General features: G+C 37.9%; 1 protein-coding gene across 3 annotated transcripts; it reads right to left on the bottom strand.

Annotated features, from left to right (window-relative positions):
* Nucleotides 1-27,362: 27,362 nt before the first annotated feature.
* Nucleotides 27,363-89,378, bottom strand: CNOT6L (CCR4-NOT transcription complex subunit 6 like). 3 transcript variants are annotated; one of them, XM_068975054.1, is made up of 12 exons: nucleotides 89,257-89,368; nucleotides 85,750-85,936; nucleotides 83,256-83,341; nucleotides 69,387-69,476; nucleotides 58,878-58,946; nucleotides 56,468-56,625; nucleotides 54,036-54,190; nucleotides 41,660-41,807; nucleotides 40,927-40,933; nucleotides 38,239-38,466; nucleotides 35,299-35,501; nucleotides 27,363-30,215 (listed from the first exon to the last, which is right to left on the bottom strand). In XM_068975054.1, exons 1-12 carry the CDS (start codon nucleotides 89,366-89,368, stop codon nucleotides 30,003-30,005), a joined length of 1,656 nt encoding a protein of 551 aa, XP_068831155.1. In that variant the 3' UTR covers nucleotides 27,363-30,002. The 3 variants fall into 3 exon arrangements, with proteins under 3 accessions (XP_068831155.1, XP_068831156.1, XP_068831154.1); XM_068975055.1 differs by lacking the exon at nucleotides 40,927-40,933 and having other exon boundaries at nucleotides 41,656-41,807; nucleotides 89,257-89,378; XM_068975053.1 differs by lacking the exon at nucleotides 40,927-40,933 and having other exon boundaries at nucleotides 41,656-41,807; nucleotides 54,036-54,232.
* Nucleotides 89,379-144,179: the final 54,801 nt, after the last annotated feature.

A 144,179-nucleotide genomic window follows, 5' to 3' on the forward strand; every position in this document is an offset into this window, starting at 1 on the left:
CCTGACATTACCACACAGTGTGTCCTTTCAGCTCTCTTTCCTGATCTTTACCCTTCTCTGTTGCAGGAGAGTCCACTCTGATGTAAATCATAACAATATTTTTTGAGGCTGTTTCCTAAGCCAAAGGAAACAAAAGCAAAAATAAACAAATGAGACCTAACTAAACTTAAATGCTTTTGCATAGCAAAGAAACCTTCAGCAAAACAAGAAGACAGCCTATTGAATGGGAGAAAACATTTGCAAATGATATGACTGATAATGGTTTAATATCTAAAATATATAAACAGCTTGTATAACCCAACACACCCTCCAAAAAAACCCGACTTTTAAAACAGGCAAAAGACCTGAATAGACATTTTCTTCCAAAGAAGACACCAACTGGGCAACAGGCATGTGAAAACATGCTCAGTATCATTAATCATCAGAGAAATGCAAATCAAGACCACAATGAAGTATCACCTCACACCTGTTAGAATCAAAAAGTCTACAAAAAACAAATGTTGCTAAGGATGTGGAGAAAAGGAAGCCCTCATACAGTGCTGGTGGAAATGTGAATTTGTACAGCCACTATTGAAAACAATATGGGGAATTCATCAAAATACTAAAAATAGAACTACCATATCACCCAGCAATTCTACCCCTGGGTATATATTCAAAGAAAACAAAAACATGAATTCAAAAAGATACATGCACCCCGGTGTTCATGGCTGCATTATTTACAGTAGCCAAGGTATGGCAGCAACATAAGCGCCCTCAACAGATGAATGAATAAAGATGTGGTTTATACGTATAATGAAATGAAGTGCTGCCGCTTGCAACAACATGGATGGACCTAGAGGGTATCATGCTTAGCAAAATAAGTCAGATGTACAAAGACAAATACTGTATGTTATCACTTCAATATGTAGAAGCTAAAAAATAAAATGAATGAATATAACAAAACAGAAACAGACTCACAGCTATGGAGAACAAACTTGTGCTTGCCAGTGGGGTGAGGAAAGGGGCAAAAGGCATGACAGGGGTAAGGGATTTAGAGGTTAAAAACTATTATGCATAAAACAAGTAAATTACAAGAATAAATTATATAGTACAGGGAACCTAGCCATTATTTTATAACTTTAAATGTAATATAACCTAAAAAATTTTAAATCACTATATTGCATACCTGAATCTAATATAATATTGTAAATCAACTATACTTCAGTTTAAAAAACAGATTGTTATACTATAAAATGTTTTAGATAATCCCCATGGTAAGAAAATACCTAGAGAACTAGAACAGAATCACCGCCTACACTGTAAAAAGCCAATGAAACACAAAGGAAGACAGGAAGACCAAGACATAAAGGAAAAATGAACAAAATGGCAATAGAAGTCCTTCCCTATGATTAATTACTTTAAATATAAATGAATTAAACTTCCCAAATCAAAAGACATAAAATGACTGCATGAATTATGACAAAACAGAATCCAACTATATGCTGCCTATAAGAGACTCACCTTTTTATACGTTTTTTAAACATTAAAGCCAGATAGCTCAGTTCAAATTTTTCTTCTCTTCTTTTTTCTTTTATCTCCACACCACAAAACATACAGGATCTTAGTTCCCTGCTTGGGATCAAATCCACATCCCCTGCAGTAGAAGCATGGAGTCTTAACCATTGGACTGCTTGGGAAGTCCCAAGAGATTCACTTTAGATGTAAGGCCACACATAGACTGCAAGTGAAAGAACAGAAAAAGATAGTCCTTGCAAATTGTAATTAAAAGAGAGTGGGGATGATCATATTTATGTCAGCAGAGACTTTAAGTCAAAAACTGCCACACAAGATAAAGAAGGACATTATGTAACTATGAAAGGTCAATATAATAATTATAAATATATATGCTCTAACATCAGAGCACTCAAACATTTGAAGCAAACAATGACAGAAAGGAAGACACAGTTACACAGCAATAATAATAGATTCCATATCCCACTTTCAATAATGGATAGATCAACCATATGGAAGATCAGTAAGAGGAAACAGAGGACTTACACAATACTATAGACCAACCGAACATAACACACACACACACAGTCTGCCCAACAACAGCAGAACACAAGTTCTTCTCAAGTATATATGGACTATTCTATAGGTACATTCTATAGCATATGTTAGGCCACAAAGCAAGACTTCACAAACTTAAGATTTTGAAATGATACTATCTTTTCCTTTCACAATGGAATACAATCAGAATTGTATGCAACTAGAACTCAACAGAAGTTATTAAGAAGAGGTGGCAAGAATACACAGAAGAACTGTACAAAAAAGATCTTCACGACCCAGATAATCACGATGGTGTGATCACTCATCTACAGCCAGACATCCTGGAATGTGAAGTCAAGTGGGCCTTAGAAAGCATCACTATGAACAAAGCTAGTGGAGGTGATGGAATTCCAGTTGAGCTGTTTCAAATCCTGAAAGATGATGCTGTGAAAGTGCTGCACTCAATATGCCAGCAAATTTGGAAAACTCAGCAGTGGCCACAGGACTGGAAAAGGTCCGTTTTCATTCTAATTCCAAAGAAAGGCAATGCCAAAGAATGCTCAAACTACCACACAATTGCACTCATCTCACATGCTAGTAAAGTAACGCTCAAAATTCTCCAAGCCAGGCTTCAGCAGTTCATGAACCGTGAACTTCCTAATGTTCAAGCTGGTTTTAGAAAAGGCAGAGGAACCAGAGATCAAATTGCCAACATCTGCTGGATCATCAAAAAAGCAAGAGAGTTCCAGAAAAACATTTATTTCTGCTTTATTAACTATGCCAAAGCCTTTGACTGTGTGGATCACAATAAACTATGGAAAATTCTGAAAGAGATGGGAATACCAGACCACCTAACCTGCTTCTTGAGAAATCTGTATGCAGGTCAGGAAGCAACAGTTAGAACCGGACATGGAACAACAGACTGGTTTCAAATAGGAAAAGGAGTCCGTCAAGGCTGTATATTGTCACCCTGCTTATTTAACTTCTATGCAGAGTACATCATGAGAAACGCTGGGCTAGAAGAAGCACAAGCTGTAATCAAGATTGCTGGGAGAATATCAATCACCTCAGATATGCAGATGACACCACCCTTATGGCAGAAAGTGAAGAGGAACTAAAAAGCCTCTTGATGAAAGTGAAAGTGGAGAGTGAAAAAGTTGGCTTAAAGCTCAACATTCAGAAAACGAAGATCATGGCATACGGTCCCATTACTTCATAGGAAATAGATGGGGAAACAGTGGAAACAGTGTCAGACTTTGGCTCAGAGGTTAAAGCGTCTGCCTCCAATGCGGGAGACCTGGGTTCGACTCCTGGGTCGGGAAGATCCCCTGGAGAAGGAAATTGTAAACCACTCCAGTATTCTTGCCTGGAGAATCCCATGGACAGAGAAGCCTCATAGGCTACAGTCCATGGGGTCGCAGAGAGTTGGACACGACTGAGCGACTTCACCTTCACCTTCACCTTCAAAATCACTGCAGATGGTGACTGCAGCCATGAAATTAAAAGACCTTACTACTTGGAAGAAAAGTTATGACTAACCTAGATAGCATATTCAAAAGCAGAGACATTACTTTGCTGACTAAGGTCCATCTAGTCAAGGCTATGGTTTTTCCTGTGGTCATGTATGGATGTGAGAGTTGGACTGTGAAGAAAGCTGAGCACCGAAGAATTGATGCTTTTGAACTGTGGTGTTGGAGAAGACTCTTGAGAGTCCCTTGGACTGCAAGGAGATCCAACCAGTCCATTCTGAAGGAGATCAGCCCTGGGATTTCTTTGGGAGGAATGATGCTAAAGCTGAAACTCCAGTACTTTGGCCACCTCATGCAAGGAGTTGACTCATTGGAAAAGACTCTGATGCTGAGAAGGATTGGGGGCAGGAGGAGAAGGGGACGACCGAGGATGAGATGGCTGGATGGCATCACTTACTTGATGGACGTGAGTCTGAGTGAACTCCAGGAGTTGGTGATGGACAGGGAGGCCTGGCGTGCTGCAATTCATGGGGTCACAAAAAGTCGGACACGACTGAGTGACTGAACTGAACTGAGAACTCCACAGCAAAATAAAAACTGAAACATTCACAAATATTTGGTACATAAAAAAGCACACTCTTGCACAACAAATGGGTTAAAGAAGAAATCACCTGGGAAAATTTAAAGTTATCGTGAGATACATGGAAATGATAGGGACCTCCCTGGTGTTCTCCTGGCTAAGACTGTGTGCTTCCAATACTGGAGGCCTGGGTTTGATCCCTGGTCAGAGAACTGGACCCCATGTGCTGCAACTAAGAGTTCACAGGCCACAACTAAAGATCCTGCATGCTGTGATGAAGATCAAAGATCCCGTGTGAAGCAGCTAAGGCCCGGTGCAGCCAAATAAATAAATAAATAAGAATATTTAAAAAAGAAATGGTAATAAAAGCAAAACGAAACAACGAAATGGTAATAAAAGCAAAAGCAACATGAAAAGAAGTTTATAGTAGTATGCCTTGGTCTTTGGTAGTATGTCTCCTTTATGCCTACATTAAAGAAGAGATCTCAACTCAATAACCTTACTTTTCACCTCAAAAATGAAAAAATAGAACAAACCAAGTCCCAAGTTAGCAAAAGGAAGGATATAATAAAGGTCAGAGCTGAAATAAATGAAGCAGAGAATGGGAAAAATTCAATAAAATTAAGAGTTGGTTTTTGAAAAGATCAACAAAATTGACAAACTCTTAGCTGGACTAAGATAAAAGAGAGAAGACAATAAAAATCAGAAATGAGAGAGGAGATACTCTAACTGATGCCAAAAAATAAAGAATTATGAAAGATTACTATGAACACTTATATGTCAGTGAATTGAATAAGCTAGAAAAATTAATAAATTCTTAGAAACATACAACATATTGAGGCTGAATCATGAAGAAATTTAAAAATATGAACAGACTTCTAACTAGCAAGGGGATTAAATCATTAATCCAAAACCTCCCAACAAAGAAAAGCACTGGACCTGATAGCTTTATGGAATTCTACTAAACATTTTTAAAAAGAATTAAATTAATCCTCAAAGCTTCCAAAAATTGAAAAGATGGGAGCACTTCTGAACACATTTTATAAGGCCAGCTTATCAAGTTTAGAGAAAGGTACTATAAGAAAAATTTAAACCAATACCTCTGATGAATATTGACATGAAAATCTTTAACAAAGTACTAGCAAACTGAACTCAATAGCACATTAAAAGACTCATACACCACAACCAAATGAGATTTATTTCTGGAATGCAAGGATGCTTCAATAAAGATCAATCAATGTAGGCCACTGCATTAACAGAATGAAGAGTGAAAGTCCACATGATCATCTCAATTGATGCGGGAAAGGTGTTTACAAAATGCAACACCCCTTCATGATTAAAAACACTCAACAAACTAGAAAGAAACTACCTCTATAGAATAAAAGTCATATGGTGTAGTGGTAAAGAACCTGCCTGCCAATGCAGGAAACATACGGGACGTGAGTTTGATCCCTGGGTCAGGAAGATCCCCTGGAGGAGGAAATGGCAACTCACTCCAGTATTCTTGCCTGGAAAATTCCATGGACAGAGGAGCCTAGTGGGCTAATAGTCCAAGGGGTCACAAAGAGTTGGACATGACTGTGCATACCCAGACATGCGCACATACATGAATAATCCACAGCAAACATCTTATTTTGCTTATTTTGTGATATAAGCCAGTCATATAAAGACCAATATTATGTAATTCCCTATATAATAAAACAGTTGAAATTTTAGAAACAGAAAATAGATTGGTGGTTGCCAGGGACTACAGGGAGAAAAAAAGGGGAGTTTCTGTTCAGTGGGTACAGAGTTTCAGTTTTATACAATGTACTGTACACTTAAAACTGGTTAAGAGATAAAACAACCTTGCAAATCACCTGTGCTCCAATAAAATTTTTTAAAATGTCTCAGAGAGTACATTATATGTTTTTACGACAATTTTTTTAGTGTCCCAGTTAAGTTATATGTTATACATAGGTTGTTATGTTATATGGTTTTGCTACATAACCGAGTCATTCAAGTAATCCTTTCTTCCTGAAGCAATCCATCTCCAATACTCCTCCCCACCTGCACCAGAGAATGAATCACTCAAAGCTGTGTTTTATGATAAATCTGCCTGGAGGTGGGGGTGGTACAACATTCAGATTTCCATTACTTTGCATGTGCTCTTCCCCAGTTTGAAAACTTCAGGGTAGGAATAAAGATGCAGGCTTAGAGAATGGATTTGCGGACACAGGGTGGGAAGCAGAAGGTGGGATGAATTGAGAGGGTAGCACTGACATACATACACTGCCATCTGTGAAACAGACAGCTAGCAGGAAGCTGCTGCACAGCACAAGGAGCTCAGCTCCATGCTCCGTGATGACCTAGATGGGTGGGATCGGGCCTGGAGGGGTTGGAGGGAGGCTCTAGAGGGAGGGAGTGTTTGCATACATACAGCTGTATATATATATATATAAAAACATCACTTTGTGATGCAAACATCATTTCTTATATGCTCTGCAAAACCAAAAAAGTGTGTGCCTTGCCTTATTGTGATGTTTGCGGTATGGAACTGAACCTGAATTACCTCTGAGGCATGCCTGTAATATATTTTCATCTGGGGAAAATATTTTAATACAATGGACATGGAAACAACCACTTTGGAAAATTTTTGGTAATTTTTGGCAAAATTTGGTAGCATTGAGTCAAGTTGAACATACTTATATCCTAAGACCTTGCAAGTCCACTTCTGTCTACAAACCTTACGGAAAGTCTCATGTATGTGAAAACTGGGGACCAACCAAAGTGTTCATAAACTGGAAAATGGATAATGAATGGTAGACTATTTACATAATGGCATGCTGTATAGTACTTATGAAGATGGATAAATCCTAAAAACCTATTAAGCAAAACAAAAAAGTTGCAATGAGATACATATGATACCATATAAGTTTTCAGTTCAGTTCAGTTCAGTCGCTCAGTCATGTCCAACTCTTTGCGACCCCATGAATTGCAGCATGCCAGGCCTCCCTGTCCATCACCAACTCCCGGAGTTCACTCAGACTCACGTCCATCGAGTCAGTGATGCCATCCAGCCATCTCATCCTCGGTCGTCCCCTTCTCCTCCTGCCCCCAATCCCTCTCAGCATCAGAGTCTTTTCCAATGAGTCAACTCTTCACATGAGATGGCCAAAGTACTGGAGCTTCAGCTTTAGCATCAAAACCTGTTATATAACACTAGAAAATAAAGGAAGAGGCTTATAGAAAGGAACAGTGCATCAGAGGTCTTAATTATATTTATGACCTTTAATGTCATTGAAAAAAGGACCTGCATAGGTAGCCTATAATGTTAAGATTTGATGGAGGTGCCTACACTGGCGTTCATTACCAGATTCTCTATTCTTATTCATATGCTTGAACATTTGCAATAAAAATTGCAAACTGAAGTAGTCAAATGTCTACTGTCCTCTAAACTCACAAGAGTAGTACTGTGTCCAGTATCTGCTAAAGCTGCAAAACAGAAACTAGGCCACGTCTTTACCCTTGAACAGTCTCTGTAGAAACAGTGACACCCCTGGTGCACCAGCCAGGGAATTCTGAGACACTCATGCTCACTGGCTCTGATTTTGGGTGACTCAACAATTCTCTTGTGACCTTGAGCTATTCATTTTACTTGCTGCTGCTAAGTCGCTTCAGTTGTGTCCAACTCTGCGATTCCATAGATGGCAGCCCACCAGGCTCCTCCGTCCATGGGATTTTCCAGGCAAGAGTACTGGAGTGGGGTGCCATTGCCTTCTCATTTTACTTTGGTCCTCAATTATTTCTTCAGCTCTTCTTCAACTAATATAGCCTAAATTACCTTGAATTTAGAGGAGAACCTGAATATTACAGTGACTCTTAAAAACTGTAACAAGGATAGCTACCATGTATTGCTACATGTCAGAGATTCTGGGAAGAACTTTAATTAGAATTAGAAGGTACAATGCATCCGTGTCCTGTTATTATTAATATCTCTAATCCATACATCAGGAAACTGAGACTTAAGTTAAATAACTTGTCAATGACACAGACAAAGCCAGGATTTTAACCCAGATACGTCTGTCACTTTCTGACTCCAATGCCCATGCATGGTCTTATCCAGACCCAAGGACCCTTGCTAGGTCAGATCCTCGCTATTAGTAAGTACTCATCCTAATATTCTGAGTAGGGAGCCCATATAACTTAGTCTCCAGACCGGGACATGGAGAGTAAAAGGGGTACTACCAGTAATTCTGTTGGGGCTCAGCTGGTAAAGAATCTGCCTGCAATGTGGGAGACCTGGGTTTGATCCCCGGGTTGGGAAGATCCCCTGAAGAAGGGAAAGGCTACCCACTCCAGTATTCTGGCCTGGAGAATTCCATGGATGTGTATAGCTCATGGAGTCACAAAGAGTCGGACATGACTGAGCGACTTTCACTTCACTTCACTTCACGAGTAATTACTCCAGCACAAACCAGGACTGTCTCAGGAAAACTGGAACACATGGCTGTCACAGTCCTGACTCTCTAGCAAATGAGGTCCAGTGGACTTTTTAGAGATTCTGTCCAAGCATGGTGAATTTCTAGCAGCAATCGAGCAGCTTTAGATGCCCAGTCCACAGGCCTGCTGCTCTGGTAGCATCAGAAGTCTTCCCAACTCAGCTGGCAAAAATAGACGCTGGAACCCTGCCTTCTGAGGACAGCTATTGCTCACAGAGGACACAGCAGCTGCTCCAAAGTCCTTCCACAGTTTATCTCTTACTGTTGTTGTTTGCTGTTGTTCAGTTGCTAAGTCATGTTCGACTCTTTGCAACCCCATGGACTGCAGCAGGCCAGGCTAACCTGTCCTCCACTATCTCCTGGAGTTTGCCCAAATTCATGTTCACTGAGTCGGTGATGCCATCCAACCATCTCATCCTCTGTGCCCTTCTCCTTTGGCCTCCATTCGTTCTCAGCATCAGGGTGTTTTCCAATGAGTCGGCTCTTCACCTTATTCATGTTCTGGAGCACAGTTTCTGATTCCTCCCTTGCTGAGGCATTTAGAAAACTCCTGTCTGCTGAGAAGACTCTCACTTCTGGAAGCCTTAGATGTAAGAATGGGATGATGTCGCCCTCTAGTGTGACCAAGGAGGCTGGGAGTGCAGACCTGGTCAGGACAGAATTGAAGGCAGGGAAAGCAGTTCTTACCAAGAAAATGTGTTAACATGTTTTTCTACTTAATTCTTACAACTATGTAATGTTCATTCTTACGATATCCATTTTTATAGATATTAGCTCATAGAGATTGAGTAACTTATTCAAGGTCATTCAGCTAGAAAATGGATTGAAATTTAAACCCCAATCTGTCTAGTATTAAAGCCCATTGTCTTTCCTTGTGTCATTCTGTAGGCTAGTATTCAAATATTCAAAACATATTTATGAACACAGTATTTAATGTCAGAAATTGAAGTTGAGGATAGATTTATCTATTCCATAAGGCAACATCAGAGTAGTTGAAGATGATGTATATGTGTGCCTGGCCGTGTGTGTGTGTGTGTGTGTGTGTGTGTGTGTGTGTGTGTGTTCTGTGTTAGGCTGGTGTGGAGCAGGGGGAGATGAGGGTAGAAGTTCCTTGGTGCCTTTTTTTATGTGATTCTTTCACTTATACATCTTTGTTAATATTTTTCTATATCCTTCATAAAAATTCAGCCTTCCTCACTAATCCTTGTCTCTCACTTCTGAACCACTTACCACTTTCTCTGTAATAGTTTTCTTAGTGAACTTAGTATTGGGTTGGCCAAAAAGATCGTTCGGGTTTTTCCCAAAAACAGTTTACAGAAAAATACAAATGAACTTTTTGGCCAATCCAATATTATAGCAATCATCAGCACATCCATCTAACTCCTCTGTTCCCTGCCCATGTATTACTTAGTAAACTGTCTTAGAGCCAAAACTGTCCTAACTTTATTTTCCATTTCAAATCCCTAAACATCTATCACAGTGCTTCACAAAGAATAGACCCTCAAGGCATTTGCAGAAATTGGGCTGCAGTAGATGTTAATCACTGTCCTTGATGAGATATTAATTCCAAGACATTAATAGCTTCTTCCAACTTGACAACATCCCACTGTGTCCTCTTACAGAGTGAATTAGCCACATTAAACGTCTAACTGGCTGGCAAGATCAAAGCCCTCCTAACTCACATCCGCATACTGGTGAAAATATAGGACGATGATCCCTGGAGTTGGAAAATGGACTAGAGGTATGACAGGCTACAGTCCATGGGGTCGCAAAGAGTCGGACACGACTGAGTGACTAAGCACAGCACAGCGTGGTCTCTCTCCTCATCTGAAACCTGGAGGCTGAGGGGCAGTTCTCCCCCAGGTTTATCGGTCTTCCTTCACCTCCCCCTTCTCCCCCCTCTGTATCTGGTGCACTCGGTTCTATCGTAACACCATCTACCCTCTCATTCAATTGCTCCCTCCAATAGAACTCTGTTTTTTCCTTTCCCTAAATGGCTTTCACTGATCCTGACTGGTGTGTCCTCTGTGTTCAGGGAAATGTGACTAACCTCCTGACCTCTAATTCTGCTGCAGACCAGCTGTCCTCCATGTATTAACCCTGTTTAAGCAAGTCTTTAAATTCCTGGGCTGCTCAGTCAGCAGCATCAAGAGCAGCAGCACCATCTGCTGGGAGTTTAACCCCTGGCTTCCTGGTTGTAACGGAGGAGGTGGATTAGAAACCCAAGTCTCAAGGGGCCCAGGTCTGAGGCACATAATATCTTAATGCTCCTCTGCAATTCCAGTCATTCTAAATGTTGGCAAAGTAAGTTTTGATATTGAAAATGTAAAATTTTAGTACATTTATGTTAGTTTCAGCAAAATATAATAGCAAAAGATTATAGCTATTTAATCGATTTAATAATGAATATTATATTCATTAAATAAAAAATTCAGCCCCATGAAAGCACAACCAAAACATTTTAAATGGCTCTATCATATTCTGTGGTTTCAAAATTATATTTATTAACCTGGAGAAATGCTCAAGTTATAATGGTAAGTGGAAAAGAAGTAGGATATAAAAATGAATTAAAACCTAGTAACCATTTTGATGTTTTCATCCAATTTTTTTTTCTGCACAAATATTCTTTAAAATATAAACAGGGAACTGCTGTTAGTTTAAGAAGCACTTTTGCATGTTCATAGTAATAACAAATCAATGCAAATACATTAGCTCTGCTGTAGGTACTGCATATTAACCAGCATAAACCTACAGGTGAGCTAAACCATGTTTATTGCTTCCTCCAGGTCCTAGAATTCCTTCTTTTCTACTACCAATTCTTCAACACTATCAACATTAAAAAAAAAAAATCAAGCCTTTCATTTCTCTTCTTTCTTCTCTCTCTCTCTTCCCAGAGTCATCCCAGATCCTCTTCTTTGCACCTGAGTCTCAAATAAGGGGAACAAAACAGCAAATCAAAGCAAACATTCCTCCCCATTTCATCTTTTCTCCAAGAACCTCCTCCTTGCATTCCTGAAAATACACAGGGCACTGTCACTAGAGAAAAACTGGTGGCCCATGAGTCCACAATTCCATTAGAAATGAGAGTCCCACTGCAGTTTCAGACAAGATCAGAATTTTGAATGGTAATTGTATAATTCTGGCAAATACACAAATAAATATTATATGTGCTTTTAACAACTGTACTGTAAAGCACTCTCAGACCCTTGGCATGAATGCTGAAAGGATTTCTTATTCCTCTCTCCCACATTCATTTTCAGGACAGGGCAAAAGACTCTGAGAGCTCGTATGACATAACATTTGTCCCTCCAGACAGCTGAGTATTTTCCACGGATAGATAATGGCATTTACTTGGAGGAACTTCTTTAATATGTATTTAGACAGCAGATTTTTATTAATAAAACAGTTCAGCCATGTCAAACCAAGAACCATTTCTAATCGTTCCATTTGTATTCAGAAAATAATCAGGTCAGAGGAATACACCTAGATAACATTAGAGCAAAAGAGACATTCTGTATTGGCCAGAAACAAAATCCACCTGATGTGGCTTGCATTGGGGAGGAGGTTTGCAGAGGAGAGGGACAAAGCAATATGGATTCAATCAATTCCTTGATAAGCTTTCCATTTTTATGAATCCCCACACTTGGATTATTTTTTCATTGCTCATAATCTATTATAGCAAGTGTGTGTATATATATATATAGGAGCAGTTAAATTTGAGAAACTTAAGAGGCTAAAGTGTGAGCAGAGTTGGCAGACCAAGATCAGTATTAAACTTTTAAGATAAAAGTTTTAGAATGAAAACTTTTAGGATAAAACATAAAATAAAACTGAAACAGCACAGCAGATTATTAAAGATTTTTGGTATGACTTAATAATAAGTATTCTTGGGCTTCCCTGGTGGCTCAGATGATTAAGAATCTGTCTGCAATTCAGGAGACCTGGTTCGATCTCTGGGTTGGGAAGATCCCTTGGAGAAGGGAAAGGCTACACACTCCAGTACTCTGGCCTGGAGAATTCCATGGACTGTACAGTACATGAAGTCGCAAAGAGTCGGACATGACTGAGTGACTTTCACTTCACAATAATAATGGACTTGTCCTTAATCAAATGGAGAAGAGAAAGATACTGGTTATTAAGTCCTACCAGTCATACATCTGTTATACATCTGACTGACCTCTTTCTTTCCATGGTTCCCTAAACCTTAGACCTAGTTCCTCCTGACAGGAATCTTTCACTTACTCTACCTAAGAAACTAAGAGGAGGAATGGGGTGAGTGATGGAAAGATTCATTTAATTTGGAATACAGTGAAATTAGGTGCGTCCAAGAATTTCCAAAGAGGCAGTCAGAAATAGAGGACTAACGATAAAGAAAGACATGAGAGGTGGAGACAGACACGGGAGTCATCTAAGTAGAAATGATGGCTGGAATAATGAAAAGGAAAGGCAGCAAAGAGGGCTGATGCTTGGAATAATTCGAGGCGAGTGAGGAGAAAAACAGGAACAAACAGAGAAGAAATAATTTTTCTTGAGTCTTTTTCAATGCTTCTGAAGGTTCACAATGGCTGAGAGAATGGAAATTTTTAGAAGCAATGGATGTTTATCATGAGTGAATGTGACAGAAAGGCTGTCAAGGTCAAGGTCCTTGATCGGATGTTTGGCAGTTGCCAAACCATCTCCAAGCCAGGCTTCAACAATACGTGAACCGTGAACTTCCAGATAGTCAAGCTGGTTTTAGAAAAGGCAGAGGAACCAGAGATCAAATTGCCAACATCTGCTGGATCATGGAAAAAGCAAGAGAGTTCCAGAAAAACATCTATTTCTGCTTTATTGACTATGCCAAAGCCTTTGGCTGTGTGGATCACAACAAACTGTGGAAAATTCTTCAAGAGATGGGAATACCAGACCACCTGATCTGCCTTAAGAAACCTATATGCAAGTCAGGAAGCAACAGTTAGAACTGGACATGGAACAACAGACTGGTTCCAAATAGGAAATGGAGTCTGTCAAGGCTTTATATTGTCACCCTGCTTATTTAACTTATACGCAGAGTATATCATGAGAAACTCTGGGCTGGATGAAGCACAAGGTGGAATCAAGATTGCCGGGAGAAATATCAATAATCTCATATATGCAGGTGACACCACTCTTAAGGCAGAAAGTGAAGAACTAAAGAGCCTCTTGGTGAAAGTGAAAGAGGAGAGTGAAAATGTTGGCTTAAAGCTCAACATTCAGAAAACGAAGATCATGGCATCTAGTCCCATCACTTCATGGGAAATAGATGGGGAAACAGTGGAAACAGTGTCAGACTATTTTTGGGGGCTCCAAAATCACTGCAGATGGTGACTGCAGCCATGAAATTAAAAGACGTTTACTCCTTGGAAGGAAAGTTATGACTAACCTAGACAGCATATTAAAAGCAGAGACATTACTTTGCCAACAAAGGTCCATCTAGTCAAGGGTATGGTTTTTCCAGTAGTCATGTATGAATGTGAGAGTTGGACTATAAAGAAAGCTGAGTGCTGAAGAATTGATGCTTTCGAACCATGGAGTTGGAGAAGACTCTTGAGAGTCCCTTGGACTGCAAGGAGATCCAATCAGTCCATCCTAAAGGAAATCAGTCCTGAATATTCATTGGAAGGACTGATGCTGAAGCTGAAACTCCAATACTTTGGCCACCTGATGCGAAGAACTGACTCATCTGAAAAGACCTTGATGCTGGGAAAGACTGAAGGTAGGAGTAGGAGGGGATGACAGAGAATGAGATGGTTGGATGGCATCACTGACTCAATAGACATAAGTCTGAGTAGACTCCAGGAGTTGGTGATGGACAGGGAGGCCTGGCGTGCTGCAGGGGTTGCAAAGAATTGGACACGACTGAGCTACTGAACTGAACTGAAACCATCTCTGAGCTTTGTGACCCACTACTCCACTAACCTGATTTTTCTATGGGTCCAGAGGGTCTAAAGAGAGAGTGAGCAAGGAAAGAAACAAAGAATAAGAATTCTCCTTTCCTTCACTGTCAAATGTCTTAATATCCCTTTCTTTTGTCGTCCTTTCAAGATAAGAGGAATCAAGTGAACATTCTACAGAACAAAAGAGGCTATGTCCAGTTGGGAGTTGAACTACTTATTCAATTACTCATATATATAAATAAATTGGCCATTACATTCCCTTTAGTTCCACTTATATTTTAATTATTTGCATACTTTGAAGACATTTTTATTAATGACTATGAACATAACTCTCTGAATGATGATGAATATTGAAGATTCTATGATTCTAAATGCTGGGAGGCCAAATAGTTAGTGGTCATTTAGACTGTCTACAGAAACCATATTTTCTTCTATGATGCTTCAAGAAGTGGTAGTAAGAAAATCTCCATGTGGTCAGTTTTTACATATTTTTAATAATTTTAAATTTTAAAGATTTCCTCAGTGGCTCAGTGAGTAAAGAATCTGCCTGAAATGCAGGAGACATAGGCGATGAGGGTTCAATCCCTGGGTCGGGAAGATCCTTTGGAGGAGGAAATGGCAACCAATTCCAGTATTCTTGCCTGAAAAATCCCATGGACAGAGTAGCCTGGTGGGCTACCATCCCAAGGGTCACAAAGAGTTGGACATGACTGAGCGCCTAAGCAATATTTTTAAAACTCCTCTATTTATTTTCTCTGGGTCTTTAAAAGGAGGAAAACTCAGAACAGAGGGTGGCTATTAAAGAGAGGCTCAATCATTCCTGGCCCATATAACAATTTTCAAATTTTCAAGGGCTGTCATATTTCTAGGTCTTCTTTAATGAATTCATTTAATAAAAATGTTCTTGAGGGCACTGAGAAAAGATGATAAAAGCTGCTGCACTGTCTAAAAATGGAAAGTTGCAAAAGAAACCCAATTTTTGGTATCTTCTCACATCCCTCACTTAAGTCTACACATTTCCTAATGGCTCTATGCCGTTTTCCCCCTCAAAAGTATGGCTGCAAGCTGGCCTGCATCAGGACAGTAGAAGCAGCGATCACCTTTTGCCATCTTCACGCTGAAGCCAGGATTCAGTGTCACATAGCGTGTACATGGTGAGTTTGTCAGGTCAGATGTCTGTGGTGACGGCCAAATATATCTTCTTGGTTCTAATGGAAGGCATTACTATATAAAACTGAAAACCTGGTCATGTGGAGGGCATCCAAGACTCCAGAAACAACTGCTTGGCCAGTTGTGTTGAGGAGAAACCCAATCTGGAGGCTTAAAAGAAGTAGCACATTCTCATGCTGTAAGCCTCTCTAACAAATCTTCCCTCTATCCTCTTGGTGGGGTGGGGGAAGAACAAAATGGAAGCTGCTACCTGCATCATAGGGTCAATGCCTGAATCTAATTTCCCGATCACAGGGAAGAGAATTCACATAGTCAAAACATAATCTTTCTATTTTAAACTTGATACAGAATGAAAACTTTCTAAACTTATCTGACTTTTTGCTAGATACCGTTCACAAACAGTCAAGGGCATAAGCAAAAAGTTTGGCATGAGTATCTTCACTTAGAATAAGACTCTTACAAAAGAAAAGAGTTCCCCATTTCCCCGCTCAATCGTGTCTGACTCTTTGCTCTCCCGTGGACTGTAGCCCATCAGACTCCTCTGTTCATGGAATTCTCCAGGTAAGAATACTGGAGAGGGTTGCCATTTCCTTTTCCAGGGGATCTTTCCGACCCAGGGGTCAAACCCAGGTCTCCTGCACTGCAGGCAGATTCTTTACCAACTGAGCCACAAGGGAAGCCTGTCCCCCCATAGAATATTCTATAGATGTGGAAATACTAAAGTTTCCACAGAAATAAATATCTCAGAGCAGGTTTCTTCATACTATTTCTTCTCCATATGTTTACTACCTCATTTTGACATGTCATCTGTAGTCTACTAAATTTAGACAAATCATCTTGGCTATGTAGTTGTAAATTACTGAAGAAAGCCAAGCTTATAGAAGGGAAGGTGCGTTGTTCTTTGGGTTTTCTTATTTTCTCTATTTACAGGTGAAATATTGAATAAAGTAGTCAAAATAAGAAAAGTATTACACTTAGAACCTCATTTAAAAGCTTGCTATTTTAATTCCATGCCTCTTACAAGATGATATATATGGTAATATCTTCTATATATAAAAAATACGGAGGTATCCTTACCAGGAAATCATGTTAAGATTACATAAGATTCATCTAGCATTCATGCTGTTACTATAATGACACAAACATAGCCATGTATTAGCAAGTTTTTCTGAAACAAGGTCTGTACTGCATCGTCTCTGTGAATCCACGGATAGCATCAAGCGTACACATAATTACAAAAAAGGGATATACTTCTTGTGCTGGTCATTTCCCTCCTTGCTCTCAGATTCATTCCTGTCCTTTCCTGGTTCTGCCTGTATTTCAGGATCTGCATTTCCCAGGGTCTCTTAACAAGTGGTTTCCGAGAAGGGTTGGCAAAAGGGAAGCCCTGCTGGATTATGTGTGAGCGGGAAAGAGAAGTGGTCGGGTATTTTGTGCTCTCCTCCTCTGCTTTTGGTGGCATCTCTGGCATTGGCTGTGTTCCCTCCATAACACCAGTTCCCATGGGATAATCATTCCTTTATATTTCAGATCTCACAAGACAGCCACTGAGAGGCTCCAGCTCCCGGGAGATGGTTCATCTTGAGCCCTGGTAGCACTCTGCCTTGCTTACACTCCATTCATCCAAGTGGTGATAACAGCTTCCTGCTAAAATTGAGGCAATTTTAGAATTGCATCAATACTTTATTTGGCTTCCTAGTTCTTCCATTGCTGCTGCTGCTGCTAAGTCACTTCAGTTGTGTCCGACCCTGTGCGACCCCATAGACAGCAGCCCACCAGGTTCCCCCATCCCTGGGATTCTCAAGGCAAGAATACAGGAGTGGGTTGCCATTTCCTTCTCCAATGCATGAAAGTTCTTCCATTAACTGTAGCCAGTCCCCTGCACTAAATTTCTTGTTTGCAGTGGCCAAAGTGGTTTCTATTTTTCTGAATGGCTCCTTACTGATAAAGCTCTTGGGACCAGGAATGGTGGCATAAAACTGATAGCCAACATGCAGCTCTGAGATTGGGTTATCTGTTTAAGCAGGAATACAGTGAAGACCTCCTTATAGGTGATAAATGAACACTAGTAAGCAGTGGCATCATAATTACTTACTAAGCTGTGGTTTCTTGAGACATAGTATAGGCTTAAGACAAAGCTTTGGTCAAGTAACTGATGCACTTTACTGCTATGATAATAATTATAATCAGTAAGAATTGTTAGATGGTATAGATGCTTCTGATTGCCCTGAAGAGTATACACAAAGAAAAAGATCAGCCTAATGCCTAAAACTTTTAACATAAAACCTGAGGCTTCCTAGCCACATTCCATTGTCCTGTAGCCCTAGGGCAGACATGGCTGATAATATGGCTGATAATATAGATTGAAAAGTTGCAACACTGCCTAAATGTATAGGACTATCAGGTATTTTATGCTAAGATAAGGGCTCTGGATGCAAAGGAGCATTTCACTGAGACTTTGGATGGTAACATCTGAGCGGAGATGAATCTGCAAACTCTGAACTCTCCAACTCCCTGGATCCTCCCAGCTAGCAGTAGTAGTAGTAATCAATTTCTCAATTTAACATCCCACTCAAGGCAACCAGCCTTCACTTGCATAAAACCTTTACATGACGTCACTTGTGGCAGTTGCCTGAGAAGAGGCTTACTCCTCACGGAACATGTTCTGGCCGCCCATCCTTGTCTTCAGTCTCATAACAAAAGTTCTTTCCCAACCAAGCCCAGAGGGAAAAGTGCAGGACCTGCTCCAGAAGACAGCAAATACACCAAAAGGGATGCAGAATTTTGTCAGTGTGCATTGAAAGAAATCTGGAAGATATGTTTAGGAACATGTCTTAATCCATTCAGGCTGCTATAACAAAATACCACAGACTGGTAGCTTATAAATGATAAAAATTTCTCACAGTTCTGGAAACTGGAAACACTAGATCGAAGTACCAGTATGATCACCTTATGGTGAGGCCCCTCTTCCTAGTCCATGCGCTCAGATGCTCAGTCATGTTTGATTCTTTGCTACTGCATGGACTATAGCCCACTAGGCTCCTCTGTCCATGGGATTTTCCAGACAAGAATACTGGAGTGGGTTGCTGCTTCCTCCTCCAGGGATCTTCCCGACAGAGAGATCTAACCCTCATCTCTCCTGCATTGGCAGGTGGATCCTTTCCTAGTGCCACCTGAGAAGCTTCTTTCCTAGTATGTAGCTGGTGCCTTCTTGGTGTGTCATCACATGGTGAAGGAGACAAGGGATCTCTCTGGAGTCTTTTATATAATGACACATTAATCCCACTCATGAGACATCTAACCTCAAGGTTTAAGCCCCTTCCAAAGGCACTACCTCCTAATCACGAACCTTGAGGGTTAGGACTGAAACATGAATTCTAGGGTGATACAATCATTCAGATCATAGCAGAATATATTCTAAGGCTATCTCGAAGAATGACATTCAGAAGATTTAATCACGGTGAATGTATTGACATGGGTACACCTGCCTGGGATTCAAGATTAAATGTGTTCATTGAAACACCAGAGGATGGAACTAACCACTCTGTTAGATTAGTAAAAATAATGCCAAAAACGTGTGAAGTAGAGATGGCAGACCTTACGTGGCATATTGAGGAACAACGCTCTCAGACAGAAATGTAATATGAGCCACGTCATTTCTAGCTTTCTAGTACCCGTATCTGAATCTGATATTTTTTTAAACTATCAAGTACTCAATAACCACATGAGGACAGCTACCACACGAGGAAGCACGGGCATAAGCAAAGGCAGCTGGAGAATCCTAGGGATGAGAATTTGGAATGGGTTCATAATGTGCGAACTGCTTAGCCACTGCCAAACATTCCCTCACCTCGAAAGGCTCAGGAGACAGTCTTTTGCCACAACATTAAGAAATAATCCGTGACGGGAACACGGCTGTGTAATGGACTTGCCAGCCGTTACGAAGCAGCATCAGGTTGTGGTTGTTATTCGAAGTTAAGCTGAGATGTGGAGAAGGACCTCTAGGAAGACGGCAGAGTAGGAAGCACCAGGAATCTGTCTCCCCACCTAGAGAACCATTACACTGGCATAATCGGTCTGATGGAACTCTTTGAGAACTCTGGAGTCTACTGAAGACGTGAAACTTCCAGGGGAAGGCTTGGAAGGTAAAACTGTGATTCATTTTGGTCCATGTCAGCTCTTAGCTAGTAGCAACTCCCCACCAACCCCCCCAATCCCCGCCTCAGCCACATGGCACGCAGCAGCTGTGCACTGTCCCTGGAGCAGCCAGCACACAGCTTGCAAGAGGCAGGGTGAGCAAAAAGAACCCAGTTCTCCAAATACTGGGCACTTGTGCAGCACCCAATTGCTGCTTCTGATCACAAAAGGTCCAGAGAAACAGGCAGCCAGTGCCCTTCCCCTCATTGTTGCAAGCCCCTCCTCTTCTGGCTCAAAAGACTTCCAGAAAACTTAAAGGGCTAGTGCCCTTTCCCCCTGCTGACATCCCAGCACAGACTGTGCAGAGGAACACACCACAAGAAAACAACTTTCCCAAAGAATTCTAAGACCTGGGCCAACATTATGACCAGGAACTGGAGATACACATGGACTTTGGAAGTGGGGGCCTGAGAGACCTGAATAAGAGCATGTAAGGAACGATTCCTTGACACAGTGGCATTCTCCAGTGACTCAAGAGTTAATCTTCATAGAGATCTGGAGGCAGTCCTAATATGCTTCTGGCATGACTCCGTAAAACCTGGTGTGGCAGGTTCTGTTCCTTGGGAAGCATAGGACCAAGGGCGTAGCTGGGTTACAGTCTACACCAAGCACCACGGGGAACTCTGAAGAGTCGCTGGGGTGTGGACTAAGATAGGCTTCTATGCCCACACGTTGCCCAGGTGTTGGAATGTAGGCTGCCCCCAAGAAGGGGTCACGTAGGGAGCAGGGGTGTACTACGCAACAGGAGGAAGCCTATCTGGACCCCAAGGGATTCACTGGGGAGCTCTTGGTTCTCTCATGCCAGGGATGAGCTAGCAAATTCAGTCACCAATGCCCCAATAAGCACAAAATACCTCACTGGGATGAAGGTCTGGGTCACCCCCAAGTTAGGGGAGCAACCTAGACCCCCTGATGCAGTGGTGCAAAGCTAGGATGCGGAATGCATGGTGGAGGATGACGACATTATTTGTAGCCGCAGCCACATCAAATGTTTCTCACTTTCTGTACCACCACACCCCATTTCTCTATTATTGTATAGGACACCCGCAGGCAGGAACCTGCTTAGTGGATTTGATAGGTGAACAAACATGGACGCAAGAAGGAATGAACACCCAGGGAGTAACCTTTGCCTCATGGGAGATGGGAGTCCATAACCAAATCCTCTCCTTGCCCATCCCTCATGAAGACAATTTTGAGGTGCATTCCATTCAGGTTTTTAGAGGGTTCATGGCAGGTTTATCCCCAGATGCTCACAGAGGTGACAGGCTCAATAATGCACCCTTGACATGGCTTTCCTCATTTCCTATTTCATTCTTCCCAGTGCCCTACTCTGCTTTCCTAGGATCACTTCAATAAAATACCTGCATACAAGCCCCTGTTCTGGTGTCTGCTTTTTGAGAGAACCATTTCATGAGATTCACTTTCTTATATTCATTTTCCCAGTGATGATGATGTTTTGCCTGAGATCACATGGTGAAATATAGTAAGCTCACCTGCTGAACATCTTGATTGCATCTGCATGTCTTCTTAATAAGGCAGTGTCCTGATATCTGGTCCCTTCAAGATCCACTTCAGAGGTGAGTGACTACTTTTGCAAGACTTACAAAAGGCTGGCCAACATCACGGCCTCTGTAAAGAGAGGGTCCTCAGGGTCAGTAACAGGCTCACACTGGGTCCTTTGGTAGGAAAGACCAATCAGTAGGCAGTGAGCTTTCAGCCTAGGGATTTGTTCTTGGCAATCTGCCCCAAGTAATCTGTCAATATCTTTCAACACTTGTTAAACTGGACAGTTCAGTTTTTTTTTTTTTTTTCCACTCTCTTGAAGAATAATCTTGTCTCAGAGAAGAAAATGCCAATCCACTTCAGTATGCTGGCCTGGGAAATCCTTTGGACAGAAGAGCCTGGCAGGCTAGAGTTTATGAGGTAGCAAAGCCGGACACAACTACATGACTAAACAACAAATTCTCGTTCCTTTCCAATGCTGTCTCCTTGTTAATCTTTTTTACATTTTTTACTAGCTTCTGCAGTAGCTTTTGTTTTGAATTTTACTAATAAATGGGAAAAGAACTTGGCTTTATTATCCTTTTTAATATCCTAAAACTTTTGAGTACTCAAATTTGCATTTAAATACAAAAAGGAATAATCTTATCTCAATCATACCGTGCCTTAATAATATTTTTCTACTTAATATCTGTAATTTTCAGAATTCCTAATTATTTCACTGTGTGCCTTTCCCTCCCCTCCTCCAAGATTCTAAGGTTTAAGACACCTTTAATTACAACACTTCATTCTTAGTCATAAATAGAAAAGGATCTGGAATGTAAATTCTTGGAGGATGGGGAGCCTGTCCATCTTTATGCCGCACAAAGCATCTAGTTCATAGCAGAGACTTGTTTGTTGAATGAATTTACTGTACATCTTGGAAGGTCTGCCTGTTGAGATTGGTCCATACTGGTAACTCAGCATATCTGGCTGATAGCTGTCTTGTCAGTCAGAATGGGCTAGATTATGCTTTAATAACAAACATTTATTCAAGGACGACCCTGTGACTTGGCAGTTGTTTTCACTTACACTACATGTCCTATGCTGGTCAGCAGAGGAGCTCTGTTCATCAAAGCTACAAGGACCTAAGATGAAAGTCTGATCTCAACATATATTTCTATGATCATCAAGGCAAGAAAAGGGAATACCTATGACAAATTGTACACTGGCTATTAAAGCCCCATTCAGAGGTCACATGTCCCTCTGTTCAGATTTCTTCAGCCAAAGTAAGTCTCATAGCTACAATTATCTTACAAATCTTTTCTAAACAAAGTGTTGCTTAAGGAGTACTGTACTTTGCTCTAGGAAAAATATTACATAATATGAATTTGTAATTTGTGCCTAACCCTGGCTCCCAACTTCACTTTAGAAGAGACGTGCTGATCTTAGAGCAGACCCTTACACTACACACATCAACAGTAAAAAACCAAGACAAAGGTATGCAGTTGCAAAATGGCCATTTATTGCCTACAGGGGAAGGATGGGAGGGAGAGAAGGGGAAGTACACAGGTGCAAGGAAACAAGCATATATTTAGCCCTATACATCATGTGTGAGCAGTACCCAATCTCCAAAATGGAAAAAAGTATTTTGTCATCTGACATAGTAGTTAAGGTTCTTAAGCACCTCCCTCCTGAGCTGCCACAAGATTTAAAAGGCAGGACTGCTTTGTTTAGTCAATGTTCACATTAATGAAAAAATACTACCACCCAACTGTGTCCTTTTGCACACACATTTTGTACAGTGTCTATTGTGAAAAACATCTCAGCTGAGCAGTTTGGTCAAGATTCAGACCTCATCAACTGTTTAACTGTAATAAATAGAAAAATAAAGCAGCTGGTGATTTTGTTAGAGAGAATGGGTTCCCTAAGAGCAGAACCTCTTTCTCTGGGGATGACAGAGTGTTAAATGCTTAGAACACCACAGAGCCAGTCTATTAGACATTAAACACTAGTAAGCTACAATTCATGGCGCTTCATTAAACCTAATTTTTTAAAAAAAGAAAGGAAGGAAATCTCAGATTTTAAACTGATTATTAGAACACAGTAACAAACTGATTTAGTGCTTGGCTTTTTCTTAGGACAAAAGCAAAGTAAACACACAACTTAAAACAGAAGAATCCATTTTGGAATAGTATCAGTAGAAATTAACCAGTATTTAGGAAAAAAAAAAAAAATCACCAAAACTTCTTGCTCAGTTTTAAACTCATGTGCTTTGCTCTCCAACCATTAAAATTAGTTATAAAAACACTTTAGAGGCCACTGAATGACAAAAATGTATGCAAAACAATGAATTATTAATTTAATGCCAAGTAAGGAAAATAAATGAACCCTTCTCTATTCAAATAGTAAATTGAGTGGAAGAGTAAGTCATCTCATGGACAATTAGTTGGCACTTGTTTTATGGTTGAAAGAAATCACAATAGAAAATATATATATATATAAATTAACACGGTGAACTTGACCAACACTCTGGTCCTTTCAGAGAGAAAAGGTACATACACACTCTCAAAAAAAAAAAAAAAAAGAAAGAAAAAATCATCTCCCTCCTTACCACCCCATTCCACTCACAGACAACAAAACCCAAAGCTGAAACATTCATTCCCCCTCAAAATATACCAAGTACTCCAATGAACTCTATTCCTCCACTTCTCCTAGATGAAAGAATTGCTTGCATTTGGACAACTGTACGAATGCCCATAGTGCACTTCTCAGTGCTGCTGGTGTTTAAGAAATTTGCCACTCACAACACTGAACACTTCCAGATCCAGTGTGCAGTAACACAGCCATCCAAACCCCTACCCACCCCCCTCCCCACCCCCGCCCCAAACTTGGCAGAGCACCGCTCAGGAATTTCAAAGGTAAGGAAATATATTTTAAGCAAGTTAAGCACAGAGAAAAAGGACAGTACAGTTTCTGAATAAATACACACCCAGACCACTGCATCGCTTACTGCATCAAGATCTAAACAAGTAGCGAGAAACTAAGCCTGTTCAGTAAGAAGCAAAGCCATTGTTTGACACATCAATGCTGAGCCAATTGTGTGAGTTAACTAATTAAACAAATGTGATACATATAACCATTGATAAATTGAAAGGAAATACAGTCATATATCAGTAATTAGAAATTAATACAAAACTGAAGAGAGCAATAAAGGACCACTTTTGAGAGGGCTACCATGATTCTTATGCTTAAGGGTGGAAAGTGACAGACATACAAATAGGGACATTATCTCAACTTGGGGAGACTTTTAACAAAAACAACTACTAGGAGGCATCAAACTATGCCTTCCGAAAGCTGAATATATCCAATGCTACTGTGCCAAGAGAGTCATATCACTTGGTGTTTGCATATACTCTTCATAATGTGGTTTGTTTCTGATGACACAACTTCTCATTTCAGTACAATGCTACTAAATTTTTACCACTGCAAAGAAAATGCAGAAATGTCATTTCTTATGCTTTGAAAGTAAAAATTACTTTACCTAAAAACATTCCATTTCTTCGGTGTCATAATGTTTGTTGAACAAAACTTCAACATGCTTGTTTTCCTTTGGTTCCAAGAATAACCCAAGTCTAACCAAACAAACTTACGCCAAAAGAAGTGACTAACTAGGCTAATGAAGCTTGCTTTCCCTGGAATCTCCCTATTTCTTATAGAATTTGTGATTGTTTAACAGAGAAACTTCCACAAAGAAGGTATTTGGTTAAAAACAAGAAACAAGCATGTTTACTTACTACCTTCCTGAAAAGAACTGCCTTTTTTTTCTCCTTTATGTAGATCTTGCTCAAAACATCCTGTAGTACAAAGAACTTGTTTCTTTTAAGCTCAAAGGTAGACATACAATAAACATGTATCATGTTGTAAAATCCAAGATGCTTTTGGCACCATGTTCCTGAACAGATAACAATTTTGGTAAATAGGCCAGGGTAAGATGTACTAATTTACTTGTGTTGGAATTCAAATTTAGTGATCATGATGCCGTTAAAAAAAAATTACAATCACTCAAAGCAACCGTAAGTATAAAAGTTCTCCTCTGTCTACAAATTCAAAACTTTAACTGAAGTTCCTGGCTTAGAAAAATACTCTAATTTCCCTAGTTAATTTATGAACCTATAATTCACAGAGTTCTAGAAACAGGAAACAATTCAGAAGGAAAAAGTTAAATCTTCCACACATTAGAAAGGTGATTTTTTTTTTAAAGGGAGAGGACAGGTGGAAGAGAAAGACTACCTTACAATGTGAGAATTCACACTTCTGTCAAACTGTTAAGTATATATGAGTGCTATTTTGAAAATGTGCAATAAAGCCTTTGCCTGCTATGAAACTGTTATTCTTATGGTCTGCCAAATGTATCAGAAACTGATGATGCTGTTTGTGACTGAAGCTACTCTCAGTCAGTACATTTTATAAACTGATTAAAATCCCTCAGGAACTCAGAATACAAGGCCTTAGAAACAAAGTAAGTAAGTCCTGGGACACAGTTGACTTTTATTGCTAGAAAATCTAGCCTTGGATTAGGAATGCCAAACCATATGCCTCTGGTTCTCTCGAAGAACACATTTAACCTATTTTTTCCTTGTGCTTTCTCTATTCCTTGCTTTTTGATTTAAAACTATAGTTGGCACTAGTGATTTTTAGAAGCTCTTAGAAATGCAAATACAAACTTAATTTTTCACCCACTTAAAGTATATACTTAGGAGATACAATTTTAAAATGGAACACTGTATGTTTGCCCATGTTCCAGTTTTAATGCGTCACATCCTCAGTCCTAATACAACCCACCACAGAATCAAGTGATATGAGCCTTCAGTATCTTTCAGCTTTCTCCCTTGCTTCTCTTTAATATATAACTTTAACATGGCTGAATATATAACTTTTATCAAAGAATAGGGACAAATAAGAAATGAAGCTTTATATTTCTGCAAACTATAACACTGAAACACAGTGGCTTCTTTAATACATTCACACAGAATGCTTATTAGTAAAATTAAATATCTGCCTATGACCATCAGAAAAGTAATTTGAAAAGAAAGAGCTTGGAAAAAAGGCAAATGGGAGGGAGGAAAAGCTGGTCTCAGAACCCATTGTGCCATACCTGACTTTAACATGTGATATTCAAACGAACGGTCACATGCCTTACATCAAAGAAATGAAACAAAAATATTCAGCTACATTGTACAAAATTTTTTTTTACATAAAACATCATAAATCTTGAACAGATTTACTATATCTGAATTCTAAAAAGTTGCCTATAGAATGGTGCTGGGATTCTGTTCTCTGCTTGCTTTTAGGCAGTGCTGTTGCTTAAAAGTTGACACCAGGCACAATATTTTAAAACAAAGTCAACAAGCAAGGAGCAGTAAGTGGATCTGAGCCTTTCTCAGATGTCAGTCCTGAGGATGCTGCAAGATTTCCCCATCAAAATATGTAAAGCTATGAGGCGGATACTGATGCCTGAGAGAGTGGGTGACGTGACATGCACTTGTATGACTGTTGTAATGGCAAACAGTGCAGTTTTCCCTTCCTCAAACAACACTGTTTTGATAAATTTAAAGAACACTCCAGTTCTTAGACAGATATCAGAAATCATATTTAACAGTTTAAAAAAATAAAACATTTTCACAATCTAAAAATGCCCAAATTTTCTTTAACCTTCAGATAAAATATGCAGCAGTCCCATGGCATAAAGCTTATTAACTTATTCTGAGAACCAGAAAGTATATGAGCATAAATATTTTACTTTCATTGAATATACACCGTATGTCATTCACCTCTTCCTTTTGGCTTCTCATGCCAAGGTTCCAAATGGCATGCGTTTTCAACAAGACAATACTGAGGGGAGCAGCATTTCTGATCATCTGAATTGGCAGCTCAAAACAGATACCACTCCTTTTACAAAGGGAACAAAGGGTGAAGGGTGTGTGAAATTTGGGCAGTGGGCTCAAGGGAAACCGTGCACATGAGATTTGGGTTACCATGCCCCAAGTGTGTTTGCCACCCAAAACATAACACAATTACCTACTTCAACAGGGCTACTACCAACATTTACTAAAACCACATTAAAAATACACAGGATAATGAATGGTTTGAAAGAGTGCATTTGGAAGCAGAGAGAACCCAATTACACACCTTCCTGCAACAGAGTGCCTCGATCATACACAAAATAAACTTAAGCTGTTTACAATGTTTCCCAATTTTTTTTTTATTTTTCCCTCTACATTTAACTATTAAAAAAGTTTTTTTTATTAATAAATGGGCTCCTCTGTGGTTCATATACAATCATAAGTGAACTTTAAATTCCATTTTATACAAACATCTCAAAAAATATTGGGAGTGAAGTATGGTAAGAAATATTGCTCACATTGCTAATTAACATGCGTATATGAGAAGAGGAAAATGTATTAGTTAGTGCATATACCTCCAGAGCAGAAAACCCACCCAAAACAAGAGATAAAAATAAAACATACAGTAGCTGATTACAAAAAAAGGTAATGTCCACAAAATTAAGTTTTTCATGCTATTCTACTTTCCAGTACTATGCTTCAGGTAATCAATTTGCATGGCTAGATGTTGAATGCTTGAGGTATATAAGAAGGGATACCTGCACACTGAGGAAAATCTGTCATCTTAAGGGTTGTTTATTGTGTTTGTTTATTCTGGTATCTTGACATTTTTAAAAGAATATTTTATTTACATCAAACTTCACTCAACTACAATGACATTCCAATTATAATAGATGACAAACCACGCCTCTATCGCTAGGCACTTTTAAAAGGGAGTTTAGGCTTTACAGAACCCTTCTGATGCAATCCTATATCTGATATCACATTATCCCACCACCCTTGTCCCACTAAAATTACCCTTCAGGGGAAATATTATCTTATGTAGCCTGATTAATTTACTATGGAAGAAATTAGTATAAAATGACCAAAGGAAATGCATCATTTAAGACTAATAAAACAGCCTAAGATGTCAGCTTTCAAAGAGGAGACAAATTGTATATATTTAAAACTAATTAAATAATTTAAATTTGACCTGTACTTTATATATTAGTGAGACACAAATATAGGCTATTTTCTTTTAAAATTTCATTCACATAATGGAAAATTTCTTGTTTATTAAAAATATCACATTTTGAGACTAGAAACAGTAAAGTGCATGAAAAGTTTAAAATATAAATTTCAGAAAACTCTTATAGCAGCAAAAAAGCAGAATAAAGAAAAACTTAAAAACACAGACACAACCTTTTCCTGTTACTGTGCCATAATTAACATCAAGTAGCCAACCAATTTTTCCCCCAGAAAACGGTATTGTGTTCACTGTCTCTTGAGTCACAGATTTTCAACTGGCCCCTCCTGGGCGAAAAAAGGATTCCAACGTATCTAAAGAGCATATCAATAGTTGGGAATAAACCAGTAGCTTTTTAATTCAACCCTGACAGACAACAGAAACAAAGATTAAAAGCATATAATGGCCATTTGGCAACTAGAGTCAGGAAAAATGATTCAAGGTTTTCAACTACTTCCTGTTCTCTCTCTCCCCCAAATCCTTTCCATTGTCACCTCAAAAAGCCAAAACCAACAGCCACTTGACCTACTTTGGGAAACATGAGAAATATCTGTATAGCTTTCCACCTCTAAAACTTTGATCAGGGCCTTTTCATTCAGTAGTTATTTCTTTTAACATATGCCCATAACAGCAAAAATGAAACAGATCATATAGTATCTGTTTTTCCAGCACAACCAGACAGAAAAGGGTGGATGGAAATAATTAAAAAAAAAACTGGACAATAATTTTAGGGGCATCCTAGACAGGCCAAATTCTGTTTTCAAGGTGTGCGGCAGTAGAAATTACCCATTGTTTTCCTATAAATAAACTGGAGAGACAGGCTTAGAATTAATATTTCTAGTAAGGTTATAACTAATAGGGGAACAAAATACAGAATGATTCCTCAAAAATCAAAACAAAACAAAAAAATCAACCAGCGCTTGCCTAACAAATTGTGTGCTGTTAAATGCTTGATTTTTAAAGCATACTGTGCAATCATCTTTAATTCCTCAATTCTTCTCATTATGGCTAGTTTATGTACAGATCTAGCAAATATAAGTGCTTTGTTAATGTGCAAATGACTGGGGAGCCAAAAATCAGTTTGTTATGGAAAACGAATTCAAGAAAGTTTCCTGCAAGGCATACCATCATTCAGTTTAAAATCTCACATTTATAGTCTTTAAAAACTGCCTTTAACAAAGATGAAAAATGGTTGGCTCACTTGAAAACATTCAAAACAAAGTATTTGTTTTGGAAAAACAAATACATTTGTTGTTGGGCCTTGAATTGGTGATTTATCAATTATGAATGCTGACTCCTAATATAATATGAAGACAGTCCAACTTAAAAACATGTTAAATCAAAAATTTGGAAACAGTAATACTTTGGTTCCAGCCCTAGTGCCAAATGATACCAATATGCACAAAATTGTACAAAATCTTATAGCAAACACATAATGAAAGGAACCTGAAGAAGCAGCTTAAGGATGGCCATACTTCACTCCTACATACTTTGATTTACAACTGTACAGGTCCATAGCAACAGATCCCCGTCTTGGCGGGGTAGTACTCCACTACCTCCGGTTAGGCAAGTGAACACCATTGACAAGAGGCAGGAGTGGAGGGTGGAGTTCAAGTTGTGTTAACAGTGAGAAGTGGTCTGAAGGGATGTGAGGGTGTGGACACCCAGTGATGTTGTTCTCAACCAGCCATTGAGGATCTAAAGGCCCCAGGACACCAAGCACGTTCATATGAGTCTTGGAATAGAAAATGTAGTCAATCACGCCCTGAAAAGAGATTGGGGTTGGAAAAAGAGAGAAAAATATATGCTTAGATAAAAATAAAAACCCAAGATATATAAAAGAACAATTCATAATTTGCAAATGACAAATACCTGAGTAACCTGTATTTCTGGTACCTGCTGTCTTCACAATGGGTCAAATAAAGCTCAAATCTTGAATAAGAATTATGTGAAATAAAAGTGGCTAGAGGGAAACACAGTACCTAGCAGAACCACAACACCTTGCACATGTGCTCGTCTAAAGCAGATTAATGAAATAAGTCGTGTCTGACTCTTGTGATCTCATGGAGTGTAGCATGCTAGACTCCTCTGTCCATGGGATTTTCCAGGTAAGAATACTGGAGTGGTTTGCCATTTCTTTCTCCAGGAGATCTTCCCAACCCAGGGATCAAACCCGGGTCCTCTGCACTGCAGGCAGATTCTTTACCGACTGAGCTACAGGGAAGACCTCACATGTGCACAATGGTAAGCAAACTGAGAAGCTAAATAAGCCTACCAAATCATGTCTAAGCCTCTCCAGAATTGGCTTGCTTGGGCCAGTGAAATCTCATTTATCAGTATAAACATTATGGAAACTGCACTGACTCTTCTTGTTCCAATAAGCAGAAGATAAAGATATTTATACATATACAGTTAACTAAAAGCTATGACAAAAATAATTCTTTTAATGAAAACTAGCATTACTTTCAGTTATTTGTACATCAACCCAACACATCTGAATGAAGCCATTGTAAAGCATGTATCCAGACTGCTAATTCTAGCTCAGCTTTCCCAGATTTTATACATGTATACATTTAATCATTCTAATCTGTTCTTTAGTTTAGAATACTCATTTTCACAAATCCCAGTGTACTGTAAATTCTGGATTCCTTGCTGCATAAAAATACCTCAGCAAAAAACATTCAGCAGAGACCTATGTACGTATTCAGTTGTACATCTTAGAATTAGATGATTTGCTTTATCTGAACTGTAAGTTTCAAAACAAGTGTGTTTGGTTTTGCCCTGGGCTGTGCATATGCAAGAAGGTAAAGTCAACTTCCTTCCTTCCCACAGCAACGGAGCCTGAACCCAAGCATGGAGAGATTTTCACACTTGGAAGTACTTGTTTTATTTATAAATACTATATACAGTGAGTTCCAGCTAATATTTGAGAGTATCACAGTGAAATGGGCTACCAAAAAAAAAAAAAGAACTTAATGAAAACAAATTATACTGTGAAATTTTCTGAACAATTACCTCAGTTTGCTAATTTGGACACAACTAAGACCAAAACAACCAAATAGTTCTTTTGAGGGAGAGGGCTTTATTCAACAATAAGTATACTTTAACCCTACTTTACCACAAATTAAGGAACCTACTTGAATCCAGGGGAGTACGCTCTGCCATCAATGTTCCAAGTCCAAACAGTAAAGAAATGACATTAGTACAAAGTATTTTTATCCCTTCCTTTTGACTAATGCCTAGTTTTGCAGTGCCATTTTAGAAAAAGGTCAACAAGAGTCACAGTGGCTTTCCTTTCCTTTATGAGACCACCTTTTACTTCAGCAAACACATTTAAAACATTTATGTTTTACACAAATAAAACATTTTCAACTACTTCTGTTGAATAAAACCTCCTATATCTTATCATTTTATTGTAAAGTGTCATTATGCACATTAGTTACTAGGGCTAGAGAACCCTTTGTAAATACAGACCCCAATAAATATGTTAAGCATTCTAGAAAGTAGATGTATTTTAACTGGAGACATCACCTGTAACTATTTTCTTGGTTTGAAACATCCAGAGTAAAAGCTCTTATCACAAGCCTTAGAAAGATCAAGTCTGATAGCTCTAATATTTATACATATGTACGTAATTTGTACACTGTATCATATTCACAAATAAGGTTACAGACTAACAATTCTCAACCTTTTCTGATTCAAACTTTTTCTTTTTTAAAAGACACTAAGGCAGGAAAATAGTCTTTGTATTAGTAAAGACTGCAGGTAAATCTAGAATGGTGTATGAGAAAAAAGTAAAAAGCAAAAATAGTTTATGAGCTAGCAATGTGTTAAGCTTTGTTTTGTAAAGAATGTGAGAAAATTATACACTATAAATTTCATAATGTAACAAAGATTTACTATTTGACATAACAGGTAAAAAGTCTTCCCTCTTTTCATTAAACGGTTCAGACACACCCTTGGACTGATGCAAGGAGGGATGGGTGGTAAAAGCAGCAGCCAGTTTCAATCAGCAGTTGATTCAACTGATTGGGTGTCATGCACTGAACGTTTGTATTCCCCCCAAATTCATGTGAAAATTCTAATCCCAAAGCATAAGGAGGTGGAGCGTTTGGCAGATGACTAGGTCATAAAGATGAAATTCTCATGAATGGGATTGAAGTGAAGTGAAAGTCACTCAGTTGTGTCCGACTCTTTGCGACCCCATGGACTATGCAGTCCACGGACTTCTCCAGGCCAGAATACTGGAGCGGGTAGCCTTTCCCTTGTCCAGGGATCTTCCCAACCCAGGGATCAAACCCAGGTCTCCCGTATTGCAGGCGAATTCTTTGCCAGCTAAGCCACCAGGGAAGCCCATGAATGGGATTAGTGCTCTATAAAAAGGAGTCCCAGAGAGCTCTCTCTTCACCACGTGAGGATCCAATGAGAAAACAGCTGCCTGCAACCCAGAGAACAAGCCTCACTAGAACCTGATCATGTTGGCACCTGATCTTAAACTTCCAGCCTTCAGAAATGTAGAAGTAAAGTTTGTTGTTTTATAAGCCACACACTATATGGTATTCTGTCATGGCAACCTAAACTCACTCAGATACCTGGTCTACAAGTAATTCTCCTAACTGCTTCAAGTGACTCCAAATTACTTCCAGATTAAATGACTCAGTTCCAAGTACCACTTTTCTACATTCCTAATTTATTCAAGAACCAAGAAAGTAGACAAATGCTAGGTCAAAATGAACAAAATTTAACTGTTCTCCACTGATGCAATGGCAGGATACTAGACTTGGATCTGTATTTAACACTAAGCACATGACATTTTTATATTTGAGGTTACCTATCCTTTTCTACCAACTGCCTTCAAAAGTGGTACATCACCAGTTACATAAAATTCTTTGTATGAAACTGAAGTTTATTGTCTGCTACTTACTCCAAAATTAATTCTCTCTAGTCAGGTATGCCCTTAGTTTTTCTCTCTGATCATTCTTCTTTTCCACTCTATTCCACCCTCCCATCTATCTACTAGCCAGAGATCGTATTTATCTTCCCATTCATGCCTCTCTCACACATGCTTATAGTTCTGTCCTTTCTCATCCTATCATATATATGCAAACATCACTCTCTGAGCTATGCACTTTTGATTCTTTAGCTGTACTTCTGTAAACAGTATAAATGGTTCAACAAGATTTTTTAATTCAATACTAATACATTAGATCTTTTGAAGAAATATCAAGAAAAGATTTTAAAACTACTCAGATGATTGAGGAAGACGGCTTAAATTAACATTCTAGATTTTATTTCCCTAATTTTTACTTTATGGACAAGGAAAAAGTAACCTTTATAAAAGCCTAGTTAAGGGAGAAATGATTTAAGTCTTTTTAAGTACACACATACCAAAACAACACCAAGAGTTGTAGAACCACTGAATATTTACCGTACGGAGCCTTTTTGTAGGTATTCTGGGTTGTGCTGGCATAGATGTATTATATACCACTGTATAGGATTTAACCTATATATTTAACTGTGTATCATTAAGTCCAGAGGTTTTCCTTTAGGCTTACACAGGAGCAGGGGAGTGATAGAGTCAGCTGGACATTTCATCCCAACTCAAGTGTTCAATGGTATGATGTTGGGAGCTTGAAATGTACTACAATGAGAGTACCTGTACCACAGAAATCTGCAAACACTACAAATTTGGGTTTTTTTCTCAGAAAGCTGGTTGTTAAATATTCATCAGCACATTATTGCATATGAGTGATCTGAACAAAATCAATTATCTCTGCATAGTATTACCTACTCTAACAGTTAAAACACTAAAATTAGATTCAACCTATAAACAATTTGTTTCCATTTCTTGATTACAAAAACTGATGAATAACATCAGCACATAAATTTCCTGTTTTCTTCCTACCCTCTGTTTCTTGGAAACAGGCTAACAAGCACTGAAATGGAAAAAGGTTACTGGAGATGTGCCAGAGCCCAATTCATAAATTTCCTTTGGTGTTTTATTAAATTCCCTTTAGGCTTCTTACTCCTATTTTCCAACATCTGCATTTTTAGAATAGTATAAGACTTTAGGATAGATTCCTGAAATGACAAAAAGTCAAACAACGGTACAAGAGAAGAGCTACAAGCAGAGAGAATGATCAGAAAATTTGCAAATGCAAAGGGATTAACTACAGAAAACCCACTATCAATCAATGTATCAAAAGAACAACTGATCCTATAAAGCTGATCCTCTTAATTTTTTTTCTTATTTTGCAAAAAAATCTTTCTTGTTCTTTTACTATGCTAGAGTGGTGGTCCACTGCCTGGTAATCTGTTAGTATGACCACGTGGATATAAAATAAACCCTAAGTACAACCTTTCTAGCCACATCTCCCCAAAAAAACCTGGAAAATTTTAAGATAAGTATCAATGGAAAGGACTAAGAAAATTTTGAGGGAATACTCTACAATTCATTCAAGATGAGTTTAGCTTTATCAAGTTGCTTACTATTTGGATCCTTACTGAAAGTCAGGGATGGTATGGTTTATTATTATTATATTAATAAACACAAAGTGCTTTTGAACAGTACCTGGCACATACACAGTATTTTGGAAATTTCTGCTATTATCAGTTATTTGAAATTTGAAGAAATGAGTTTTCAAAGAGGATTCTCAGTTCCACAATAACAGCCACAAAACCTAACAAACCTCCTTACATATTTAGGTGTACACTTAGCCAAGACATTTAGAGAATGTAAAAACTCCTAAACATTATACAATTAAACGTAAGTAACATATCTCCAGCTCTTTCTTGTCACATGTTTGTATTTGACATAATTTCTATGCCAGCCCAGAGGCTTCACTCACTTTGAAATCAAAGGTGTAATTGGTGTAAGGCATCAAGTTATTTTCATAGGCGCTCTTCAGTTGGAAGCCATGTGTGATTCTCCCTTCTGAGCTTCCATTCTTCCCATTGCAGCTGAAGTTCATAAGACATTCATTGTACCTTAGTTCCTTGAAGTCTTTGTGGTTGTCAGCTACTCCTCCATTGCTTAAATATTCCACAACACCTGGCAGAATAAAGAAAGAAGAAACACTACCATTTAGCATTTAGACCTTACAGAAGACTTCACAGACAAAATCTTCACAATCTTCACAGTACATGTACCCAAGTTCAGAGTGGATTTATTACACTGAACATTTATTTTTACTTATGAAATTACCTTGTTTAGGTTAATGTTGCTACTGCTGCTAAGTCGCTTCAGTCGTGTCCGACTCTGTGCGACCCCACAGATGGCAGCCCACCACGCTCCCCCGTCCCTGGGATTCTTCAGGCAAGAACACTGGAGTGGGTTGCCATTTCCTTCTCCAATGCATGAAAGTGAAAAGTGAAAGTGAAGTCGCTCAGTCGTGTCCGACTCCCAGCAACCCCATGGACTGCAGCCTACCAGGCTCCTCCATCCATGGGATCTGCCAGGCAAGAGTACTGGAGTGGGGTGCCATTGCCTTCTCCAAGCAACCTCTCCCATTTCTCACTGTTGTTGGCTTCCTCTCCATTTCTGTCCTGACCAGTTTGGACCCCTCTCCCAGGCCACACCCTTCTATATCCTCTTAGACAATCCCCTTAGACACCTCCCTATGTACACCTTAAACAGTTTGCCCCGAACTCATTTTTTCTACTAAACCTGCTCTTCCCCTCCTTCCCTAACCCAGTAATGGGCCCATCATGTGCTCAGAGACCCAAGCCCCAAGCCTGGGAGTCATTTTGACTCCTCTTCCCTCACCCCCACCCCTCTTCTGTCAGTTATCTGACCCCGTTCATCATCTCACTTCCTAAATATCCCTGTTAATGTTAGGAAATCAAATATCATCAATTTCATATGGTTCAATCAAACTGAAGGGTATTTATTTGCCTATTTCAGAGCAAAATATCTGGATCACCCTGGAACAGAACAGCTTCAGTTTTCTTAATGGCTCTTCAAGATGAACATGATTCCCAGGGTCTAGGGCGGCATTCACTAGGAAAGTCTTGACCCTATATGTTTGTAGAATATCATTCCAAAGCAACCTCTCTTTAATATTTCACCATTCTATCCAGTCAGTTAACAATTTCTAGACTACATTATAAAAATTTTTAAATCATTCACAACAAAAATAGACTTTTGCATCTTCAACACTGCAATGTCTAGCTTCAGGAAGGCAACATCAATCTTTGTTTCAGGCTACAGTGAGACTTTTCAGTCACACTAAATAAGACATTATATGCTGGAGATAGATCACTTGGTCAAAAATATTGGACGTGTCTAAAAAGCTAAAGAGAGTAGAAGCATTCAAAAACAGAATACCACCTCCATTGGGTAAGTAAACATGGAAAAAAAATACCGCAACCTTTCTGATGATGATGATTAGTTAACGCTGTCACACATCTCTTTCTATTTGTGAGTCAGGAAAGGCAATAACATACATAAAGAAAAAATGATGAGCACAACATCAGTACTGTGAATAGCTGAAAAGGGGCTATTATTTATCTAGCAGTTATTACATGCTCTTACACTGCTGTAAGAGCCCTACACATTTAAACCTTACAAACAACTCCATGAAGTGGATAAAATGATTATCCCTTTATTTAAAAATGAGGAACTTAAGTCATACATTGCATATATCCTAAGAGGGAGAACCAGGATCCAGCCCTGAGAGTCTGGCTTGAGCCAACTCACTCTGCTGTGATGGCAAATGACAGTCAAATAAGATGGGAGAAACCTGTGCAGGAGGGCAAAAGAGGAGGACATGGGCAAGGTGTCAAAGGGGCCAGGAGCTGGAAACAAACTTTTGTCAATGGATGATTTCGGCATTTATTTGCTAAGGAGAGAAAGCAAAGGTATTTTCTACATGTGAGACTTTTATTTATATTACAGTTTTAAGTGTTTGGGTTATTTTACATTTATTATTGAGTGGTTGTTTTAAACAATTTAAAGTAGCTTACTGAATATATACAAAATTTAGAATATGTTTTGGTAACAGCAAAACAACAATAATGTTTTACATTTGAATTTTAATATCTAAGTGCAGAACTGATTTTTTTCTTATTAACAAAGATCTAAAATAATTTAAGTTAGGACATAAAGAGGTTAAAAGGAGCTCAAGATGTAATGTGAAATGCTAAGATAATTCTGATCATTCTTCTGTCACCTAATATCAGAATTAAAGGATTTTAATGAACTCACTCAAAGGTTACCAACGTTATTAAACTAGATAGCTATATGTGCTGAATATTTTCTAGTTGCTTCTCAGGTCACCCTTCTCCACTGCACTCTCTGACACAGGAGGCTGACCTTGACTTACATCAACTGCAAACCCCTCCCCACTCTTGGATTTGGTCGGTGGACAGCAGTGGTGAGAGATCAGAGGACAGAAGCAGAGAGAGGCTAAGATATATACTCCCCTGGCTCCCTTCTTGTTGGTTTGCCAGTGACTGATTGCATCCCAGTTCAAATCCGTGGCTCCTATTACATGGCCCTCTCCTCATAACTACTGTTTCCAAGTTCTGATAGCAGCTCCCACCCCTTTCCCTAATTCCCCCTGGAGCAGGGTACTGTGTCATTCATTGTTTTGTGTCCCTTAACCTTTGGAAATAGCTTAGCTGAATAAACTCTTCTCAATTACCCCATATCCTATTCCTGGGATTCTTACAGATACACTCTTGAATATAGAAGAGAAATTCTCTGCTCAAAAGTTAGGAGCCAGCTGACCTTTCAACTAGAAGTAAAAGCAAAGTTGAACGCAAAGAGTAAATCGTGTTATCAATACCTGAATCTGGCAATGAGTTAAGATCTGCACATAGCACCAGCGGGATGGAATTAGGATCTGCGGTTGGGCTGCCAGGCCTGCTTGAGGCTTTCTCCAGAATGTTTTTAACCTCTGAGACAAACATCATGGTCTGAATGAGTTTCACATCAGAATACTCTGGGTCCCAATGCATGTGGGCATTTGCCACTATAAGCAGCTGTTTGTCTGCAGCATGAATAGGCTTCATACCTAAATTTAAGCATTAGGGAAAACAAAGGTAAGATTATACTTTATTATAAAAAAGCAGTATCTTAAAAAGTTTTTCCCCCAAACCCATAATCACTTCTTTACTCTTTTCCATTAATTTCTATTTCCCCCCTTTAAAACATAAAACAGTTCTTAGAAGCTAAAGTGCTGAGATTCTGATAATCCCAATATGGGGGTAGACAATCTGTAGCCCATAGCTCATCACCTGTGTTTGTATAGCCTGTGTGAGCTGAAGCTGTTTTTACATTTTTTAAGGGTTCTACAAAAGGAGACTGTGAAAGAGACTGTATGTGTCCCACAGAACCTAAACTGTTAATTAACTACCTAGTCCTTTATAGAAAAAGTTTGCCAAATCCTGCTCTCTATCCAAGTTAGGATCTATCCCATCATATAACCAGTATTTGATTATACTAGTTTGATTTGCTTGATTTGCTGAGTTTAGTGTAAAAAAGTAGTTTAAATATCTGTCACGTAAATATCACAATAACCTAGTGAAGTAGGTTTTTAGTTATCTGAATCACCTAAGCCTTAATTTAAATCCTTCCCACTGCCCAGTACTCATTCACTTTGCATTTTCTGAGCACATCAGTGACAAAGTCAGTAGCTAAATGCAAGAACATGATATTAATCTACACAAAATAAAGGAAGGAAGTGAATTTGCTATGAATCTGCTCCCAAAATCTTCATACCATACACTCAGAAGAAGTAATTTTAAAAATGAGAATTAGGAAGTATGCTCTCAAAGTCTGGCATGGCTTTCAGATGTGGCTTTGTTACTTGATGCTGGGAGGGATTGAGGGCAGGAGGAGAAGGGGACAGAGGATGAGATGGCTGGATGGCATCACCGACTCGATGGACGTGAGTTTGAGTGAACTCCGGGAGTTGGTGATGGACAGGGAGGCCTGGCGTTGCTGCAGTTCGTGGGGTCGCAAAGAGTCGGACACGACTGAGCAACTGAACTGAACTGAACCTTTATTACTAATAACTTAACCATTCTGGTATTCAGGCTCATTTGGACTATGAGATATTCAACTACAAAATTTCTGAGGTTATTTTTTCCCCGAAAATACTGTTTTATAATTCTGCCAAAATAAATATTAACATGGTGGGCAAGGATAACACATTAAAAATTTGCCACTTGAAAGAGACGATAAGCATGTTTGGAGGGAAAAGCTGAAAATTCAACTCAGTTAAGATACACTGACAGAGAAAGATATCCATAAAATTTTTAAGGCATAAAACTCAATATGCATGGGGTGTATGTGTGTGTGCACACTCAGTTGTGTCTGACTCTTTGCAACCCCATGAACTGTCACCCACCAGGCTCCTCTGTCCATGGAATTTTCCATGCAAGAATAGTGGAGTTGCCATTTCCTTCTCCAGGGGATCTTTTCAACCCAGACACGGAACCCACATCTCTTATGTTTCCTGTATTGGCAGGTAGATTCATTACCAGCTGAGCCACCAGGGAAACCAATATACATGGTATGATGCCATTGGGCTTCCCTGGTGGCTCAGAGGTTAAAGCATCTGCCTGCAATGTGGGAGACCCGGGTTCAATCTCTGGGTCGGGCAGATCCCCTGGAGAAGGAATTGGCAACCCGCTCCAGTATTCTTGCCTGGGAAATCCCACGGATGCAGGAGCCTGGTGGCCTACAGTCCACGGAGTCGCAAAGAGTCGGACACGACTGAGCGACTTCACTTTCACTTTCATACACATATACACTAGTAATGTGTAAATAATGAGTAAGAGTTACTCCTAGAGTGTATGAATAAGATGGGACGCTCATGTTTTACTCTATATACTCTGGTACTGTTGGAATACTAGATACATACAAAATTAACTTTTCTATTGAAATTTCTGTAACAGATTTCTTAAAAATTTTTCTATTGAAAATATAAACTCTGCAGAAAGACTGGATTTTCTCAGTCTATTATTTTGGTAAAGTTAAGTTTCCATCTTACCAAGCTATAATTATCTTTAATGTTGAGTAAACAAGTAACTGAAGTATCTTTTATATGTGATAGAAACAGTCATTTTAAAGCAATTTTGTCATAAGACAAAAAACCTGCAGCCCAAATTCTCTAAGCTATCATCTTTTCCTAGAAGTTTTATAGTGTCATTTGTGGCTGTAGATTAAATATTCACTATATTAAATATTAAAAACTTGCCCCTTTAAAGAAGCCATAAGCACCTTCTATAATATTAAATTCCTCCTCTAGGAGTATGAGAGATATTTCAGAATATGAAAGTGTCAACTGTATAATTTACAATTACTCTTCTACAGATTAAAAGGGGAGTAAAACTCCAAAAGAAATTCAATGTTCGCATTACCAGAAAAAAGGTACCAAACTTTTGAGAAGAATGAGACTGGAAAGGATATAAAAGTAAGTACAAGAGGCTAAAAAAGAAGAAGGAATTTTAAATCATATATCAAAGACTGGTCATCTTTGATGACAGATAAACTGAAGAACAGTGAGAAAAGGAGATATGACAAATATACATGGTCTGAATAATTCAAATCAATACTTAAGGCAAAAATCTTTTCTTCTACAGATAGTAAGTAAAGAAACACATTTTAAATAAATGCCCTGATGGAGTCTTGACACGTTCTCCCTGGTTTTACCTGAAATATGGTAAGGTAAGCAATGAAATGCTTAAAGGCAGGCGGTAGGAAGGGGAGGAAAAAGGTCTGGATATGCAAAGTACATAATGAGTTTCTGACTTTGAAGGAAGCTATAAATATCTAAAATAGAAAAGAAAAGTACCAGGTAGAAAAAAGATCCTGCTCTTACCCTGACAATGACTGAGATATAACAAAGAAATTAAAAGAAAAGGTGCCAAGTACTTAACCTTAAAGACAAAAGATTTCACAGTCAAGAAGCTAAAAATACAGCTAAAAAGTCATCATAATTTTCAAATTCAGCTTAAAACAATTCTTATTTCAAATAACCTTTTGGAATTAATGGCATATTAAAGACTTTCCTTTTTACAGAGTACCTGGCAAGTAATATCCCAAGACATAAATGACAAATTAGGACTATTTTCCTCCCCATCTCCTTTAACTTTCCTCAAAAGATGAGAAAATAACTATGCAATAAATACCAGCGTGACAGGCTGCACTTGAGATGGTGTTTATTTTTAGTAGGAAGATTTTAAATCATACTCACCTGCTCCAAATAGTTCTTTGTGGACCTCTAATACCACAGCAACACCGATATTATCTTTTGTCATCACTCTGTTCAGCATAGCTTCGGATCCATCTGAATTAGCCATTGCCACTTGGTTAAATTCCACTGTATGCTTCTGCACCAATGTAAATCTAAAAGGTCACAATGCATTAGTATTATGGTATCAGGTATGAGAAGAGCACAAGATATAGACACTACTCAATGTCTTAGTCATTTTCTAGCTGCCAACAGGTCTTGTGATACGGTCAATGAGAGGAAAAAAGTCTGATTACTGTAGAAACCTTCTTGGAAGTGCCACCTAGCAAAGATGGTGTGTATGTGTGTACTCCTTTACCCTTTTCCATCTCTACCCATGTGGTAAGAGACAGGAAGGCAAAACACAGCCCATTACGAATGGAGAAGCAGCTTGGACTGCCCTGTGTGAGAAAATTACTCTTCTCCTATTTCTTTAAGTGGCAGTTGGGATTTTCTGGTATTCAAAGGTAAACACAACCTTAACTTAGCAAGTTAATAAGACAGAAGAGAAAAAAAATCTACCTACCCTGTTGGCAGTTTTATTCTCACCACATCAAGAAATCTGTCAAGAAAATGCAGGGACACACCCTTATTCCAGCTAAGGCGAAGCCAATTTTTCCATCTGGCTTCCACTAGAAAGTTGGCATTGGGTGAATATAAGTGAACAGAAGGAATGATTCTATAAGATGAGGGATGGCTTTCTCTGGGATTACAACTTGTGCATCTGTACTAACAGTATTTTCTTTCCTTAGTGCCAAAGCAGATATTGTAGGATTTAACAGAATTGAGTCCAGCACTGCCATTTAATAGCAGGATGACTTTAGTCAAGCCATTTAACCTCTGTTAGTCAAGTTTTACTAAGTTTGTAAAGCATTTATACACAGCCAAAACCTACCAAATATACTGTCTGCCTTTCCCTAGATTTTAAGAGGAGAAAAAGACATCTCTACTTCTATAAAAGGGCCCTACCCCATCATCCTCCTAGCTTTGAAAGTGAAGCCTGCACACATTCATTCAAAAATACTAACACTGTGCTGTGTTGCAGGACACTGTGCTGGATGAAATAATACTGCGCTCCCGACTCCAAGTATGAATGTCTCAGATGGGCTGAGAAGAATATAAGGTTGGGTCATGTGTCTACTCCCAAGCCAGAGTGATTAAAGGAGTGGAGTTTCCACCCTCTAAAGAGGTGATATTTAAACTGGAACATGAATGATGAGAAATTACCAAGGTGAAGAATGGAATTAAGTGCATTCCAGATAGAGGAAGAAGTGAGAGGTTCTGGGCTAGCAAAGAACTTTGTATGTTTATGGGTTAGAAAAGAATGGAAGGGTATGAAATGATGTTGGAGATTAAGAGGAAGAGAAGTGACTGAAGTAGATTCTAAGCAAGGATATGATAGTATTTGATTTATATTTTTTAAGATCACTGCAGCTCTACTGTAGACAGTGAATTGCAGGAGCCAAAGTTTGGGAACTGTGAGATGAATTAGAAAGTTTCTCAGGTTGTTTGGATGACTGATAATGATGGCTTAGGGTAAGGCAAGAGAAATAAAGAGAAGCAGGCAGATACAAAATAGGTTCTACAGATATAATGGATTATCCTCAACATCAGGACTTTTAAAAACGTCTTTAAGCAGTAGAATTTCTTTCTCAAACAATTCTTCATAAGATTATCATATATAAAATAGATAAAAGCAGTATTATATCTGAATAAATCAATCATTAAAAATGAATCTGTTTTGATGTTTATAAAAATTTGAAATCAAGAGGGTATAGATGATAATTATAGTCTTCTATCAGTCTCAGTATCCAGTTTATTTCTCTATTCTGTTTTGGTTACATAGTATTAATAAAAACCCTGATTCACACAAACACACAGATACAAGTGGTAAATAACTGGCTTTGAACTCAGAAAAAAAGCAAGCAAGTAGGCAAAAACTCAATTCAGAGGTCTGCAACAAGTCAACTAAGCAGTGTATCAGAACATGTTATTGATTTCCAAAGTGTTAAAATTTGGTATTTGGAAATTTGAGTGTTATTTTAAAATTACTTAATTTGGATTTAACTTTTGAAATATTTTGTAAATATTTACAGAGTTCTTAAGGCTTATTGATAGGAATCTAGGGTCCTGCAGGAAAGTCTGAAATTGCTGTTTAAAAGCTTAATATTGTAATATTTTTCTTCTACCAGAGTCAGGATATTATTTGGTAGGGGTGCTGGAGTGAGACTATCTAATTATAGAACTGTCTTTATTAAAATTTGTTTCCCTGTATCTTTCTTCAATCAAACTTAAATCTAGACCATTTCTTTAAAGGAACACAGAATTTCTTTTCCATTTGACACTACTTTAAATATAATTCCCAAGTCTTCTCCAGAAAATAAATCAATTCTTTGCATGATATATGGTGTAAAACAGTTGTTCATTTGAAAAACTCAAGTTTAAACTCAAGGGTGCAGTATCTAGAACTGGAGATAAATGAACTACTGTCTTCTTCATCTTGGACTGCTTCTGTTGCTGCTAAGTCGCTTCAGTCCTGTCCGACTCTGTGTGACCCCACAGACGGCAGCCCACCAGGCTCCCCCGTCCCTGGGATTCTCCAGGCAAGAACACTGGAGTGGGTTGCCATTTCCTTCTCCAATGCATGAAAGTGAAAAGTGAAAGTGAAGTCACTCAGTCGTGTCTGACTCTTAGCGACCCCATGGACTGCAGCCTACCAGGCTCCTCTGTCCATGGGATTTTCCAGGCAAGAGTACTGGAGTGGGGTGCCATTGCCTTCTCTCGGGAAGGCCATATTAATTGTAAGCCAAATAAGTAATAATATATCTCCACAACTTTTTGATATTTTAGTTCTTAAACCAGGTCTCTTCAGTTCCATATTTATAGTTGCTTAAAAACAAAAAAAGTGAAAAAAAAATTATTTTATTAAGTAACATACAGAGATTGGGAAAGGAGAAAAAAATAAAGAAAAAGTCAAGTCACTTGCAACCCAACACCCCCATCAAGATCTCAACATATTTCCCCAGACTTTTCTCTCAAGCATGTGTGTGCATTTTTTGTACAATTAGAATAATACTCGAAGTTTTACTCATTAATAATACTCTAAGTAATACTCTAATATAGACAGGAACATTTCCCTATAAAATACCATATGCTTCATTCCCTCTAAGATCAGGAACAAGAAAAGGGTGTCCACTCTCACCACTATTACTCAACACAGTTTTGAAAGTCCTAGCTATAGTAATTAGAAAATAAAAAGAAATAAAAGGAATACAGATCGGAAAAGAAGTAAAACTCTCACTGTTTGCAGATGACATGATACTATACATAGAAAACCCAAAAGAAACTATTAGAAAATTACTAGAGCTAATCAGTAAATTTAGCAAAGTCATAGGATATAAGGTCAATACACAGAAAGTGCTTGCATTTCTAAATACTAACAATTAAAAATCAGAAAGAGAAATTGGAATCAATCCCATATAACACTGCAACAAAAAGAATGAAATATCTAAGAATAAACCTACTTAAGGAGACAAAAGACCTATACATGGAAAATTGTAAGACACTCGTGAAAGAAATCAAAGACGACATAAACAGATGGAGAGATATTCCATGTTCCTGGGTAGGAAGAATCAATATTGTGAAAATGACTATACTACCAAAGGCAATCTACAGATTCAATGTAATCCCTATCAAATTACCAATGGCATTTTTCACAGAACTAGAACAAAAATTTCACAATTCATATGGAAAAACAAAAAGACCCTGAATAGCCAAAGCAGTCTTGAGAAAGAAGAATGGAGCTCGAGGAATCAAGCTTCTTGACTTCAGACCATACTATAAAGCTACAGTCATCAAGACAGTATGGTACGGGCACAAAAAAAGAAATACAGACCAATGGAACAAGACAGAGAACCAAAAGATAAACCCACACACTTATGGGTACCTTCTTTTTGACAAAGGAGGCAAGAATATACAATGGGGCAAAGACAGCCTCTTCAATAAGGAGTGCTGGGAAAACGACAAGCTACATGTAAAAAAATGAAATTAGAACAATTCCTAATACCACAGACAAAGATAAAGTGGATTAAGGACCTAAATGTAAGACCAAAAACTATACGCAGAACACTCGATGACATAAATCAAAGCAAGATCCTCTATGACCCACGTCCTAGAGTAAGGGAAAGAAAAACAAAAGTAAACAAGTGGGACCTGATTAAACTTAAAAACTTTTGCACCGCAAAGGACACTATAAGCAAGGTGAAAAGCCAGTCCTCAGAATGGGAGAAAGTAATATCAAATGAAACAACTGACAAAGGATTAATTTCCAAAATATATAAGCAGCTCATACAACTCATTGCCAGAAAAACAAACAACCCAATCACAAAATAGGGAAAAGACCTAAACAGACATTTCTCCAAAGAAGACATACAGATGGCTAACAAACACATGAAAAGATGCTCAACATCACTCATTTTTAGAGAAATGCAAATCAAAACTATAATGAGGTATCACCTCACACGGGTCAGAATGGCCATCATCAAAAAGTCTACGAACAATAAATGCTGGAGAGGGTGTGCTGAAAAGGGAACACAAACTGATACAGCCACTATGGTAAATGGTATGGAGAGTCCTTAAAAAGCTAGGAATAAAATCACCATATGACCCAGCAAACCCACTCCTAGGCATATACTCTGAGGAAACCAAAACTAAAAGAGACACATGTACCCCAAAGTTCACTGCAGCACTATTTACAATAGCTAGAACATGGAAGCAACCTAGATGTCCATCAACAGATGAATGGATAAAGAAGCTGTGGTCCATAAATACAACGGAATACTACTCAACCATAAAAAGGAACATATTTGAGTCAGTTCTAATGAGGTGGATGAACCCAGAGCCTATTATACTGAGTGAAGTAAGTTGGAAAGAGAAATATAAATACTGCATACTGACACATATATATGCAATCTAAAAAGGTGGCACTGATGAATTTATTTTAGGGCAGCAATGGAGAAACAGACATAGAAAACAGACCTATGGACATGGGGGCAGAGGAGGAGGGAGAAGATGAGATATATGGAGAGAATAACATGGAAATTTACAATACCATATATAAAACAGATAGCCAATGGGAATTTGCTGTGTGACTCAGGGAACTCAAACAGGGGCTCTGTGACAGGCTGAAGGGTGGGATGGGAGGGAGATGGAAGGGAGGTCCAGGAGGGAGGGGACCTGGGTATATCTATGGCTGACTCCTGTTGATGTATGACAGAAAAATCACAAAATTCTATAAAGCAATTAGCCTACAATTAAAAAAATATATATATATATATTTGCTTCAACAACCAATTTTTATGGTTGCATTATAGTCCACTAAATAAATTCACCATGATTGAACTATTCTGTTAGGCATTTAAGGTACTTCTGATATGAGCTATTATAATTAATGAGATTAGTTATAGTAACAGATTCATTAGTGAAGTAATAAGTTGTTTTACATATAAACATTTTTCTGTGATCTCAAATAATTTTCTCTCTTCCTCTTTCTTTTAATAATTGAAGAATTGCAGACTTTATTTCTGTTGAGTTCTGCTCATTAGTTCACCCTTTCAGATATTAAGGGCACTTTTAAACAACATTCTAGTTTTCCAAAGGATTAAAATATCCTTGCCAGCTTTTTGTGTTTTTATAAATCTTATATGTATGCATATGTCTTCATATAATGAATATGAATGCATATGTCTTATATAATCAAAATTCTGAACAGTGCAGAACAAATTTAAAACAATAAGCCATCTATTATTGAGGATCTACTCTGTATCAAGACCTGTGAAATTACTTCATAGTAGTCCTAAAACTTTGTTAAAACTTTGCAAAGTGTGGACACGAAGAGATGCTGCCTGGATGCCTCATCAGTCCTTCAGGAATTGCTCCAGTTGCGGAGGGCTGCCTCACCAAAGTCCAAGTACTTCTGGGAGTGGCACATTACAGATGAGAAACAAAAGATAAAGGTCTGGGGATTTTGGTTCCTCCTGGATTAACTCTCACAGACCATTTCAGCTCCAAAGCTACAGGTGGGGTCAACTGAGGCTGTCTAATGTGCAACACAGTTCTACTTTCTCTGTTCATTTCTTCTTTCCCCCATTCCTCGTCACAGCTTTTGATCCCTAATAAACTCCTGAACACCAAACTAACGTGGGAGTCTTGTTTCTGGAGAACTCAATTGTGACAGACAATACTACTGGGTTGGCCAAAAAGTTCATTTGAGTAATATCTTGTGGAAAAAGCCAAACTTTTTGGTCAAACCAATGTTCATTACCACTAAAAAGATGAGGAAAACTGAGGCTTGCAAATGAGGTGGTTTATTCGTCTCCAATATACTAGAACTGCTCCTATACTCCAATGCTCACTATAGATGACTCATGCCATCTACTTCTCTAATCACACTTTGGCAAGATATTTTAATACCACGGGATATAATTATATTGATTTGGAAACCTAACTAGTTAAGGCAGTTTAGTGATTTGCTTGGCTTCCCAAGCTCCTCTTCTTGGTTTCCCAATCTCCTCCTTACTTCGTCTTAGTCTTTTCAGTTTGAAAAGAATTCTCCTCAATAAAGACCATAAAAGCAAAACAGAACTTGCAAGACTCTAGTTTTTTTGCTTGATCATTAATTACCGATTGCACAATGCACATGGGTATAGTGCAGATGTTATTTAAAATATTCTCCTTGTTGCCTTAGCACGTTCATCCAATTTTCCCTTTTTTCTTAATTTTCATGGCAAAGAAAATAGGTTCATAAGCTCTTTTTTTTTTTCTTTAATACATGCTTGGTTATTGAGTTTTTTATTGGGAAAAAAAAAATACTTCTTTTAAAATGAATCCTGAACAATTACCTGGTTCATTAACTGCCTCAAATTACCCCTTCAGTTTTCTTCCTCATTGGTATGCTTTATTACTGTGTTGCCCTATTCCTGACATAAACATCCCAATCCTCTTGAGGTATCTACTTTCTAATGTCTTTGGTTTCAAAAAGTTCAGAAAAATAAAATCAGTTTTCCTAAATAGAGCACATGTCATTATAACCAAACACTCCCCTTTTTAGTGCTTAGAGATACAGAAACGGTCAGAATGATACTCTCAATCTTATTATTTCAGTTTCACCAACAGCTGAAGAATCAAAGAGATAGCTGAGAACTGAGGCAAAATTCCTTTTTTTCCAGTGAGAATTAAGTAAGGGCATAGATATGCTTCTTGGGCTATAAGAACTTTTCAGGGACTCTGCTTTTAGAAAATAAGATTTCCAGCACCAGTAGAGCTAGATAATCTCCTACAACTCATCTTGTTTCTGTGTTTATTTTATACTATATTTATAATACATCTATAATATAGTAAGAAACAGTTTACCTATATTCTATTCCATACTGCAAGAATAATACTTCTTACTTTCTCCCCTCTCACCTCAACCAAATAACCTCTACTCTGCTTCTCCTTTCTATGAACCATGACCCTTTCTAATCACATTAAACTCACTCTTAAACCTAAACCAAATAGAAATTTTTATTGTATTTTCAGTATAAGATGCTATAAAATGTGTTCTTGGGTCCCTTCAAAATAATCATGGGAGTTCCAAAAAACAATCTGCTAGAAAAGGTAAGCTTAGAGAGTGAGATAAATAGGGAAGAAAAGTGGATATTCACCATTCTAGATATATTTGTACAACTCTTTTAACCACTGAAAGTATTTTCACATTTTTGGTCATTTTAGCCCCATAAAAAACCTCTGAAGTCAGGCAGAACAGTTATTATTAACATCCATACTGGACAGGTAATGAAACTGGCATAAAGCAATGTTCCAGATTAAATAAATGGGAAAGCTAACACTGGAAACTAGAAATCACAACCTCCGATTTTAAAGTTCTAAATGCAACCACCACCTATGACAGACAAAATTAGTAACTGAGAAACTAGTAAGACAGGATTATCAGAATAGGTCATTTGGGGACGATACTATATAATCTATAAATGAATGCCCTTTTCTTAGCCACAGAACAACCTGTTATAAAATGCAAGGCAAAACAAGGACCTGGTCTTACCTGGTATCTCTGAGGCAGAGAGCAGAGGCAATGTAACAAGGACTAAGCACCACGACAACCTAGTCACCAACCCTACTGGAAGAGACTGCCTCGTCACAGTGCAATGGTCACGTTGTTCTAAAACTGCTGTTTTCATCTTTCCCTTTCTCACTGATTTGAAGCAAAGTATGATTATATCAGAACTGCTAAACTCAGGAACAGCAAGTATGTCTAGTATTTAGGCCTGCTTTCAGCTCCATTTTTTGACATTTTTGATTTCTTCAAGTCGTGCACTGGACTCCAAGACTCCATTTCTACTAACTGTTTAGTCTACAGGACAAAATATGGCAAAGAGAAACTTTTTGACTTAAAAAAATTTACCTATTATAAGTTTTCCCAACACAGAGAGACAAAATACATGCCTCTATGCATATGTGTGTTTTACAAAATATTTCAAAGTGAAAAGAATTCACAGCATTTTAAATAATTCAAGTCTGTTTTCAAATAGTTGTCTAAAGTTTCCTAAATAACAGTTATAACTGTTAGTTCAAATCTTATTTACCTCTAATAAACTACCAAGGCATTTTAGATTTCCCTCTCAAAACTGTGAAAGGAATGAAAAATGATAATATCATCCTTCAGAAAGAAACAATGGCAAATGGAAAAACGAGCTGATGTTACATCTCATTACATCTCATCAGTGTTATCAGTAATTTTTTTAAATTATGATGTTTCAAGGAAATTTGTGTGTGAATACAGGCAACAAATATGAAATTCAAGGTAATTTCTCCAAATGAGATAACCTTTTAAGAGGTACAAGTGATATCAGAAGCTGAAATAAGCCTAAACAACAAGGACCTAGTGTACAGCACAGGGAACTATACTCAGTATTTTCTAATAACCTATATGAGAAAAGAATTTGAAAAAGGATATATATATGTAAGACAGAATCACTCTGCTACATACCTAAAACTAACACAACACTGAAAATCAACTATATTTCATAAATATACAAATTGTATATATATAAAAGAAGTCTAAAGAGTCAGTTTAGTACAGTGGTTAAAAGCACTTGCTGTGAAGCCAGGTACTTTCCATGTCTTGGTTTCCTCATCTGTAAGAACGAGGAAACAGTTGTATTCCTAACTCTGAGGATTGCTTTAAAAATTAAGATAATCAGTGTGAATAAAAGAAAAAGGGTGACATGCAAATACTACAAAGTAATGGCTATTGTTAGGCTAAAATCTGTTTAAAAAAAAAAGATATCACATCAACCCACTAGAAGAGTATACAGCATATTCTGACCTCAAATACTACAGGGCTGTGTACTAATTATTAAACAAATGAAAAATCTCTATTAAAAATTCACAGAAAAGATATGAAAGTAGGGACAAATAAATGAGAAGTGACTCAAACAGCTTTCATATTCACTTATTACTCAAAACAAGAAGTCATGCTGGTAATAAATAGGCCTATATTAATAGAGACATTGAAATGCTTTGTTATAACAGTAAAACAGTCACAAGTGTTTATGTGCCTATTCTATTAGTAGATGATTTCTTATCTAATGTATCAAACCCAAGTTATTAACTATATAATACCACCTCTATCTCACTCCATACATTCCAGTCTTCTGAAGGCTGGAGGTGCTTTCAAATTGTCTACTGTAAAACTGGCAGCCTTTATGAGGCAAAAATATACTTCTCTCTTTTCCTCAAGAAGATAACCAAAAGAATCTGCCTCTAACCATCTAGTCACTCAGTCAGCTAGTCAAAAGATAGCATTCTATGAAATACGACCATGTGCAGCAACATCGATGGACTCAGACATCATCACACTAAGTCAAGTCAGTCAAAAAGAGAATGGAAAATACCATACGATATCACTTATATGTGGAATCTAAAATGTGACAAAAACAAACCTATCTATGAAACAGAAACAGACCTATAGACACAGGGAAGAGATCTGTGGTTGTCAAGTGGAAAAGGGAGGGGAGGTAGAGGGTGGATGGACTGGGAGTTTGGGGTTAGCAGATGCAAACTAATGGATAAACAACAAGGTCCTACTGTACAGTACAGGGAACTATATTCAGTATCTTGTGATAAACCACAATGAAAAAGAATATTAAAAAGGAATGTACATATGTATAATGGAATCACTTTACTGTATAGCAAAAATTAACACATTGTAAATCAACTATATTTCAATAAAATGATAAATAAAAGAATGAAACAGAGTAATATAATAACTCTTCATAATTCCAAACCAAAAAAAAAAAAAAGAAACAGAAACAGACATAGCCTTCTAAGCTTGTTACAGTTTTGAACCCTCAAGTCAGAAATGCAATTCCTAAATTCAATGCACAGAGCATCATAAACCTAGTAAGAGAGAAATACTAAAATTGCAAAGGATTACAGAAAGAGAAATATGACAATAATAAAAATATTTCTGGGACACTAAGTACCTCTCCATCCATTACCTCATCTAATTCTTGTAACTACCTCTGTATACTTTTTTCCATTTTAAACTCAAGAATATTAAAGCACAAAGGCCTCTACAAGATTGTCCACATATTTTAATAAGCAGTCATAATAGGTTTATCTTTGACCATACTTTCATCAACTATATTATAGCCCTGAAAAAACAAAAAGGTCATGTTTTCTGTTTTCCATTTCAGGTCATGACCACTTTCCATTGTTTTGTCTCAATCAATCCTTTAACTCCCTACCTCTGTAAGCTCTGTGCTTCTCTTCACCTTCCCTTATCTATCGAGGCATATCTCTAACACATATATACCATACTATACTGTGATATTTACTCCTTCCTTTTCCTACTGGAGCTCTGAGTGGGATCAGAAACCATGTATTATTGGGTCTATAGTGACTAGCACAGCACTCATCATAAAGCAAATGCTCAGTAAACATTTAGTGAATAAGAAAGTGACTAAGCTTTCCTGTTGACTCAGACAGTAAAGAATCCACCTGCAATGCAGGAGACCCAGGTTCAATTCCTGGGTTGGGAAGATCCCCTGGAGAAGGGAACAGCTACCCACTACAGTATTCTTGCCTGGAGAATTCCATGGACAGAGGAGCCTGGCAGGCTGCAATCCATGAGGTCCATAGAGTGGGACATAACTGAGCAACTTTTCATAAAACAGGAAATAAACATACACAATATTAACTGGAAAAGGTGAAAAGTTGATAAAAAAAAAAAAAAGAATGATTCTGAAAAGGGCCAACTAAAAGCTGGCTTAAAACTCAACATTCAAAAAACTAAGATCATGGCATCTGGTCCCATCACTTCATGGCAAAGAGAAGGGGAAAAAGTGGAAGAAGTGACAGATTTTATTTTACTGGGCTCCAAAATCACTGAGGATGGTGACTGCAGCCATGAAATTAAAACACGCTTGGCTCCTTGAAAAAAGCTATAATAAACCTAGACAGTGCATTAAAAAGCAGAGAGAGACATCACTTTTCTGACAAAGGTCTGTCTAATCAAAGCTATGGTTTTTCCAGTAGTCATGTATGGATGTGACAGCTGAACCATAAAGAAGGCTGAGTGCTACAGAATTGATGCTTTCGAATTGTGGTGCTGGAGAAGACTCTTTTGAGAGTCCCTTGGACTGCAAGGAGATCAAACCAGTCAATCCTAAAGGAAATCAACCCTGAATATTCATTGGAAGGACTGATGCTGAAGCTGAAGCTCCAATACTTGGCCACCTGATGCTAAGAGGTGACTCACTGGAAAAGACCCTGATGCTGGGAAAGACTGAGGGCAGGAGGAGAAGTGGGTGAGGTGACAGATGACATGGTTGGAAGGCATCTCTGACTCAATGGACATGAGTTTGAGCAAACTCCAGAAGATAGTGAAGGACAGGGAAGCCTGGCATGCTGTAGTCCATAGGCTCACAAAGAGTCAGACACGATAACAACAAAAGAAAAAAAATCACTAAAAGAAACTTCAGATCACTTAGTTCCAATCTTAAAGAGTACTACTTTCTTTTTTTACACCAAAACTAATATTTTACTTCATGGAAATATATATAAAATTATGATAATATCATATTTAAGTATATACTCCTTTTAATATTTTTAGTGCAAGTTGGTAAAAAAGCATAAAGAATATGATAAACATTCTAATTTCCAATACACACCCTAAGAAATAAAATCTTACCAATAGTTTTAACTGTTTTTTAGCTTTTTGTCTATTTTAGGGTCAAACCAAAGACAATTTCAAATGTGTGGTACGCTTTGTTTCCGTAACTCACTTTTCTGTTTTGAAGAATATTGCACAACCATCCACATGCTTTCTCTCCTGCTCAGACATGATTTTGGCACGTGACTTTGGAGAAAAAAATCCATCATATCCACGCTCCTTCAATGCTGGCAGAAAGAGAGTGAAGTATTGCTCTGTTTCCACTTCCTGAGATGGAAGATACATTATCACCGACATGATAGAGGAAAACTAAGATGTAAAACTGTGCAACACTGTGAGTGAAGTGCGACTAAGTTAAACACTTCACTTAACAAACATTATCTAACTACCTTGCCTTATTGATAGCAGCTACCATTTAACAATGGCAGCTTTGTAAAGCCTAAAAGAATAAAAAAATAATATGATTTTCTCAGGTTTACACAGGTAGTTAGTTGGTCCCAAATCTCTTGACTTCCAATTTCGAGTTCACCAGGGAAGCCTGACATGCTGCAGTCTGTGCAGTCACAAAGAGTGGGACACGACTTAGTGACTGAACAACAACTACTGTACTTCACTTCCTCAACTGGTAATTGAACAAAATTGAAATACAAAATATGAAAGTTGGTCATATTACAGATTAAGCAGTAGGGAATTGAAAATTTTACATTAGGAGGTAATTTTTTAAAAGTATTTTGTATTTCTCAACTGTGGTGGAAAGGAATGATAGTCAAAACTGAGAAGTTTAAGATCAACAAAAAATCCTACTTCAAGGAATTTTTAGTTACCTGAATACCAATAATCCAATGGTCTGTGTTAATTTGGCAGTTATTAAGTTTGACTAATTTATTACTTGACCCACAACATACTTTTAAGAAATCTTTCCAAATGAAATAATCAAGCATGAAGATAATGATTTATGTGTGCCAATGTTGATAAAAACGTGATACTGTAACAATGAAAACAGCCTTAATGTCCAACAGCAGGGAAAATGCTAAATCAATTAGTATATATTCATATAATTGGCTTTGAGAAATTTCAGTAATGCATAAAATGTATATTAAATGCAATAAGCAAGAAATAAAATACATTAATAGTGTGATCTCTATTTTGAAAACATACCTATAAATAAATAGGCAAGTGAATGTTTTAAAAAGAATATAAGAAATACTCCAAAAGTTTTAACCCTGGAGTTGAAGCAACCTTCTTTGGGGTACAGGATTAGATGTTTTACTCTATTATTATTTATATTCTTTTCATATTTCGAACTTCTCTCGAATGAACACCTTATAACATAGTATTACATTTATTACATTATTACATTTTTACATTTTAAAATTATGATGCTTCTATGCTTCATACTATACTTTACTAAGGAAGAGTGTGAGGCTGTTATTACTATAAATACTGAATCAAAAAGAAGGAAATTAAATAACATAAGCCTATGCTTATTTGTCTCCATGTGTGCTAAGCAGCTTCAGTTGTGTCAGATTCTTTGCAATCCTATGGACTGTAGCCCGCTAGGCTCCTCTGTCCATAGCATTCTCCAAGCAAGAATACTGGAGCAGGTTGCCATTCCCTCCTCCAGGGGACCTTCCTGACCCACAGATCGAACCCGTGTCTCCTGTCTCCTGCACTGGCATTTGGGTTGTTTACCACTAGCGCCACCTGGTAAGCCCATATTGGCCTCCTCCTCCCCTCATTTTGTGTCAGTTCTTAGTGTTTAAAAGAAAATTTAGCCTTTGAAGATTTCTACTACTTCCTTATTTTCCAGAGTCAAATGAATCATGGATAATAACACAAATATAATAATAAAGCTACTCTAACACAAAAAAACTTATTATAAAAGTAATGACTTTATTCTTAAGCTATGCAGAAAAGGAGGTGTGAAATTATAACACTTAAAATTTTAAAGTACCTTAAAGCATTTAATATGCCTTGAAAACTGCTAACAAAAAATGTACTAAAAACTATGTGTAAACCTTCTTGGCCATTCATTAGCTGAGCACTGAAAAGTAGTAAAACACTATTTCAATCAAAAGGTGCTTTGTCAGTTAAATTCAATAAAGTATCTAAATTTCTGAGGTTGCTTTTAAAAATAAGGCAAAAATGCATGATTTATAGTACAATATTTTTATATGTATATCACTGAGGAACAATGGTAGACAAGTAATTTTTTTTTACAGATCCCACTATAAATTAAATTTATATTTCTTAAAGATTCAATCTTCAGTAGTTTTCTTTCAGCAATACCAATGATTTGTTCGTAACACGAATTAACATGAATAACGTGGTGAAATTATTTTCACTTAAGCAATCAGTAAATGAGTATAAGTTTACGGCTTATACAAAACTGTTTCACTGTGGAAATATCCTTTTTTCTTAAGAAGAGAGAAAATAATTCCTTTGGATTTTTCTTCAAACACAAAATCTCTCCCAAAAGTAAGATCTTTTGTAATTTTTAGATTCACCTTTAAGTTACAGACAATTCAATCTCTATAGTGTTACCTGAAGACTAATGATATCTGCGTCACAGTTAACAATTTCTTCCATAATTCCCTTTTTCCTGTATTCCCAGTTTAATGCCCAGGATGGGCAATAGCCATATAGCTGCCGGGTGGCATATTTATCACATAACACATTGTAACACATAACCGTGAATGATGCTAAGAAGTGGGAGAAAAAAACAAGACAAAAGGGAGAAAATTAGGCAACCTTTTCTAAAGCAATATCACATGTACACCTATACAATCATACATGCCACACAAACATAACTCAAATATCACCACTGTGAAAAGCCTTGGGCAAGATTCTATTAAACTATATAAAAAACTTCACCAGAGTCCATCCACCATACCAAAGTTCTTTTACCAGAATCAGACTTATAGCTCATATTTGGGATTGTTTTTAAGGGTATTCCAACAAATAAAAATTCAAGTTTTAGGAAATTCACTGGTTGCTCAGTGGTTAGGACTCTGCACTTCCACTGCTGGGAGCACAGGCTCAATCCCTGGTCAGGTAACTAAGATCCTGCCAGTCATGCGGTGTGGCCAAAAATAATCTAATTTTAAATCAATACTAACTTTTTGACACATAATTTGCTGAGCAAAACTTTTCTCTATAAATGGAATAAAAGTAAATTACAAAAGTAAATTTTAATTTTTTTCTCTTTAAAAGGCTTTCATTACCTTTCATTAACAAAATTTTCATACTTAGTACTTTTTTGAGTCTCTTACTTCTCTCACTGCTCTGAGCCAGAAGAACACAGACTAACAAAGTTTAGTTATAAGAAAAACCTTTTTAACCAAATCAAATGCTCATTTTTAAATTTTTAATTCTCATTTTAAAATTCCCTTAAACCGTAAAGGGACTGTGTGCATGCTCAGTTGCTAAGTCATGTCTGACTCTCTGCGACCCCATGGACTGCAGCCCACCAGCCTCCTCTGTCCGTGGGATTTCCCAGGCAAGAATACTGCAGTGGGCTGCCATTTTCTACTCCAGAAGATTTTCCTGACCCACGGATCAAACCCGCATCTCCTGCATTGGCAGGTGGGTTCTTTACCACTGAGGCACCAAGGAAGCCAGTAAAAGGACTACAAGTAAACTAACAGGAAAACACAGCTTGTATCCACTGCTGCTCAAAAGTGTGCTCTAGGAAGCAGCAGCATCAGTTATCACCTTGGAACTCAGAAATGCAGAAATTTCTGGCTTCACAAAGACTTACTGAATTGGAATCTGCAATTTAACAAAATCCTAAGGTGATTCTATGCAGAAGCACACCAGTTTGAAAATCCCTGATTTTTATCACTAATTTTCTATCCTATCTATCCACTAGAATCATGATATAGAACTTAAAAAAAAAATGTTTATCACTCCAGACTAATTTAGTATGTTACGATCTGGGCATTAATATTTTAAAAAAGCGTCCCAGGTAATTACAATGGGCAGGTATGGGTGAGAATCAATGGTAAGGAATACAAGAAATGAAGTAACGCTCAACTGAAGTTGATTCAGCGTCAGATGATAGGAAGATATTATGAGAAACTTAGTTCAGAGGTCTCCTGGGGATCTGACTGGTGGTCATTATGTACACTGGTACCTCTTTCACCATCTAGGATTAATTCTTACATAGTTTAATTACCATTATAGTTTTGGGGCTATAAATCACCCTTTTAACAATTGAACGTCCCCAAAATTAAGTATCAGCATTTGGTTGCTTCATATTAAAACAGTAAAGTTTTCATCTTCAAAATAAAATTAGGTATCATAAAAACTATGACTTGTAAGAGGAATATTAATAATAACTTATTTTAAGCAGAATTCTGAACTATAAAATGTCTAATAAACAGTAAGAAGACTATAAATGTCAAATTATCATTGGTCTGCACAAAAAGATAAAGGTTTATATTTTCTACATTTACTGCAGTTCAAGAAATGCTGAATCCTGTAATTAAACTGCTCAAATCTTCACCCTATACCATTTCTATACCCCTGGCCTGGTATCATATTCTGTTTCCAATATAGTAAATTTGATTCAGTATAAATTATCCCTCTACAAGAGTTATCAGTCTACCCACTAAAGAAAGATAAATCTAAGTAGTTTGAAATTTTTCAGAAGAAAATTCATTACTCCTCATTTTTCTTAAATCACCAAACCTTATGTGAAGATGCCATTTGGAAAGCTCTATTATAAGAAGTTATTTTCAAACCAAGAGCCCATCATTGTGAAAGATATGAGATTCTTGTACATAAGCCTCAGGGTGGACTTTAACTCTACCCATCAGTATTTCTAAACTCATCTAAACTCAGGGGAGGTAAAACGAAGGCCTAATTTGAAGGTTAATTTCATCACAAAGCCCAAATGGCATTTCAAGTGTATCTGAAAAAAGTCAAGAAAGAATAAGAAAAACTATTTTACCTGATGGCAGAATTTGGTCTCGTTCTTTTAATGTAATCCATGGCCTCGGAGGAAGCTGCTCTGGATGAACTGGAAAAAAAAATATTTTTTTTAAATGTAATTTCCTGTATTTCTAAAATTAGTATTATTTACTAATTTAAAATGTCAAATCAGCTTCTGTTTTCTCTTCAGTTATAATAGCTCATGTGTGTACGTGCTAAGTCACTTCAGTCCTCCCAAATCTTTGTGACGCTATGTAGCCCACCAGACTTCTCTGTCCATGGGATTTTCCAGGCAAGAATACTGGAGTGGGTTGCCATGCCCTCCTCCAGGGGACCTTCCCGACCCAAGGACTGAACCGTTGTCTCTTATGTCTCCTGCACTGCAGGGGGTTCTTTACCACTAGCACCACCTGGGAAATCCACATGGTCTTAAAAATCTAGTACTGAAATATAGTGAAGATTTAAAAGCTGAAGGAAGTTGATGAAGAGTTATGCAGAAAACACAAAACTAACATCTGAAAAGAACACAAAGAAATTCATTAATGGCATTTATACTTACACAGTATTTATTTTAAAAAGTACCTATTTAAATCCTTAAGTAAGAGGCTTATGTCTTAATTATACATGTAAACTGTACTGACTCAGTCTTGTTCCCAGAGGGAAAATGAAAGCTACGTGAAGTTTCAACACACTGATGAACAAAATTACTCAAATATTTTTAAAACAGAAAAAAAAAATGCATGCATAATAAAAACTACTGAATTTTCTAATAGGGCTTTCATTTCCTAATTTTAATCTTTCTTTTATAATGTTGATACAAAGCCAGAGATTAGAATGACGCTATACATATAGAAAAAAGGAAGGCACTGGTTAAACATTAATTGCTCAGATATGACTGTCAATACTAATGGAACTAAATTCTACCAAACTATCAGGTGAAAGAAAATGCACTAAGTTAAGATTTAACTACCTCTTTTTTCTTCTCCCTTTTAAACACAATTGCAATTACAGGTCAGTTTGATTCAAGTTTGCAGATTTACCCAGCGAATTAGTGGCTAAGAAATGTATCCCATTTAAGCAGAAACACTCCATCATCACCCAGCCACAGAAATTTTCAACCAAGTATCCAAGATCTTTAAAAAAGTGTCATTTTACTAACCATTTTAGTGTTCCAAAAGTCTAGCTAAAGGATGCCTCTTTTAGCAGCCATATTGTTCACAAAGTTAAATGAATGTTATTTTGCACAGTCCGTATCTTGCCAAGAAAGTAATGAAGGTCATCATAAGATAACAAACCATCCAGCTGGTTCAACACACTGAATCCTGGAAAATAACCTTGCCTCCTAGGAGTGCCGTGCCAGAACTATGGCAACACTCTCTAAAACAGAAGTTCATTATAGAAATATAATGGAGAGTAAACAAAGAACTCCTCAGCTGCTGGGATCCTTATTAGCAAATAGTTAAAAACTCAGAAAGCATGAAAATTATCAAAATAAAAGTGATGTCAACATTCGACGCTTCCCATATCTTAATACAGCCAAATTTAACAGTGTAAGTAAAACATATACTATTCCCCCAAAATAACTGAAGAACAAAAGCATAGGAAAAGATACTGTATCTCACCAGTAACCAGGAAAAACTTAAAAATGAGATAGCATGTCTTTATCTAGGTTGACAAAAAATTTTAAGTTTAATAATATCCAGGGTTGGTGAAGGTGATAAGAAATAGATACTTGCACATACAACTGGTGGGAATACAAACTGGTACAGCTATCTGGATGGACAAATGGGCATCATCTTTTAAAATTTAAAACATTCATGTCCCTGTGACCTAGCAATTCTATTTCTTGGGATCAGCCCTATCTGCTTAAAGCAGCAAACATATTCATTATGTCAATGTTTAAAAGAAAAAAGATACATGCATGCTAAAGTGGAAAGGCATGTAAGACATTCTGCTGGGTGAGGGAAAAGTAGAAAATATATAATGATAAAATATATTTTATTAATAATTAGATAATATAGTAGGATATATTTTATTAGGAAAAATTTAAAACACATATGCAAAGTAATACAATGCAAGAAAATTTCTACTGGTTTAATTTTTATATATAAATGTCTAGAAATGTCTATAAGGATACACACCCAACTTCTAAGTGTGCTTACTTACACAGAAGGGACTGGAATTAAAGGTAGTGGTCAAAGGAAATTCTGGTCTTAACCAGAATTTTAGTATTTCTCTCAAAGAGAATAATATATTCATATGTAACATATATTTACTTAACATTGACTTTTTTCAAAGATAAAATTGCATGGCCAATGATTTGACAAAGGATCAGTCAGTTTAGTCGCTGTTGTATCTGACTCTTTGCAACCCCATGGACTGCATCATGCCAGGCTTCCCTGGCCATCACCAAGTCCCAGAGCTTACTCAAACTCCAAACGATAGGACTATATTTATATAAGCCAACAATCAAATAAAGACTGTTTAATAGCTAAATCTGTAAGGTCCTAGCACAGTACCAGAATGTGGATCAAAACTGAAGACTACTCTCATCATGAACAGAAGAGACAGCAGTTAACATCTTTCAACATCATACCTAAATATGTGATCTGAAACAATTCTCCCATTTTTATCTTCCATACATGCCACACTAAGTGCTAGACAGCCCTGAAGCCATGAGGAATAGACCTGGAGGGAGACGGGGAGAGGGGGTGAGAAAAGTGTGATTTTCCACACCTCACAGTGATCAACAGCACTGGGCCTGGATTCCCACAGTGAGGGTGCCAGCTGAGCCTGAAGAGCCAACAAAACGCACATGCTAAACCTAAACTGGGCAGTTGCCTGCTACTGAGGTTTTTAAAAGGTCATGAGTTTCCTAACATAGTATTAAAAAATATCCAGGGCACAGGTGAAAACCACTGGTCATACCAAAGACCAGGAAAATCACAATTTATTTGAGAAAAGACTACCAACAGACAATAACACAGAGGTGATTCAGCTGTTGAAATTATCTGACAGAACATTTTAAAGTAGTCAACATAAAACTGCTTCATAAAGTAATTACCAATTCTCTTAAAACAGATGAAAAAATAGAAAACCCCAGCAAAAAAGTGGAAAGTGAAAGTAGCTCAGTTGTGTCAATTCTTTGCGACTCCATGGACAATTCTCCAGGCCAGAATACTATAGTGGGTAGCCTTTCCCTCCTTCAGGGGATCTTCCCAACACAGGGATCGAACCCCGGTCTCTCGCATTGCAGGCAGATTCTTTATCAGCTGAGCCACAAGGGAAGCCCACAATAGAAGTGGACGGGCACAATAATATAGACAACCAAACATAACATTATTGAATTTGAGAACAAATCAAGAGCATTTACTCAACAAGAAGAAGAAAACAGAAAAAACAAATGAAGAAAGCTTTAAGAACCTGTGGGTTCCTCAAAAGATCTGAGATTCATAAAATCAAAGTTCAGAAAGAGAAGAGACAGAATGTAGACTTAAAAAATATTCAAAGAGATAATGACCCAAAATTCCCAAATTTAACAAACAACATAAATCTAAACATTCAAGAAGATGTACAAACTTCAAAAAAAATAAACCCAAAGAATCAGACACCAACACCATCATAACAAAACTGGTAAAAACTAAAGACAAAGAATCTCAAAAACACCAGAAAAATGACACATCACCTAAAAGGAAACAACAGGTTTCTTTCTAAAAACCATGGTGCCAGAGGAAGTGATACAATATTTTTTCAAGAGCTAAAAGAAAACAACTGTCAACCTCAAATTCTGTGGCCAACAGAACTTGCCTTCATAAATCAAGGAAAAATAAAGATGTTATCAAAGGAAAACTAAAAGACTTCATTGCCAGCAGACTGGCCCTTAAGGAACGGCTAAAGGAAGCTCCTTAAGATGGAAAGAAAATGTTAACAGCAGAAGAAATGGAACATCAAAACGGAAAGAACAAGGAAAGAGTGAAAGGATAAACATAACAGATTAACCTTCTCTGCATGAGCTTCTTATATTGCATCTAATGGCTGAAGCAAAAATTGTAACATCTATGTGGTACTCAGTGTAAGTAGAGGACATACTGGAGACAGTTATATTTGGCTGCAGTCCATGGGGTCGCTAAGAGTCAGACACGACTGAGCAACTTCACTTTGACTTTTCACTTTCATGCATTGGAGAAGGAAATGGCAACCCACTCCAGTGTTCTTGCCTGGAGAATCCCAGGGATGGTGGAGCCTGGTGGGCTGCCATCTATGGGGCTGCACAGAGTCGGACACGACTGAAGTGACTTAGCAGCAGCAGCAGCAAGGCAAAGGGACACAAATGGAAGTAGGGCATCAATAATTGGCTTAAAATGAGAAGACACTATTATCAATAGACTGTGTTAAGTATGTATATTGTGATATGTAAAAAGTCATCATTAAGAAAACTATACAAGACAGTATCCTCTAAAACAGTATAAATAAAACAAGATGGTATCCTAAAAATGTTCAAATAGCCCATAAGAAACCAAGAAACGACAAATAAAGGAGAAACAAAGGAAACAGACTACAAATAACAAAATGACTGATTTCAAGTTCTACATATCAATTCTTACTTTAAATGTAAACAGTCTAACAAATATACAAATTAAATGAGTGGAAATGTTCCCTTGGTATTTCTGATTTTCTTGAAGAGATCTCTAGTCTTTCCCATTCTGTTGTTTTCCTCTATTTCTTTGCATTGATCACTGAGGAAGGCTTTCTTATCTCTCCTTGCTATTCTTTGGAACTCTTTGCTAGACATGGAACAGACTGGTTCCAAATACGAAGAGGAGTACATCAAAGCTGTGTATTGTACTCTGCATATAAGTTAAATAAACAGAGTGACATCATGAGAAACACTGGGCTGGAAGAAGCACAAGCTGGAATCAAGATTCCTGGAGGAAATATCAATAACCTCAGATATGCAGATGACACCACCCTTATGACAGAAAGTGAAGAGGAACTAAAATGCCTCTTGAAAGTGAAAGAGGAGAGTGAAAAAGTTGGCTTAAAGCTCAACATTCAGAAAACGAAAATCATGGTATCTGGTCCCATCACTTCATGGGAAATAGATGGGGAAACAGTGGAAACAGTGTCAGACTTTATTTTGGGGGGCTCCAAAATCACTGCAGATGGTGACTGCAGCCATGAAATTAAAAGACGCTTACTCTTTGGGAGAAAAGTTATGACCAACCTAGACAGCATATTAAAAAGCAGAGATTGAAGGCAGGAGAAGAAGGGGACAACAGAGGATGAGATGGTTGGACAGCATCACTGACTCAATGGAGATGAGTCTGAGTAGACTCCAGGAGTTGGTGATGGACAGGGAGGCCTGGTGTGCTGTGGTCCATGGGGTCGCAAAGATTCAGACACGACTGAGTGACTGAACTGAACTGAAAATGAACATTGTTCCTAAACCAAAAGAGGAGGTTGCACACAAGAAAAAGATATCCTAAAAGAAACTGAAGAAACAAAAACTTACGGTCAGGGGTAGGGGAGGCTGCAAAAAATAAATGCAAATAAAAATAAAAATCAAGGAAAATTGGAAGTTGTCAAACAGGAGATGGCAAGAACGTTGACATTTTAGGACTCACCAAACTAAAATGGACTGGAATGGGTGAATTTAACTCAGATGACCATTATATCTACTACTGTGGGCAAGAATCCCTCAGAAGAAATGGAGTAGCCATCATGGTCAACAAGAGAGTCTGAAATGCAGTACTTGGATGCAATCTCAAAAACGACAGAATGATCTCTGTTCATTTCCAAGGCAAACCATTCAGTATCACAGTAATCCAAGTCTATGCCCCAACCAGTAATGCTGAAGAAGCTGAAGCTGAATGGTTCTATGAAAACCTACAAGCCCTTCGAGAACTAACACCCAAAAAAGATGTCCTTTTCATTATAAGGGACTGGAATACAAAAGTAGGAAGTCAAGAAAGACCTGGAGTAACAGGTAGATTTGTCTCTGGAGTACAGAATGAAGCAGGGCAAAGGCTAATAGATTTTTGCTAAAAGAACTCACTAGTCATAGCAAACACCCTCTTCCAACAATACAAGAGAAGACTCTACACATGGACATCACCAGATGGTCAATACCAAAATCAGACTGATCATATTCTATGCAGCCAAAGATGGAGAAGCTCTATATTAGGCAGCAAAAACAAGACCAGGAGCTGACTGTGGCTCACACCATGAACTCCTTATTGACAAATTCAGACTTAAATTGAAGAAAGTAGGGAAAACCACTAGACCATTCAGGTATGACCTAAATCAAATCCCCTACAGTTATAAAGCAAAAGTGAGAAACAGATTCAAGGGATTAGATCTGATAGACACAGTGCCTGATGAACTATGGACGGAGGTTCGTGACATTGTACAAGAGACAAGGATCAAGACCATTCCCAAGAAAGAGAAATGCAAAAAAGCAAAATGGTTGTCTGAGAAGGCCTAACAAATAGCTGTGAAAAGAAGAGAAGCTAAAAGCAAAGGAGAAAAGGAAAGATATACCCATTTGAATGCAGAGTTCCAAAGAATAGCAAGGAGAGATAAGAAAGCCTTCCTCAGTGATCAGTGCAAAGAAACAGAGGAAAACAACAGAATGGGAAAGACTAGAGATAGTGGCTCAGATGGTAAAGCATCTATCTGCAATGCAGGAGACCTGGGTTTGATCCCTGGGATGGGACGATCCCCTAGAGAAGGAAATAGTAGCCCACTCCAGTATTCTTGCCTGGAAAATCCCATGGACCGTGGAGCCTGGTAGGCTACCGTTGATGGGGTCACAAAGCATCGGACACGACTGAGCGACTTCACTTTCACTTTCAAGGGAATATTTCATGCAAAGATGGGCTCAATAAAGGACAGAAATGGTAGGGACCTAACAGAAGCAGAAGATATTAAGAAGAGGTGGCAAGAATATAAAGAAGTACTGTACAAAAAGGGTCTTCATGACCCAGATAACCACAAAAGTATGATCACTCACCTAGAGACAGATATCCAGGAATGCGAAGTCAAGTGGACCTTAGGAAGCATCACTACGAACAAAGCTAGTAGAAGTGATGGAATTCCAGTTGAGCTATTTCAAATCCTAAAAGATGATGCTGTGAAAGTGCTGCACTCAGTATGCCAGCAAATCTAGAAAACTCAACAGTGCCCAGAGGACTGGAAAAGGTCAGTTTTCATTCCAATCCCTAAGAAAGGCAATGCCAAAGAAGGCTCAAACTAATGCACAATTGCACTCATCTCACACACTAGTTAAGTAATCCACAAAATTCTCCAAGTCAGGCTTCAACAGTATGTGAACTGTGAACTTCCAGATGTTCAAGCTGGTTTTAGAAGAGGCAGAGGAACCAGAGATCAAATTGCCAACATCCGCTGGATTACTGAAAAAGCAAGAGAGTTCCAGAAAAATATCTATTTCTGCTTTATTGACTATGCCAAAGCCTTTGACTGTGTGGATGACAATAAACTGTGGAAAATTCTGAGAGATGGGAATACCAGACCACCTGACCTGCCTCTTAAGAAATCTGTATGCAGGTCAGAAAGCAGCAGTTAGAACTGGACATGGAACAACAGACTGGTTCCAAATCAGGAAAGGAGCGAGTCAAGGCTGTATATTGTCACCCTGCTTATTTAACTTATATGCAGAGTACATCATGAGAAACGCTGGGCTGGAAGAAACACAAGCTGGAATCAAGACTGCCGGGAGAAATATCAATAACCTCAGATATGCAGATGACACCACCCTTACGCAGAAAGCGAAGAAGAACTAAAGCGCCTCTTAATGAAAGTGAAAGAGGAGACTGATAAAGTTGGCTTAAAACTCAACATTCAGAAAACTAAGATCATGGCATCTGGTCCCATCACATTATTCCAAATAGATGAGGAAACAGTGACAGACTTTGTATTTGTGGGCTCCAAAATCACTGCAGATGGTGGACTGCGGCCATGAAATTAAAAGTTGCTTACTCATTGGAAGAAAAGTTATGACCAACCTAGACAGCATATTCAAAAGCAGAGACATTACTTTGCCAACAAAGGTCCATCTAGTCATGTATGGATGTGAGAGTTGGACTATAAAGAAAGCTGAGTGCCAAAGAATTGATGCTTTTAAACTGTGGTGTTGGAGAAGACTCTCGAGAGTCCCCTGGACAGCAAGGAGATCCAACCAGTCCATCCTAAAGGAAATCAGTCCTGGGTGTCACTGGAAGGACTGATGTTGAAGCCGAAACTCCAATACTTTTGCCAGCTGATGCAATTTGATGCAAAGAGCTGACTCATTTGAAAAGACCCTGATGCTTTGAGGGATTGAGGGCAGGAGGAGAAGGGGACGACAGAGGATGAGATGGTTGGATGGCATCACTGACTCAATGGACATGAGTTTGAGTAAACTCTGGGAGTTGTTGATGGACAGGGAGGCCTGGCTTGCTGCTGTCCCTGGGGTCGCAGAGTCAGACACAACTGAGTCACTGAACTGAAAAGTTTAAAAAAAAAAGGAAGAAGAAGAAAATGCACTATTGTAAATATACTGATTCTTTGCAAGACAAACTACAGTAGATTCTTGAACAAAAACAGGATAGTGACCCTGACCCCTGCACAGTCAACACCTTCACATATAACCTTACAGCCCTGTGTATCCTCGGTTCCGCAACACATATTCAACCAAATTTAGATCCTATAGTACTATTCATTGAAAAGAAATCTGCACCTAAGTGGACCTGTGCAGTTCAAACCTGTGTTGCTCAACAGTCTATTGCATCCCCCCCAAAATCCCTACACTTACAGTTGTGGGAGTGGAGAAATTTGAAAGGCTGTTTCTAGCAATTTTAATGACACTGTAAGGCAAAATAAGCATGGGGCCAAAATAAGCCAAGACTTTATAATCAAATCAAGAGGGAAGATTTACTCTACTGCATCTCAAAACATTTTACAAAGCTACCATAAATAACAACCTTATATTGCAATAAAGACTAACAAAAGGTAACAAAAACCAGAGGTTCTAGAAATAGATCCATACACATGTTGATGGTTCATGACAAAAGGGCACAAAAAATAGTAATCAAAGGACAGCCTTTTCAATAAATGGCTATGGGTTAATTTAATATACAAATTTGGAAAAGTTACAAAAATTGAATCCTGTGTTACACAAACATCAATTCCGGGAAGCTTATAGCTCTAAATGTTGCTAGTAAAAAACAGAGCTTCTAGATAATAACACAGAATACATCCATAAGCATGAGGTAGGGAAAAATTGGACACAAAAGCAGTATCATACTAAAAAGATCAATAAAGCAAAGTATGTTAAACTTCTGCTGTTCATCAACAGACAAATTAAGAGAGTAAAAACCAATAACAGCATGGGAAAAGATATTTGCAACATATGTAGCAACAAACAGCTTATATATAAAACACAAGAAAAACTCTTTAAAAATCACGTACACACACACCACATATGCCATATGGCTGGGTCAACAGGCTATATTCATACAGATAAAACACATACTATTTCAAAAAAAGAAGAAAATAACAAACACATGCTTTGTATACAACCTAAAAACCACATATTCTTCATACTAAAAGGACTTCTTTAATAAATCTGATGTCTCTCTCCATCAATCTTGTCTTTTTAGCCAAAAAAATTTTAAATAACATTAATTTGATTTCCCCTTATTGTAAATCTTAGTATTTTTTTAAAATTTTCATATGTAGATGGGTGTCTTCTATGACAGAATTTAAAAGAGTACTGCAAAAATATTGTGATGATGGCCTCTATGCTTGAATCTAGATTTCTCTAGCACTGTTTCAGGATTCTGTATTTTAGAAAGGCATTATTCCAAGAAAAATATTTGGATTTAGCAGCATCTCCATTATTTTACCTGTATTTTGAGTGTTTAAGCAAAAAAAAAAAAAAAATTCAGTCAAAATACTTAAAAGCTTTCTTATATTAAAGATTTTTCATTTGGAATACAACTATATTAATCAGATAAATGTTATGTACTTAATTAAAATCTTGCTGGCATAATTTCCACAAAGGTGAGTGAATCAAACAAATCATTTCATTCATGAAAAATGTGTACCACGTGTGGGTTCCAAGTAATCTCCATCCAATTCAAACAACTGATAACTAGGTATCTTTGTGGTTAAGAGCAAGACCATCTTGGGTTCACAGCTTTTGACATTAGTCAGCCACATATTTAAGTTAATTACTTTATTCTCTCAATTTCAGAATGCCAGTAAAAATTCCTATCTCCTAGATTCCTTAAAAGATTTGACAAGATAATGTTAACTAATGCTCCTAATATATTGCTTGGTAAATATAAAGCACTGACTGTGTGCAAGAAAGATTGTCCCACTACAATACTAATGCTGGGATATACTAATGCCAGGAACTTCCATCATATAAGCAGTTTTAAAAACTGATCAGATGCTCTTAAGCAACATGGGATACTTAGCTAACAGTAATAGCTGTTGAGTTTACTGCTTTGTAATTAACATCTACCTGCAAGATTGTCAAGCATGAAGTTCAGTAGCTTTCGGGTTCCATCTGGGTCCTGGTATAAATTGAGAATATCCTGTGATAAAGGATTGCCTAAAGAACAGAAAAATAAAATCTGTTAAGAGTTACAATTGGAAGACAAAACAAACATACATGATAAAACAAAATTCTAATTTTCTAAAGTGAATTTTACTGTACTCAGTCTGTTACATAAATTGAAAGAAGTCATATGAATTAAATATTCTGGTGAGACAGTTATAAAGAAAAACTTCAAAAGATCTAGTTAGATTTCACTGTTTATACTGCATATCTATAATTTGGGTGTCTCAAAATCACATATATACATACATACACACACAAATATACATATTAATCTTGGTCAATTCTGAAGTAATATCACAAACTGGCACTTTGAAGTAACCCCATAGGTTCCACATGTATCTTTGAAGGCAATATTCTAAATGAAAGAAAAACAGCCTTGTGTGAGAAAGAATGAATGATATTATTAAAAAGGAGAGTCTTCCTAGTTAGAATATTATACATGGAGAAAAGGAAGATCCTTCAAGTGAAAAGAAAACTTATCATTACCAAGATGAGTTAGTGAAATATAGAAGGAAATAACAATTTTTTTAATGACAGTGATCAGGGATATCTGAATACTATAACAAAACAAGCTACTGTTAACAGCCTAAATGTTTACTTAGGAATAAAGACAGTATTTGTTAAGACAAGCATGCAAAAACAGTAAACAGATTTGAAAAAACAAAAAGTATAGAACTTCCAGAAATGAAGTTCCAACTATTAAACAAAATCTTCAATACAACATACACCAACACAAATATCTAAAATTAAATGACACTGACCAATTTAGTGGTTAGAAAGAACATGGAGAACCTGGAACTCTCAGAAGTTGCAGGACACTGGTGGAAGTGTAAAATAATGCAACCATGGTGAAAACCTGGTGAGCGGTTTCCAACTGACTTGAAAGTGGAAAAGGAAACTTTCTGGGTTGGTGGACATGTTCTACATCTTGAGCTAGGTAGTGGTTACACAGATGTAACCACTAATTTTTTGTCAAAACTAGCCAAGCAGCATCCTTAAGTATTTAGGTATTTTACTATATGCAATCAGGCTTCCCTGGTGGCTCAGTGCTAAAGAATTCACCTGCAGGAGACCAAGTTCAATCCCTAGGTTGGGAAGATCCCCTGGAGGAGGGTATAGCTACCCACTCCAGGATTCTTGCCTGGAGTATCCCATGGACTGGAGAGCCTAGCTAGCTATGGTCCACAGGGTCACAGAGTTGGATACAACTGAAGCAACTGAGTGTACATGCAAGCACGCACTGCATGTAATCATAACTAATAAAGTACTAGGGGTGGGGACCATGAATGAGGGACTTTCCTGGGAGTCCAGTAGTTAAGAATCCACACTTCCACTTCAGGGGTGTAGGTTAGATCCCACATGCTGTGTGGCGCTGCCCAAGTATGTTAGTTGCTCAGTCATGTCCAACTCTTTGTGACGCCAGGGACTGTGGCACACCAGGATACTCTCTGCCCATGAAATTCTCCAGGCAATAACACTGGAGTGGGTTGTCATTTCCTTCTCCAGGGGATCTTTCCAATCCAGGGATTGAACCCAGGTCTCCTGCACTGCAGGCTGGTTCTTTACCATCTGAGCCACCAGGGAAGCCCAAAAAACAACAAAAACAAAATGAAACAAAACAAGAAACCATGAATGAGTTAGGTAGTAGATTACACCAGCTGAAAATAAAACAAATGAACAGGAAAACTATACCCAAAGAAATTACCCAGAATGCACCACTGAGCATCAAAAAGATGTAAAGCACAAGACAATAAAAATATGGGACTTAGAGCAAGAAATCTTAATGCACAATAAATTGGAGCTCTGGGTAGATCAGTACTTTGTTTTCTGCTCCAATATGTAAAGAGATTAGAAGTTGATTCTTGCTGAGAGTTAAGAGACTTCTTCCTGGAGGAGAGGGAGGAAGTTATCATTGGCAAATGTCTTAAATTTGTAGGTGGCCAAGATAAGGAAACACCTGGAGCAAATAGCAGACTAACCAAAAGGTTTAAAAGAAAACGCTGGAAATGAGATGTAAATATGGGCTCTGAAAAGCCCAGACATATTCCTGGGACTCTAGAAGATAAAATGTATATGGAGACCTATGCTCATGTTTAGGAAAACACCTAAAAACAGCCTAAGCTCTCACCTCTGTCTGACCCTGAGGTTATGCAATGAAAGAAGTGAAGGACAAAGCCGAATTATAAACTTCCTGGCTGATTACTGATTGTACGCCCCCAAACACACACTGAGCCACTTGGCCAAGAGTGGGAGACTTACTAGTGACAGGCATTTATCAAAATCTCTGGCCAAGCACTAGCTGACCATAAACTGAATAAAGGCCTTAATGGCCACATATGATAAAGCACACAAAATTAGTTCTGAGAAATCACTAAAGCAACAAACAACATACACAACAAGCAGCAACAACAGACAACCCCGGGAAGGGGAAAGAGTCTAATTTTAAAGTTGCCACATTATTTTAAAAGTACAATTCTTAACCAAAAACCTATGAAACACACAGAGAAACAAGAGAGTATGTCCTAAACACAGGGAAGAGATCCATCAATAAAAACTGTCCCTAAGAACAATAAAAACTGTACCCAAGGATTTACTAGAAAAAACTTTGAAATCTACTATTTTAATATGCTTAAAGAGCTGAAGAAAACCATGCCTAAAGAATTAAAGTATGAGAATGACATCTCACCAAATAAAGAATACCCTAAAATAAACAGAAATTATAAAAGGAACAAAATAGAAATTATTAAATTTTTTTGAAAATCACTAGAAGGGCTCAAGAGCAGTACCGGATGGGTAGAAGAAAAGATCTGTGACCTTGAAGAGAAGTTATTTGAAATTACACAGTCTGAGGAAAAGGAAGAAAAAGGAATGAAGAAAAATTAACAGAGCTCAGAGATGTATCAGACAACAAGTATACCAACTTATATACAATGGAGTCCCAGAAGAGGAGGAGAGAAAAGAACAGGAAAAAAACTAAAAGAAATAATGGTCAAAAGCATCCCATATTTAATGAAAAACATTAATAGAAGAGGCCAAATAAATTCCAAGTAAAATAAAATGTAAGAGAGGCCCTGGACAAATTGTAATAAAACTGCAAAGTCAAAGAATCTGACAGTCGTGACACATGGTGTACCAAGCCTCAAAATAAGATTAACAGCTGATTTCTCATCAGAAACTATAGAAGCCAAAAGGCAGTAGAATAACACATTCCAAGTACTAAAGGAAAAATAAATGAACCATCAATCTAGGAATTCTATATCCAGCAAAAATATCCTTCAAAAATAAAGGGGACAGAAAGATATTCCCAAATAAACAAAACCTGAGTTTCTCACTAGCATACTAAGCCCTCAGCAAATACTAAACAGATTCTGTTAGCTGAACTGAAAGAAAACAGAACAGTAACTTGAATCCATATGAAAAATCAGAGTACCAGTAAAAGTATTCCACACAGTAACATATTAAAGACAGTGTAAATTTAATTTTCTAACTTTTTCCCTCCTATTTAATATAAGAGATAAATGCACATAGCAATAATTATAAATCTATGTTGACAGGCACACAACATAAAAAGATGGTATTTGTAATGATAGCAGCATAAAAGAGAAGTGAATGGAGATACAGATGCAAAGTTCTTTTATATTACTGAAATTAAACTGCTACTAATCCAAATTAAATTACTGTAAACTAAGATGTTAACTGTAATCCTTAAGGTAATCACTAAGAAAATAACTCAAAATAATACAGCAAAAGAAACAAAGGAATTAAATTGGTACATTGGGAAACATCCATCTAGAACAAAAGAAGGCATTAATTGAGGAAAAGTGGAACAAAAAGAACATAACACATACAGAAAACAAATGGCAAAATAACTGACATGAATCCCACTTTATCAGCAAACACGTTAGATGTAAGTGGATTAAACTCAGATTAAAAAGCAGAGAACTACAGAATGACTAATAAAACAAGACTTATATGCTGTCTAGAAAAGGCACACTATAAGGACAAAAATAGACTGAAAGTAATCTTTTACAGAAAGAGATACACCCTACAAACAGTAACCAAAAGAGCAGAAGTGGCTACACTGAGATAAGGATAACCTCAATGTCTTGTATTAATGAAAAACTGAATTAGTAGTTAAGAACTTTTCAACAAAAAAAATTTCAGGCCCATATATTTTTACTGGAAGAGTCATCCCATAAGGTAAGAAAGCAATAATACAAATGGAAACTATTCAAGATGTCTAAGTAACACTTTTCAGTTCAATTTACAAAGTCAGCAGTATCCTGGTATCAAGCCAGACAAAAGCACTGCCAAAGAATATACTACAGAATGTCTTATTATCATAAATGTATAAATCTTCAACAAAATACTAGCAATACAGTATTTCAACAATATATTAAAAACAGAACACATTATGGTCAAGTGGTATTTAAAATGGGACAAGAAGGTGAGTTCTATCTATTGACAGAAGGCTGATTATTACTGAAAACCACCAATGTAATTCAGCAAATAAAGAAGAAAAGTCATGCACATCTCAACAGCTGCAGAGAAAGAATTTGACTAAATTCAACCTGTACTAATGACAAAAATCCTCAGCAAAAGTGAAGTAATAGAAAAGTGAAAAGTGAAAGTCATGTCCGGCTCTTTGCCCCCCATGGACTCTACAGTCCGTGGAATTCTCCAGGCCAGAATACTGGAGTGAGTAGCCTATCCCCTTTCCAGAGGATCTTTCCAACCCAGGGATCAAACCCAGGCCTCTTGCATTGCAGAAGGATTCTTTACCAGTTGAGCCACAAGGAAAGCCCAAAGTAACAGAACGGAAATTTATTTAACCTGAAAAAGCATCTACCAGAAAGTTGCAGCTATTAATAATATAATTCACAATGAAAGACTGAACACTTTTTCTCCATAAAATTGAGAATGGAGCAACAATGTGCAGTGTCACCATTTCTATTTAATATTGTCCTTGGCAGTGTGATAAAGCAAAAAAAAAACACACACACACAGAGAAAGAAATGAAAAGATCTGTACTCAGAGATTAAAAGGTTGTAAAAGTTCCTAGAAGTAATAAGTTTACAAATGTTTCAAGGGACAAGGTCAATATACATTTAAATAAACTGATTTTAATTATATAAAACATCAGTGAATAATTGGACATTTAAAAGGCAATATCATTTACAATAACATCAAATAACCAGCAAATCCAGCAAAAATATATAAATCTAGCAAAATATTTCCAAGATCTACATACTGAAAACTACGAAACATTGAAGGAATAAAGAAAACTTGCATAAATGAAGAGGTACACAGTATTCATAGATTGGAAGACTCAATATTAAGGGTTAACATTAAGATATTTATTCTTCATCCAAACTGATCTACATATGCAATACAATTCCAATTAAAATTCCAGCAGGATATTTTGCAAAAATTATAAGCTGATTCTAAAATTTACATGGAAACGCAAAGCATTTATATGTGTCAATGCAATTTTGAAAAATAACTACAGAGTTGGAGAACTCATACTATATAATCTCAGAGCTTATCATAAACCTACAGTAATCAAACATTTTGGTATTGGCAAAGATCAGTGGACAGGATAATATATCTAACAGTAGACCCACATATCTTTGGGTCAAACAATATCTTTGTCAAAGTTGCAAGAAAACTCATGTAGAAAGTATAACCTTTTCAATAAACAGCTGGAATGACTGGGTGTGCATACATAAACGAACAAACTTTGCACCATATACACAAAAATTAATGCAAAACAGACCACAGACCTATACGTAAAACCTAACTATAAAATTTCTAAAAGAAAATCTTCATGTACTTGGATAAGGTAAATAATACATCTTAGGTATGACACCAAAGACAATCCATAGATGAAAACAAGTGATAAATAGGACTGCAACAAAATGGAAAATTGCTTTTTAAAAGTTTCTAATCGAGGAAATAAACATACAAGCCATAGACTGGAAAAAACATCTGTAAAACATACATTAAAAAGGACTTGAATCTAGAACATTTAATGAACTCTCAAAATCTCAGTAATTAGAAAATATCAATTAGGCAAAAGTTGCCATAATTACTCATCAGAGAAAAGACAAATTTAAACCACAATGAGATATTACTATACCTTACTAGGATGAAAAAAAAATAGAACATACTGATAATACCAAAAAGTGCTGACAAGAAGGTACGGCCAAATAAAACAGTCTCATATATTTGGCAGAAATACAAAATGAAACATCCACTATACTCCATTATCAGCCAGATAAACAGTCTGGCAGTTTCTTACGAGGTTTAACATACATTTACCATACCACCTGGCAGTTCCACTCCTATCTATTTACCCAACGAAAAGAGAAACTTACTTTACATAGAAATCTATACAAATGTTTACAGTGCTTTTATCCGTAATCAACCATAACTGGAAACAACCCAAATGTCCTTCAACTTGTGAACAGATAACATTTAGTAGTATATCCACACAGTCAGAAACTACTTAGCAACAGAAATGCACTATCAAAATAGACAACACTGATGAACCTCAAATACATTAAGCTACATGAGAGAATCCTGACTCAAATGTTTACATACTATGTTTTCATATATGACATTTCTGGAAAAGTACCTGCCGAGGGCTGATGATAGTAGGAGAAGGTGTTGACTTCAACTAACACAAATGAATTCTGGACGATACAAGAACAATCTTATCTCTCAACTGTACTGGTGGTTATGCAACTACATACATCTGTCAACATTTACCAAATGTGAATGTCTGGCAACAAAGAGGTCATTTTCACTCCAAATAGTTTAGTAAAAAGTTGATAAAAATTTAATTTTTTCAAAACTATATTCAAGATCCAATTTCAAGAGTGACCACTAAGAATTCAGAAATAAAATGTACAAATCCCAAACCAAAAGAAGTATACAGGTTAAGAAATGAACAAAGGGGGAAAAAAGTCTGTTTTAGAAAGGCAAAAAGAGAAAAATCACACAAAGAATGGAAGCAAATTGTAGGATGGCAACAACACAAGACTATCAACAACTGGAATAGAGTTAAGGTAACTGGTTTGAACCCACACATTAAAAACAAAAAAAGTCAGACTAGATTAAGAACAAAGACCAATTATATACTATTTGTAAGAGACATCTATCTAAGCATAAGTACATAGAAAAGTTGAAAGTAAACAACTGAAAAAAAGATACATTCAAACAATTTCCAAAAGAAAACTTGCATAGCTATTATATTAGATAACAAGACTATAAGATGAAAACACTAACAAAAGGCTCAGACATACTATCAGGTTCAATTTACCTGAAGGTAGAGCAATTCTTTGGCCACCAACTCACTGGAAAAGAACGACCAACTCACTGGAAAAGACCCTGATGCTGGGAAAGACTGAAGGCAAAAGGAGAAGACAGAGACAGAGGATGAGATGGCTGGATAGGATCACTGATTCAATGGATATAAATTTGAGCCAACTCCGGAAAATAGTGAAGAACAGGGAAAGCTGGCATGCTACAGTCCATGGGGTCGCAAAAAGTCAGACATGACCTAACAACTGAACAACAAGAGAAATATACAGGCATAGATGGTATACCTAATAAAATAATCTCAAAGGCTATAAAGCAAAAGCTGACAAAACTGCAAGGGGAAAATGAACAAATCCAGAATTTAAATGGAAATGTTAGCATATACAACTTAATTATTCAAAAAGCAAACAGCCTAAAATTTATAAAGATACAGAAAATCTGAGGAACACCAACAAATTTGATATAATAGAGAAATATTTATAGACATGAGTCTAACAATTAGAGAAACAATACTCTTTTCAGATGCAGTAAAACATTTATAAAAATTGATCACATACAAGGTCATAAAGCAAGAATCCAAAGATGTCAAAGAACTGATTCATACAGGCTACCTTAACTGCCTATAATGCAATTAAGTTTAAAGCTAACAAAAAAAGAAAGCTAATCTAAAGTCACACATGCATGGAAATTTTAAATAACTGATGAGTCAAAGAAGGTATAATAACCTATATTAATAATAAAGTTTCCCAGGAGGCATAAATGGTAAAGAACCTTCCTGCCAATGCAGGAGACATGAGAGACACAGGTTCAATCCCTGAGTTTGAAAGATCCCCTGGAGGAGGGCATTGCTACTTACTCCAGTATTCTTGCCTGGAGAATCCCATGGAAAGAGGAGCCTGGAAGGCTACAGTCCATAGGGTCACAAAGAGTTGGACACAACTGAAGAGAATTAGCAGGCACACATGCATAATAATACTTAGGCCAAAATAATGAGAATGTTTCATATTAAAGCATAGGATGCCAAAAAACTGCCAAGTAAATTTATAGTCTTGACAAAAAAAAGTATGATCTTAAATACTTTTATTTATTTTCAAATAAGGAACTCTAAGTATGAATAAGCCATATATCCAACTTAAAAAGGAAAAAAATTGTAATACTGATAAATGGAACAATAGAATAAAGAAAAACAAAAACAAACCAGTTTTTAAAAAATAAAAAGCAACACTGATTCACTGAAAAGAACATAACTGACAAACCCCTGGGGAAATAAATTAGAAAAAAGATAGAAGACACAAATAATCTTACTAATGAAGAAAGGGATAATATAAACAGAGCCTAAAAATATATCTAGAGAATATCATGAACACTTTTATGCAAACAAATCTGAAAACTTTAAAAAGCTAAAAAATTTCAATATTACAGATATGGTCCAGCAAAACTGACTCATGAACAATTAGAAGGACTTGACGGTTCTTATAACTACAAATACATTGAGATGACAGTTTCACCAGGCAATGATAGTTTATGGCCTTGTTCCACAAAAATTTCAAGAAATGGATTAATTACATACTATACAAACTCTTTGAGAAAATTAAATAAGAACAGTAAAATACAGGTCTATCTTATTCGTGAACAGATAAGAAAACTCTTTAAAAAGTTGTTGGGAAAGGCAACCCATCAGTGTCCCTGTGTTCCGTTCCTCAGTCTTCGAGAGTGTAACTGATTGTGAGGTTTATCTGTCTCATGATATGGAGCAGGTTCTGTAGCTAAATAGGCAACTATTAATAAATAGGTCAATGCAGCCAGAGCACTACTTCCATGTAACTCTTTGCACCTCTGGGGAAGCAGGACCAGTTTTTTGTAGTTAGCTATAATATTTGTGGCTTGCTTGCAAGGTGCTGGACCTTTGGACTTGGATTACTCAACTGCAATGCAAACTGTGTGTACACAACGTGTGTCTGGACCCATCTTGTAGCTTCAATGATAATGTTCTTTGTCTCTGACCCAAGAGTCTCATGTCTTCTACCACTATCCATGAAACAATAATTGGCTAACTTAATAGCTTGTTCAAACTACCATACAACTGAACTCATTTCACCTGCTAGCAAGGTCATGCTCAAATCCTTCAAGCTATGCTTCAACAGTACGTGAACCAAGATTTTCCAGATGTATAATCTTGATTTAGAAAAGGCAGAGGAACCAGAGTTCAAAGTGCCAACATTCCTAAAAAATGCAAGGGAATTCTAAAAAAAATCTGCTTCATTGACTACGCTAGAGTCTTTGTGTGGATCGCAAAAAACTGTGGAAAACTCGTAAAGACATGAGAATACCAGACCACCTTATCTGTCTCCTGAGAAACCTGTATACAGGACAAGAAGCAACAGTTAGTACCAGACATGGAACAACAGACTGGTTCAAGATTAGGGAAGGAGTGTGTCAAGGTTGTATATTGTCATCCTGCTTATTTAACTTATATGCAGAGTACTTCATGGGAAATGTTGGGCTAGGAGATTCACAAGCTGGAAGCAAGATTGCCAGGAGAAATATCAACAATCTCAGATATGCAGACAATACCATTCCAATGTCACAAAGTGAAGAGGAGCTAAAGAGCCTATTGATGAAAGTCAAAGAGGAGAGCGACAAAGCTGGCTTAAAACTCAACATTCAGAAAACTAAGATCATGGCACCTGGTCTCATCACTTCCTGGCAAATAGATGGGGAAAAAGTAAGAACAGTGACAAATTTTATTTTCTTGGGCTCCAAAATCACAGCAGACAGTGACTGCAGCCATGAAATTAAAAGATGCTCCCTGGAAGAAAAGTTATGACAAACAGCGTATTAAAAAGCCAGAGACATCATTCTGCCAACAAAGGTCCATATAGTCAAAGACAGTATTTTCCCAACAGTCATGCATGTTTGTGAGAGCCTGACCATAAAGAAGGCTGAGCACCAAAGAATTGATGCTTTTGAACTGTGGTGCTAGAGAAGACTCTTGAGAGTCCCTTGGACAGCAAGGAGATCAAACCAGTCAAATCTTAAAGGAAATCAACCCTGAATACACACTGGAAGGACTCATGCTGAAACTCCAAAACTTTGGCCATCTGTTGTGAAGAGTCGACTCATTGGAAAAGACTCTGATGCTGGAAGAGATTGAGGGCAAGAGGTGAAGGGAGTGACAGGGGATGATATGGTTGGATGGCATCTGTGACTCAATCGATATGAGTATGAGCAAACTCTGGGAGATAATGAAGGACAGGGAAGCCAGGCGTGCTGCAGTTCATGGTCACAAAGAGTCACACACTACTTAGTGACTGAACAACAATGCTCTCTGATAGATTATCTTTCACTTATTGATTTACAGACACTCATTAGATAATACAGAAGTAAGTACCTTGCCTCCTATATGAGTGACAACTAGATTTTTAAAATGCCACTTGTAAAAAGGTACTGAGAATGTTAGATAAACGGGTATGTAGTTATTCATTATATTATTTTCTTTAAAATGTTACTCTTTTTATATTATGATATATTTAGTGAATTTAAAAGTTCACATAGTAAAAGAATCTTCAACTGTCACACTCCTTTTTATTTCAAGGGTGATGAGCAATTCGTGGGAGAAAGGTAGAAATTTTCAGTTACTGAAGTCAGAAATTTTTTATTATTTGAGGACATAAATGTTTAATGCTTGAGGAACTCTTTGGCCCGTATGTCACAGAAAGTATTGCTTTACCTTAGGACATGAATTTCAAATTATTTAAAACTTACACCTTTTCTTTCATAAAACTAATACAGTTTGAATTTGTCTTTTAAGTGACTTAACAGAACATTTCCAGCTTACTGGACTGGCCATGTATGTAGTTTTTAAATTGGCCTTCTTCATATCCTAACTCCTAAAATACCCAACCCACCACTCATATTCAAGTCTCAAAACAGAATTTCTAAAAATTAACTTGGTGAGCCAGGATGATCAAAATCATTATCAAAATGTCAGTATCTATGCTTCAGAGGAAGACAGGAAATGGAAGAAAGGCACTCCTTTTTCTAGTTTGAAGACAAAATGGAATCCCAGAGGCAATCCATTTTCATTATTTCTTTTAAATATATCACAACACTATTTTAAATGCTTCATTCCACCCCCTCCCCCTTTTCTAGACACAAAATACTACTATGTGGTTATTAAAACTGATGATGAATTATTTCAAGTTTTACCTCCCTAAGAATATAGAGCTACCATTCATTAGGGACACTTTATTCCTTCAATTCCTTCATAAAGCCAACCCTGTTTTTTACCATCTTAAAGTTATGAAAGAAGGTTGGAAGGGCTCTGATTTTCTTTCATTTCTAAAAGGTCCTTACTCTTCCATACTGATTACCTGAACATAAAATAGCACTGCCAGAAAAACAAATCTTCACAGAAGAGGAAAGGGCTGCATACAGGCATTTCCCATAGAACAAACTGAAGTTTACTGAAAAGGAATTTATTCGAGAGCACAGAGAAAACTAAGTTGCATCTAGTAAAGCCTAACTGGTGCCTGACTTGAAAGTCTAAACGGAGATTTTAATAAATGTAAATCATCAGCAGACAAATCTCTAAAACTAAAGGCCGACCAAAGATTATAGTTTGGAAGACTAACATTTAACCAATAAAAAAGAAGCAAAGACTAAGGAGACAACAGATATTCAGGATGATTCATTCAGTTGATACACAGTATAAATTTTCTGAGAACACATCTCTACATGAGATAACATGGAATAGAGTTGAGAAACAGAAGATATATAATATTTGCTTTTTTAGGAATGTTACACAGTATAAAGGGTAAGTCCAATTGGGTTCAATAGCAAATTATTCATTTGTCATTAACATGCTCTGCATCAATATGAGAAAGAGGAAAACAGCTCTTCTGATTATTCTTCAAAGTAAGAAACAATGGTTATCTTTGGAGACAAAAAATATACAATTATTATAATCAGTATGAAATTGTGAGTTCCATATTTTTTGAAATCTAAAATTATACAAAATGATAACCATTCATACTTATTAAGAGGAACAGAAGCCCCCACTCCAACTCTAGCTGGATAATTGTTTCAACTATAAGAATAAGATTTAACATACAGAGAATAAGGTGAAATTCACACCTTGGGTGAATCCTCAAGAAAATATTTTAGATAAGTATCCCCCTGTCTGTTTACTTCTTACATGATTTAAAAAAAAAAAAGGCAGTAAAATCCTACAAAGAAACTAAAATCACAAGTTAGACCATTCATATAATGACCCAATTTACAAAGGGTTAATTGTATAAGGCAGAGAAGGCAATGGCACCCCACTCCAGTACTCTCGCCTGGAAAATCCTATAGATGGAGGAGCCTGGTAGGCTGCAGTCCATGGGGTTGCGAAAAGTCGGACATGACTGAGCGACTTCACTTTCACCTTTCACTTTCATGCACTGGAGAAGGATATGGCAACCCACTCCAGTGTTCTTGCCTGGAGAATCCCAGGGACGGGGGAGCCCGGTGGGCTGCCGTCTCTGGGGTCGCACAGAGTTGGACACGACTGAAGTGACTTAGCAGCAATTGTATAAGGAAGCCTAATACCACTTTCTTCATTTCATTCATTTCAACAAATAACATCAGCAATCCTACCACTCTTATTCAAGCTTGTTTCTTAATGCTCCATTGTATGACTTGAGCAAACACAAACAGAACATGTTCATGAGACTTAGTAGTCTTTGAAGAAGGAAAATAAAACATACAAAAGTGTATATTTTATAAGGCTTTGATTAATGTTCATTCCTTATTAGCACAAAAAATGTTTAACCAATACAGTAAATCTGCATTTAGTCCTCTGCATTCAAAATAAGCCTTTCTTCCTATGCTATGCTAAGAGAAAAATACACAAAACAAGTATTTATGTGATTTGAGTATGACTTTCATCCCAAACTGAGATGATACCATCAGAGGATGGATTAATATGCTTATATATAAACAACTGCTCTTACTATGTGTGGCTCATTTTCACTGTTATGCTTTTCCCTTATATAATATGTTAATGCTATCTACTCTATCAAAATCAGACATTCTGACTGAGGTTATAATTTATTATATTACATCATTGTTTTTAAATTTTTTTAAATGGGAAAAAAAAACTATAGCGCCAAGTGTTAACTTAAAATATCTCCTCTAAGAAAATTCAAAGGTTTACAGAAAATTAAAAATAAAATTAAAAAATTTTCCTTCCATACAAGCTTGTAAAAATGATGGGAGCTTGTTTAAATCCTGAAGCTCAATTTGATACAGAAGAACCACTTTTCTCTTAAGAGGAACATATAGTTATAGCCTCAAAATTATACTAAAACCTGACCTAAATGTAACCAAAATGGCCTTTAAAAGGTTAAGACAGCTTCAATACTGAGTGTCAATGCTATCATTTAGAAAAGAAAAATCACTCACCTTTCAAACCTAGAGTTTGTAGCTGGAAGAGCCGACCAAGTTCATAAGGCAAAACCCGTAACAGATTGTTATTTAAAAGCAATTCCCTGTTTTAAAGAAAAGAAAAAAAAAAACTATTTTAACATATCAAACTTTATTAACACACCCACAGTTGCTATTCTTAACCTGCCTTTTAAGACACCATGAGTGATATCTACAATCAAGCCATTATTTCTCTATATTCATCCCAAAATGTTGTAACTACCACATTTATTAAGTGTTTCTATGAATTTACTCATTCTCAAACACAAATTAAAGATATAGGAATTGTGTATCACTCTCAAATCCACTCCCTTTTCTTGCTCACCCAAAATTCCTCTCAGATACAAATCAAGAGAGACAGATATTTTATGTATTCAAAGACAACAGATATCCTCGAACCTAGCCTCCTCAATCACAGAAAAAAAAAATTTTTTTAAATAAACTTCAGGATTCACTACACAGTAGCCAGTAACCCATTCAAATTTTACAGCATTACAACTATAATCACTTCAAGATACAACAATCACTGACAGAAAATATAAACATTAAAAATAAATAGGATAGTATAAACAGGATGGCACACATGAAGATCTGAATTTGACTGTGAAATTTGGGGCAGATTATAGAGAAAATAAATGGCCAGTGTTATTAATTAATGACTAAAAGGTATAAAATCAGACACCTAAGAAGTATAAAAAAATAACAAAAACATATAGTAAAGGGATGGTGAAAAAACAAGATTTTTAAAATTTTAAATTTAAACATGATAGCAATTTTTTAACATTACTACTCAACAGTAAAAAGGCAGGAAAGTAATCCTGATTTTCACTGGTTCCCCCATGCCTCAATGAGTAAAGAATCCATCTGTAATGCAGGAGACATAGGAGATGTGGGTTCAATTCCTGAATCGGAAAGATCCCCTGGAGGACGAAATAGCAACCCATTCCAATATTCTCGCCCAGAGAATTCTAGGGACAGAGGAACCTGGCAGGTTACAGTCCATGGAGTCACAGAGTCGGACACGACTGAGTGACTAAGCACACCACATACAAGGTCTCAAGATGCCTATAAAATTTTCTCCTATGAAGAAATTCTTAAAGAATCCTGTTTTTGTTTGTGTTAGTCACTCATTCATGTCCAATTCTTTGAGACCCCCATGGACTGTAGTCCACCAGACTCCTCAGCCGTGGAATTTTCCAGGAAAGAATACTAGAGTGGGTTGCCATTCCCTTCTCCAGGGGATCTTCCTGACCCAAGGATCAAACCCAGGTCTCCCACATTGCAGGCAGATTCCATCTGACCCACCAGGGTTTCTTAAAGAATCCTGAAAGACTAGAAATAAATCCATTTATTATCAGGTTTTTAAGGTTTCCTTAAGGAGTTGTCCCATCACTTCATGGGAAATAGATGGGGAAACAGTGGAAACAGTGTCAGACTTTATTTTGGGGGGCTCCAAAATCACTGCAGATGGTCACTGCAGCCATGAAATTAAAAAGACGTTTACTCCTTGGAAGAAAAGTTATGACCAACCTAGACAGCATATTGAAAAGTAGAAACATTACTTTGCCAACAAAGGTCCATCTAGTCAAGGCTACGGTTTTTCCAGTGGTCATGTATGGATGTGAGAGTTGGACTATGAAGAAAGCTGAGCGCCAAAGAATTGATGCTTTTGAAGTGTGGTGTTGGAGAAGACTCTTGCAGGTCCTTTGGACTGCAAGGAGATCCACCCAGTCCATTCTGAAGGAGATCCCCTGAAGGGATTTCTTTGGAAGGAATGATGCTAAAGCTGAAACTCCAGTACTTTGGCCACCTCATGAGAAGAGTTGACTCACTGGAAAAGACTCTGATGCCGGGAGGGATTGGGGGCAGGAGGAGAAGCGGACGACAGAGGATGAGATGGCTGGATGGCATCACAGACTCGATGGACGTGAGTCTGAGTGAACTCCAGGAGTCGGTGATCAACAGGGAGGCCTGGTGTGCTGCGATTCATGGGGTCAAAAACAGCCGGACATGACTGAATGACTGAACTAACTAACTAACTAAGGAGTTGTAATGTGTAAGTATACCTTGCTCGTAAAATATGTTCCTAAAAGCTTTACTAGTAAGCAAATCATATTTTCCCAATTATTTCTGATTAGTCTAGACTAGTCTGGCCCCAAATACTTCTGATGAGATTTGTCACCTGAGTGTAAAGCAAGAATAAAGTATTTTAGCCTATCCCACCTCAAGTCTGTCCAAAGAAATTGGTAATACATGCCCATTTCCAGCCAGAAAACTCCAAATTTAAAGGAAGGAAGGAAAAGAAGCACTCTATGGAGGCCAACTCAAGTACTATGCTCAGGCAATTTATATCATTTAATCTTCACATACATATGGAAAGCCTGCTTACTGTAAGATGAGTAGCCTCCCGTAAATATTTGCATTTGGTAAATTTACAGTTTTAAACAGTTGAGTCACATTTACATTTTCTCACCTGAGAGACACCATGTTTCCTAGTTCTGCTGGTAAACTTCTGAGTTTATTGGATGACAGATCCAGGTAAACCAGATTATGAAGCTTGGCAATATCAGGTGGAATGCGACTAAGGTAATTGTCATTTAGGTGCAGCGCTGTCAAGTGTGTCAATGACCAAAGTGATGTACTTAAGCTCCGCACTCTACCTAAAAGGCAAGATTTGGATTCATCAAACTCTAGGGCCAAGACAAAAACTGAGCTACGAGCACCAAAAAGTGGGAGAAAAGCCCATAAATGCATACAGATACTCTGACTGTGACATTTTAATTTTGCATTAAATGCTTTTGACTTCTTCCAAACACAACTGGTCCTTCTTTAATTCCATGCAACTTCTGTCTGACAACCATTCTTTCTCATGAATCTACCATGTATTAAAATAAGCTGCAACATAACAAGGAGACCCTTAGATTAAGGGTGATCACATGTCTCAAGGAGAAAGCATGGGGCTCACCTGAGCTTTTGCAGTAGAATGGTTCTGAAGTTTTTTTAAGTCATGGTACTAACTTCTCACATACTTCATGAAAATTAACAGTACAAGGCTAATCTACACCTAGGGTTTGAATTAGTCTACATACTTTAAACAGACAAGAGTAATTGCTACGATTTAGAACTAATCTTAGATTAGCCACCAGGAAAATCATTTTGCTCCCAAAGGAGATATCTTCCCCAGCTTTCTCATATTTCAATTATACATTAATAAATCTGGTTTAAGATTCTGCATTAAGTGCAACACACTCCAGGAAATGGTCACACATTAAGCTTTACCAATGAGTCAGCATCCGACAGCTAGGGTAGAACACATACTGGAAAAAGAAGACTCGGTTCAGAGTCCTAATTTCTAACATTTGTTAGCCATATTAAGCATAAGCAAATCACAGAGTTTCAACTTCTGTAAAACGTGCTATTATCTTAACAATAAACTTATATGAAGAGACTTTTAAAACTTTTTACCAAAGTGAAATGGTAAAAGATTCTGATTAAAAGAGCAGTGGAAGGTACAGAGGGCAAAAAAATCTTAATAGGGAAGTGTTGCTTTTCGTGTGGCTATCAAGCAGCAGACTCAAATTTAGATCTTCTGTCCAGGGTTCTTTCTATCACAGGTTCCTTGACCTTGTCTATAATCAGGCTTTAAGTATTAACTAGGATTTTGCATTTTAATAGGAAACAAAGTTTTCAAGTGATAGAGGTTCTAATAAATAAAACACTTAAGTTTTTACCTAGGGGTAACCAAGGGATTATCAACCAGAGACAACACTGGGACTCCGGCAATCTGGAAACATTTTAGCTTGTCAAAACCAGAGGAGTGCTACCACTATCTAGTGGGTAGAGGCCAGGAATGCTGCTGAACATCGACATGCACACAAACCACTTCCAACAACAAACAACTGTCTACCAGGAAGTGTCAACAGTGCCAAGTTGAGAAATCCTGGGTTAACCTAGTAGGATTTGCTCATATTCATTATTTTAAAATTACCAATCACCTATCCACCCAGTTAGTTACCTTTTATCGAAGATACACATAGTTCCTGCCAAACTCTAATGTGGGTTTATTTAACTCTTCCAATGAAAGCATACTGAGGAAAAAATTACATTCTATGTATAGTCTGTATTATATCGATTCATAAAAGAAAAACTGTACTTAATACTTTTATTTTTAATAAGTTTTTAACTTTGTAATAATTGTAGATTTACAGAAAAGTTACCAGGACAACACAGTTCCTATATACCCCTCAGCCAGTTTTCCCTACTACTAGCATATTATATTGGAGAAGGCAATGGCACCCCACTCCAGTACTCTTGCCTGGAAAATCCCATGGATGGAGGAGCCTGGTAGGCTGCAGTCTATGAGGTCACTAAGAGTCGGACACGACTGAGCGACTTCACTTTCACCTTTCACTTTCACGCATTGCAGAAGGAAATGGCAACCCACTCCTGTATTCTTGCCTGGAGAATCCCAGGGATGGGGGAACCTGGTGGGCTGCCGTCTATGGGGTCGCACAGAGTCGGACACGACTGAAGCAACTTAGCAGCAGCAGCATATTATACTACCACTGTACATTTGTAAAAGGTTTCCTAGTGGCTCAGTAGTAAAGAACACGCCTGCCAATGTAGGAGACTGGGTTTAATCCCTGGGTGGAGAAGATCCCTGAAGGAGGAAATGGCAACCCATTCCAGTTTTCTTGTCTGGGAAATCCCTACCTGGGAAAAGCCTGGCAGGCTACAGCCCATAGGGTCACAAAGAGTCAAACACAACTTAGCAACTAAAGGAACAAAACCCGGGTCTCCTGCATTGCAGGCATATTCTTTACCATCTGAGCCACCGGGGAAGCCCGTAAAGTGAAAGAATTAGTTACTCAGTCATGCCCACCTCTTTGTAACCCCACTGGCTGCAGGCTGCAGGCTCCAGGCCAGAACACTGGAGCCAGTTCCCTTCTCTAGGAAATCTTCTTGACCCAGAGAGCGAACCTGGGTCTCCTGGATTGCAGGTAGATTGTTTACCATCTGAACCACCAGGGAAGCCCAAAAAGCAACGTTTGTCAAAACTAGGAAACTAAGATTGCTACTTTCATATTAACTAATTTACAGACTTTATTTGAATTTCACCAATTTTTACACCTTTTTGTTATAAGATTTGATCCAAGATACCATTTTGCATTTAGCTGCCATGTCTCTTTAGTCTTCTCTTGTCTAGGACAGTTTCTCATTCTTTCCTTGTTTTCAGGATCCTGACAATCACTCTATGGAACATCCTTCAGTTTGTCTGATGTTTTTCTCACTATTAGACTGAGGTTATGAGTTTTCAGAAATCAGATTCTATTTTAACAAATCCTAAACATGTAAAGTCATGTAACACAGTTATCACTTTACAGAATAAACAGATAGCTTTTAGGATTCCTACTCTGCCAGCAATGGGATGATAGGATGATGGCAAAGATATCAACTTGCAAAAATGATTACTCTGTGATAGAAAAGCAAAATCTATTATATCAAAGAAGCAGGTTTTACTTAGAAACTGCACTCCCAATGCCTTCAGTTCTAGATGCCACCTGTGGCCCACGATATTAATCTCAAAAGAAACAATGGGAACAAAGACATTTAGTCACAGATAAAACAGTAAGTTGAACACTAGTAAGTACCTCAGCATCTTATATTTTTTCAATTAATTCAAAATGTATAGCAATGACAAAAATGTAATACTCAACTCTTGTTCATTATTGCGATCATGTGTATGTGAAGTGTGAAGTCGCTCAGTCGTGTCCGACTCTTTGCGACCCCATGGACTGTAGCCTACCAGGTTCCTCCATCCATGGGATTTTTCCAGCCAAGAATACTGGAATGGGTTGCCATTTTCTTCTCCAGGAGATCTTCCCAACCCAGGGACTGAACCCGGGTCTCCTGCATTGTAGGCAGACACTTTACTGTCTGAGCCACATATCCCAGATTAAATGTTTCAGATTTCACTCACCCGAGATTTCTAATTCTGCCCAGTGAGATTTTTTCCCATTGGCTACCTCCTCTGCTGACATGATGGTATAAATTCTGCGAGGATCTGGAGGATCATATTTTTCCTTTGGCATCCCTATTAGTCTGTGAGAAAAAAGAAAAAAGATGACCAATTAATTATAGTCTTATACATAAAACAGAGGGAGAAAAATGGGACGGTAAGTTTTCTTTTGCTTCCCCCTTACCAGGCTACCCTTAAATTCTCACTAGAAGGAAAACACACGCAAAGTAGGCTAGGCTGCAGGAATTTAGTAACAGAGGCCTCAAGGAAAATGCAAAGCAGCAGGGACACTGGACTTCACAATAAAACACGGCGTTGCTTCCCAAACATTCACTGCACCCCTTCCTCTTCATTTAGCTGCTGTGCTTTCCAAGACAGACTGACCCTTTGAGAATTTCCTTGATGGACTCTGATTGGTCTAAGAGAACCAAGGTAATTCTATCCACCTTGCTCCATGCTATTCAAATATTCCATGTCTAAGACAAACAATAAGCACAAGATATTCTCCCTGTCACAGAGATTAGTTCAGAAATATCTAATAATCACTAGGCCTAAGACTAATTTTACATTTATGGGAAGAGCAAACTTGTTTCTCCTATTGGTCATACATGAAAAAGAAGATAACCCCAGCTACTCTTGGCAATCATTCAACAACTAGAAGGGAAACCAGCCATAGCAGTCAGAGATTAGAAAACAGAGAAACAAAGCCAGAGTCCTCACCAAACCACTCCTGTAGCACTCTTCAGCACTGGGCTTTTTGACTATACAAGCCAGTCTATTTGCTTATTGTTTAAACTACTAGTTTGTGTTTTCTGTTACTTGTAATCAAAAGCATCTTAATTAAGATCATATATCTTGGTTTACATGGGCCAATCTTGGTTTATATCTGTTAGTTTTAGGTCACTATTAATATAATTCTCAAAAGTGTCCAGTTTGGATGATGAGTTACATGGCTGCCCTAGTTTAAAGTAATATTATGCAGTTTTCTTTATATAACAGCAAAAATAACTGAACAATCATCAGTGACAACCAAATAGACATAAAACTCCTCAAGTGCGCAATGTATGAATCAGATGACAAATGGCCATAAAAGTAACCACTGAAGAGGTCTTAAAACTCCTGCATGCTCTCAGTTCAGTTCAGTTGTTCAGTCGTGTCCGACTCTTTGCGACCCCATGAACTGCAGCATACCAGGCCTCCCTGTCCATCACCAACTCCAGGAGCCCACCCAAACTCATGTCCATTGAGTCAGTTATGCCATCCAACCATCTCAAACCCTGTCGTCCCCTCCTTCTCCTGCCCTCAATCTCAGCATCAGGGTCTTTTCAAATTAGTCAGCTCTTCCCATCAGGCAGCCGAAGTACTGGAGCTTCAGCTTCAACATCAGTCCTTCCAATGAACAGCCAGGACTGATTTCCTTTAGGATGGAATGGTTGGATCTCCTTGCAGTCCAAGGGACTCTCAAGAGTCTTCTCCAACACCACAATTCAAAAGCATCTATCAGTATCTGCATACTATTTATAGTTACTTCTTTGCTCACACTTTAACACACACAGATATACATACAGACACCAAAACCAAGTGTCTAAAACTGGGACTGTTTCCAAGTAGTTTAGAACCTCTATCTCAATGGAAGAGTTACTTTCAGATGGTCTGAAATTTGTTACATAGAAAGAAAAACAGGAAGAATTCTATTATGTATCAAGAAATCAAAGCTAGTTTATAAGAGTACAATCAAAATTTCCCATCCCATAATTTGCCCTAGTATTTCTGAAGGAAAAACCGTCATTTCTTCCCATTTACTAAAAGGAGCAAAGGGGAAGTTTTCCAGGTTTTTTTCATCTGTTCACAGTAGTTAGCTTCCAAACCTGGTTAAGCTCTTCAGCTCTAATCTTATCACATAACTGTGTAACACTGAAACATGTTTTATTTTCCGTAAATGCCTCAGATCTTCATACAGCACAAAGAGTATGATCATTTTTCACAGGGGAAAAACTTGATTTTTACCCTACGTGGCCTATGTAAAATATTTCTGAATATAACATTTTTAGGTAATAAGGTTTTTAGAATTTCTACTATGCACCATAAGGCACATGTATCTCTGTGCGTACTCCTACACACTACTGTAAGATTCTACAAAAACACAAGATTAATAAGCAAAACCAAATAAAATTTATTCAGATCCAAAGACATGCTACAAATTCATCATCAACAATAACAATGGGAAAAACTAAGACTATGAAATTTTCAAATTATCTTTCATTAATTTCAAATAATTTTCATAAAACATAGTGCAAAAAATGGTATAGATGCACCTATAGCAGGGGAGGAAAGGCGACGTAATCATAAAGAACAGACAGGTGGATACAATGGGGAAAAGAGGAGAGTGGGACAAATCAGGAGATTAGAACTGACATATATATACCACCATGTGTAAAATAGATAGCTGGTAGGAACCTGCTATATATACAGCACGGGGAGCTCAGCTCAGTGCTCTGTGATGACTAGAGGGGAGGGATGGGGGAAATGGGATGGAGGTTCATGAGGGAGGGGATATATGCGCATAGCTGGTGTATAGCAGAAACTTAACACAACATTGTAAAGCAATTATACTACAATTTAAAAAAAAAAACAGTGCATCAGTCAACTTAATTTGGCAGTTTAATCAGGGCTACCACTGGACAGTGTGTTATTCAAGGGATAATGAGTATGGAGGCATGCCCTCTTTGTCTCTATACAGTTCCTATCACATGTGTGTGTGCTCAGTTGTATCTGACTCTTTGCAATCCATGGACTGTAGCCTGCCAGCCTCCTCTCTCCATGGGATTTCCCAGGTAAGAATACTGGAGTGGGTTGCAATTTTCCTACTCAAGGGGATCTTCCTGACCTAGGGATCAAACCCGCATCTCCAGCACTGGCAGATAGATTCTTTACCACTGCAAAGCACTCCTATCACACAGTGGGCACCTAATAAACTATTTGTGGAATGAGCATGTGCTTTATAATCCTAAAAACTACCAGCTCTCTCCCACCTATTCCAATCAACAGTCAATGCTCTTCTAAAAATTAATCTCATGAAATGGTCATTAATCAATTTCCCTAAATAATTTAAAAATCTAGAGAGGAGATTAATAGTCATCATCTCTTCTGGCCCACAAATGCTAATATCTGAAATTGCTACTATATAAGAACTATATTTCTTTTTAAAAAATTGTTATAAGTCTCCATCTTTGTAAGTCTATTAAAATTTACAAAATCTGTTTATCGTATCCATAAAATGCTTACCAATGTCTATAATATGTAAAAACCAAAGTACAATTAATACTGTTATATTACGTGTCAAAGGTCTCTTTTGGATTTGATTAGGAAGTCAATAAAAATACAAGTCATTTAATCCTTCAAAATGACACTAAATTTGGATAGTCTGATTGAAGTTAAAACACTTATTTGCATTAACTAATGTAGTAGAGTCTATAGTTTTGGTGCTCACTACTGTCCTAGCATCAGGACATGCTATTTAAAAACTTAGCTCAAATTTAAGAAATTGGCATTACTGAAACTTCTATTCAGCTTTATCTTCCTGCTCAGTTTCTCAGCATCAATCTTCCATCTTGGAAACATTATCACAAAAACCTATTTCAAAATAACTTAATGTATAAAGTAATAATTCAAATATAACTTAAATCTATAAATGTGACACTGATAATGTGCTTTCTCAACAGTCTAAGATAGAGGTCAGTCCAAGGCTTAAATACTGGATGGACACACTTCATCCAAGGAAGAGAAATGTTTTATTTTGTAAAGTTTAACAGCTAATTCCTTTCTCTAACTTTATTAAATTGATGAAACGCAGGTTTTTCAATTGGTTTTTCCAAGAATTTCTCATTTCTGCAATATCTTACATCAGTTCCCAAAGGATCATCCCATTACATCAACCTAATTTATACTAGGGAGGAGATCCTGATAATGTAACAAGAGTAAACTAAAAACCCCTTCACAACAGCCTTTTTAACTTGCACTCTTCAATCCCATTTCAATACTATGAAAAATACTCCACATAGCTCCCCAAATACTGACTACATAAGCTTCTTTGAACTTGCCATCCTCTCTCCTCCATTCCTTGAATCTTAGTATATCACCATCACAGGCTTCTCAGAATCTAGTGTAAAATTTCTGAGAGCAACTGTCAGTCCTGAACAAAGAACTTGATTATTTCTTAGCTCCTACATGAACTATCCTGAAAGAAAATCATCACTGAAGGATGATTAATTATTACATACAGTGAAGATTTTCACTAGTGTATTTCTCAGAGTCTTCTGCAAAATTATGCAAAAACTTCAAGTAAAGTTGTAAAATACCAACTTCATGGAAAATGTATTCCAGTCCTTTTCTGGCTGAAAGTAACACTGTATGTAACACTAGGGCTACTTTGCCCTAAAAAATTTACATTTCCAAAACTGTAAATAAAATACAAGATTCCTATATAACATTCTGTTCAATGAATAGGTTGTTGTAAAATATACATGAATTACCACCAAATACACTATTGCCAAGGAACCCCAAATCTCAGGTTTTGTATCTGGGGCTAGGAAAACAATGCAACATGACTCCTCCCTGCCCTATTCTCCTCCCCCCTAAATAATAATCTGAGCCAAATCAGAGCAAAGTATTAAAGGCCAGAACTAAGCTTCTGCTAATTTTGGTTATCTGGAGAAGCTTATTAAAAACAAAAAAAAATAGCAGACTCTATAGTGGATATAAAGATATAAGTCATTATGATGTTAAACCACAGATTCCCTCAGATTACCCCCTTCTCTAAATTTAAGGTCATTTTATCTCAGTCTATAGTTCAGCAGAGTTTTAGAAATTAATCATACTTCATTTAGAATTCAGAATAAGAAACAATGCTCCAATCACCAAAGAGCGCTTCATAGTGAACCAGGCCTCTAATTCAATGAATCCAACCCTAAAATATAAACCAGTAGATAGGCACTTGGAGCCACAGACATATTAAGTCATCATCTCAACAGCAGTTTGCGGAGCAATCTTAGACAGAGATGTAGAGTTCTCAAAGTTAAAAGAAGACAAAATTAAGCCTACGCTGCTTATATTTTAGAGCAAGATGTCAGTGTCTTATTACATTTTACATATTCTCAGATAAATCTATCTTCTGTCAGCATTTATTTCCAAAGGTTATGGAACACATTATTTGCTATTTACTGAACACCCACCTTGACTAACATCTGTCCTTGCCATCTGGCCTTAACCATTAAGACCACTTTCCTTTCTGAGAAAATATGTCTAAGTTTACCATTTTTAATAAAGAAAAATAACCACTGCACTGCAGCACTGGAAGTTTCTATTTCCTCATCAATATCTATTTTTAACTATACACAAGTATTAATCATTACAACTGTCATACAAAATTTTTACCTTGCCTGTGAGCTCAGGAGCTCACAGCTGATACTTAAAAAACAGCTTCCAGCAAATCACACTGCATAAAGTAGAATCATACTGATAAAAATCAAGATTGATGGCAATCACAAGAGCTTAGAAGACATCTTGTGATAAATAACAATTTCATCCACATTCCTACTCCTATACCAAGGGCCTCCAGGTGACAATTGTCTTCAATGACATATTCAGCTCAAGTCTGTAGATGACAATAATGAAACGTTCAAAAAGAGCCATTCAAAATCTTCATTATCTCCCAATCTGTCACCATTCTAAATAAAAACAAAACAAAATTCAAGTTTTACAATGGTAAAGCTACCCATCATTAAGGAAAAAATTACCTTCAGACTTCTGGAATTTCCTGTTTCAGACTAGTTTAACATTTATTCAACAAACATTTACTGCAGGCCTGCTTTCATCATGCATTGTATCAAGCACTAGGACTTCAACAGTGAACAAGACAAAGGGCATCCTTGCCCTCATGTAGCTTACATCATTTTCATGGTACTACGTGAAAAATAAAGTTATAAAATATTCTAATTTCAAATAATTTCACAAAGAACTTTTCATTTCTTCTTGTTAGTACTTTTTCCCCCCTCATCAGGTAATTGCATTTCTCCCTATAGCCACAATGGAAACATACAGCTAAAGGGAGAGTAAAAGATCTTCATCACAGAAGATGAGCGTAATGAAGAATAGATAACCTACAGAATGGACAAGGATAGGATTAAAGAGTGGCACACCTAGGACAAGAATGGCAAATTTTAAACAGCTTAAAATTGGGGAATAAGATCAAACATAAAAGGATAATACACATCAGTACATTTAACTTAAGGTGATGATAGCAAATGATTTTCTAATCCAATAATCATATTTTTTCTATGATCCTTATTGACAAACTGAATAATGAGGAAACAGTAGTACCAAGGATTTTTCTGCTCTTTAAAAATACTAGTACGCAACATGTTTTATTTCTAGTCAGTTTATCCTTATGGATCTCCTTTATAACCAGTTATTTACCCACCAAATGCATCAGTAACGATTCATTTGCTCAGTCGTGTCCAACTCTTAGCGACCCCATGAATCACAGCACATCAGGCCTCTCTGCTCATCACCAACTCCCGGAGTCTACCCAAACAACCCATATCCATTGAGTCGGTGATGTCATCCAGCCATCTCATCCTCTGTTGTCCCCTCCTCCTCCTGCCCTCAATCTTTCCCAGCATCAGGGTCTTTTCAAATGAGTCAGCTCTTCCCATCAGGTGCCCAAAGTATTGGAGTTTCAGCTTCAACATCAGTACTTCCAATGAACACCAAGGACTGATCTCTTTTAGGATGGACTGGTTGGATCTCCTTGCAGTCCAAGGGACTCTCAAGAGTCTTCTCCAACACCACACTTCAAAAGCATCAATTTTTCAGCACTCAGCTTTCTTTAGTCCAACTCTCACATCCATACATGACCACTGGAAAAACCATAGCCTTGATTAGACAGACCTTTGTTGGCAAAGTAATGTCTCTGCTTTTTAATATGCTGTCTAGGTTGGTCATAACTTTCCTTCCAAAGAGTAAGTGTCTTTTTATTTCATGGCTGCAATCAGCATCTGCAGTGATTTTGGAGCCCAAAAAACAAAGTCAGCCACTGTTTCCCCATCTATTTCCCATGAAGTGATGGGGACCAGATGCCATGATCTTCGTTTTCTGAATGCTGAGCTTTAAGCCAACTTTTTCACTCTCCTCTTTCACTTTCATCAAGAGGCTCTTTACTTCTTCTTCGCTTTCTGCCATAAGGGTGGTGTCATCTGCATATCTAGGTGATTCGTATTTCTCCCAGCAATCTTGATTCCAACTTGTGCTTCCTCCAGCCCAGCGTTTCTCATGATGTACTCTGCATAAATAAGCAGAGTGACAATATACAGCCTTGACATACTCCTTTTCCTATTTGGAACCAGTCTGTTGTTCCATGTCCAGTTCTAACTGTTGCTTCCTGATATAATGATAAAGCCCCTGGATAAAAATGAGATAGCTGTAATGATTGTTATACTTCTTTTTTAAACTGTAATCCAAAGAAAAGTTTAGGGTTCCAGAAAGATAATTTATTTCTCTGTAAAAGGTGTTAGGGTTAGTCTACTAAAGTACTATCACAAGGTGGGGGAAAAGCAGAAAGAATAAAAATATAACTCCTTTTCTACATAGCTAGAAATTTTCTCCCACATGTGGCATACCAGAAAAACAACAGCGGCAGCAACATAAAACATAATTTCTAAGAGGAAAAATAAAGACCAGGAATGACAAATCTACAAAGCACTTCAAAATTCCAAAATAATGCTGTTATTAGACAAGTTTCATTTTATTTCACTAGTAATCAATTTAGACAACCAAAGCTTATGACTCTTGCCCTATCATTCCAAATTAGGTCTTGGTCTCCATCACACAATCAATGTCCTTAATGCTTCTTGTATTTAATGCCTCCCATTCAATCTAAAGATGCGGAATACAATTAACTATCTCAGAAAATGGGAGGTAATTAGACCACATCAAAAATTTCAACACCAATTTTCCCAGGACTATGACTTTTCTAAAACCCTATCTTCCCCCTGCCTTTTTTTCTTCATGTGGCCTGCGTTTTCTACTTCCTCTAGTATGTACATTCTCATCTTTTTCAGTGATGTCAAATTCCTATCCATTCTTCATGGCTTAAGTCATCTTTTCTCTTTTCTTCAGAATATTTCCCCATCTAAAAAGCAATATAAACTTGGATGTGCCCACTATCTAATATCAAGCCTTACTGGACAGTAATGATAATCCAGACCATTTGGTACTAATGGAAAGATAGACACATATAGTTCAAAGAAACAGAACTGAAAAACTAGAAATAGACCCACGCACATAACGTCAATAGATTTTCCATGAAGATAAAAAGGTAATTCAACAGAGAAAGGATAGTGGTACTGGAACAACTGGATGCCCATATGCAAAAATAAAGAAGCATCAATCCATACCTTGCACCATACACAAAATTAACTTGCAAGGATCGTAAGTTTAAGTGTAAAAGCAAAATCTATAAAAGTTACAAAAGAAAATGTAAGAGAAAAATCTTTGTGACCCTGGATTGAGCAAATATTTCTTATATAAAACACAAAAGCATGACCCATAAAAGAAAAAGATACTGATAAACTAGCTTTCTTGAAAATTTAAAACATGTGCTCTTTGAAAGATAACTAAAAAGATATGCCCAGTGATTGAGAATTTTTGCAAAATACTTATTTGAAAAAGTACTCCTGAATATATAAAGGATTCTCAAAACAAAACAGTAAGAAACTCCAATTTTTTAAAAAATGGCAAAAGATTTTAACAGATACTTCACCAAAGACGATATACAGATATAAAATAAACACATGAAAAGATGCTTGGCATTAGGCATTAGGGAAATGCAACCTAAAACCACAATGAGATATCGCTACCTGCCTATTAGGACAATTACATTGAAAATTTAATAGTTAGGACTGACAAGGAAGCCACACATACACACGTGCCCCACATCCTTGTACGAATGCTTCTAAATACATATGTATTAGTATATAAATACTTACACCCTCATATTTTACGGATGGGAAAGCACAATGGTACTGTCACTTCAGAACACAGTGTTGTAGTTTCTCATAAAGGTAAACATACATTTACAGAACCCAGCAATCTCATCCTTAGGCATGTGCCCAAGTAAAATTAAAACTTATGTTCACAAAAAACCCACATAGAAATGTTTTCAGCAAAAGTTTACTGATAATCACCCAAAATTGGAAACAATACAATGCCCTTCAAGTGATGAGTAACACTATGGTATAGCTAGACAATGAACTACTACTCAGCAATAAAAATGACTGAATTACTAACACACGCAACATGGATGAATGTCAAATGCATTACGCTAAATTAAAAATGGCAAACTTAAAATGCAATATTCAATAAATTTCAACGTAAAAGAGGCCACATACGACAAACCCACAACAAACATCATACTCAATGAGTAAAAACCTAAAAAATTTTCCTCAAAGATCAGGAAAAAGACGAGGATGCCCACACTCTTGTCACTTTCTTTCAACGTGGTACTGGAAGTCCTAGTCAGTACAATTACGCAAGAAAAATAAATAAAAAGGGATCCAAATCAGAAAGGAAGTAAAACTGTTTGCAGATAACACGATATGACACATTAAAAACTCAAAAGGATGTTAAATGAAACCAGTACAGTGACAGGATACAAAACCAATACATAAAAATTCGTTTTATTTCTATACACTAATACAAAGCTAGCAGAGAAATTAGGGGGAAACCCCATTAATATTTGCATTAAGAAGAATAAAATACTTAGAAATACTTTCATCATGGTAAAAAAAAGACCTGTACACTGAAAACTGTGAGACACTGATGAAGGAAATTAAAGACATAAAAAGATGAAAAGATATTCTATGCTTATGGATTGAAAGAATACTGTTAAAATGTCCATACTACCCAAAGCAACCTGCACATTCAATGCAAACCCTATCAAAATTACAGTGACATTTTTGACAGAAATAGAATAAACAATCCCTAAATTTACATGAAACCACAAAAGATCAGAGAAGCCAAAAAAATTTAGAGAGAACACAGCTGGAGGCATGATGCTTCCTGATTTTATACTATATTACAAAGCTGGTGATGGTGGTGGTGGTTTAGTCGCTCAGTCATGTCCAACTCTTTGCAACCCCATGGACTGTAGCCCTCCAGGCTCCTCTCTTCATGGGATTCTCCAGACAAGAATACTGGAGTGGGTTGCCATTTCCTTCTCCATATTACGAAACTACAGTACTCAAAATAGCAGGATTGTGGCATAAAAACAGATCAGTGGGACACAACAGAGAGCCCGGAAATAAACCCACAAACATGTGATCGATTAATTTATAACAAAGGAGCCAAGAATATACAATGGGGAAGGATAGTCTCTTCAATGAACAGTGTGGCAAAAATTGGAGAGCCACATGCAAAAAAAAAAAGAAAAGAAACTGAACTGAATCCTTATCTTATGCCATACATAGAAGTCAATTCAAAACTAAAGACTTGAATGCAGACTTGAAACCATAAAACTAGAAGAACACACAGGGGATAAGAAATTCCTTAACACTGGTCTCGGTAATGACTTTTTGAATTTGACACAAAAGCAAAGGCTACAAAAGCAAAAATAAACATATTGGACTACATCAAACTAAAAAAACTTCTGCTCAGTAAAGAAAACCATCAATGAAATGAAAAGACAACCTACAGAATGGGAGAAAGTACTTGCAAATCATATATCTAATAAGAGATCTAACAAGAGTATTTGCAAATCATATATCTAGAGATCTCTTCAGGAAAATCAGAGATGCCAAGGGAACATTTCATGCAAAGATGGGCTCGATAAAGGACAAAAATGGTATGGACCTAACAGAAGCAGAAGATATTAAGAAGAGGTGGCAAGAATACACAGAAGAACTGTACAAAAAAGGTCTTCACGACCAAGATCATCCCGATGGTGTGATCACTCACTTGGAGCCAGGCATCCTGGAATGTGAAGTCAAGTGGGCCTTAGAAAGCATCACTACGAACAAAGCTAGTGGAGGTGATGGAATTCCAGTTGACCTCTTTCAAATCCTGAAAGATGATGCTGTGAAAGTGCTGCACTCAATATGCCAGCAAATTTGGAAAACTCAGCAGTGGCCACAGGACTGGAAAAGGTCCGTTTTCATTCCAATCCCAAAGAAAGGCAATGCCAAAGAATGCTCAAACTACTGCACAATTGCACTCATCTCACACGCTAGTAAAGTAATGCTCAAAATTCTCCAAGCCAGGCTTCAGCAATTCAGGAACCGTCAACTTCCAGATGTTCAAGCTGGTTTTAGAAAAGGCAGAGGAACCAGACATCAAATTGCCAACATCCACTGGATCATGGAAAAAGCAAGAGAGTTCCAGAAAAACATCTATTTCTGCTTTATTGACTATGCCAAAGCCTTGGACTATGTGGATCACAATAAACTGTGGAAAATTCTGAAAGAGATGGGAATACCAGACCACCTGACCTGCCTCTTGAGAAATCTGTATGCAGGTCAGGAAGCAACAGTTAGAACTGGACATGGAACAGCAGACTGGTTCCAAATAGGAAAAGGAGTATGTCAAGGCTGTATATTGTCACCCTGCTTATTTAACTTCTATGCAGAGTACATCATGAGAAATGCTGGGGTAGAAGAAGCACAAGCTGTAATCAAGATTGCTGGAAGAAATATCAATCACCTCAGATATGCAGATGATACCACCTTATGACAGAAAGTGAAGAGGAACTAAAAAGCCTCTTGATGAAAGTGAAAGAGGAGAGTGAAAAAGTTGGCTCATAGCTCAACATTCAGAAAACGAAGATCATGGCATCTGGTCCCATCACTTCATGGGAAATAGAGGGGGAAACAGTGGAAAAGGTGTCAGCTTTTATTTTTGGGGGGCTCCAAAATCACTGCAGATGGTGACTGCAGCCATGAAATTAAAAGACGCTTACTCCTTGGAAGAAAAGTTATGACCAACCTAGATAGTATATTAAAAAGTAGAGACATTATTTTGCCAACAAAGGTCCATCTAGTCAAGGCTATGGTTTTTCCAGTGGTCATGTATGGATGTGAGAGTTGGACTGTGAAGAAAGCTGAGCGCCAAAGAATTGATGCTTTTGAAGTGTGGTGTTGGAGAAGACTCTTGAGAGTCCCTTGGACTGCAAGGAGATCCAACCAGTCCATTCTGAAGATCAGCCCTGGGATTTCTTTGGAAGGAATGATGCTAAAGCTGAAACTCTAGTACTTTGGCCACCTCATGCGAAGAGTTGACTCATTGGAAAAGACTCTGATGCCGGGAGGGATTGGGGGCAGGAGGAAAAGGGGACGACGGAGGATGAGATGGCTGGATGGCATCACAGACTCGATGGACGTGAGTCTGAGTGAACTCCGGGAGATGGTGATGGACAGGGAGGCCGGTGTGCTGCGATTCATGGGGTCGCAAAGAGTCGGACCTGACCGAGCAACTGAACTGAACTGATACCTAATACAGGGTTCATATCCAAAATATGTAAAGAACTCACTAGTCAATGGCAAAAAAAGTCCAATTAAAAAATGGGAAGCCCTCCCCCCCAAAATGAACAAAGTATCTGAACAGACCATTTTTCCAAAGAAAATATACAGATGGCCAACAGGTACACAGATTTGCATTTCCCTGATGATTAGGGGCTCAACCCCACTAATCATCAGGGAAATACCAATCAAAACTACAACGGAACATCAACTTTCACCTGTTAAAATGGCTGTTATTGAAAAGACCAGATAAATGGTGTGAAAGTGGAGGAAAAGGGTGAACCTGTGTGTACTGTTAGTAAAAAATGTAAACTGGTGCAGCTGCGATGGAAAACAGTGAGGAGGTTCCTCAAAAACTTAAAAAGCATAACTACCATATGAACTAGCAACTCCGCTTCGGGTATTTATCCCAAGAAAACAACATCACTATTTAGAAATGACATCTGCACCCCAAGGTTCACTGCAGCGTTATTTACAACAGCCAAGACATAGTATAAACAACCTATATGCCCATCAACAGACAAATGAATAAAGAATACATGATATAAATACACAATGAAATATTATTCAGCCACAAAAAATAAGGAAATCTGTCATTTGCAAACAGATCTGAAGACATTATGCGAAACGAAGTAAGAGAAAGAAAAACATTATATGACTGCACTCATACATGGAAGCCAAAACAAACAAACACAGGCATAAGATACAGAGAACAGACTGGTGGCTGTCAGAGGTGGTGATGCAGGGGGGGCAGGGAATAGGTGAAATGAGTGAGTGGAATCAAAAGGTAGAAACTTCCAGTTAAAATACAAGTCCTCAGGATATAATGTATAACATGGTAACTGCAGTTAACAATACTGTACTATATATTTGAAATTTGCTAAGAGAGATCTTAACAGTTATCATATACACACAAAAAAGGTGTGTGTAGGTGATGGATGTTAACTAGACCTTTCCCATTACAATTATTTCACAGTATATACATATAACAAATCATTGTGTTGTATACCTAATATCATGTGTCAATTACATCTCAATTTTTTTAAAGCTATGTACTATACAAATCAATTTACATGATATTCCAGAATAATTGAACCTATGGGAACAGAAAACTGGTAAATGGAGGGTTAAGGGTGGAGGGACGAATGGACTGTAATGAGGATAAGGGAATTTTTTTGTGTGATTATATGAACTAGGCATAGTGGTTAATCTATAATTACTCATATCATCATCAGAAATACACTCAGGAAACAGAACAACTTAAGCCTTCTTGTCTCTTGGTAAAGCAAAACAATCTGGGGAAAATTGCTTTCTCATTCAAAACACCACTTAAGTGGGTATAAACCAAAAATAAACAGAATATATGATTCTCTATCTCTAGCTTCATCTTAAGGCATTTATAAACACGTTAGCCTAAAAATAGTATAAGTGAACTTCAGCAAGTCAAATCAGGAAAGTTCAGTCCACAGCATTTTGCGAACTCTTAGTAACAATGTCAGAGAGTTATAATAAGTCAACTTCATTATTAAGGAATAAATGCTATCAGAGCTTATGTGACCTAGGCCATTTGAAAAGGAAATCCCTCCCCCGCCACTCCCCCACCAAATCTTCTAACACATGTGCACACACACAGTACAGGGGGATTATAAGCAGTTCAGGGTTGCTAAAAATATCACTGTAGGAATGGAGGGATGGTGCTATACAGGTGGGCGGAGGAAAGATCACAGAAAGTTCAAAAATCTGTTTATGCTTTCCTACAGATCATTTTCCTAACATGAAAAACTGCCAACCATGAGAGACTCTAATAATAAACATGACACTATCAATCCTGGTTGCCTCCTTCATGCATTCCGTTTTACTTTCTTCTGCTCAACAGCATTTCTTCTAGTCTCACTTCCAAAAGGACCTATATCTACTGATTCAGCTGTCACAGTCTTAAACTATAAACTTGTTTTAGAAAATAAAAATGAATAATAAAATGCATAAATTATCTGAAAAATTTATAAAGGCCTTAAAAACCCTGTATAGTATTAGTCACTCAGTTGTGTCCAACTCTTTGCAAGCTCATGGACTGTAGCCCTCCAGGCTCCCCTGTTCATGGGATTCTCCAGCCAAGAATACTGGAGAGAGCTGCCATTCCCCTCTCCAGGGGATCTTTACCCAGGGATCAAAGCTGGGTCTCCTGCATTGTAGGTGGATTCTTTACCGTCTGAACCACCAGCGAAGCTGTATAACAAAAAAAAAGTTATAGCCCAAAGGTCAAGCCACACAGAATTTAAAATACATTGAGAAGAATCCAACAGTTAATAGTATAAAATTCTAGCCAGCATCTACTTTTGTGTAAGTATAAAATTACCATACAGAAAACTTCTTCTATTTAAAGTATCTTCCAGAAAAGGAAGAAACTATATAGAAACGGACTATGTTAGAGATCTAGTTAAGTGCCCTCCTTTTACAAATTAGAGACTGAGAATTTTAATAAGTAACGTGTTCAAGACACATCTCAATGGCAGAAGAAGGACTGATTCCTCAACCTGACTTCTATTCTGGGCCCCTGTTTACCTATCTGTGTTCTCTCATTTTGTGACTTAATCATATTATTTATCCACTACATTTTTACTTTAAATTTAGAAAATTAACAAGCAATGAAACGTCATCTACCCAACAACTATCTAGTTTTTCTCAAAAATGAGCATAGAAAGAACAGGATGCAGTTCATAACATTAGAACACTTGCTTAACTTCACTAAGAACTTCACACAGGAGAAGTTCACTTTACATAGAATTTAGTCTGGCCAACAAAAACCTTACATAAAAGTCACAAACTTTAAAACCTCTTTAATCTATATCACAGTAACTTCATATGATGCAAAACAGTTTTCTCTAATCTTGACATTTTCTTCAGATAGCCAGTTTTCCTCTTTTAGCTGCCTTGTTAAGAGCTTCCAAAGACTTCAATCTCCCTAGAATTTGTTGTTCTTATAACTCAAGGTGAGTTATCTTTGAATGTAGTTTAGGAGACTTTCTGCCAAAGATGTTCCTTATTTGCCTCTTGTCTGTAGTAAGAATGCTCAATCTGTAAACCTTGTCTCATAGTCTACATCCTTATATGATCCATATAAAATAGAAAATATTCTTATTTCTTCCCATCATAAAAGCAGACTACAGAACAATATTTGACTGTTACCACATTTAACCCAAGTGTTTCAGAATGCACAATTATAGTCACTAGATCATAACAGATTCAGTTAGTCTAAGACTCAATTCTCTTTTTAATAACATAATCATATTTACTTAAGAATGCATTCCAATATCAAATGGCAAAGCTGGACAATACAAAATCGATATCACTTCTGTACCAACTTAATAAAGACCCAATCCTAAAATGTGCACTCATATTCTTCTTTGAAATTGAGAGAATACACTTAAATATGACTACCTCAAAACTCAGAATTCTTTAGGGTCAGCAACTAACCTATATTCTAGTTCTAAACTAAATCCTTTTTTCAGGTTTTGAAAATTAATGTAATGTAGAAATCCAGATTTAGATTACTGCATCTAAAAGAATGATTTTATGCCACAGAAGAAATGCAACAAAATCTCAAGCTTATGCCCCCAAGGGTTAATTTAAAATTCCTACTTACCAACAGTTGACTGTAATTTTAGAAATGCTTCATTACTGGTTGTCCCAGCAAATTCTATTCAAAAACTTCAAAATTAACACATACTTAATGAAAAACACTATAATCTAATATATACATAAACTGCTGCATTTTAAATACTATATGATTTCTAGATTAATACTTATTTAATGAAAACCCTGTAATTTAATTGTCTACAAAGACATATGAAATACAGGATTAAAAAGAGCTATAGCAGTCCAAGTCCACAGAACTGAGGTAGGCAAATGAATTGCCTCAGGGGAGGTTTTCTCTACAATTCAGTTTCTTCATGATTCTCTTTGAAGAGGGAAAGTTAAGAGTGCAAGAAATTTAACTATTAAATAATAAACTTGCATATTCTCAGGAGTCAATTTCAAAGTGAATAATTCCAAAATGAAAATGGACTCTCCCATGATGGTTAAGAAGTGATGTTAGTCATCCCAAAATGGTGACCAAAAATATGTACAATAGTAACCAAAAGATCATATATTCTATACAATCTTAGTAAAATTAACTTCAACCAACATTCATTGTTTGTTATTCTTGTTTTTAAAAGCTAGTCTCCAGTAAAACTAGTAGCTCTTTTACATTGATAACAGCCTATTATAAGTTTCCTTTAATAAATAAATGCCTTGCTGCTGCTGCTGCTGCTAAGTTGCTTCAGTCGTGTCCGACTCTGTGCAACCCCAGAGACGGCAGCCCACCAGGCTCCCCCGTCCCTGGGATTCTCCAGGCAAGAATACTGGAGTGGGATGCTATTTCCTTCTCCAATGCATGAAAGTGAAAAGCGAAAGTGAAGTCGCTCAGTCGTGTCCGACTTAGCGACCCCATGAACTGCAGCCTACCAGGCTCCTCTGTCCATTGGATTTTCCAGGCAAGAGTTACTGGAGTGGGGTGCCATTGCCTTCTCCGAATAAATGCCTTAAAATCCCATCATTTACTTAAAAAAAACACATGATATTCAAATAATGGCAAAATGCACGAAGTATAGATACTACAGAAATTGGTCTCACCATCATTTGGTCCTAACATCTAACATTTGTGCCTATCTGTAATTCTATTAATAAATAATCCTAAAGAATAACATTGTTATAATCAGTATAGCGTGGATGCTTATTTTTTGTAGCCTAACCAGAAAGTCAGTAATCTATATTTAGCAAAATGAAAGTGAAGTCACTCAGTTGTGTCCCACTCTTTGCGACTCCATAGACTGTAGCCTAGCAGGCTCCTCTGTCCATGAGATTTTCCAAGCAAGAGTACTGGAGTGGATTGCCATTTCCTACACCTCTAAAAATCAGAACAGTCCACTCTCCAACTGTGGAAGAGCACTAAATCAAGTTTTAAAAAAAATTTGAGCATTTAAATCTTTGGGAAAACATCAAGATGTACTGCTAACTGAAAACAAAAACTGACTCCATATGGCATAATCCTATCTTGGTAACAAAACAATGTGTAATAATCCGTACCAATGTGCAGAAAAATATCTAAAGCAATAACAGGAATATAAGTAATTTTTCTTATTTAGTTATATTCACTATGACAAATATAAAATATATAACAACGGGCTTCCCTGGTGGCTCCGACAGTAAAGAATCTGCCCGCAATGTGGGAGACCCAGGTTTGATCCCTGGATCAGGAAGATCCCCTAGAGAAGGGAATGGCCTGGTGAGCTACAGGCCACGAGGTAGCAAAAGAGTTGGACACAACCAAGCAACTAACACATTTTCTATGACAAAAGGACTTTTAAAATTATTAATAAACTTTTATTTTTAGGGCAAATTTAGGTTCATAGTTGAGTTTACCTGGTGGCTCAGTGGTAAAGAATCTGCCTGGCAATACAGGAGAAACAGGTTCAACCCCTGGGTCACAAGATTCCCCCAGAGAAGGAAACAGCAACCTGCTCCAGTATTCTTGCCTGGGAAACCGCATGGACTGCTACGGTCCAGCACACACATAGCTAGGTTCATAGTAAAATTGAGCAGAAAGTATATATATTCCTGTCCGCACATAGCACAACTATCCAAAACATTTGCTATAATCAATGAACCTATGCTGACACATTATCAAAGTTTATAGGTTACAACAGGGTTCACTCTTGCTGTTTCACATTATGCCATTCTTGCTGTTTGACATGTGTATGATGACAAGAATCTACCAGTGTAGCTCCATGAAGAATAGTTTCACTGTATGAACAATTCTCTGTGATCTGCTTATTCATCCCTTCCTCTGGCAACCGCTGATCTTTTTAACTGTCTCCATGGTTTTGTCTTTTCCAGAATGTCACATAGCAAGGAGAGCAAACCAGTCAAGGCAAACTAAAAGAAATCAATCCTGAATATTCACTAGAATATTCACTAGAATATTCACTAGAAGGACTGATGCTGAAGCTCTAATACTTTGGCCACCTAATGTGAAGAGCAGACTCACTGGAGAAGACCCTGAAGCTGGAGAAGACTGAAGGCAGGAGAAAGGGGTGGCAGAGGATGAGCTAGTTGGATGGCATCAGACTCAGTGGACATGAGATTTGCGCAAACTCTGGGAGACAGTGAAGGACAGGGAAGCCTGGTGTGCTGCAGTCCATGGGGTCGCAGAGTCAGACACAACTTAGCGACTGAACACCAACAATACAGTTGGAGTCATATAGTATACAGCCTTTTCAGACTGGCTTCTTTCACTCAGTAATATGCATCTAAGGTTCCTCCATGTCTTTCGTGGCTTGATAGGCTCATTGCTTTTTAGTGTTGAATAATATTTCCACTGTCTGGATGTGCCACAGTTTTACTTATCCACTCACCTACTGAAGGATATCTTGGTTGCTTTCAAGTTGTGGCAATCTTGAATAAAGACTGTTATAAGTATCCAGGTACCAGTTTTTGGGTAGCTGTTAAGTTTTTAATTCATTTGGGTAAATATCTAACAGCTGACTTCTGGGCTGGAACATATGATAATATATTTACTTATATAACAAACTGGGCTTCCCTGGTGGCACTAGTGGTAAAGAACAAACCTGACAATGCAGGAGACATACGAGACCTAGGAAGATCGCCTGGAGGAGGGCATGGCAACCCACTCCAGCATTCTTGCCTGGAGAATCCCATGAACAGAGGAGCCTGGTGGGCTACAGTCCATGGGGTCGCAAAGAGTCAGACATGACTGAAGTGATTTAGCATGCATGCATATAAGAAACTGCCAAACAGTCTTCTTTCCAAAGCGGCTGTACCAATTTGCATTCCCAACAGCAATGGAAGATCTTAATTCCCCAACTAGGGATTGAACCCATGTCCCCTGCATTGGAAGGTGGAGTCTCAAGAACTGGACCATCAGGGAAGTTCTTTTAATTACACATTTCAAAGGCACCTGACATATATTTGAAGGTATATGTAAAACTTGCACATTTTATAAAACAGTATTTTTCATAATTCTGATAATAACCTACTTCACACATTATCAATACTCATAAAGTTGTATCTTACCTAAAGATATCTGCAAAAATATCAAAATAAGCTCCCACTGTAAAATACAAAGATTAACAAAACAAGAAATAAAATTCAGCCAAGAAAGGTAATTTAAGAATACTTAGGTTTACAACATTAATGAGTCATGTAAAGAGATCACTGTCCAGCAGTATATGCAAGCCATTTCTATGTTTAACTAGTTTTTTTAAATTATTATAAGCCTAAGACTATAGATGCATACTATGGCACCTAATTTATCTAAAGTTTATTCATCCTTTGAACCCATATTTTTCTAAATTTTTTTCCATTTTTCAGTTAAGGAAATTAATTTGATTTTGCTTGGTATTATTTAAACTATAAATGTAAGCTATTTTTCTTCTATCAATCATGCATATATACAACATAATACTAATATTTTAAAAATGATCTGGCATTAAGAAAAATGTTCTAAGTCAAACCACATCTAAAAGAAATGGTAGTTGTTTTTTAGTTTATAGATTCAAAACCATATTCTTCCCAGAAAATGAACACATGCCTGAGGCATAAAGATCATATTCAAATTTATGTTTAAAAACTTACTACTAATAACACTTTACAATGTATTTGTTCTTGAGTTGTTCAATAATTTTAATTCAAATAAATTACCTTGCATTACTATTCTTTTAAAGAATGAATACCTAAAGACAACAGACTACCTTCAAGCAAAAATTTCCTTTCTTATATTAGGAAATACTTGTTTCCCCAACCACCTCTGAGAATAAAATAAGAAGTGAAATCTTCAAAAAGGTAAGTGATTTCCTGTCTCTTCTTTTTGAAACCAAAGTACAATGACATATAAAAGAGGCTGGGTGCTATTATCCACTGAAAAATTCCCTAACACAACACTGTAAAGCAACCATCAGTTCAGTTCAATTCAGTTCAGTCGCTCAGTCGTGTCCGACTCTTTGCGACCCCATGAATCATAGCACGCCAGGCCTCCCTGTCCATCACCATCTCCTGGAGTTCACTCAGACTCATGCCCATCGAGTCCGTGATGCCATCCAGCCATCTTATCCTCGGTCGTCCCTTTCTTCTCCTGCCCCCAATCTCTCCCAGCATCAGAGTCTTTTCCAATGAGTCAACTCTTCCCATGAGGTGGCCAAAGTACTGGAGTTTCAGCTTTAGCATCATTCCTTCCAAAGAAATCCCAGGGTTGATCTCCTTCAGAATGGACTGGTTGGATCTCCTTGCAGTCCACAGGACCCTCAAGAGTCTTCTCCAACACCACAGTTCAAAAGCATCAATTCTTCAGCGCTCAGCCTTCTTCACAGTCCAACTCTCACATCCATACATGACCACAGGAAAAACCATAGCCTTGATTAGGCGGACCTTAGTCAGCAAAGTAATGTCTCTGCTTTTGAATATACTATCTAGGTTGTTCATAACTTTTCTTCCAAGGAGTAAGCGTCTTTTAATTTCATGGCTGCAGTCACCATCTGCAGTGATTTGGGAGCCCCAAAAAATAAACTCTGTTGACACTGTTTCTACTGTTTCCCCATCTATTTCCCATGAAGTGATGGGACCAGATGCCATGATCTTCGTTTTCTCAATGTTGAGCTTTAAGCCAACTTTTTCACTCTCCTCTTTCACTTTCATCAAGAGGCTTTTTAACTCCTCTTCACTTTCTGCCATATTCCAATAAAAATTGATTTTAAAAAACAGAAAGAAAAATTCCCTAGATGCCTAAATCCACTGCATCTATATGGGCAAGAAAAGATTTTTTCCAAGCCATCAGTTTGAAAAATCACCAAAAACAGAGAGAGAACATACTGATCAATCCCAGGAGCAACAAATAATCAAGCAGCTATGCCAAAGTGAAAATATGAGAAAGATCTACTGAATAAAACTAGTAGCAACCTAAAAAATAAGTGCTGATTAATAAAACCATCTCAGCTATCTCCCAGAAATACTAAAATAACTACTCACAGTCTCCTATCACAGCATATAACAGGAGTCTGCTCTAAAAAAGGAGTTTTCAAACCAGGTGTGATCTTCTCCTTGGGAGACATACGGCAATGTCTGAACATTATCTTTGGTTGTCATGATCTGGGGGTATACCACTAATGGTATCTAGGAAGCAGAGGTCATGGATACTGCTAAACATCCTAAATACTCAGAAACAGGCCCTCAAAATAAGAAACATCTGACTCAAAATTGTCAGTTGTGCCAAGGTCGAGAATCCTGCACAAAAATGAGACCAGAGTATAATGTATGTTAAATAAGTGTTGGGAGAAATCAAGTACTATTACAAAAAAAATCACATGATAGGGAGGGAAAACTCAAAGGTTAGGAGTTATATTTATTCATAAGTTCTTGACTAAAAACATTCTGGCCAATTAAAGTTGTCTCTAGGTGCTAATAGAAGGAGATAGCAATCCCACCAAAGGCTGAGCATCTCAGCAATTTCCACCTTGAGACAAATACTAGATTACAGCTAGTATTCAATGAGCACCAACCATATGAAAACATTATCTACAGTGTTTTATGTATGTTCACTTGGTAATTATAAATACTCTATGTTGTATGTGTTTCAATTACCTCTATTTTGAAAGGAAAGGGAACTTGTTTCTGGTCACATGGCTGGTGGGTAGCAGAGCTAGGATTTAATGCAAGCAGTCTGGGCCTACAGTCTCAGTCTTAGCCAATGCACCAATAATGCTTCATATGCTGGAAATGGGAAAGTCTGAGGACAGAGCAACAGAAAAGGAAGAAACTTCACCAAGAACTCAGGGTCTTGAGTACTAAGCAGAAGCCATCAATTGCTGAGTGTTGGGTAGGGAAGCTGAGGAAGACAAAGCCAACATAACAAACTACAGGAACTGATAAAAGAAATCTTTGAAAAACATCATACTTAACAGTGAAATTCTGAATGCTTTCCTACTAAGACCATGAACAAGGCAAGGATATCTGATCTCACTTCTATTCAACTTTGTACTGATGATTCTAGCCCATACAATCAAGACAGAGATGCAAAAAGCTCCAAAATCACTGGAGATGGTAACTGCAGGCATGAAATTAAAAGACATTTGCTCCTTGGAAGGAAAGCTATGACAAACCTAGACACTGTATAGAAAAGCAGAGACATCACTTTGCCAAAAGAGGTCCTTTGCCAAAAGGACTATGGTTTTTCCAGTAGTCATGTACAGATGTGACAGTTGGACCATAAAGAAGGCTGAGCACTTAAGAATTGATACTTTCAAATTGCGGTGCTAGAGAAGACTCTTTAAAGAGTTCCCTAGACAACAAGGAAGTAAAACCAGTCAATCCTAAAGGAAACCAACACTGAATATTCATTGGAAGGGCTGTTGCTGAAGCTGAAGTTCTAATACTTTGGCCACCTGATGTGAAGAGCTGAATCACTGGAAAAGACTTTGACACTGGGAAAAACTGAAGGCAAAAGGAGAAAGGGGTGGGACAGGACGAGATGGTTAGATAGCATCACCAACTCAGTGGACATGAACTTGGGCAAATTCCAGGAGACAGTAGAGAACAGAGAAGCCTGGCATGCTACAGTCCACATGGTTGTGACGAGTCAGATACGACTTGGGGACTGAACAGCAATAACAACACGTGCAAAGACTCAACTGAACCCAAATGTTCTTGTTACTTTATCTGTAAGAATGAAAAACTGGGGGAAAAGAAAAGACTATCAACAGCTTAACAGATAAATAGAATTGGTAACTACATGCACATAATGAAGTACTACCCAGCAATAAAATGAAATTATCTATACTACATAATGGTCAAAAGATCAATCCAAGATAAACATGTAACAATCCTAAACATACATGCACCCAACAAGGGAGCACCTCAATATATTAGGCAAATGTGAATGGATATGTAAGGAGAAATTGTCAAAAACACAGTAAGGGGAAATTTAACACCCCACTTACATCAGTGGACAGAAACTCAATAAGGAAACATAGATTTTAGATGACACATTAGACCAGATAGACTTAATTCACACATACAGAGCATTCCATCCAAGAGCAGCAGAATATATTTAAGTCCACATGGAACATTCTCCAGGGTAGATCATGTAGCTGGTCACAAAGCAAGCCTTGGTTAATTTAAGAAAACTGAAGTCTTATCAAGCACCTTTTCCACCGATAATGCTATGAGGCTAGAAATCACATACACATACACAGAAAAAAAAAAAAAAACCCTACAAACATGTGGAGGCTAAATAATATGTTATGAAACAACCAATGGATCACTGAAGAAATTAAACAGGAAATTTAAAAAATATACCTGGAGACAAATGAAAACAAAAATATGATGATCCAAAACCTATGGGACACAGGAAAAGCAGTTCTAAAAGAGTAGTTTATAGTGGTACAAGCTTACCACAGGAAAAAATAACAACATCAAATGAACAGCCTAACATCTATAGCAACTAGAGAAAGAAGAATAAACAAAACCTAAAGTTAGTAGAATGAAATAAATCAAAGATCAGAGCAGAAATAAATGATAGACTAAAAAAAATTAAAAGAAAAGACAAAAAAGCTGACTCTTTGAAAATATAAATAAAATTTATAAACCTTTATTTAGCCAGACTCATACAGAAAAAAATGGGACAGGGCTCAAATCAGTAAAATTACAATTTAAAAATGGAGAATTTGTAACAAACACCACATAAATACAATGAATCAAAAGAGACTACAGTGAGAAACTGAACAGTAATAACATGGGACAACCTAGAAGAAATGGACAAATTCTTAGAAAGGTACTATCTGAGAAGGATGAACCAGGAAGAAATATAAAATACGAACAGACCAATTGCCAGTACTGAAATCAAATTAGCAATTTTAAAACTCTCAACAAACAAAAGTCCAAGACCAGATGGCTGCACAGGTGAATTTCAGCAAACGTTTAGAGAGAAGAGTTAACACCTATCCCTCTGAAACTATCTTTAAAAAAAAACAAAAATCTGCAGAGGAAGGAACACTTTTGAACTCATTCTATGAGGACACTATCACCCTGATACTGAAACCAAAGAAATCACACACAACACACACACACACATACACACACAATCACAGACCAATACCACTGATGAACATAAATGAAAAATTCCTCAATTATCAAGCCAAATCCAACAATACATTAAAAGAATCATACACCATGACTAAGTGGGGTTTATTCCAGGGATGCAAGGATATTTAAATATCTATAAATCAATCAGTCTGCTATACCACATTAACAAATGGAAGAACAAAAACCAACTGATCATCTCAATAGATGCTGAAAAAACCTTTTGATAAATTTCAACATCCATATATGATAAAAATTCTTCAGAAAGGGGCATAAAAGGGCATACCTCAACATAAGAAATACCACATATAACAAACTCACAGCTAACATAATACTCAACAGTGAAAAGCTGAAATCATTTCCTTTAAGATCAGAAACAAGCAAGCATGCCCAATTTCACCACTTTTATTCAATATAGTTTTTTAAGTCCTAGCCACAGCAATCAGACAAGAAAAACAAATAAAAGGACTACAAATTGGAAAAGAGGTAGTAAAATTCTTACTGTTTTTGGATGACATGATGCTATACAGAGAAAATCCTAAAAATGATACCAGAAAACTAATAGAACTCACAAATGAATTTGGTAAAGTTGCCGGATACAAAATATACAAAAATCTGCTGCATTTCTATACACTAACAATGAAATATCACAAAAAGAAATTAAGGAAACAATCTCATTTACCATCACATCAAAAAGGATAAAATACCTAAGAATAAACATATCTAAGGAGGCAAAAGACCTGTATTCAGAAAACTTTGATACTGAGCAGAGAAATCAGAGATGAAACAAACAGATGGACAAGAGATACCATGTTCTTAGACTAGAAGAATCAATACTGCAAAAATGACTATAATACCCAAACCAATCTACAGATTCAATGCAATCTCTATCAAATTAACAAGGGCATTTTTCACAGAATTAGAACAAAAAATTTTACAATTTGTATGGAAACACAAAAGACCACGAAAAGCCAAAGAAATCTTGAGAAAGAAAAGTGAAGCTGGGGGAAACAGGCTTCCTGACTTCAGAATATACTATAAAAATACAGTCATCAAAACAGTAAGGTTCTGAGACACACACACAGAAATATAGATCAATGAAACAGGACAGAGAGCTCAGAAATAAACCTAAGCACCTATGGTCAATTAATCTACAACAAAAGAGGCACAATATATAATGGAGAAAAGACAGTCTCTTCAGTAAGTGGTATTGGGAAAATTGGATAGCTATGTGAAAGAATGCAATCAGAAATTCTCCAACATCATACACAAAAAAAAACTCAAAATGGATTAAAAACCTAAATGTAAGGCCAGATGCTACAAAACTCAAAGAAAATATAGGCAGAACACTCTGACATAAATCACAGCAATAGTTTTTTGGATCTGCTTCCTAAAGTAATAACAACAAAATAAAAACTAAATTAAACTCAAAAAGATTTTGCACAGCAAAGGAAACCATAAACAAAACCAAAAGACAACCTACAAACTGGGAGAAAACATTTGCCAACAATATAACTGACAAGAGCTTAATTTTCAAAATACACAAACAGTTCATACAGCTTAATATCCAAAAGGCAGTGGGGGTGAGGGGGCGGGCAGAAGACCTAAATAGACATTCCTGCAAAGAAGACATAAATGACAAGCACATGAAAAGATTCACAACATTTCTAACTATCAGAGAAATGGAAAACAAAACTACAATGATTTATCACCACAAAACAGTTAGAATGGCCATCACCCACAAGTCTACAAATAATAAATGCTGGAGACAGTGTGGAAAAAAAGGAACCCCTCTACACCACTGGTGGGAATGTAAATTGGTACAACTACTATGGAGAACAGTACAGAGATTCCTTAAAAAACTAAAAACAGAGTTACCACATGATTCTGCAATCTCATTCCTGGGCATATATCTGAAGAAAACCCTAATTTGAAACATGTGCCTCTCAATATTCACTGCAGCACCATTTGTTGTTGTTGCTCAGTTGCTAAGTTGTGTCCCACTCTTTGTGACCCTATGGACTACAGCGCACCAGGCTTCCCTGCTCTTCACTTTCCCCTTGAGTTTGCTCAAATTTATGTCCATTGAGTCAGTGATGCCATCCAATGCCATCCAACCATCTCTGTCACCTTTCTCCTCCTGCCATCAATCTTTCCCAGCACCAGGGTCTTTTCCAACGAGTCAGCTCTTCCCATCAGGTGGCCAAATATGGGAGCTTCCGCATCAGTCCTTCCAATGAATATCCAGAATTGATTTCTTTTGGGACTGACTGGCTTGATCTACTTGCTGTCCAAGGGACCCGGAGAGTCTTCTCCAGCACCCGAGTTTGAAAGCATCAATTCTTCGGTGCTCAGCTTTCTTTACGGTCCAAATCACACCTGTACCTAACTATAGGGACAGTCAATATACAGAAGCAAACTAAATGTCCACCTACAGAGGAATAGATAAAGATGTGGTACATATATACAATGGAATGTTATTAAGCCATAAAAAGAATGAAATAATGAAATAACCAGCAAAGCCCAACAATACTGGAGTGGGTAGCCTATCCTTTCTCCAGTGATCTTCCGATCCAGGAATCAAACTGGGATCTCCTGCATTGCAGGCAGATTCTTTACCAACTGAGCTATCAGGGAAGTCCAAGAAATAATGCCATTTGGAGCAACACAGATGGAACTAGAGATTATCAAGCAAAGTCAAGCCAGACAGAGAAAGACAAATATCACGTGTGTTCTGATCGCTCAGTCATGTCCAACTCTTTGCGACCCCATAGACCGTAGTCCATGGAATTCTCCAGGCCAGAATACTGGAGTGGGTAGCATTTCCCTTCTCCAGGGGATCTTCCCAACCCAGGGATCGAACCCGGGTCTCCCACATTACAGGCAGATTCTTTACCAACTGAGCTTTTAGTGAAGCCCAAAGTCAGGGACAGTGTTAGTTGCCCAGTTGTGTCTGACTTTTTGCAACCCCATGGGCTGTAGCCTGCCAGGCCTCTCTGTCTATGGGATTCTCCAGGCAAGAATACTGGAGTGGATTGCCATTCCTGTCTCCAAAATATCACATGATATCACTTAAATGTGAAATCTAACAAATGATATATGTGAACTTATTTACAAAACGGACACAGAAAACAAACTTATGGTACCAAGGGGAACATCAGAGGGAGAGGGGAGATAAAATAGGTGTTTTGGATTAACATACACATATACACACCACTATATATATAGTGGTGAACAACAAAGTCCTACTATATATATAGCTTCTTCTTCTGCATCACTTCAGTCATGTCCGACTCTGTGCAACCCCATAGATGGCAGCCCACCAGGCTCCACCATCCCTGGGATTCTCCAGGCAAGAACACTGGAGTGGGGTGCCATGTCCTTCTCCAATGTGTGAAAGTGAAAAGTGAAAGTGAAGTTGCTCAGTCGTGTCTGACTCTTAGCGACCCCATGGGCAGCAGCCTACCAGGCTCCTCCACCCATGGGATTTTCCAGGCAAGAGTACTGGAGTGGGGTGCCATTGCCTTCTCCATATATATATAGCACAAGAACTATATTTAACATCTTGTAATAGTCCCATCACTTCATCGGAAATGGATGGGGAAACAGTGGAGACAGAGAGACTTTATTTTGGGGGCTCCAAAATCACTGCAGATGGTGACTGCAGCCATGAAATTAAAAGACGCTTACTCCTTGGAAGAAAAGTTATGACCAACCTAGATAGCATATTAAAAAGCAGAGACATTACTTAGTCAACAAAGGTCCGTCTAGTCAAGGCTATGGTTTTTCCAGTGGTCATGTATGGATGTGAGAATTGGACTGTGAAGAAAGCTGAGCGCCAAAGAATTGATGCTTTTGAACTGTGGTGTTGGAGAAGACTCCTGAGAGTCCCTTGGACTGCAAGGAGATCCAACCACTCCATTCTAAAGGAGATCCAGTCCTGGGTGTTCACTGGAAGGACTGATGCTGAAGCTGAAACTCCAATACTTTGGCCACCTCATGCGAAGAGTTGACTCATTAAAGACTCTGATGCTGGGAGGGACTGGGGGCAGGAGGAGAAGGGGACGACAGAGGATGAGATGGCTGGATGGCATCACCGACTCGATGCACATGAGTTTGGGTGGACTCCGGGGGTTGGTGACGGACAAGGAGGCCTGGCATGCTGTGATTCATGGGGCCACAAAGAGTCGGACACGACTGAGTGACTTAACTGAACTGAATAAGCTATACTGGAATAGAATTTGAAAATATATATCTATACATATATATATATATCTGAATCACTTTTCTGTATGCCTGAAACATACACAACACTGTAAATTAACGACAATTTCTTAAAAAGGTTAAAAGAATAAAAACAAAAATAAAAGAAGTTTATGGAAAATGGGAAAAAAGACCAACCAATTGATATACCCAACAACATGAATAAATTTCAAAATAATTTTGCTGAGTGAATGGAATTAATTTTGGTAATTTCAGCAAACTGATTCTTAGGAAAATTGATTTTTCAAGCAGTTCATCTAAAAACAGAGGAGTTGAGGAGTAGGAGGTCTATACAGGTCTTGACTTTAAAACAGCTCAGCACAAGGCCTGTATATTAATAAATTGCTAATTCAGTTGTCATTTTTCTTCATGTATATAGTCCCCTCAGAAACCTCAAGGACAGAGGAATGGATAAAGAAGATTTCCCCATGGACGGAGAAAGGGATAAAGATTTACAGCTGGAATATTACTCAACCATAAGAAAAGAATGAAATAATGCCATATGCAGCAACATGGATGGACCTAGAGAATATCATACTAAGTGAAGTCAGAAAAAGATCTAATACAACACAGCAAATCAACTACATTCCAATAAAATAAAAGGAAAAAAGAAACCCCAAAGAGACAAGTACAACTCTAACTAGCTGGATAGGTAGGCAAATGAGAGAGTCCAGTCAGAGTTCCAGGGCTACCCAGATCCTATTGAAATCATATTCCTAACATGAAATCATATTCCTAACATTCCAAATCCAAGTAACCTGGAGTACACAGTAACTCAGAAACAGTTCTATTTTCTGTCACAGGCACAACAAATGTAACATCCATTATAGTGCAGCTTACTGTTCAACAAACTTTGAGATAACACAAGGGAAAATATTTTCCCATTTCTCTAATGAATTCTCACACTACCAGTTCCTTTCTTTCATTTCCTACTTCAATCACAAATACAATGACAAAATAAGAAAAATGGTTTGGGATTTTTATATTTTATACTCTTATCTGCCAAATTCTCTGAGGATTTAATTCCACTAACCTCACATCCCTCTTTGAAGGACAGTTTTAAGATACCCAGGTAAGCAGGAAAAAAAAAAAAAAAAAAAAACACCACAGGATGAGAAAAAAATTTCCATACTGTTACATACTCAAGATGCTATTATGTGGTCGAGAAGGAACTATCCAACACATCTGGCATGTGTTCAAAAATAAACAAGCAAAGTTGTTGGTCTATTCTCCAGCACTGTCCTTAACATACTAACCATGAAAGGTCACTCTATCTGATTGCTAGGAATTCTCCTTTGAATTCCTCTTCTCCACCATAGTTAACCTACCAAAGTTAAAGGGAGGGGAAAAAACACAAGCAAAAGTATTCTATTCTCAAGTGAAAGTGAAAGTCACTCAGCCGTATCTTGACTGTTTGCGACCTCATGGATTATACAGTCCATGGAATTCTCCAGGCCAGAATACTGGAGTGGGTAGCCTTTCTCTTCTCCAGGGGATCTTTCCAACCCAAGGATTGAACCCAGGATTCCCAAACTGCAGGCGGATTCTTTACCAGCTGAGCCACAAGGGAAGCCCTTCTATTCTTAAAGATGTCTACAATTTAAGATCAGAAAATTCACTGCAAGCATTCTCCTAAAACTGCTAATCAGTAACAAGTATTACTCAAAGAAAACTATTCTCCTCAACCAGTTCTCTGTGCAATCTGAAAGCATACTAAATAAGAATCCACAGCAGAGTCTGTTGTTTTGACCGTACCAGAAATGAAAACATCTTTGCCAGCATAAAGAAAGTGAAGAGTAAGTATGTTCACATCCAAACTGAGACAGGCTACAAGGGCATTTGTAAAAGGATCACAGATAATCTAGATAAGTCACACACTGTTTAAAAGTAAGCACATCAAGGGTACGAAAGTTCCTATGATTTGAAATAACAAATCTACTAGAAAAATTGGACTTAGTCCAATGCATTAAATGTGAAGTATTACGCTAATACTTCATAACAAAACAGAATACTTCATCTTTTTCTTTCTCCTGTCTTCTAATTTCAGGTTCTGCCTCACTAGCAGTATGTAAAGGCGGGTTCTTTACCACTAGCACCACCTGGGAAGCTGCATGTACAATCAAAGAATTCAGTAATATTTTGCAAGTATAATGTCTTAAGTTGGTTTGCTGCTGCTGCTAAGTTGCTTCAGTCGTGTCCGACTCTGTGCCACCCCAGAGACGGCAGCCCACCAGGCTCTGCTGTCCCTGGGACTCTCCAGGCAAGAACACCGGAGTGAACTGCCATTCCTTTCTCCAATGCATGAAAGTGAAAGTGAAGTTGCTCAGTCGTGTCTGACTTTTAGTGACGCCATGGACTGCAGCCTACCAGGCTCCTCCATCCATGGGATTTTCCAAGCAAGAGTACTGGAGTGGGCTGCCATTGCCTTCTCCGTAAGTTGGTTTATATAAGAAAAAAAATCATCTGTGTATTAACTATGAAAGTTGTATTACATCAAGAAAATTTAAACAACTAATTCAAGAAAACATTTGGTTTCCATTACTAGAAAACTGAACATGATAGCGGAATCAAAAACTAAGGATTTAACTAATGAACCTTTTTCATAATAGCTTTTCTATTTTGGGGGGGAAATAATTTAATTAAATCTTGAATACTAAGTTTTGTTGACTAACATCAAAGTCTGAGAGTAATCATAATTGCTGTCCCATACTTTTTGACCTGAACCAAACTACACAATGCTGATGCGAACAGCCAAGCTGATTCATTGGAAAAGACCGTAATGCTGGAAAAGATTGAGGGCAAGAGGAAAGGAGGCAACAGGACAAGATGGTTGGATGGCATCATCAATTCAATGCACATGAGTTTGAGCAAACTCCAGGAGATAGTGAAGGACAGGGAAGCCTGGAGTGCTGCAGCTCATAGGGTCACAAGAGTTGGACAAGATTTATCAACAGAACAACAGCAACCTGCCTTAGATACACATAGCCAAATATACATAGAGAGGTGTTAAAAAGTCTCACTCATCTGAGAACCAGAGTTTATTTAGAATTTGGAAGAGCTGTATCTAAATCTACACATCTCCATTTAAAACAGTGAAATAAAACTGAAAAACCTTAGTACCTAAACTCTAGGATCACACTCAATAAAAGGAACAAAGAAAAGCTCCATCCAGGAAAAGGTTCCAAGGTGCCAGCATCTTAATTATGAAAGAATTTAAAAGGCAAGGCCAATGCAGATTCACACTGATCCAAACGAGATAGCATTAAACAATGCAGCTAATCCACCTTTTGACAGAAATAAATGCCTAAGGAGAGTACCCACTCCACTCATACAAAAGACTGCCAAGAAGGCGGTGCTTTGTGCTGAGAGGAAAAGATTTGAACGGGAGGGGTGTCAGCTTTAAAACAGTTCCTAAAATAGTTGCTTAAAAGGATAAAGAATAAGAGAACTTACAAAGGCTTTGAGTCACGCTTGGTTCCAGGAAAAGGATACTCTGGCTCTATGTGAAAGCAAAACCCAGCCATTGTAAAACACAGATACCCAGATTTTGTCAGCAAAATGAAGAGTAATGTCCATTATTTCCCAGAAAGGCAGCAGAGCCTTTAACTTGGGAGTCCTGTTTTTTCCTGACAGGTAGATACTCTGCAAAAGCAACAAAGTAAACTAAATATGAAACTCTTCTAAATTTCAACCCTATAGTCAAAATGCCAAATTCACAAATGCATCAAAGGTCACAGAGGAACAAACTTCCTGTTTTGTTACTTAAACTCATTACCTTCCTCCTGAGCTAACCAATACAGAATTTCCTCCTTCTTGTTTTGAGGCTGACAAAATGAGCACGGTATACTTCCAACATACTAGGAACAACAGACAGTTATCCAGGATCAAGGAATAAAATTTGGTATCATTTTCTAAAACCCAGTTGCACATAATCCATGTCTTTTATTTTTTCATATGATGAAAGCTAAAAGTTTTATTAACAAATTTTTAAAACTCTGAGGTTGTTTTAAAAAAGACAAACAAAATTGAATGCTTTAAAAACACATCAAAAATCCATTATATCTTTAATTACTAGAACTGTGTTCCTTGGCCCAAAAACCTTATAGTCTAGAAAAGATGACCACATTGTAAACATTTACATCTTTCCCATCTCTTTCTAAAATGTACTTAAAGTTGCTTACCACAAAGAATATTTAACTATTTACAAAAAACTGTAGTTTAATAAAGAAATGTGTAAGTTCAACAATAAGCTACTAAGAAGAATAAAATTTGAATGGAGCAATAGTCTTCAGGGGTTGATGATTGTGAAATGTGTTATAAGTATCATAATTTGTAACTAATAGCAGTAAAAGTTGGTGTACAATTTATACACACAATATACGTTGTACTGCAATCCTATCCTCTAACCAACATGGCTCAGAGGTTAAAGCGTCTGCCTGCAATGCGGGAGACCTGGGTTTGATCCCTGGGTCGGGAAGATCCCCTGGAGAAGGAAATGGCAACCCACTCCAGTATTCCTGCCTGGAGAATCCCATGGATGGAGGAGCCTGGTGGGCTACAGTCCACGGGGTCACAAAGAGTTGGACACAACTGAGTGAGTGATTTAACATTCTACCTATGAGAGAAAAAGGAAGAATTACAACTATTCCTCAGAGATACACTAATGATGAATCCATGCTGCATTTGTGAAAATCACCTTTCATGTGATCTATTTCTACTTCACTGACTAAAGCATCTACTTTTGCTTCACTGACTACACTAGGGCCTTTGACTGGGTGGATCACAAACTGTGGAAAATTCTCAGAGACAAACTTACCCGCCTCCTGAGAAATCTGTATGCAGGCCAAGAAGCAACAGTTAGAACCAGACATGGAACAATGGACTGGTTCCAAATTGGAAAAGGAGTACGTCAAAGCCTGTCACCCTGCTTATTTAACTTCTATGCAAAGTATATCATGAGAAACGCTGGGCTGGATGAAGCACAAATTGGAATCAAGATTGCTGGGAGAAATATCAATAACCTCAGACATGCAGATGACACCATCCTTATGGCAGAAAGCAAAGAAGAACTTAAGAGCCTCTTGATGAAAGAGAAAAAGGAGAGTGAAAAAACTGACTTAAAACTCAACATTCAAAAAAACGAAGGTAATGGCATCTGGTCCCATTACTTCATGGAAAATAGGGAAACAATGGAAACAGTGAAAGACTTTATTTTGGGGGGCTCCAAAATCACTGCAGACAGCAAGTGCCGCCATGAAATTAAAAGACACTTGGCTCCTTGGAAGAAAAGCCATGACAAACCTAGACAGCATATTAAAAAGCAGAGACATTACTTTGCCAACAAAGGTCTGTACAGTCAAAGCTATGGTTTTTCCAGTAGTCATGTATGGATGTGAGAGTTGGATCATAAAGAAAGCTGAGTAGGAAGAACTGATGCTTTTGAATTGTGATGTTGGAAAAGACTCTTGAAAGAATCCCTTGAACTGCAAGGCGATCAAACCAGTCAATCCGAAAGGAAATCAGTCCTGAATATTCACTGGAAGGACTGACGCTGAAACTGAAGCTCCAATAGTTTGGCCATCTGATATGAAGAACTGACTCATTTGAAAAGACCCTGATGCTGGGAAAGACTGAAGACAGCAGGAGAAGCACATGACAGAGGATGAGATGGTTGGATCATATCACCGACTCAATGGACATGGGTTTGAGCAAGCTCTGGGAGTGGGTGATGGACAGGGAAGCCTGGCGTGCTGCAGTCCATGAGGTTGCAAAGAGTCGGACATGACTGAGCGACTGAACTGAACTTGTCCTTCATGTACATTGTATGGCTTTATTTAGTCCTCATCCTATTAAAATATGTCTGTCTCTCTTACACTCTAATAAAAAGTATTCTTATTAAACATATATGGACTCAAATTACTAAACTGATTTTCAATCCCTTTTTCAGTCAATATTCATTCTGCGTGTTTCTCTGGTTTTAAAAACTGAGGACCATTCTCTTCTTGAAACTTTCCCATCTTATCTTCAGAATTAGATTTTAAGTAGGCTGAAGGAAGAGTTTATAAATGTGAGAGAAGAAAACATGTATCGAAAGCCCAGTATATGTCCAGATATGTGCTAAATGATTTGCATGCATTATACATTAAATTTTTCTAAAATTATAAACTACTTGTTAATTGCCATTTTACCAATGAGAAAGCTGAAATACAGAGAAGTTGTGAAACATCCAACACCTCACAGCTAGTGAGTGACTGGACTAGAATTTAAACATGGCTAAATCCAACTGCAAAATCTAAACTGCTTCTACTAAACCAAGACAAGTTTAATTTAGACATTTCTAGAAGAAAATGAAGAATAATAATCTTGTGATTTTGGAGTCAAAAAGACTTTTCAAAGCAAGGTAAAGACTGTAAAGAAAAATAATGACAAATTAAACATCATAAAAAATTTTCAATGTCCATAAAACAAAGAGCAAATTCATAAACTCAAGAGGAAAGTGGAGCAAAAGGTCTCTAATATTTTTTATGGGCAATGAGGTAATGTTCCCAAAATACAAACAGCTTTTACAAATCCATAAGAAAAAAATGTGGACCTCCCAAAGGAAAAATTAGGGTTAAAGGTCATGATCATGCAAATCACAAAAGAAATACAATGACCAAAAAAAGTAAAACAAATGTAACTCCACTAATCATCAGTTGAAGACTTTTACTCATGTGACTATCAAAATGGCAATAATCTTTGAATAATTTTTGAATATCAAAGTGTGGGGAAATAGACACAACTGGTAGGAGTATAAAAGTACAACCTGATAAGATATCAAAATTTTGAATGTGAAATCTTAATCTAGCAAGTCCACTTTTAGAAATTTACCCTTTAAAACAGTAGACAAAGGTGTTTGTTAACTGCAGAAAATAAGGAAATCAATTAATTGCCAATCAACAGGGGACTGAATTATACAGCACATCAATAAGATTGACTACAATCCAGTCATTAAAAAGCATAACCAACACAATATTGTAAAGCAATTATCTTTCAATTAAAATACATTTAGAAAAAAATTTTTACTTAAAAAAAAACAAACGATACATGGAAATATAAAATGATGCAGCTGCTGTGGAAAAGTCTGTCAGTTCCTCAAAAAGTTAGACCCAGATATACAGATGATCCAGTAATTCCACTCCTAGGGATATACTCAAGAAAAGAAAATTTATGTCCAAAAAAGAACCTTTACATGACTATTTCTAGGAGAATTATTTTTAACAGCCAAAGAACTGGCACCAACCCAAATATTTATCAGCTGCAAACAGGTAAAATATTGTCTATCCAACTCTTTGTGACCACATGGACTATAGCCCGTCAGGCTCCTCTGTCCATGGAATTCTCCAGGCAAGAAAACTGGAGTGGCTAGCCATTCCTTTCTCCAGGAGATCCTCCTGACCCAAGGATCAAACTTGTGAATTCCAGGTAGATTCATTACCGTCTGAGCTACCAGGGAAGCCCATATTCATACAATGGCGTAAAAAGGAATGAAGTCATGTTTCTTGGTTCAACACGGCATAATCTCGAAAACATTATGCCAAGTTAAAAAAGCCAGACACAAAAGGTCATACATTATATGATTCTATTTACATTAAATGCCTTGAATAGGTAAATTTACAGAGACAGAAAACACATAGGTAGTTGCCAGCAAATTAATGAATGGGAAAATTTGAACAGCTAATAGGTATGAGATTCCTTTGAGGGTGATGGAAGTGTTCTGAAATTAATAGTGGTGGTTCACAACACAGTGAAAACACTAAAACCACCGAAGTGTACACTTGAAAATGGTGAATTTTGTGTTTGTGATATATATCTCAATTTTTTAAGCTATAAATTCTAAATGCATATCTACTGATAGAAAAATTGTCAATAATATGCTGTTAAATCAAAAAGCAAGTTTTAATAACAGTATCAGTTCAGTTGCTCAGTTGTGTCCGACTCTTTGCGACCCCATGAACTGCAGCACGCCAGGCCTCCTTGTCCATCAGCAACTGCCGGAATCCACCCAAACTAATGTCCATTGAGTCAGTGATGCCATCCAACCATCTCATCCCTCTGTCGTCCCCTTCTCCTCCTGCCCTCAATCTTTCCCAACATTAGGGTCTTTTCAAATGAGTTAGCTCTTTGCATCAGGTGGCCAAAGTACTGGAGTTTCAGCTTCAGCATCAGTTCTTCCAATGAACACCCAGGACTGGATCTCCTTTAGGATGGACTGGTTGGATCTCCTTGCAGTCCAAGGGACTCTCAAGAGCCTTCTCCAACACCACAGTTCAAAAGCATCAATTCTTCAGCGCTCAGTTTTCTTTATAATCCAACTCTCACATCCATACATGACCACTGGAAAGAAAAATCATAGCCTTGACCAGACAGACCTTTGTTGACAAAGTAATGTCTCTGCTTTTTAATATGCTGTCTAGGTTGGTCATAACTTTCCTTCCAAGGAGTAAGCATCTTTTAATTTATTATGAAAGTGAAAAAAGAGAGTGAAAACGCTGGCTTAAAACCCAAACATTCAAAAACGAAGATCATGCCATCCAGTACCATCACTTCATGGCAAACAGACGGGGAAACAATGGAAACGTGACCGACTTTATTTTGGGGGGGCTCCAAAATCACTGCAGATGATGACTGCAGCATGAAATTAAAAGATACTTGCTCCTTGGACAAAAAAGCTATGAAGAACCTAGACAGCATATTAAGAAGCAGAGACATTACTTTGCCAACAAAGGTCTCTATAGTCAAAGCAATGGTTTTTCCAGTAGTCATGTATGGATACGATAGTTGGATCATAACGCTTTTGAACTGTGATGCTGGAGAAGACTCTTGATAGTCCCTTGGACTGCAAGGAGATCAAACCAGTCAAACCTAAAGGAAATTAACCCTGAATTTTCATTGGAAGGTTTGATGCTGAAGCTGAAGCTCCAATAATTGGGCCACCTGATGTGAAGAACTGATTCATTAGAAAAGATTCTGATGCTAGGAAAGACTGAAGGCAGGAAGAGAAGAGGATGACATCAATGACTCAATGGACATGAGATTGAGCAAGCTCCGGGAGATGGTGAAGGACAGGGAGGCCTGGCGTGTGCAGTCCAGGGGGTTGCAAAGAGTCAGACACGACTGAGTGACTGAACAACAAGAAATTTTATTATGTTAATATGGTTATATAAGGTCATATTACCCAGAAATAGATAATGGATATCTATTCCTATACATATTATACTACTAACAGTCTTGATTTCCATGAGACAGGATAACCAGAAAATTATGGTCTTTAGCATCTTTTTTTTTTTTTTACACAAAGAGCACATAATTATTTGCAAAAGTAAACATGAAAAAATATTACCATCTGCAAAGAAAAAGAAAAATATGATAAAAATACACACAGCAAATTAAAACCAGGAGACAATACAGCAAAGATTATTAACCTGGGATCCAGAAATCTCAGAGAATGTAAATTTGTAAAAGAAAAAAAATTTTATCCCTAGGTTCATTAACCTCTAATTATTAAAGTTTAGTACCTCTTTCAACCAGACCTAGACAATCTACCATAGTAATATTAGCAGTACTCGTGATTTTTATCACTAATACAAGTTGTATTTTCCTATCACATTAGTTGTTACATATAACTCAAAATATCATCTACATATATATCACTACTTTAAAATTATGGTAGTTATTAGACTCACCGCTAGATCTTGTTTTATAACACATTCCTTTTTAATCTTATTTCATTCAGTTAAAATCATTATTCTAAAAAGGCTCCATAGTCTTCTCCAGACTGCCAAAGAGTCCATACAACCAAACATCCACTCATAGCCAAGTACAATACATTAGACAGAGGAAGGGAAAACCAATCATAGCGTATTCTAATTATTCAGGCATAAAGTAAGCAGGGCCTAAATTCAGACAAAAATAAATAAATTCCAATTTTAATCAGTTTGTCTAATACAAAATTCAAAGTTTTCTTCCCCAAATCATATCCTCCTCCAGATTTTTCAGCTGCCTCTGACTTCTTCCTTCATTTTCTATCACTGATGTCACTTAAAAGCTTTCTTTTCTATCCCAATTGACACAGATCTCTCTCCTGACGTATCACTTCATATTTTAACTCTTTAAAAAAGAGCCTCCCTTCTCTCATTCTGATCTCAACTGATTCTGCATACCTCAACCAGATTAATCTTCTTAAATAATTATTTTCAAACTGCCCCAATCTCTCCAAATCACTCAATGCTCCCAATGTCTTTAATAGTATTGATAACGACATGATTCTAGAGCCATATCTGCAATAACTATTAATAATTATTAATCAAAACAATTCTGTAGTCATGTCCTATATCATTCAAACAATATCATGACATAAAATTCATGTATTAATAACAGAAATCTAATTTACAGATGTAAAAAGCCACCCAGTGCTCTACAGTTAAACCTAGGAGAAAACTGAAATTCCTCATTCAAGCCTCTCCATAATAATCATACTCCAGTTTGCCTTATCACCTCCCTGTTCACACTGAAATTCCAGAATTTAACCAGATATTAACTCAATGTCCCTTTCCTCCTCGAATCTGGATGCATGACTTTCTGCTACTACGTATTTGCAGATATAACTTCTATGATTTGCAATGACATTTGATTCATTCATTCATTCATTCATTCATTCAACAAACAGTTACTAGGCCCCTAAAATATACTAAACACTTAGTACATAGTAGGGGTTAAGCTCCTATTTTGTAACAAATACTTAAATCTCAGTCTAGGAGACTCCTCTTGGCTTCCCAGGTGGCACCAGTGGTAAAGAACCTGCCTGCAGACATGAGACACTGGTTTGATCCCTGGGTTGGGAAGATCTCCTGGAGGAAAGAGTGACAACCCACTCCAGTATTCTTGTCTGGAGGATCCTATGGACAAAGGAGCCTGGTGGGCTACAGTCCAGAGGGCTGCAAAGAGTCTGATATGACTGAAGTGACGTAGCACACAGACTTCCTTCATGGTCCACTGGCTAAGACTCCATGTTCATAACGCTGGAGCCCAGGGTTCAACCCCTGGTCAGGGAACTAGATCCCAAATGGCGCAATTAAAGATTTTGCATGCCACAACTAAGACCTGGTGCAGTCAAATAAATATTCTTTAAAAATCTGTCTAATGAGAAAGCAGAGACATAAACCACGTAAATACAAGAGAGTGTGGTAAATGTCACAAAAGAGGGATGCACAGATGCTAGGGGAGCACAGAAAAAGAGCATAAAGCAAAGACTAGAAGGGGGAGGCAAGGTTTCCTGGAGTTGGAGCACCTAACGTGAATTATTAAAGAAGTCCGTGAGGTCATAAAGTATAAGGTATTGTAAGCACATATAAAGCACAAACCAGACTATATAAAAGTCACTCATTTTGGCCAGGCTCGAGAATATGTTTGAAGAGAGAAGAGTAATAAATGATGAAACTGGAAAGGTACAAGGGGACAATATCATAATGAGCCTCACATATAATGCTATGAAAGCTCCATTTTATTCCAAAAGCAGTAAGTAGCAGCAGGATATGCTGGAAAGCAGACAAGCTGAGGAATTCCCATGACCTAAAGCTGAATTCGACCTCTTGTGTCATTTATTTGCTATGTGACTTTCATCAAATTTGCCTCTCTAAGCTTCAGTTTCTTCAAATACAAAATAGGAATTGATAATATCAATTTTGCCAAGATTCTGACAAGAAGTTAATTCATGTAAATCTCCTAGCACAGGAGTCAATAAACTACGGCTTGGCCTGCCAGCAATGAATGGTTTTACATTTTTAAAGGATTGTTTACTTAACAAAAAAAGGAAGAAAGAAACCAAAGAAGAATACAGAACAGAGATCTTGCGACCCACAGAGCCAAAATGTTTACCTTATGGCCCTTCACATACAAATTTTGCCAACTCCTATTCTTAGCACAAAATAGGCAACCAAAAAATAGTAACATTATTAAGAATTTTAAATACTGAATAAATCTTCAAAGGATTTCTCTGGTGATAACACATACAAGAAACAGAAGTTAAAACAGCAATAATGGATGTTGGGAAACAAGCAAGAATGCTGCTGTAATCCATTAACTTTTCCTTTCCTTCCTTCTAACTATACAGGTGAGATCAACTTCTACCTCCCGTCTGTATCCCTGAAGGCTACATACCCATATGTACTCTGGTATACAATACAGCACTTAATATTCTTTGTTACTTAGCATACTTGCCTTCACTAGCTTACTACTTATTCAGGCTTACATCCACTCTAAGTGAAAGCAGTGTTAAGAGTAAATATTTTGGAGTCAAACAGACCTTGTTTTAAATACTGGTTTTTCAATGTTTGCTGCTAAGTCGCTTCAGTCGTGTCCGACTCTGTGCGACCCCACAGACAGCAGCCCACCAGGGTCCCCCATCCCTAGGATTCTCCAGGCAAGAACACTGGAGTGGGTTGCCATTTCCTTCTCCAATGTTTAAGGTTTGTAATTTAACTTGTATGGCTCCTAACAAGAAACAGTCATAGCTATCACATAAGAGTTTTCTGGTTTTGCTTTGCTTTTTTACTTCGGATGTGCCACACTGTTATAAGCACTTTATGACTATTTCATTTAACCCTCACAACAACCCTGTAAGATAAGGACTATCAATTAACTATCTCCCTATTACGGATGAGGAAACTAAAGCATGGAGAAGTTAAATAATTTTCCCTAGAACTAGAAAAGTAAGGATCGAAGGCTCAATTCTTAAGCAGCAAGAGAATGAGAATCATACTGTCTAATTCACAGGATTTTTATGAATACTAATTTAGATTACATATTTAAAAGTGAAGGGGATGGCTTTCACAGTCCTTAGTATTCAACAGTCCAATAAACACAAGTTCCACTTTCTAGTATGAAAGACTATATTCTGAACGTATTCCCCAGAATCCCGAATATAACAGTACATAGCCAGTAGAAGCTTAATAAATATTTATTAATAGGTTAGATATACTTTGGTGATTCACATTCTCGTTATTTCAAGGTTATCATTCTGTACATAATCGCAATATATTATTTCATAAATATGTATGTCAATTTTGCAGGAGACTACACTACATAGGAATCTATAGCTCAACATATGCTCTCAGGTTTTTTTTTGGTTTTACTTAAATATAAACAGTATGATCAGAAAGCAACGGATATATATGTAAAGATCCCAATAAAGTCTTTGTATAGAAAGAAAGTAAGGTTGGTGTATCTTAAATTTATTCTATTCTTGTAGCAGTATTTGTAACTGGTATTATATAACTGATCAATATTATTCACTTAGGGAATCTAAGTAATTTAGGAAAAGAAAAATAAAAAGATTCTAAACTGTGTAAGATTACAGAGAGAGGCTCAAGATGAATACTAAGAAAGATAAAGTGTAGTAACTTCTATTTTGTATCACCAATCTGGGTCACTAATTTCTACTGTTAATAAATGAAAACAATCTAAAAGCCCCGATTACCAGATGTCCACTTAGTATGAAATATTGAGCCTCACAGCAAAGTGAACTACTTATTCTTCAAAAAATTAGAAATAAAATTTTACTTGTAGAGAAATTGTAAGGTGACTAAAAAATTAATGAAAAGTAATAATGCTGCTACAAAAGAGAATACAAAACAAAAATTCTGTTACTACTTATCAGTTTTTGCCTTGTAAACTGAAGGATTCCTAGCTAGACCCAAAGTTACTTGATTTCTGAGGCTTACATGAGGGACAGAAATTTTTTTAAAAACACATTATTTAATCAGAATGTAGCTGCATGAGAACAATTAAAATTTCAAAAAGTAAATGAGGAATAATCACCACATCAAGTGAAATATAACCTTACCTTGGAGCACAAAATTTCCTTTAAAAATCTATTAAATTTCATAGAAAACTATGCAGAAAACTATGCAGAAGCAAAACAATTGATTCTGAAATGTTTTGGGAAAAAAGTCAGGTGACAGCCAGGTTCAAAGTAAACATGGAATTCTTAATTAAACATACGCTTGATATCACAAAGGTTTGTTCCCTTTTTTTCAATTGTTTTGTTGTTGTTCAGTCACTAAGTCATGTCCAACTCTTTGCGACCCCATGGACTGCAGCACACCAGGCCTCCCTGTCCTTCACCATCTCCCAGGGTTTGCGCACTCATGTCCATTGAATCGGTGATGCCATCCAACCATCTCATCCTCTGTCGCCCCCTTCTCCTGCCCTCAATCTTTTCCAGCATCAGGGTCTTTTCCAATGAGTCAGCTCTTTGCATCAGGTAGCCAAAGTATTGGAGCTTCATCAGTCCTTCCAAAGAATACTCAAGGTTCTACGTTTAGTAATTCATTTATGATTTAGTTTCTCCCTGCTTCCTGTGTCCCCCTCCAATCTAGCCATCAAACTAATTTTAAAAATTCTCCACATTGTTTTTAATAAATGTTTTCAAAAGAAGCAATATTCTCCACTGATCAAGAAATATGAATTACTCAAAAAATCTTCACTAAAGGATTAAAGATCCTCCAAATGTGTATACGGATTAATAGGAAGACAATTAAAGAGCATGAAAGGGATAGGGAAGAGAGAAAAGAAGGGGGAAAAGCTTAGCCCCTCTTTCCCAAACAAGTTAATTATCGTTATCTGCCACTTACTACCGGTCTTAGCATCTTCATTTTTTTTTTCATTTATTTCATATTTCCCTCAAAACTCAACCTCTACACCCCTTCATGATAAAAACACTCCACAAACTAAAACAGAAGGAAACTTCCTAGATCTGATAAACAGCATCTATGAAAACCCCACAGCCAGTATCATAGTTTATAGTGGAAGAAAGAATGCTTTCCTCCCAAGACCAGAAACAAGACAAGAATATCAGCTCTTGACACTTCTTTTCAACAAAGGACTGAAGGGTTTAGCCAGGGCAGTTAAGTAAGAAAACAAAATAAAACTAATTCAGACTGGAAAAGAAGTAAAACTTATTTACAAGTGACATGATCCTTGGTATACAGAAAACCAGAGGTAATCCATTTAAAAAACAACTATTAGAACTAATAATCAAGTTCAGCAAGGCTGCAAAATATAAGATCAACACACAATAATCAATTGTATTTTTATACATTTACAGTGAGCAGCCCAAAAATGAAATAAAGAATTCATTTTAAAACAGCATCTAAAAGAATAAAATATTAAGGAATAATACCACAAATGAAGCTTAACACTTACACTCTGAAAACTACAGAACACTGTCAAAACAAATTAAAGATCTAAATAAATGGAAAGATTTTTCATAAAGCATTTTCATAAACAGGAAGACTTATTTAAAATTGTCAAGATGGCAATGCTCCTCAAATCGAGCTACAGACTTACACAATTCCTATCAAAATGCCAGCTGACTTCTTTGCAGAAATTGATAAGCTAATCCTAAAATTTATATGGAAATACAAGGAGATCAGTGTTAGCCCAGAATTAAGGACACGGGGAAATGAAAGATAACTCAAAGAATACAGGATTTATATTTCAGGTGACTACAATGTTCTATAAATTTTGGGACAGCTGCACAAATGTGAATATACTAAACACTACTGAGTTATATATTTTAAATGGGCTACTTCTATAAGTGAATTATATCTCAAAAAAAGCTGTTAACCAAAAAAATCCTCAACTTTGAATAGTCCCTGGCCCACCCACCAATCCATTTTGTTACTCTCTCTCAGAATGCCTGTAAAGAGTTTATATTGTAGTAACTCCCACTTGTTCGCTTACTGTATTGAAATAACTAAATTATATGTCTTACTTCACTTATTCATAAGCTATAAGCTTTACAACAGTCTCTTCTATTTCTTTCTTTTTAGAACCAAGTACAATAATGGGTGGGCTTCCCTGGTGGGTCAGTGGTAAAGAACCTGCCTGCCAATGCAGGAGACGTGGGTTCAATCCCTGGGTAGAGAAGATCCCCCTGGCAACTTGCATCAGTATTCTTGCCTAGGAAATCCTGTGGACAGAGGAGTCTGGCAGGCTACAGGCCATGGGATTGCAAAAAAGTCAGATACAACTTAGTGACTAAACAACAACATAATAATGGGTACAGAATAGGCCCTCAAATAGGGTTTCTAATTTTCAAAATGCAAAAGATTACAAATTACTTAGCATATAGAAGTTAGTCAGACTTACTCTAAAATCTTCCTTTTGGGGAATACAGAAATACATAAAACTCCCCAGATTCCTAATCAAATTCTTCAGAATAAAGATAGTAAAAGTGTACCTAGAGCAAGTTTTCACATTAGAACAATCCTAGACAATAAAAGAAAAAAATGCAATTCAATTAAAATTAAAGTTGTCCAGAAATAAAATTAATTTAAAGGTTCAGTATTAGTGCAGGTGGTCAAAGAAAGTTGTAGTATTTTCATCATGAAACATGAGCACAAGTTAATAATTAAGTCTTTGTTGTTTACTTGATGATTTTATTGCTCTTTCTGGGTTAAGGCTCACAAAATATTAATTACAATGACTTCAGAATTACAAAAACAGCAACAGAAAACATTAAAAAACAGTAAGGTCCATCTAAATGACATTTCTTTAAAGTAATAATGATAATGCTCTATCCCAACAGAAAAAGAAAATTCAAAGAATGTTTCCCATAAAACTATACTTCAGAAACTGAAATTCAAAGTTAACAGCTTTCAAAGTACAAAGAGAAATAACTCAAACAGCCAGAACCCAGTAGACCACAACGGCAATCAACAACTGGAGAGTACAGGAGAGACCCACTAAAGGTTATAAAATCTAATTGTAATGCTCTTTGTAAAATCTGTATCTTTAAATAGCTCCTGACATTTACTTGTCATTCAAACCCACCTTAGAAGAGAGGTCCTTCTCTCCTCCTCCTTCTGTGGCTCTTACCCCTCCCCTTCTCTTCCCACTGCTCCCCAACCTCTTCACACAACTTTACTTTTTGAAGAAGGGAAGCAATTTTAAGTATTATAAATCACCTTTTAGACATAATTTCACAAATATATGTTACCACCTGAAATAACTTCATGAAATGCCCCAAGCTGTTCACCACCCAGGGACTACAATCCCATCCCCCTTGCATTCAAATAAGGCTCTGTGACAAATTATTACCGATGAAATGTGGGCAGATGTTTGTCTTTGGGGGTTCTTAAATGTCCTGTAGGTTACAGGAAGGGCTCCAAGGCTCCAGGGAACAGCGGAGACATAAGATGTAAAGCGTCTATGTCCCTCGATTACCACGTGGAGAAAAGCCACAAGCCTGCTAACAAGGAGCACCTGCACTAGTCTGTTAATGTGAGCCAACTACAAACTTACATGTGTTAAGCCACTGAAATTTTGGAATGTATTTATTACCCTAATTAGCATTACCCAAAGTAAAATATGCATGAATCTTAAATATTTCAATTCCCCCTAATTAAAAACATTTATAAGGGCTATTTTGGAAAGATTATCTAAAAGCCCATTTAAGTAACATTAAATTTTAAAACCTTAACAATTTTCCACCTTAATTTTCTTGTAAAGTAACTACTTTAAATGACAGCAAGAAGAGTCCCACTGTAAATAATAAAGTTCACTGTTCACTTATTATTTCATTAACACTTATTTTCATGATTATTATAGAAAAATGTCTTCCTCGATTCTCCCAACTAAAAAATTACAAATTATTTTATTATAGTAATATTCATATCTAATAATTCAAAATGTCTAATGAAAATTATCCAATTTTGCCTGAGTTAAGGGCAAAATTCATTTCCATTTTATTGTTTTTAAAGTATTAAAAATTATCCCTAATTTTAAATAATTTTTCCTTTAAATATGATTCTGTCTGCTGTAAACGCACACACACCCATAACATATACACTTTAAAAAAACCATGACATTTTTCATTCTAATAAAGTTTTCCCCCCTATCCTTCACAAACATACTTCATAAATGTGTTAACATTTTAATGCTTTACTTGGGTTTTTTTTAAGCTTAACATTGCTGATATAAATAATAATGATACAAGGCCTAAGGAAACCTGGTGTTAGTAAACAGATATTACAAATTTAAACTAATGAAACTCCTCCCACATCATTTTCACCCTGACTTCAGCAAATAAGAAAAAAAACTATTTGATCTCTCTGTTGCCTTTACCTTAAACTCCATATCACTATTTTTTCCCACCACAATACAATTAAAATTAAATGAACAACACATTTACCACTCCTCACAGAATTTTAAAAAATGGAAAATTACTGAAAGCTGATTTTTGATAGAAGATTTTTGAAATTACTGATAGAAAATTTTTGCTTCCATTCAGGAAAATATTCCAAAAGTTTTTGGTTTTGAACTGAAACAATTGCATGGGAATTGTGTGGCACTTATATTTATAAATAAACTCTAGGCCCTTGATCCTTTTTCACACTTGACTGTCTTAATATATATGTGCTATATATAGCTTAAAATTTTTTTCCAGGACTACATAGCAAGAACTCAAAAAAAAAGAGTAAACGAAACTGAAAGATGCCCTATTCAAAAATATGAAAATAAATCAAGTATGACCAGTCTCTATAAATTAGGACACTAGGCTATTTTACTGACAGTCTTCGTTCTAAGAAAAAGACATCTAACATACATTTAACGTTGTGTTGATATATTCAATACCTTAAGTATATCAAAGGTATATCTGAAATATTCTATTGTCTTTGATTTTTAACATATGGTGACATAACATTGCTCTCAGTAATCCAATGAGAATTCGTACTTACGTTTCTCAGTGCCCACAGTCAGGGCTGCAGGAGGAAAAAAAAAAAAAAAAACCTAATATTTAACTAAGCAGCTACTATGTCCCAAAGTTGGTTTTTTTTTTTTTCAATTTATCCTCAGGATCTTACTATGAATGTCTTATCTCCTTGTTACTGATGAAGAAAACAGACTTAAGAGACATTGGGTACTGTGCCTAAAGTGAAAGAACTAAGAGAAATGGCACAGCCAGAGTTCTGAGGTCCGTGAAACAAGTCCCCTGCCCACTAAATTACGTGTGTTGTTTTTCCAGTAGTGGTCACAGAAAACAGCTCGCCACCCTTCGTCCTCTTCCCCTTGACACTTCCCCACGAACAGCAGGAAACGTTTCTTTGTGAGACCAGGTTCAGAAAGGAGCAACCTCTGTACATGACACAGAGCGTGGCCGGCAAGGATCGAATCTATATAAAGATTTCATCCACTGAGCTTTCAGCTAGATGTGCTAACTAGACGTAATCAGAGAGTGAGAAAGATTAAGTAAATAGCAAATAAGCATCCAAACACCACTGATACTTGGTTCTGAGATGCAGCGTACGCCTACTGGCAGCAGACCTACCTTTACAGCTGCGTTCTGCTTAAACTACTCTCAAAATAGCTAAGAGCACACGCTTAGAGCAGACAAAAGAGGAGGCTTGCTCTAGGTTTTGGAGACTGTGAGGGAAAACTTGTTTGTACTCAATACGTGACTGTCTTGATTGATAATTAAGGGAACTAGAGCCAGTAAGGCAGTATCCCCTGAAATACAATCCCGAGCTTCCCCTGTGTACCAAACTCCCTCAACACAATGCATCTCCCAACAGCCTAAGCTCGAGAGTTGGCCGTGCTGAGGAGGATGACAGCTCCAGTAACTTCCTCTTCCTCACCAACCTCCTCAGCTCGGCGCGTACACGCCTTTCCCCCTAGGAGGCAGGATAAAACAATTTCAAACACACAGAATCCATCCAATCCTACCATCACCACAGGACAGGGAAGCCAGCTTCCATTTCTTCCCCCGCCCCTCTGAGAAAAATTTTATCTTTAAAAAAGCGTTTAAGTATTATCAACGGGAAAGTATTTGCGACGAAAAAAAGAAAAAAGGAAATATGCACTTCGTCCCTCCACACACAGCCTTAAGGAAAGGATTAAAAGAAGGGACCTCGACACCGCGTCTTCGCGAGATTAACTGCTTAGATTCACTTTCCCTCGGGTCCCACCGCCGGCCAGGGGCAGAGCTCGCAGTTGGAACGCCAAAATCTGCCGTCGCCTCTCCTCAGGAGACGCGGGGGCGGCTGAGGCGGCGGCGATCCGCGCGTCCCGCCTCCGACCCTCACCTGCCCAGGCCTGAGGCAGGGCCCCGCGCCCCGCGAGGCGTCCGGGGAGGCCGGCGGGAGGCAGGGAGGCCGGTCGGCGGGCGCGCGGGAGCCGAGGAGGTTAGGCCGCGCTGCAGGCCGGCGCGCTTCCTGCCGCGGCCCCGGCAACAGCGGCGCGGCCCCGACCCGCGGCTCCCGGGCCCGGTTGCTGTGCGTGAGCCGCGCACACACTCACCCTCCCTGATCCCCGCGGGGCAGCTCTCACCTGCGAGGCTCTCCCGAGCCTCGGCCACAAAGAGGGGAGGGACGCACCACTCGGGGGTCCCGGACACTCTGAATCGGCCCCCACAGTCCCGGGCCCTGGGCGCGGACCACCCCCCAACACACATACACACATACACCGCACGCGCGCACACACACACACCGGAACCTTCGTCGCCTCCGAAAGAGACGCGGGTCAGCCCCGCACCCGACACACACCCACTCGCTGTGGGTCCTCGCCCGCCGGAGTCCCAACTCGCACAACACCCCCACGCACATTCGGCCCTCTCCCACCTCATTTCCCCGGGAGTCGCGCTCCTCTGCCCAACGCTCTCGATGCTACTCGAAGGCACGAAAACACTCTACCTCATTCTCTTCCTCCGGCCCAGAAGAAGCAACAGCAGCCATTTCCCCGCGGCAGGGGAAACACACATACAAACACGCGCGCGCGCGCGCGCACCCGGCCCCCACAGATGCTTCCCCTCCGGAGCCGCGGCCGCAGACGCAAACACAAACACCCACGGGCGGGCCTCGCTCCCGCCAGCCCGCCCCGAAGGGAAGCCGCGGCGGCGGGCGGCCGGGCCCAGATCCCGGCTCGCGCGGGACGGGCGCGCAGAGCGCCCGGGCCTGGGGTCCCCCGAGGGCCTGCGCCCCGCTCCTCACCTGCATTCAGCGCGCCGGGGTCCGGGCGGCGACGGCGGCGGCGGCGGCGGGGCGGCTGCTGCTGGTGCTGCGGCGGCGGGGGAGGCGGCGGCGGCGGTGGCGGCGGGGCTGAGGGCAGCAAAGACATGCAGGCAGCCCGCCGGGGGGAGAGGCACCGGCCAGAGGGGACGCGGGGCGGGCGGGCCGGGCCGGGCCGCCTGAGGAACCGCAAAGGCGGCGGCGAGGAGGGCGGCTGAGGGGAGCGAGAAGGAGACGGATGGGGGGCGGGGAGGGGACCGAGGGCCGCGCCGCCGGGCTTCGGGGACGGTGACCCTGGACGCGCAGGAGAGGCCCCGCGGCCGCGGCCGCCGACGCGAAGGCCCCTGCCCGAGGAAGCTGCGCCCCCGCAGCCGCTGAAGCCGCGGCTTTTACTCCGAGAGCCGCTCAGAGCCTGGCCTTGGCCTTGGCCTCCTGGCGCTGGGGCTGCCGCCGCTGCGGGGGTTGCTGCTGCGCCTGCTGCTGCCGGGGCCGAGAGTGCTGCACCGAGACGCCAGCTTTCGGTGCCTCCGCTCTCGCTCACACACGTTCACACCCCCGAGAGTCGGGGGAGAGGCGTCCGCGCGATATCGGTATTGAGATTAATAACAAGGTGCGGAGAGTGCGTGAAGGAGGAGGGTTGATTGACGTGGAGGGGCTGGCGAGAGTCAGTCACTCCCCCGCGCGGAGGGGTGGGGTGAGGGGGGAGGAGGCGGAGCTTCAGCACCGAGCCTTGGCCCCGCCCCCAGGGCGCCGCGTTTGGTCGTAGTGCGCGTGCGCGCGGGGCTGCCAGTTCTCTTGCCCATTTTCTCCTTTACCCTTGCTGTTTTCTTACTCGTTTCTCTTGGCATGAGTGAAGACCCGAGCTGGGGAGGCTGGTCGGTTATCAGAAAGACACAGCCGCAAAGCCACGGGGGGTGGCGGGAAGACACTAGCGATCCCGCCTCACCCAGTGTTCGCGCCGGGACTCGGCGCTGTTTACTGCGCGCTCGCCTGAGGCGGCCTGACCGCGAAGCCCAGCCAGCGCTGCTCAAGGCGGCGATTGGGACGCCAGGTGAGATGAAGGAAGTGACCGAAGAAAATGTTTCCTGACATCTTCTGTGGTTTAATTTTTTCTTTAACGTGTAACATCTGTAAGTTGCATTGCGAGAGGTAAATAAAAGAACCTGTGGCGCTCTACGTTAACTGTCCTATTTATTTTCTGAGGCTCTCCTCACGGTAGAAATACGTTTGGCCGAGCCAGCATCATAATGAAAACGGCAAAGTGTAAACTAGGAGTATGAATGTTTACTTTGGGTATACGGCCTTGACATTTTAAGTTTATGGGGTTTAATTTTGTTTGTGTGAGTCAGCTTCAGCTTTTACCACGAGCAGTCCAAAAACAAACCAGCGCTAGAGGCGAAATACGGCTCTTACAGAGTTTTGCATAATCTTCCCAATGCATGCTCCGGGCTTGCGCACTTAACCAGTGCCAAGGGTATATTAGCAGTGTTCAGGATTCCCCACGCACCCACCCACCCACAGGGGCGGTGTTTAACACACTAAATACGTGGTGTTGGTTGCAATTAATCTTGGGCCCTATTATTGAATGTAAAATGTCTTCATCTCTTGGGGTAAAAGTTGCCGTAAAAATGCAAATCATCATTTAGCCACAACGGAGCAGTTATTGAAAGAGTCCACCAAAAGAAGAATTGCACTATTTTCAGCTTTGTCACCAGGAAGTGTGAGTGAGTAATTAGAGAAGCCCCTCAAGACGTAGAATACCGCAGGCTACTTTGTTTTCCATCTGCGTTGTTTCCATTTCCCTGCCTAGCAACATCACCCCCAAACCAGCTTCTGTAATGGGTCTGAAATCGTAAAAGAAGTTCCACTCACTCCTAACCATCTTGATTCTTCAAGTCACTTCAGGAGCCCAGAATAGTAAACCCCCCTCAGTGGCAAGTTGCCACAGCATTTCTCCTTGGCATAGAAACATTTGCCCCAAGGAGAAATACTACCAAATGGTGAAGTAAAGAGGAAAATAAACACCTGAAAAACATAAATCAGATGATGGGATAGTCTCACAGATTTAAACTTTTTCAAATACCTGTGAATGTATATTCAATAGATTCCTAGGTAGTCATTCACATACAGTAAACATCTCTGGAGGGTGTGTTATATTCCAGACATTGTATTTCTCATCAGAGATACAAAAATAAACATATATGGTCCCTGTTCTTAAGTAGCTTGCAGCCTTTGTAGGGGAAGTCAACCCATAAACAGGAAACAGAACACACCAGAAAGGAAAGTTTGAAAGGTAACAAAAAATTAATAGTCACAATGAGGCCCAGGAGGATAAAGCTGATGGCACTAGCAGTTTCACTGGAGCCATGTGATACCTGCCAGTCTCACAGGGCGGACTGTCAGTAGTGACTGGAGTGAGGAAGGAGGAGAGAACCTCTGTGGATGGTAAAGAAGCACTGATAAATGTTTGGGTTTGCTGGTCTGGAAGTTCAGATTTACATAGGCCATGTTCATTGTTGGCCTTTAAATTTAAATACTAAATGCATCACCATCCACTGAGTAATTAGAATTGTGATAGAGTTAAGAATAGTGAATTTTATTATTAAAAAAGAGCAGTTGAATGCAAGTTAACCTTAAATAATCTCTACTGTCAGGGCTGTTCTCTTTACACCGTGGAAAATAGATTGGCTTGCCCTAAAAAACAGGAAAGCCATATTTTCATATATTTATGAGTATAACCATATTGTCCAAAAAATAGGTTGTTTTTCTCATTTGGAAGAAGATTGAAATTAAAGGAATAATAATTTTCAAATAGCTGGCCCTGTACAAAATCTGAGAAATCTTTATCTTCACTGATATTTTTAAAATTCCCTCATAAGTCTCCAAGACATTCCAATAACAAGAGTAGTACCTAAGCCATTTTTAAAAAGCAGTTTTATAGTAGTTCAAAGTTAACAAAAGAATAGTAACCTGATTTTGATAGCTAATTTCATGAGAATTTTCCATGTTTGACAGAGGTTGCAATTTTTCAATGAAGATTTAAAAGAAGAGAGAAAGAGAACACAAGTCTATGAAAGCGAAAGTATAGAAAAAAGTAGAGAGCGATTTTGAAAACTGAGTTTTTAGGGAACTGAAAGAGAAGGAGGCATATATTGAAAAAAAAAAATTTAATAACACAATAAGAAAATATTTCTTTAAAGAAGTGATTTATTCAAGTAAAAATCTGGGTTAAGTAAGGCCTTTTTGACCAAAATGGTTTAATAGTAGAACTGTGTAGGGTACAACTTGTTCTGAAAACACTTATGTTTATTTGCATTATAACAGAATTGGTTCATTACTTCTCAAAAAAAAAAAATATGTTCTAGTGACCACCTGCATCTTTTCCAAATTAGCAATTAATATTTTATCTGAGTAAATCTGATCTCTCCATGTTTTTTCTGTTGGTAGCATGGGTAGCCAGATCTATAAAATCCCTTATAACTATATTCCTTTGTTTTCTGAAATTCTGTTGAGCAGCTTGCTCAAAAGGCAAAGATTTAAATTTTAACTTAAGAATGTTATTACTACTTTATAAAGAATCAAATATTTTATTGATATTAGTACACATTTCTATACTAATAGCTGTAAAACTTTTCAAGTATTACATTTAAATTATTTAGTAAACTATAATTAATAAAATAAATATAATTTACCTGATATTCATTATGACAACATTTAAATAGGTATTAATCAAGGTGATCTTAAATTTTTAATTCCCAGACCTCCTGACAGGGCCTCCAAACTATATTCCAGTGACATATTCTATCTTTTATTGAATTATATTCCTCTCCATCTTCCCATCTTTACTCATCTTCTTTGTCTTCCTCCCTCCCCTCTTATCCTCATGTCTAATATTTTTTGACCTTGGGTATGTTCATCTAAGAAAAAAATGGCTTCATTCATTGCCTCCACACCTCTTCCAGTCCATCAGCTCTCTCTTTTCATCAACTTCCTATTTGTTCCTTTCTCTAGTATGATTATGGACGACACCGAGGACCATTCCACTCTCTTGGTCAAAGATAAACATTTTCCACCATTTTTAATAATACGGTTACTCTATGATACGCTGTGTGCTCAGTTGTGTCCAACTCTTTGCAACCCTTTGGACTGTAGCTCACCAGGATCCTCTTCCATGGGATTCTCCAGGCAAGAACCCTGGAGTGGGTTGCCATTTCCTTCTCCAGTGCATGAAAGTGAAAAGTGAAAGTGAAGTCGCTCAGTCGTGTGACTAGTATCAACCCCAGGGACTGCAACCTACCAGGCACCTCTGTCCATGGGATTTTCCAGGCAAGAATACTGGAGTGGGGTGCCATTGCCTTCTCCAATATGATATCCTAGTCCTAGACAAAATAATGAAGTAGACCCCATTCATTTTGATGTCCTCCTGCTTCTTCTGTCTATACTCCAAGGATCGAGTCTCAAGTCCCTTGAACCCCAAATATTCAGAATCTCCACTCCAGCCCCATCAGCAACAGCACCATTCTTTCCAGTATTTCCCTACATTCTAGAAATGTTCTGGAATGTAAGTTCTATGACCACCACCAATAAATATCCAGTGCTTCCATTTTTTAAGTATTTGGAGGTACCTGGTGTGCTATTCAATCAACAAAATCAATTATTTTGATGTTGTACTTAAATGATCTTCATGGAGTCTTAAGAAATATGCTTCAGAAACCACTTAGGGCATGCAGAGGGAAACAGATAGGTGGGATCACAACTAGAAAGCCTCTGTTTTACATATAGACCATCTATTTGACTGCTTCTGAATTTTCCTTTTTCT

Source organism: Capricornis sumatraensis, chromosome 7, assembly GCF_032405125.1.
Source record: "Capricornis sumatraensis isolate serow.1 chromosome 7, serow.2, whole genome shotgun sequence".
Classification (NCBI taxonomy): Eukaryota; Metazoa; Chordata; class Mammalia; order Artiodactyla; family Bovidae; genus Capricornis; species Capricornis sumatraensis.

Coding starts and splice junctions, on each gene's coding strand:
- CNOT6L (XM_068975053.1), bottom strand. CDS start 89,368: ATGCCAAAGGAAAAATATGATCCTCCAGATCCTCGCAGAATTTATACC. Junction 85,937..89,256: donor GGCAGAATTAGAAATCTCGG/GTGAGTGAAATC, acceptor CTTGCCTTTTAG/GTAGAGTGCGGAGCTTAAGT. Junction 35,502..38,238: donor TAACTCATTGCCAGATTCAG/GTATTGATAACA, acceptor TTATTCTGCCAG/GTGTTGTGGAATATTTAAGC.